General features: G+C 33.6%; 6 protein-coding genes, 1 long non-coding RNA gene and 1 other non-coding gene across 16 annotated transcripts in view; 6 read left to right on the top strand and 2 right to left on the bottom strand.

The window, feature by feature from the left end:
- Window positions 1–1041, top strand: part of LOC138937076 (odorant receptor 82a-like) — a 3359-nt gene extending 2318 nt beyond the window's left edge. For both annotated transcript variants that reach the window (XM_070302970.1, XM_070302969.1), the window contains exons 4-5: window positions 704–859; window positions 932–1041. In XM_070302970.1, coding sequence (XP_070159071.1) covers window positions 704–859; window positions 932–985 — 210 coding nt within the window. In that variant the 3' untranslated portion in view covers window positions 986–1041. The remainder of the gene's footprint in view (window positions 1–703; window positions 860–931) is intronic.
- Window positions 1042–1524: 483 nt separating this feature from the next.
- On the top strand, window positions 1525–11226 carry LOC138936907 (uncharacterized). Its single transcript, XM_070302696.1, has 15 exons — window positions 1525–2393; window positions 2462–2561; window positions 2683–2793; window positions 3027–3182; window positions 5101–6092; window positions 6172–6271; window positions 6412–6522; window positions 6890–7045; window positions 7187–7231; window positions 8533–8973; window positions 9361–9800; window positions 10353–10452; window positions 10549–10659; window positions 10740–10895; window positions 11173–11226. The coding sequence occupies exons 1-15, from the start codon at window positions 1585–1587 to the stop codon at window positions 11224–11226; spliced, it is 3882 nt and encodes a 1293-aa protein (XP_070158797.1). The 5' UTR covers window positions 1525–1584.
- A 4241-nt stretch (window positions 11227–15467) lies between these two features.
- On the top strand, window positions 15468–18649 carry LOC138937414 (odorant receptor 4-like). The gene is made up of 6 exons (XM_070303692.1): window positions 15468–16143; window positions 16734–17170; window positions 17738–17837; window positions 17930–18040; window positions 18173–18328; window positions 18527–18649. Exons 1-6 carry the CDS (start codon window positions 15781–15783, stop codon window positions 18578–18580), a joined length of 1221 nt encoding a protein of 406 aa, XP_070159793.1. The 5' UTR covers window positions 15468–15780; the 3' UTR covers window positions 18581–18649.
- A 279-nt stretch (window positions 18650–18928) lies between these two features.
- Window positions 18929–26907, top strand: Spg11 (spatacsin). Of its 4 annotated transcripts, none has more exons than XM_070303686.1 (23): window positions 18929–19043; window positions 19488–19837; window positions 19973–20139; window positions 20242–20598; window positions 20693–21499; window positions 21568–21740; window positions 21850–22127; window positions 22194–22358; window positions 22419–22625; window positions 22700–22891; window positions 22964–23083; window positions 23159–23333; window positions 23425–23648; window positions 23734–23894; window positions 23959–24277; window positions 24340–24508; window positions 24637–25002; window positions 25085–25249; window positions 25336–25484; window positions 25596–25703; window positions 25798–26091; window positions 26158–26477; window positions 26591–26907. In XM_070303686.1, the coding sequence occupies exons 2-23, from the start codon at window positions 19556–19558 to the stop codon at window positions 26790–26792; spliced, it is 5400 nt and encodes a 1799-aa protein (XP_070159787.1). In that variant the 5' UTR covers window positions 18929–19043; window positions 19488–19555; the 3' UTR covers window positions 26793–26907. The 4 variants fall into 4 exon arrangements, with proteins under 4 accessions (XP_070159787.1, XP_070159786.1, XP_070159785.1 ...); XM_070303685.1 differs by having other exon boundaries at window positions 18929–19078; XM_070303684.1 differs by having other exon boundaries at window positions 18929–19120.
- A 21687-nt stretch (window positions 26908–48594) lies between these two features.
- Window positions 48595–49997, top strand: LOC138936768 (GS homeobox 1). The gene is made up of 2 exons (XM_070302400.1): window positions 48595–48850; window positions 49279–49997. The coding sequence occupies exons 1-2, from the start codon at window positions 48595–48597 to the stop codon at window positions 49995–49997; spliced, it is 975 nt and encodes a 324-aa protein (XP_070158501.1).
- A 5440-nt stretch (window positions 49998–55437) lies between these two features.
- Trnap-ugg (transfer RNA proline (anticodon UGG)) lies at window positions 55438–55509 on the bottom strand. The gene has a single exon. It is a non-coding gene; the product is annotated as a tRNA-Pro (tRNA).
- Window positions 55510–59134: 3625 nt separating this feature from the next.
- LOC138936801 (uncharacterized) lies at window positions 59135–124135 on the top strand. The gene is made up of 3 exons (XR_011447429.1): window positions 59135–59214; window positions 123342–123425; window positions 123832–124135. It is a non-coding gene; the product is annotated as an uncharacterized lncRNA (long non-coding RNA).
- Window positions 87114–143846, bottom strand: LOC138936798 (uncharacterized). Of its 5 annotated transcripts, XR_011447428.1 has the most exons (9): window positions 143457–143841; window positions 130475–130726; window positions 128235–129186; window positions 122303–122460; window positions 120379–120628; window positions 116191–116412; window positions 115255–115450; window positions 113697–114243; window positions 87513–87568 (listed from the first exon to the last, which is right to left on the bottom strand). XR_011447428.1 is itself a non-coding variant. In XM_070302513.1 (8 exons), exons 2-8 carry the CDS (start codon window positions 130703–130705, stop codon window positions 87487–87489), a joined length of 2091 nt encoding a protein of 696 aa, XP_070158614.1. In that variant the 5' UTR covers window positions 130706–130726; window positions 143837–143846; the 3' UTR covers window positions 87114–87486. The 5 variants fall into 5 exon arrangements, 4 of the variants coding, with proteins under 4 accessions (XP_070158614.1, XP_070158613.1, XP_070158616.1 ...); XM_070302513.1 differs by lacking the exon at window positions 113697–114243 and having other exon boundaries at window positions 87114–87568; window positions 143837–143846; XM_070302512.1 differs by lacking the exon at window positions 113697–114243 and having other exon boundaries at window positions 87114–87568.
- Between the last annotated feature and the right edge of the window lie 333 nt (window positions 143847–144179).

Here is a 144179-nt window from a genome sequence, read left to right as displayed (position 1 = left end):
CCTTGCTGAATAGCTTCAACTAATGAATGGCAATCTATAAGGTCAGATTTATTGAGATTTTGTAATTTTCGTTGCAAGGTACTTAGAACTGGTAGTAAATGAGATTACAACATAATAAGAATGCTAATTGGTCGATTTGCTTACGGCTTTACGGTTAAGATAAAAATTTTATCACGCACAATAGCAAGAATAATATCTTAAATAAATCAAAAAATTAGAAAAAAGTAACGATAAAAGTAACTGTTAAATTCGTTACTCGTTACCGAAAAATGTAACAAAGTTACTTTTTCCGTTACAAATAAAATTTGTAACGCCATTACCGTTACAGTTACCGAGAAAAAGTAACTGTAACGGTAACGGCGTTACAAGTAACGCGTTACTTCCCAACCCTGATAATTACATCATACAATCTTTGTATCTAGTACAAAAAATTGTGACATTTGCAAATTCAAAGTGCAATCACACAATCGTCTAATCTAAGAACATGAACAAATTAATGTAAATTTAATTTTTTCAATTAATCTATTATCAATTTTTTCAGAATGCTTAGTTATATTAAATTTATTAAATCTGATTTTATAAGAAAGAATATATACAAATTTTTGGTTATATCGCGAAAATCTAATGTGATATAAATAATTGCATTTTAAATGCATTGCGATAATTATTTTCCATAGAAAACATCAATCTAATTTTTTAACAGTGTGCACAAATTTCTACGAAGTCTTACATGATAAACTGGTATTATTTACCGGGTAAAAGCGCGCTCGGTTTAATATTAGTAATGACCATGTCTAATACCACGATCAAACTCTCAGCAGGAAAATTTATGGAGTTATCTTTGGCAAGTTTTTGCAGCGTGAGTAGATAATAATAGAACTATTTATCGCGCGCATATAAACATATAAATGTAAGACAAGAAACATTTCAGATTGTGAAAGCAGCCATGGCTTACGTGAATTTACTTCGTACTTTTTACGTCTGATACAACGCGACATTATTGTTATCAAATGTAACATTAGCGCTAATACAAATTAGATATATGTTAGCAAATCAATATTCATCAATAAATCATTTTCAGTAAATTATCATTTACGTAAAAGTAAGGTAAAAATAAAAAGAAATAAATTTAAAAAATTGAAATAAAACATAATTGAAATTGTAAATTAAAAATTAATTACGTTCGCAATAAAATCTAAAATTATAGATTGTGTTATAATTAGATGTTGTGTAAAAAAAATACTTTATCTACGATATTTTCAACGCACTGCGTTACGCGCTACGGAAGTACGAGAAACGCGTATATCCGCGAAACTATGTTAGAACTCGTCGTGAACTTCACGTCCCTACGCACTTTCAGTCATCATCGAACCCTCGGACGTGCAATGATCGGGAAAGGGGATAACCCCTCGCATACGCATGTATCTTCTGACTTCGTTACACATGGTAGACATAAATCGTATATGCACGCGATCGCGGAATCATTATTCCCCACGCTTGCGTCGCCTCGCGGACGTCGTGACATCGCCGGCGCCGTCCGCGTGCTTCATCGTCAGTCGACGTTTATCCCCCTCGGACGACAGCATGCGCGATCGATCCCAACTTCCGGATAAGATGTACAATGTACATTACGAGAATGATATCCGTTACGCTATGCAGCTATGCCGTTGGATTCTGAAACCGATCGGCATCTGGCATCTCGTTTATGGCCATTCGTCGCAATACGAGAAACTGGTTTCGACGACGCTAATTTTCGCATGCTTTTCCGTCTTGTGTTTCGTGCTCGTACCGTCCGGTCCATACACTCTACTTCGCGAGAAAGACATCAACGTTAAGCTTAAGCTCTTCGGTCCGGTTGGCTTCTGCCTCACTTCCGCGATCAAGTATTGCTTCCTCGGAATGCGCGGTACGGCGATTGGAAGATGCATCAAGCATGTCGAACATGACTGGCAGATGATACAATATCAAGATCATCGTAAAATGATGCTGAGAAACGTACTGGTGGGCCGCAGACTCACCACATTGTGCGTGATTTTTCTTTACACCGGTGGAATGTCTTATCATACAATTATGCCGCTGTTATCTATGAAAACGAACGATAACTACACGAATAGACCGTTGGTTTATCCCGGCTACGATATTTACTTCGATCCTCAGGCAAGTCCCATTTACGAGATCGTCTTTTGTGTACATTGCCTATCTGCTATAATCCAGTACAGTATCACGACGGCGGTATGCAGTTTGGCAGCGACTTTTGCGACGCACGCGTGCGGACAAGTGCAGATATTGATGACACTCTTGGACGACCTGGTAAATGGTAAAAAAAAAAACAAGAACACGACCGTGGACAAACGTCTGACTTTAATAACGAGGCGTCACGTGCGCGTGCTTAGGTGAGATGAAAATGGGAAAAACTTCAGGATAAGATAGATTTTCGAGTAGATTCATGGCGCGTTTCTAGATTTACGGCCGATGTGGAGGAGGTGTTGAATGAAATATGCTTGATGGAATTGGTAGCCGCAACTTTGATTATATGCTTACTCGAGTACTATTGCATGACGGTGAGGGGAATGTATAATAATCAATGTCAAATGATAATGACATTTTGTTTTTTCCTCTTCATTCATATAGTTTCTTATATTGATAAATAATAAATATGTAATTGTACATTCGCTTTCTCAGGAATGGGAAAATAGCGACGCCGTAGCAATCTTTACATATTTTATTCTACTGATATCTTTAACGTTCAATATTCTAATATTTTGTTATATCGGCGAGCTCATTGTCGAAGAGGTATGTATCTTTTATATATAATAATATTTCTAACAATAAAAAAAGAATTACTCTTTTTTTTTTTTTTCTTTAATCATGTCGTCTTATTTATATAAATGAACAGCAATAATCATGGCAGAGCCTTAGCATTGTTATATTACAAATATTAAATAATAATTTTGCAGATTATAATGAATAATATAATAATATTTTATACAATATGTAAAGTATTAATATATATATACATTTATTAGTATAGCAAAATTGCTTCAGCCGCGTATGAAGTTAATTGGTACGACTTACCTGGCCATAAAGCTCTCGATCTCGTATTGATCATCGCAATGTCTCATTATCCACCTAAGTTTACGGCTGGCAAGTTCTGCGATTTATCCTTGAATACTTTTAGCACTGTAAGTCAAATATAGAGAATTATTTTGTTAATATTTCAATTATTATTATAATTTATTTCTATTCATATCTTTCGTAAAAAAAATTATATATTTGAAATATATATCTTAAGAAAGATATTTTATATTTTTAGTTGTTATTATCACATTAATAGTTTTTTCATGTGTCTCTAAAGCTTACATTACTTTCAGGTACTTAAAACGTCCGTGGTGTATTTAAATTTGCTTCGAACAGTTACACAATAAAACATTTTTATATTATTCAATAATCTAATAGCATTTATTAGACTATTATTAGTCTAAGAAATGTGTTAGTAAATAAAATTATAATATTACCATTATATATATAAAATTAAATATATATAACAAAATATATGTTAGATTCAAAAATTATAATATGCTATACTATATATACAAAAAGGATTAGAAAATACGCATGTTGCAATTGTATCTTAAAAGACAAAAACATCATATTATATTATATGTAATGATTCTAAATAACATTTCAAAAATCGCATTCAGACGTATGATTTACAACGATAAGTTGCGCATTTGAAAGATATTGAAATTGTGGATTATACGCGTGCTACTGTATTATAACCAGGGTTGGGAAGTAACGCGTTACTTGTAACGCCGTTACCGTTACAGTTACTTTTTTTCGGTAACTGTAACGGTAATGGCGTTACAAATTTTATTTGTAACGGAAAAAGTAACTTCGTTACATTTTTCGGTAACGAGTAACGAATTTAACACTTACTTTTATCGTTACTTTTTTCAAATTTTTTGATTTATTTAACATATTATTCTTGCTATTGTGCGTGATAAAATTTTTATCTTAACCGTAAAGCCGTAAGCAAATCGACCAATTAGCATTCTTATTATGCTGTAATCTCATTTACTACCAGTTCTAAGTACCTTGCAACGAAAATTAGAAAATCTCAATAAATCTGACCTTATAGATTGCCATTCATTAGTTGAAGCTATTCAGCAAGGTTTAAATAAAAGGTAACTTATTAATTTGATTAATACATATGTTATTTAATTTTAAATAAGGATTTAATTGAAAAATATTATTTTATTTTAAACTATTGATTCAAAAGTATTAATTTCAATAAAACAAACAATGTCGCTTAATTTACTATATTTGATTTTAGATTTCGTACAATATTTGAAACAGAAGAAATAATAATAGCAGCATGTTTACATCCAAAATTTAAGTTAAACTGGTTAACCGGAGAAAAAAGAAAACGTGCTGAAAATTACTTGGAGGGTTTATTGGGAATCCGATCGACTGAAAATTCTTCAAAAGCTGGAAAATCTGACGATCGCGATGATTTTTTCATTTTTGAGCAAAAAACGGTGCAAAATGAATCTGAACAAGAAGAATTGCGACGGTTTTTAAAATCAAATAATTGTAATATAGAAATGTTAAACGACTATCCAAAACTTAAAAAACTTTTTATTAAATATAATACAGCTCTACCAAGCAGTGCATCTGTAGAAAGAATGTTTAGCATCGGTGGCTCTGTATTAACACCACAAAGATGGCATTTAAATGATGATACTATGGAGCAACAAATTTTATTAAAAATTAATAAAGAATTTCGATAAAATTTAATCATTTATTTTGTAATAAACCTTGAATGAAATCTTGCTTACAATTTTTTAAAAGTTTTTCTTATGCAAAATAATTTATTAGTTTGTATTGTAAAAAAGTAACGGAAATTGTAACGACTCGTTACTTTTTAGTAACTGTAACGGTAACGAGTTACTTTTTAAAATTGGTAACGAGTAACGGTAACGAGTTATTTTTTGGAAAAAATAACGGTAACGGTAACGAGTTACTTTTATAAAGTAACTTTCCCAACCCTGGTTATAACTTGTCATGAACTTCAGATCTCTTTACACTTTCGCATTACAGCACCCTCAGACGAGCAATGACCATAGAAAAGTCAATTATCTACGTATGTATGGTTTTACCACACATGACAGACATGAAACGCACGCGGAATCATTATTCCCCGCGCTTGCGTCGCGTTGCGAATATCGGAACGCCGCCCTATGCGAGTTTCAGTCTTCGTTGCACCTTACGGGTGACAGCATGTACGATCGATCCCAACTTCCAGAAACCATGATCGAGCACAATGTACATTACGAGCACGACATACGTTACATCATGCAGCTGTGCCGATGGGTCTTGAAACCGATCGGTATCTGGCACTTCATCTACGGTCATGCGTCGCGAAATGAGAAGCTCATCTCCGTAGCGCTGATCGTCACGTGTTTCTCCGCTCTGTGCTTCGTCCTGATACCTTCCGGATTGCACACTCTGTTCTACGAGAAGGACATCAACGTCAAAGTCAAGCTCTTCGGTCCGGTCGGTTTCTGTCTGACTTCCACGATCAAGTATTGCTATCTCGGTATGCGCAGCGCCGCATTCGGAAGATGCATTCGGCATGTCGAGGACGATTGGCGGACCGTTCGATATCAAGATTATCGCGAAATTATGATGAAGAATGCACTGGTTGGCCGCAGACTCACCATGTTATGCGCGATCTTCCTTTATACCGGTGGATTGTCTTATCATACGATCCTGCCGTTATCTTCTAGGCAAGTCGACCAGAATATCACGCACAGACCGCTCACCTATCCTGGCTACAACCTCTTCTTCGATCCTGAAGCCAGTCCAGTTTACGAGATCGTGTTTTTCATCCACTGTCTGTTCGCGTTAATCACGTATAACATCACGACAGCAGCGTGCAGTTTAGCAGCGATCTTTGTGACGCACGCTTGCGGACAATTACAGATATTAATGACGTTGTTGGATGACTTGGTCGATGGAAAAAGGAACAAGGATACCACTGTGGAGAAACGTCTACGCGTTATAGCGAGACATCATGTGCGTGTATTGAGGTGGGTAAAAAAAATACTATCGACAAAAGATTATCTAAATAGATAATGAGGCACGGCGAAATACGTAATACACTTCCAGATTTTCCACTAATGTAGAAGAAGTGCTACGCGAAATATGCTTAATGGAACTGGTGGCTTCCACTTTGATTATATGTTTACTCGAATACTATTGCTTAATGGTAAAATTGATATCATGGTAATAGATATCGTTGTCACGATAATACAATAATCTTCTCTAAAGTTGCACAAATTCTTAGTATGAAACAGTTATTGAACAAGTGTATTTTGTCGAATTTTATGAAAGTCATATATTTTTTAGGAATGGAAAAATAGCGATGCTACAGCCATTTTAACCTATTTTATTCTATTGATTTCCTTTACATTTAATATTCTGATATTTTGTTATATTGGCGAACTCCTCCTGGAACAGGTAAATCGTTACGTCTTTAAGAATAAGACAATTTTTCACGGATTTACTATTAATCACATTACGCGCGTTACTCTATTCAATAGTTTAAGAAATTATTATATATTTTTAAAACAAGCTTTTTAAAAATGTATTTTATTTATTTATTTTATTTCAATTGTTGAATTTTTGTGCAAAAATAATATTATTGCGTGTGTGATTATCACATATAACTAAATGCAAAACACATAGTACAATTTTAAAATCAATAATGTGTCCTATCTATAATGATACTTTAATATAATTTTTCACATTTTTATCGTGATATTATTAGTTTTGCACATTAAGTGATATAAATATATCTAATCTTAATCTTTTGTATTTTCATTAGTATAGCAAAATTGGTTCAGCCGTCTATAACATTAATTGGTACGATTTACCCGGAAATAAAGCTCTCGGTCTCGTATTAATCATCACGATGTCTCAATATCCGCCTAAACTTACAGCTGGCAAATTTTTCGATTTATCTATTTACACATTTGGCGTCGTGAGTTTTTGTTAAAATTAATATTAAAATTATTATGTCAAACACAATTATTAATTTATCCTTATATATTCTTTTCTCTCTTAAAAACAAGATACGCAACATCAATCTCATGTTATATTAAAATTTTTGTTGCTCTTTCAGGTACTTAAAACGTCCGTGGTATATTTAAATTTACTTCGAACTATTACATAATAAAAAATTAATATATTTTTTTATTATAGTTCCTAATTAATAAGCTATAATTCCTACCTATAAAAATATATTTTTTGCTCCCAACAAATATTATATAGAAATTGATAATAAACTAATATATATACAACGAATCTTTATTTGACCAATCATAAAATATACCTAAAATATTAATATTAATAAATAAGCTTATAATACTGTCATTATAATTTCAAATGCGCGTAGCAAAAAATACATAATATATTTAAAAATTAGAATTTATTACATATATTATAGATAAAGATGAAACGCACGCGATTCTGAAATCATTTCCCCCCGCGCTTGTGTCACATCAGGAAATATATTTCAATCTTCGTCTTTCGCATTTTACGAACGTGTACTAAAATGAGTAAAAAATTGCGAAAGTTCTATCAATAAATCATATAACACGTTTTTAGATTTTTTAACAAATATGTGACACACACTTCCAGATTTTCGATCAATGTAGAGAAAGCGCTACGCGAAATATGCTTAATGGAATTGATCGCTTAACAATAAAAAAAAAGAAAAAAAATCTTTGTAACACACAAATCTCAATGTAACAATAACATAATAGTCTTTCTTACACTTTCGTACAAACTCTTAGTTTGTCTATCACTGAACAACTTTTGTAGAATTTTGTGATAGCTATTTATTTATTACTCTCTTAAGAATGGATAAATAATGACGCTGTAGCCAACTTGACCTATTTCATTCTATTGATTTCCTTTACATTAATATTGAGATATTTTGTTATATCGGTGAACACATCTCATAGAATAAATATTATTCACGATGCTTTTTTTCTTTTATAAATCACTCTTCTGCTTTTAATTATATTTTGTTATTATTTAATTTTAAATAAAAGTTAAGAAGAAATATACGAAAATGCTGTGGAAGAATTCTCCTTGCAAATAATAATACAATGGCAATGGCAACAATACTACTCTCGACAATATTTTTCAGCACATGCATGCTTCTTTCTATCTATGCTATTATTGAAAGTACTTGGATGAATATACGTTATATTTACGCAAATTTTTAATGCGTTTAATGTCATTTAAACAATGCCACTTTAAAGAGTAAATTATTTTTCTTATATACGTTTAAATATCGAGTTATATTCTTAACAAAAATACCAAATATATAAAAAAAAAAATGAGTTTTTTCAGCTTATTACCTCTGCGACACAATAAGTGCTCTATTTGAGATCGCACAATGTTAATCGCGCACGATCAATTCAGACAAACTGTTCGCAGGTAAAAGAATACTACTACTAGAGAATGAACGCAAGCGCATGTCCGGTGACCTTGCAATCAATGCTACGCGTTCGGCTCGTGCAGTTTTCAACAAACATTGTCATCGTGAACATGCCAAGTGCACAAGACGAACCCGACTCCAGCTATCGGCGAGACATTCGGAATATTTTTAAGCTGAACAATTGGATTTTAGGCTCGATCGGTATCTGGCCAGTCGCGATTTGCGGTATCGGACGACACGCGTCCAAAATTGCGATCGCGATCTGCAATCTCGCGTTTAGCTTCGCATTAGTGCCGTGCGCCTTGCATATCATCTATGATGAAAAGGATATCGTTGTGAGACTGAAGCTATGCGGCCTTCTGGCCTTTTGTCTCACCGCAATGACAAAATACTGCATCCTCGCGATACGTCGCCCTAAGATACTGCGTTGCATCGAATATGTGAAGAGCGACTGGTGGCAGGTTGGTGCTGTTGTTAACATAAAGTAATATATCAATGCGCAGAGCGCATTACAACGTATTTAAAAAAAGGTTTGAATTCATCCGTAAATTCATAATTAGCATGCATGTAATTAAATAATTATATCTTTCGAACGTGACGCTTTTATTTATTGTTAATTAAAAAGTGCATCCATTTCGTGCAATTTTATTATAGCGTGATAATTGTTATATCAATATAATATAAAATAATAGAAGTGAAATGTGCGATTAATTAAATTCTTTTCTCTATATACAATAATAATAAAGCTGGCGTTCGGTTTACAGAGAGAAAAGCAACTGCTGCATTGCTAAATACGTAAATAGTAATTCCTTATTTAACAAAAAAAATTATTGGCGATATTGTGACAGGTGACGTTCAGATCTGATCGCGAAGTGATGCTCAAGTACGCTACCATTGGTCGCAATCTAACGATTATTGGAGCATCGTTCATGTACACTGCCGGCATCATTTATTACATGATTCTGATTCCATTTTTCTCCGAGCACAAAGTCAACAATCAAACCGTCAGACCGCTAGTGTATCCAATTTACAGCAAATTTCGCCACTCCCAAATTAGCCCGATATACGAAATTGTGTATATAGCTCATTGCATGTGCGGATACACCATATACTCGGTGACAGCTGGTTCGTACGGACTTGCCGCCTTATTCGCCACTCATGCATGCGGCCAGATCGAAGTAATCGTATCACGATTAGAAGATCTCTTAAATGGTGAAAGGTTCAAGCAAAGCTCGAAAATTCATCAACGAATTGCTTCTATCGTGAAGGATCATGTTCGAGTAATGAGGTAAGATTTTTAAATAATAGCTTATTAATATTCGTAATAATTTGTGAATAAAAAAACTATAAATAAAAAAATTTGATAATTTAGCTTAAATTATAAATCATAAAAAAATTATACACGAGTATATATAACACTCCGTCAACAAGTCAGTAATAACATACTTAATTTGGCGAAAACAAATAATTCTTATAACGAAATGAAAAAGTTAACATTATTGCAAAATACTTTGTTATATAATTTGCTAAATTTTTATCACTTTATAGTATAATAAATATAACAATGCGATAAATGAGCAACAGGTGGTCTTAAGAAACCTCCAATACGTTAAGCAGTTCTGTTTCATGTCAGACAATAGGCTATAAGTATGCGATATTATATATATATCGTGTGCGAATGATTATATATACTACGTACTTGTACTATACAGAAGTTGAAAGAGAAAGAAAGAAAGAAAGAAAGAAAGAAAGAGAAAAAATACATAGAGTTATATCACAGTAAAAATGGATGAAGCAATGCATCTATTTTCATCGTATAAACTAGAGTAAATTATTCCAGGTTTGCAATTGTTGTGGAAGAAGTTTTACAGGAAGTATGTTTAGTAGAGTTGACTAGTTCTGTATGCACGATATGTCTGCTCGAATACTACTGCATAGTGGTGAGCTAATGTATACCATATATTATATATATAAAAAAAACTAGTAATATATAAAAAATCCACATAAAACTATATTTTCTATTTACAATTTAATAGGATTGGCAACAAGATAATAAACTTAGTTTAGCAACTTATTTATTACTCCTTGTTTCTTTCTGTTTCAATGTATACATATTATGCTACATCGGCGAGCTTCTCGTGGAAAAGGTATATTTTTATCCTGTGATTATGCAATTTAATTTTGACTGCATATTGAATAATTGTTCGCGATTAATATTAACTCGCAGAGTAGTCAAATTGGATATATATGTTATATGATTAATTGGTACCAATTATCGCCAAAATCAGCTCGCAGTCTTATATTGATAATCGCTATGGCGAGCCATCCCATAAAAATCAGTGCTGGTAGAATGGTAGATTTATCATTATCAACTTTTGGAAGTGTATGTGTATGAGGCATTTTATAGATAATATTTATACATTACATATAATCTTAATTTAAAATCTGAAATTACTTTCCAAATAATTAAATATTGTAAGATAATTATATGGAAAATAAATTAATTTTTCAAACATTACTTTATACTGCCTTTGCATAATAATCTAACACAATCATTTCGTCACATTTAGCAATTTTGATATTTAGATAAAATTGCAAAAAATCAAATTACGGTTGTGGAAGAAAGATCAGATTATTTTATAAAAATATAATTGTTCTAGGTATTAAAGACTAGTGTGGCATATCTGAGCTTCCTGCGGACGTTAGTGATGTAAATTTTGTATAATCGAATTATGTGACATATATCAGAAATTTATAGAAATTATGTGATAAATATAAAGTGATATATATCAATTTCAATGCATATAATACTATGTTAATAGACGAATTCAAAAATTACTTATTCTTTCTCACTTTTATTAACTTACTTTCTTTTTTTTCTTTTTTTTTTTTTATTAATCGTTGAAATAAATTTAAATTTATGTCGGAATGAAATATACTTTGCATGACCACTCTTCTCAGTTAATAGCATATATGCGATCTCTCTTAGACAATTGGAAAACGAAAGAACGCTTGCAAGCGCAAGCGCAACTTTGTAATCAATGTCGCCGCATCTGCCTTGTCTAGTTTTTAATGTAATTTGTCATTGTGAAATATTGTGTCAATTGTGCGGATACACCATATATTCGGTAACAGCTGGTGCGTGCGGATTGGCAGCCCAATTTGCTACTCGCGCATGTAGACAGATCCAAATGATTATATTGCGATTGGAAGATCTGTTAGATGGTCAAAAGTTCGAGCAAGGCCGAAAGAATGTTCATCGACGAATTGCTGCCATTGTAAAAAATCGTGTTCGAGTAATAAGGTAATATTTTAAAAACTAAAAATAATAAATTTAATAATTTATAGCCTAAATTATGAGTAATAAAAAATATATTTTACGACAAACTATTTATACTATTTTGTTTTTGTATAATGCTCTTTACAATTCAATAAATATAATTATAATTTAGCAAAAAGAAATGATATTATTATTCCTAATTTAATCTCACAACGAGAAAGATTATTATATAATAACATTGTTGCATATTCTTAATGATATAATTCAGTTAATTCTTATCATTGTATGACGGATATTATAGAGACAAATGCAACAGGTGGTCTTAACGGGCAGCCAATACGTTCTGTAGGCGGTTCTGTTTCGTATCAGACAATAAGCATGCCGTTTACATTACGCTATGTATACATAACATCAGGGTTGGGAAAGTTACTTTATAAAAGTAACTCGTTACCGTTACCGTTATTTTTTTTAAAAAGTAACTCGTTACCGTTACTCGTTACTAATTTTAAAAAGTAACTCGTTACCGTTACAGTTACTAAAAAGTAACGAGTCGTTACAATTTCCGTTACTTTTTTACAATACAAACTAATAAATTATTTGGCATAAGAAAAACTTTTAAAAAATTGTAAGCAAGATTTCATTCAAGGTTTATTACAAAATAAATGATTAAATTTTATCGAAATTCTTTATTAATTTTTAATAAAATTTGTTGCTCCATAGTATCATCATTTAAATGCCCTCTTTGTGGTGTTAATACAGAGCCATCGATGCTAAACATTCTTTCTACAGATGCACTGCTTGGTAGAGCTGTATTATATTTAATAAAAAGTTTTTTAAGTTTTGGATAGTCGTTTAACATTTCTATATTACAATTATTCGATTTTAAAAACCGTTGCAATTCTACTTGTTCAGATTCATTTTGCACCGTTTTTTGCTCAAAAATGAAAAAATCATCGCGATCGTCAGATTTTCCAGCTTTTGAAGAATTTTCAGTTGATCGGATTCCCAATAAATCCTCCAAGTAATTTTCAGCACGTTTTCTTTTTTCTCCGGTTAACCAGTTTAACTTAAATTTTGGATGTAAACATGCTGCTATTATTAATTCTTTTGTTTCAAATATTGTAAGAAATTTAATATCAAATATAGTAAATTAAGCGACATTGTTTGTTTTATTGAATTAATACTTTTGAATGAATAGTTTAAAATAAAATAATATTTTTCAATTAAATCCTTATTTAAAATTAAATAACATATGTATTAATCAAATTAATAAGTTACCTTTTATTTAAACCTTGCTGAATAGCTTCAACTAATGAATGGCAATCTATAAGGTCAGATTTATTGAGATTTTCTAATTTTCGTTGCAAGGTACTTAGAACTGGTAGTAAATGAGAGCTCTGCTTTTCCGAAAAGATAAAGCTCTCATTGGATATCGCACTGGTCTGCAAGAACCATAAGTTGATCACATTCAAGCATTTTTACAACATAATAAGAATGCTAATTGGTCGATTTGCTTACGGCTTTACGGTTAAGATAAAAATTTTATCACGTACAATAGCAAGAATAATATCTTAAATAAATCAAAAAATTTGAAAAAAGTAACGATAAAAGTAACTGTTAAATTCGTTACTCGTTACCGAAAAATGTAACGAAGTTACTTTTTCCGTTACAAATAAAATTTGTAACGCCATTACCGTTACAGTTACCGAAAAAAAGTAACTGTAACGGTAACGGCGTTACAAGTAACGCGTTACTTCCCAACCCTGCATAACATAATAGTTGAACATATTATATTAAAGTAAGACTCGAATAATACATTCAAATTTCTTTAAATTTCTCCGTGCAAAGCAGAGTGATTAATTTATTTTAGGTTTGCGGCTATTGCAGAGGAAGTTTTACAAGAAGTGTGTTTGGTGGAATTCACTAGTTCTGCATGCACGATAAGTCTTCTCGAATATTACTGTGTACTGGTGCGCTAATATATGCCACATTAAAAAAAAATATTGTTAAAAGATTCTGTCAAATTATATTTATTATCTACGATTTGGCAGGATTGGCAAGAAGATGATAGAGTTGGCTTAGCCACTTATTCTTTGCTCCTTGTTTCGTTCTGTTTCAATGTATACGTTATTATACAATGTATTGTGCTATATTGCTGAGCTTCTTATGGAAAAGCAGCAATTATAGACATTCACATATTCATTTTTCTTCTCCTAATAATTGTCATTGCATTGTACATATATCTTTCACAAAAACACGTTTGATATTCTTTTTATTTTTTATATAACACATGATAATTTAAATGTGTATACAGAGAGCTCGATATAAAAAAAAAAAAAATGTTTTACTTTAGCGTATAATATTCATAATGACGTATTAAGAAATGGTTTGAAAAAAGACACGCATTTCTGATTTTGATTTAAAAATAATTCAAATTGTGTTTAAAAAAATAAAAATTTTTTCTTTATTCACATTCAATTTCTGATTTAAAAAGAGCAATTGCCAAATTGCTAAAGTGATAAATTTATAATTGTCTTTGTATAGTGCTAACTCGATGAACATTTATTTAGCAAAGAAATTCTTTTAAATTATTTCTAATTTAATATTGTGTATTGAAAAAATTAACTGTTGCATAATTTCATTTATATAAATTGTTTAAATATTATTTTCTCATTACATACTTAAGGAATGTAACAGAACGACAAGTGCAACAGGTAGTTCCATATATTCCACTATTGTATATTAGTCTACAATCGAATATGTTATATATTTATACTATATAACAGCTATTGATAATTTTAACTAGCGCAGCTATTGTTCTCGGGTCACATAGTCAGGTAAGTCAGTTTGAAAAAGATAATATAATATATGAAGAAAGAATTCCCCCTGTGTGCCCCCCCTCATCTCTTTCTAACTAACTATATTCATTTATTTGGTAGGGAGACATCGGAGGATTAACAAATTACATAAGAATTTCATCGCAAGAAAAAACAAGAGTAACATCATTGTGCTTCGTGCGATTTTATAAAAAATAGTGATTTTATAAAGAATAAATTAATATTCGAAAAATTATATTTTATACTACGCTTATATCAGAATTTAAAGATAGATTTTGTTCAAAGGCTAGTAAAAAATTAAATTACAGCAGAAAAATTTAAAAAATTGTATTATTTCAGCATATTTTTTAAACATCGAAAACTAGCGTGGCCATCAATTTGCTATGAATGTTAGTAATGTAAATTAATGTAAATGTTAGTAACGTAAAAATAACTAAAATTACAGATATATAGATTATATACAGATTATTCTGCATTTAAGAGAGCATAAGACAATAACGTCAGACAAAGATCACACGAAGCACAATGATGTTACTCTTGTTCTTCCTTGCGTCAAAATTCTTATGTAATTGGTTAATGCTCCGATATCTTCCTACCAAGTATAGTGTGTAGAAAGAGATGAGGGAAGAGAGGGGGATTTTTCTTTCATATATTATATTATCCTTTCCAAACTGACTTACATGTGTGACCTGAGAATAATAGTTGCGCTCGCTGCGCTATATAATTTTTTCTCAGTAGCTTCTATATAGTATAAATATGTAGTATACCAGTATAATATTTAGTAAATATAATATCATATTATACAGAATCATATTACGCCAGTTACACGCACAATTTTCATAATTTTATCACAACTTTATGTCAAATTATTTGATTTGTCAAATAAATAAATAGAGATATCGGGAATAGAACGAACGATGGAGAGATAAATTTAGACAGAAAGACGGAAGTGATTTTTCGATTTGAAATCACTGGGATGTATAAGGTACATCCTGCATGACCACTTGGTGATTAATACACATACGATCTATCGGACTAACAGCTGATGAAAGGATGCCTGCGACGCGAGCGCAAGCGCATGTCCAGTGACCTTGCAATCAATGCTACGCGTTGGCTTCGTGCAGTCTTAAACGGAACCTGTCAACGTGAACATGAGGAATTCAGAAGACAATCAAGCGACATCGCCAAACGTTAATTATCAGCAGGACATGAGATATGTCTTCAAGCCATGCAGCTGGATCTTCGGCTCGATCGGCATCTGGCCAGTCGCGTTCCACGGAATCGGACAACACGTGTCTAAGATCGCGCTCGTGCTGTGTAATTTCGCGTTAGGCTTCGCGATAGTGCCATGTATTCTGCACATCGTTTATGACGAGAAGGATCTTAACATAAGATTGAAGCTTTCAGGATTACTGGGCTTCTGCCTTACCGCAATGATGAAGTACTGCGTTCTCGCGATACGTCGGTCTAAAATATTACGCTGCATCGAGCACGTGAAGAGTGACTGGTGGCAGGTCAGTGTTGTCGATGTATAAAATGCTGCAAGATGTTAATAGAGAAAGAATTTATCGCGAATCGTTGAAAAATGACGGCTAATTTCTTTCTCTCGAGACTGGAAGAATACGAGTTTCACCAGAAACCGTTTGAAATAATGCTATTTTTCGAGCAATATTTTTCAATCTCTTAAATATCATAAATATCAGTCTATTTATTTTATGTAATCGCAATATATTTATTTTATATCTAGCCATTTTATTTTTACATTTAATTTGGCTAATGATAATTATAATTTTCTTTTCTCTCTTGTCAAAGATATTAAGAATATTAAGAAACATATTAAGAATATAATTTCAATAATTATTTTTTAACACACGAAGCTACGCATTGTAGTAACTACATATATTATAAATCCGCGTTTTATCCAACGACAGGATTTAAATTAAAAATCATATAATTTTTCCGTATTCATCAATATGATACATTAAAGCGAATCTCGTAATTTCGTTTTCGAATGTTCTCTAGTCATATCATAATTTGCAATGAATAGTGATCACTGTCATTAATTCATCTGGCAATTAGGATTACTGGCAATACACTGTGACAGGTCAAGTTCAACTCCGATCGAGAACTGATGATGAAATATGCTATCACTGGTCGTAGGCTGTCTATAATCAGCACGACTTCCATGTACATAGCTGGCTTCATTTATCACACGATTTTGCCATTTTGCACTGTACATAAAGTCGGTAACGAAACCATCAGACCGCTCGTGTATCCAACTTACAGTGAGTTTTATCAGAGTCAAATGAGCCCGATATACGAAATAGTATATCTCGCTCATTGCGTTTGTGGATACACCATGTATTCGGTCACGGCCGGATCGTGTGGATTAGCTGCGATATTCGCTACTCATGCGTGTGGCCAAATTGATATCATTGCGTCCCGACTCGAGGATCTTCCGCGCGGTAAAAATTTTGACCGATCATCGAATATTAATCAACGAATCGCTGCCATCGTCAATGGTCACGTTCGAATATTAAGGTAACATATTCTGCGCTATGAAATTAAGAAAGCGTATTTTTTTTTTTTTTCCAGAATTTCAATACAATTGGTAAACTTCTATTTATCTCTCTTTCTCAAATTAATCTAAAATTTTGAATATGTTTCAAAAAAAAAGTCTTGGTAATTGTAGTAACATTCAAAATAATAAAATAAGGCCGTTTTTCAATTCTCGTGCGTAAAGAAGTTTTCTATATTTTCTATATGTATGTATGTACATATACATACATGCACAAATCTTTTTTATTACCTATTGCACAATAAGGGCAAATGACGAGCAAACAAGTGCAGTACAAGTGTATTTAACGAATCTCCGATGTATTTTACAGGGCGGTGAGTTGCATGTCTGACGAATTATGGGCAGACTGTAAACAAGAGAGATTGCATGCTCATGCATTTAAATGCATAATTTTTATATATATTCATTAAAATTTAATTTTTTAATGTTTTATTAAACAGAATTGTATATATTTACGTGATTAAAATGGTGGTAAAAATGATAATGGCATATAAAATTTTTAACTTGCAAACCACGACGATCTGTTTCAGATTCTGCGCTCTCATGAACGAAATCCTACAAGAAGTGTGTTTATTGGAATTCGCTAGTTCTATATTTACAATGTGCTTGCCCGAATATTATTGCATAGTGGTGCGCTAATATACATATTAAAAAGAAATAACTTTCTCTTAACACGCGCGAAAAATTTTATAGAATTACATTTGTTGTTTATAATTCGATAGGATTGGCAAGATAGTGATACAGTTGGACTAACAACTTACTTTCTGCTCTTTGTTTCATTCTGCTTTAATATGTATATATTATGTTACATTGGCGAGCTACTCATGGCAAAGGTATATTTATTTTTTTCGGTTTTATGTAACGATTTTAATTTAATTTCGATATTTTCATGAGCATGAAGCTGATATATATAGGAAAAATGCATAAAATACAAGATATATTGAATTTTTCTACGGATATTTCAGAGTAGTCAGATTGGTACGACGTGCTTTATGATCGATTGGTATCAACTGCCAATAAAGGCAATTCGCAGTTTAGTGCTAGTGATCGCTATGTCAAGTCGCCCCATAAAGATCAGCGCTGGCAGAATGATAGATTTATCGCTGGCGACCTTTGGAAGTGTAAGGAATTGTGTATGTGATATTTATGCAAAATTTTACTTCCTATCTCGATATAGTTGTAAATGAAATAAATCAATATCCCAAAATTATTTGAAATATATTTTTGCTTTCTTCGTATATATTCTTTTAATAAAAAAACTATAGTTAATAAACTAAACCAGAATAAAAAGCATGTTTATTAATGTAACTTTTTATTAGGTACTCAAAACAAGTCTGGCGTATTTAAGTTTTCTTCGAACTTTAGTAATGTGAATATTATATCGAAGTGCCGTGACAATATACAAAAAATATATATATCATCTCCTTTATAATGTAGAATCTTCATAGATCAAATCCATTTAAATGTGAGCATTTTAATAAGATAACAATTAATTTCTAACAAAATACATTTATTCTTGTTATTTTTAAAAATTAATTATTTAAAAAAAAATTTTTTGTTTTGCAATTATAAATAATTACATTATACAATTTTATAGTAATGTATAATTTAGAAAGAAAATATTTAAAAAAGAATTTACCATTAAAAAATAGTACAAGATTCACAATCTTAACAATCAATTCTACTGTTGCTAATGTTCTACATTTGCCCAATAGGAATTACATAGTAAAATAACTATATCAGCTGATTGCTGTTGATTCTTATCAACTGCTGGTTAAGTTGTTGTTGTCGGATAGACGGACAGAAGGACACTAGTGTTTTCCACAAACATAAAATGTGAATAATATCCCGAATAAACACATATAACTCGTGTAAATAAATAATTATTGTTCGTGAGAGCTTGCTATAAAAATGTAAATGCAATGTATCGAAGATTGTATTTCAATTTGTCTTGTCGTTTTTATTTTACCTAACCTTATTATTCATTTATATTTATTTTGTAATGTATATAATAAAAATCCATTAATTTATATAACGAAAGGTTTCTATATAAAAAATTTATGAAATTAAAATATATTATAAAAATGAAATGGACATGTATATATTGTAATAATGTAACAAAAAATAATTAAATGTTATGATTTGACAGTTCTGTATATATTGTATAATCTTATAAATGTAAACAAAATATTTTTTTAATAGTTATATATTTTTTTTAAATTGTATATATTATAAAAATTTGTAAAAATGCTATAATTTCTTATTTTTACTATTCACTAGATAAGCTTTTTAATTGTATCAAGATATCAGTGTTTTAATAAATCAATGTGCAAATACATTGATACAAAATGTCTGAGAAGAAGACCATTGGAGGTATCCCTGTGGAATGTTTAACTGGAGAAGCAGCTGCTATATGGTCTGGCTGGCGTACGTTGGGAGACAGAGAACTTGTGAGAGAGGCTTCCGCTAAGGGAACCCATATAAAATTAGCACATAAATGCCTTGCGTATAGAAGGCACTGTTCTGTAGAACAAGCATGTATATACTTCAATGAAGAAGTAGAAAATTGGATCAGTGAGTTATTAAACAAAAAACAAGTTTACAGAGCTTCACATATTCTAAGGAATATGGTACGTATCGTATATATTCCATTAGTCTATCGTATCTTTTTCTTTTGAATATAAATAGTATGATTAATAACATTTCTAAATGATAGAATAAAAACCGATAGTGATATAATATTTATAATAATAATTCTATTATAGGGAAAGGACTCAGTGGAATATATTTTTGCTGTTTCTACAAAAAGTAAAGATTCAGCCTTAAGAAATTATTTATGCGAGTACATGATAAATGTTAATGGATTTAAGAATGAACAAGTTGAAGCGTGGAACATAATTAAGTCTGTTATAGAGCATGAAGAAAAATACAAGTAAGTTTATAAAATTAATAAGAAAATAATAATACTAATAATAATACCTATTTGATATAATAAGACAGAAAAGGATTAATAAAAGTTATTTCCTTGTTTCAGAATTCAAAATGGATTAAGTTCTTGTATATGTATAGATGATATAATAAAACTGCCAGAGAATATTAAACAAGCTTTATGCACTGAATTATATTTTTCTTTGAATGACCCACAAATTTTGGGAAATGTATCAAATACTATTTTGTGGGATTATTTATTATCTAACAATAAAATTAATACAATAAGGCTATGGATTGACGCCAGATGCAATCCGGATATCTTGCAAAACTCGAATGAAATTGACCATTATTTAAAATCGTTATTTATAAACTTAAATATTACATCAGATATGATTGAATATATAGATTCTTCCAATGCTAGTAATCTTATAAAAGATTTAACTAAAGATTATTTATCCAGGTATGTAAATATATAATAATATCTGTTTGATGTATATGTATTTGACTGATAATAAAATGAATAAAAGAATACATAAATTTATTTATTGTTTTAGGTATGGCATATACATAAAAAAAGAAAAGAATGATTTAAAATTAATATTAAATCGTTCCTTTGGCTGTGGTACCACATTGGAAGAACTTGATACAATATTATCTCTACCTTCTTGCAACATTGATAAAACGGAATTTTTGCGAAACGTTGATCAACGATTGTGTCTCACACATTGCTCGCAAGAATGTTATATTGAAGAAGATAATTTAAAGCTAACACAATTATGTAATGTATTAACTAATATGTGTAACGCTAAAGATCATTACGAAGATGCATTGATACGTGGAATAGTTGAATCGATTAATTTTATCTCTGACGATTTTAATGCCTATCTAAAAACAAATTATTTGGCAAGCTTAGCATTAATATTTTTACGATTTTCCCAAATGAGAAGCGCCTTAGGTAATGAAGCGAACACTTCAGAGAAGAATAAATTAATGAGAGATATATTTACAAACAAAGTTGTTTTAAAAATCGGTGAGCATGTTATTTCCCAAGAAGTTCTTCAGTTTGCGCTCGCACACATACCCAACATGCAATGCATCATTGAAGACCAAACTAAAAAAAATGATATTACGGTGTACGAATTATTAGACGGCTATAAGAATTTGAATGCAAAACAATTTTTCAAGTGGCGCTTCAAAAATGACCCCATGCCTACTTTTACAAACGAAAATCTTATTAAAAAGTATGGACATCAGGAAATATTGACGTATCGTTATTATTTGAAAGAAGGCAGGCCAAATATGGCTGCGTATACTTTAGAATACGCTCAAGTTAAGTTACTCGGAAATGTATCTTCTCAAAGGTTCGTATTGTTAACGAGAATATTTATTTTCATCATTGCCCCAGTATGAACAATTGAAATTATTTTAGAAAATTCAAAGCGGCCGTATACGCGCACATTCTCGCTTTGAGAAATCTAGATAAATCTGATATCGTATGCAGCTGTATTGTTTTTATTGAATTGTTGAAGATTGATTCGAGCAATTTACGATTGCACGTTACTGTGGCAAATTATGTGCAGGAGCAATTAAATATCTCTATAGGTAAAATATTTTATAACTTTAACTATTAACGCGATTGCGATGCGCACATATATTAGCGAATAAAATATGATCTAAAATATAAATCTGAATATTGTTACTTATTCTACAGGAAATTTATTGGAAAATGTAGTGTATAAGAATCAAACTGATCTAAAGTCCGTGATATCTTATCTAGAAGAGAGTTTCCAAAAACACTTATTAGACAAAATCTTGACACGAAATAATGAGCAGTTTGTTGAAGTATTAAAAACATGGGACATTATCGTGCGCTTTGCACAAGTTCACAACTGTGTATTACCCGATATATTACTGAAATATTTGGCAGATCATAATTTATGGTTCGAATTCGTTGCAGTCAGTCATATATTCGCTTATCCCACGAATCAGGTACGTTGTAAAATAATGTTACACTGATTAAAATAAAATCTATCAATCTAATCGCGCGTGTACTAGGTACTGAAAAACGCCCAATTATTTAATAATGCGAGTATACGGGAACATTTATTGATGTGTTTCAACAATAGTAAACTTAACAAATCTGAATCGTGTAACGAACAGAAATCCCGCGATGCAAGACAATCATTGTCAAGACAGCGCAAAGTTGGAGTAAAAGAAAATGTAAGAATGTTGCTTGTAAATTTTAGTTTTTCAGTATATAATCAATATCATTTTCCACAGGAATCTCCAGCATCCACTTCATCTACATCTGGAACTGATATAGATGCAATCGATACGGAACATGCTTTCATTCCAACTTCCTTAGATAATGATTTATGGTTAATTGTATTAAATTGTCATCAAAGTCAAGATCCACCCGGGGCATTAATTAATGCATCTCGTTCAAACTTAATGCCTATATTAGCTATTTTGGCTACGTGTTACGAGGTATTATTTTACAATGATTAATAATAATAAATTTTACTAATTTTTCTTTACGACTAAAAATGTCACGTTTATAGCCATCCTCGGTAGCAGTATATTGTTATTGTTGGATAGTAATATCAACAAGAAGAGAAGATATACTTCTCGATTACGCGGAATGTCTGGAAGAACAAATATGGCCTTCTGATAAAGTATCGGAATTATTAAATAAAATGATTCAATGTGGTTATATTAATACAGTTAATCGAGCTTACAAAATTTTCATGCCTGTAAGTTCAATTAATATAACGCGCGATGGTGGCCAAGAATTTCTTATTGTAATTGATATTAATATCTTGCAGGATAGCATTTTGAATCTATTCTTCGAATTTATGATGCAAACAATAAGTTACAGCGAATTTAAGGATAGTCAACAGTATTTAACAGAATTTAAATCACAATGTTCCTCGCTCAAATCTAATGTATGTATAAAATTAAAATGGAGCAATTTCACTATACAAGCTCATTTACACAACATTATTTTTATTATTTTTAAGAGAATCATGGACTGGGACAGCGCCCATTTCACATACTTGAAGAATTTATATTGGATTGCACTTGTTGCAATTCGATGCATTGTCACAGCACTCGGTTATGGCTTTCAAAGTACATCGTTACGAATAAAGTTTCTCGAAGCGCTAATAAAGTGTGACTTTTCTGCAGAATTACCAGGTAAAACATGCACAATTTTGTTTTAATTAATCTGTGTTCAATAATTACTTGCAATAACTTGTAAAACTTATTATATATATATATATTACAGTCGCAGTACCGGATTTTCAATGCTTGTTGGATATAGTAAAACTTTTGCAGAAAACCGATACAACATTAAATTTTAGAGCCATTACTATAATCGACAATGTACATAATTTTGACACAGAGATTCAAAGATGCATTAAGGACTTAATAATAATTGAGAATTACAACGTTGCCCTAGAATTAGCATGCCGCGCTGGATTAAATTCATGTGAAATTATATTAGCCCAAGTAATAATTTCCGAAATATTTTTAAGAAATCAAATAATATATTACTGTACATTTTTTAAACATGAATCTGTAACATTATTTTCAGTATCGAAATACTTTTAAGAAATCTATAAATAAGGATGGCAAAATAAATTCTGCTTTCTGGACGCAATGTGCTCAAGATTTCAACAAATATAATGTTCCATCTCAAGTAGCAGTTGAATTCTTTGTCGAATATGCCAAGGAAGTTATATCCCATAAAGAAAGGTGAATATTTCGTATAACGAGATGCTAATTCTAGTACACGAATAATCAAATGTTTTTTCTCTAGATATGAAGTTTTAAAATTGGCTTATGAGACTTTAAAAAACACGGAAATTGAGCAACAAACTATCGATACTCTGGAGATGGCAATGTGGAAATCATGTATTTTAGCTGGACCTGAAAATGTACAGTTTGATTGTAATGATTACATTTTTAATAAATTAAAAACAGAGTTACTATCTGGCTTGGATAGATTACAAGTCGTTTGCTCCTTGATCGACGAAGGCGAAAAAAATTCTGTAGAGATTTTAATGAATAAACTACTTGATCTGGGCAAACTGGATATTGTCTTACGAATAAGCAAGATGTTTAATTATAATCACAAAGTAAGTAACATCCTTTTATTTTTGAGTATAGAATTAATATTTAAAAAATTATTATTTTATAGGATTTGCAGATATTGATGCTATGTTTAAGTTTAGCAGAAGGCGAAATTTCACCAGCAGATTTAACTGTGCAACAAAAGAGTCTATTGGAAGAGACGAATAAAAACAAACAACAAAAATATGGCATTTTGCGTAATCGCGCTTTACAAAGATTTTCTTCATCGTCTTCCCGTACGTCTTATCGTTATCTTTAACATTAATAACAGTTTCTATATACGCTTCATCTGTCTAAATATATATTTCAGTTCTTGTATATAATTAACATATCGGAGAATTGTCAGTATATTTTATTTTTACAGTAAATACAGTCTCGTCAACTATAGAAACCAGCAAGACAAACGATACAACAATCACTAATAATCAGCAACTCCAAATAGAGTGTATTTCAATCTTAGAAAAATTGTCAGAAACTCTTAAACATGGAAATGAGATTTGCCTGAGAATTATTTCGTGTTATAAACTTGCTACACGTTTAGAGAAAACATATCAATCATTATTGATGCTGAGCAATCCGATTAAATTTTTACGAGAGACCATGGAAAGTAATATCGAAAATAAATTTGAAACTGCCAATAATATAATAATATCTTATAAAATTAAGAAGGAAGATGTCGCAATGTTTCTAACCGAAAATATTACAATGCATATAAGTCGTGCCACAGAAGGTAATTGGAAAAAAAAATTATATTTTATTCAAAGAATATTATTTTGATATTAAAAATAACAAAATATTGTCAATTCCAAAAGATGGACAAGAAGACTACATTTTTATTTGGGGCTTTTCTATGCATTCACATTTTCACTTAATAATGGAGCTTTGTAGCGATACTTCGTTATTAGGCTTAAAATTGTTAAAGACAGCACAATCATTGCTGGGAAGATACATTAGTACTCACGATGAAAAAAAGAATGGTAATTTATTTTTTTTCCATTATTAAGTCATCCTTTTTAAATTATAATGTATATATAAATTTTTATGTATTATATATGTATTACAGTTGCAGGATTAAAAACAATAGTGGAATTATTAATAAAATCGCACGATTGTTTCACGGCTTCCTGTAATATGGAAGGAATAGCTTCAGTATTACGAAAGTGTCAGAGCCTTGCGAATATGTTACAAATTTTTAAACACTGGGCATTACTAGTATGTTAATTAATATTTTAGCATTTACATTTATATTGTTTTCAATATTACATTTGTTAATTATATTAATTAATTCCATAATTTATTTTAATCCTCGTTGTTTATTATTAGGTACGTCTTGTAACTGGCGTTGGGCGATTTACCGAAATGAATTACATATTTCAAATCTTGAAAGAAAATGATCAATTTGAATCTTTATTGGGACAGGGCTTGGATAAGGTATTTTTGTGCTCATACAATGAATTGCAAGTGAACGCATACTTCTCTTTTCTTTCGCGGAAAATATACATTTTTTTTTTTTTTAATCGGACAGGTCCCGGGTTTAAAAATAGCACTGTTAGAATTTCTGAAGCGTCAATGTCCAGACGATAAAGAATTATTTACTTTAGTGGCACTGCATTTCCGTTTGTATTATGAAATCGCACTCATGTGGGAAAATGAAGCAAAAGAAGTAATTTCAAATTTAATATCTGAAGCGTTAAAAGAATACGGAAGAGGCGTGACTGGTATTCCAGTAGAAATAAAGTTCACTCGGAATGAGAATATCCAAAAACAATTGCAACTGGCCGTAACAAATTTTACTCATGCCACTCAATACTATTTACAGGTAAAGAGATATAATTATCATATATGTATTTTTTTAGAATAAAAGAATTATATATTTTAATTCTAGGATAAAAAATTAAATCTTGCTAACCAATGTGCTCATCAAGCACAACTTGTCGCTCTTCAAATCGGACTACTGCACGCGTTACCGCAAAATCAGCAAACAGTATGCCTATTAAATCTGAAAAGTGACGAATTGGATAAAATATTGTCTCAGATCTTAAATTTTCCTCAAGCTCTCATTGTTACTCGTGCTTATAATTATCACACGGATTGGGCTAATCTTATTTATCATCATTGTGTTCTTAAAGGTGAGACGAAATATCTCAAAGAATTCATGATGATAAACAATCTAACGTCTACAATTGTACAAGATTGTGCGCGTAGGTGAGTTTACTGCAATTAAAAAAAAGAAAATATATATATATATATGTATAATATAAAAAAATATGATTTCTATAAATAAATAATTTTCTTAAAAATACTGTAATTATTTTTAGGTACTGTTTGGAAAAAAGTATTAACCATTCCAGGACAGATAATATGAAAATTTTAATTTCTGAATTATCAGATGTCGAATGTAAGTACAAGTTAGCTAGTCAGCTTGGTTTTAAGGATATTGTGGAGGAAATGCTCAATAATCCTCTAGTAGGTGCCTATCTAAAAGATACGATTTGGAAGAAAGGATATACTACTTCATGATGCAATATATGCTACTAAAAAGAATTCGACATAATCATAATCCGATAAAACTACTGTAATTGAAACTATGTAAATTGTTGTAAACTGATTTCCTGTTATTGCGAGTAATATAACTTTATACTTCTAAAAAAAAAAAAAAAAATAATAACATTGATATTCTTTTGCGTACGTTACATATCCTGCTATATGAATTTATAATAAATCAATTTCGTCATCGTGAAACTACTAGAAAAAAATTAAATTATTCAATTTTTTACTAGAAAATAATATTAATTAAATTATGGTATTATTTAGTATTGCATATACTAAATAATACCATCTATCGATAATTTGTTACCATGCTTAATAACGTGGTTTTATGATCACATCTGCTGCAGTACATGAGTTGATTATTTTATCGATTTAAGCTGAAGAGAGCAGGCATAGATACAATATTCGGAAGAAGTAATCGTCGGTAGATAATACGGTTCGTTACAACTATAATTCTTTAGATACCTTTTATCGCTAAAAGTTATTAATCCATACATTTTATAGATTTTTCGAAGGCTATTTATCTATCATCGCTAATTTTTCGGCTGCTTTATTGAAATTATAACAAAAGATAAAATCTGCTTAAACCATAGTGTTCTTTGTATAAAAGATGATTTAAAAAAAAAATGATGATTATTTATATTACATGCTGCTTTAATATGTAATGATCGCGCTTGTAGACACGATATACACAATTATATCTAAAAATAATAATGCTTTATTGCAGATGGTCAATGTGACAGAAAATATTTCTCTGTAAAATGTTTATTATTACATTAATGAAAATTGCTAAAGTTTATTAAAAGAATTATGTTTATATAAAAATATCTTTTTACAAAATTTAAATATAATTGAATAAAAAAATAATTAATTGGTTTTTTTATATAACGAAAATCTTATTATATATATTATTGATTAAATATTTATCATTTTAAAATATGGAAAAAAAGATTATTTTAATTAACGTAGAGAAAATGACTAGATTTATCATTTTTTTAAACATGCTACCTTTTTTTTTGCTTGCAAATCTAGATCCTGACATACTAGCGCGGTTCTAAGTTTTATTGCTAACGTTTAACATTTTAACGAGTTGGCTATTTTTGGAGATAAAAACTTCATGTTTGCATAAACAGAAAAAGATAGTGCAAAATGAATAATCTTAAGCATTTGTTATGTAAAACTTGTATTTTTTTATAGAGTACGTGTAAAATTTTCGGTCCATATTTTGGTACATACGAATTTTTTCCGCTCAGGAAATTGCTATTTTATTTCATTCTGCACCATCTTTTCAAGAAAGAGAGAGCGCAATGTCTAAGAATTCCAATATGGTTTTTTTTTTTGAAGACAAAAGATGCTCAAAAAGACAAAAGGCATTCAGAAAGACGTTTTCTTCGATGTACGAATTACTTTTATCTGCAGCTATTCACTACGAGTGCAGATACGAATAAAAATATAGCAGAAAAATATGTAACAATTTCGCTTACAAGTACGTTTACTATAATATGGTTCTCGACTTGCGAATTGCCCGAATTTTAGTTAACATATATTTTTAATATATATAGAGCCATCTTTTCTATAATACGAAACATATATCAGACAGATCCCTCTTATGACTATAACGAAACGATCATCCGGGATCTCTTCCTCTCCGGAAAAAAAAAGAGGAGCCACGAATCTCGTTAAATCAGAACTTCGTTCTTATATCGTAAAGATAAATCGTTACGAATACTGCGCTCGTATCTCATTAAAGATTTAATGCACGGACACAATCTATGGCATATATAAAGAGCGAATGTTCTCCGCGGGAAAATTTGCGTATAACGTCTAACGTGGGGCATATCTTGTCGTTCACGCACGGCAAAAGCCGCTCACCGCGGGTATAATTTCGGTATTTATAGGATTAATGCCTCTTACGCGCGCTCTTTCTATGTATACGATACCCGGGGAGATAGGTTTTCGATAGATCGATTAGACCAGCTGGCGCGCGGGCACGCGCTCCTAAGCCGCTTATGTTGATGCCGGTCCCGAAAACTTTTGCGCTTTTTTGGAAATTCGCGCGAGCACCGTAATCCGACAGGCGCTAGCATTAACGGTAATTTCGAGGGAATGGGGTGATAATTGATTTTGGGGGGACCGACCAAGATGGGCCGTCGCGTTGTGCGTACGTACACGTGTGTATTAAATGCATGCAACTGTGCCGCGTGTCTCTGTCACACGAAACGTCTAGGATGAAATTACGCTTCTCGACGCATCCCTTCATATTATCCTTGCACGCAGTATGAAGAAGTAAATAATCAGGGTTGGGAAAGTTACTTTATAAAAGTAACTCGTTACCGTTACCGTTATTTTTTCTAAAAAGTAACTCGTTACCGTTACTCGTTACCAATTTTAAAAAGTAACTCGTTACCGTTACAGTTACTAAAAAGTAACGAGTCGTTACAATTTCCGTTACTTTTTTACAATACAAACTAATAAATTATTTTGCATAAGAAAAACTTTTCAAAAATTGTAAGCAAGATTTCATTCAAGGTTTATTACAAAATAAATGATTAAATTTTATCGAAATTCTTTATTAATTTTTAATAAAATTTGTTGCTCCATAGTATCATCATTTAAATGCCCTCTTTGTGGTGTTAATACAGAGCCACCGATGCTAAACATTCTTTCTACAGATGCACTGCTTGGTAGAGCTGTATTATATTTAATAAAAAGTTTTTTAAGTTTTGGATAGTCGTTTAACATTTCTATATTACAATTATTCGATTTTAAAAACCGTTGCAATTCTTCCTGTTCAGATTCATTTTGCACCGTTTTTTGCTCAAAAATGAAAAAATCATCGCGATCGTCAGATTTTCCAGCTTTTGAAGAATTTTCAGTCGATCGGATTCCCAATAAATCCTCCAAGTAATTTTCAGCACGTTTTCTTTTTTCTCCGGTTAACCAGTTTAACTTAAATTTTGGATGTAAACATGATGCTATTATTAATTCTTTTGTTTCAAATATTGTAAGAAATCTAAAATCGAATATAGTAAATTAAGCGACATTGTTTGTTTGATTGAAATTAATACTTTTGAATCAATAATTTAAAATAAAATAATATTTTTCAATTAAATCCTTATTTAAAATTAAATAACATATGTATTAATCAAATTAATAAGTTACCTTTTATTTAAACCTTGCTGAATAGCTTCAACTAATGAATGGCAATCTATAAGGTCAGATTTATTGAGATTTTCTAATTTTCGTTGCAAGGTACTTAGAACTGGTAGTAAATGAGATTACAACATAATAAGAATGCTAATTGGTCGATTTGCTTACGGCTTTACGGTTAAGATAAAAATTTTATCACGCACAATAGCAAGAATAATATCTTAAATAAATCAAAAAATTAGAAAAAAGTAACGATAAAAGTAACTGTTAAATTCGTTACTCGTTACCGAAAAATGTAACGAAGTTACTTTTTCCGTTACAAATAAAATTTGTAACGCCATTACCGTTACAGTTACCGAAAAAAAGTAACTGTAACGGTAACGGCGTTACAAGTAACGCGTTACTTCCCAACCCTGTAAATAATAATATCGACTCAAATCGCGATATTTGGTTATTTTGTGTAAAGTATCATGTACTATGACAAATTAGTGTGTTAAAAAAATAGCACCTCATCTAAACGTAATCAAGTATTAGCTATCGACTTTTATCTTCGCTTTCATTGTGTTTCACGAATTTTTCATAAAAATAGATAGTTCAATTCGTATATCTGATTTTAATATCTTTTGCCCTACATGTTGTAATAAAATTTAAAAAAGCTTTTTATATCAGAAATTCTAAAAAAATGTATGTAAATCCGAGATAAATGCTATCTCTCTCTTTCATAATTGTTTAATAATAACTGTTGGAAAATCTGTGCAAAATCTTAACACTACGAGTATTTGGCATTAAATGTGATGCGAATATAATATACGTGTCTTAATATGACATAAGACCATCCATTTATCGATGCATTAATCGGATCAGTCTAATATAAAATTAATAACATCAATTATCACAAGAACCTTCAGCTAGGAGGTAATTAATGAAGTTCTATTGTTATAACCAATTACGCCAACGTGCTTTATCTCGGTAAAATAGTCGGGATAGTTTCAACAGACTGAGCTGCTATTCTTTTATAGTTATTATCGACGTAAAGAAAAGGCGGACACGTCTCATCTTAGGTGAAGTTTAATTTAGCGTCCTATATGAAGACAAATAACCGATATATCGATCTCGTTGTGCAACTATTGAATACCGACGCATAGGCGCTTATGACAAAGTGCGATAGGCACGCATGTGCCAAGTATATTTATTGTTAGAGGACGGTTTAATAATGCGCGTCGCTATAATTAATTCACGTGCTATTGCATTAAAAATGGTATTCGATCGAAATGAATACTCAATACTCATTACGAATCGCTAATAAATTTTCACGTGATTGTCAGTCTGAATAATTAACAGATACAATCGAATGCGCGGTAAGTTCGCCGCGCAAAACCTGTATCGTTGAAGAGAACAGAGATATTAAAACGAATCTCTATTTTCGACGTTTACAGACGGACATTCGGACGAAAGAGGCGTAATTCTGACTTATGTCAAGCATTTTGCCAAAGAGATCACAAGTTACAAATGAGGCCCATATATCGAGGGATTACAACCCGCTTGATGCGGTATTGAAAGAAGATCGGGCGGCCTGAGCAAACAATTCGTCGACCTTCAGGTCACAGAGTTTGGCAGAGGAAGATCCCTAATAAAGGATGTCGATAATGTGCGAACCCGTCGAGACGACATATGTTTGTGGTAATAATCGCATAATTCATTGGTGTGCCGGAAATTACGCACATGAACACTTCCCTCCTTTACAGTCTTTCCTCCCTTCAACTCTCTGTCCTTGGTTCCGTCAAAATCTTTTTCTCGTTCACATATCGAATAAGAAAAAATAGCTCTGAGAAATCGTCTGATATATCTTATGTATTTTATTGTCAATATTAGAGGCGATAATATCATAATACTAAAATGCATGTCGACATATTCTTTTTCTCCTCGTCATTTTCGACAAGCACATTTTTAATTCAATAGTCATGGAAACACGTAATCAATAAAATGAATAAAAATTTCGTAGTTAATCCAATCGAATATAGCTGGTTGAATAAACTTTATTCCTCCTTCACAATATTGTGCATAACTCGCAAAATTCAAAGATCAATAAATATTTTACAATACAAAAGAATTAGTTAATTATCCAGATATTATCTTCCTATCGACTATGAGAATTTTATTAATCCGATCTTATGTAATTTTTTTGATCTAAAGAAAATGAGAGGAAACTTTTTTTCAAAAAATAAGAGAATTCTTGCAAACCGATATGAATTCTTTTCCCTGGTTTCGCATTGCGGAATGACATACAGAATGCATATACAGGAACGCTCATTCATCGTGACATAATTTATCGCGAAGTAAGCATTGCGTAACTAACGCGCCATAACTAAAGACGAGCCCTACTCGACTACTCCACTCGAGTACAATATCGGGATGTCGTGTCCGGAATAGCATCTCCCGGTACCATCCAGGTTTACGTTCGTAAAAGGGGCTTGAATATTGTCGACGTTACGAGCAATTCGGCACGCATTAGCGGCGTCACCGGGGGAACACGTTAAGTACTTACGTACGAACATTTTTGCCAGACGTTGCCGTTCAAGTCGCGTAAATAAATCGCATTGTCAAAGGCCTTCTTGCTTGTAATCAAATTGTTTCGTTACGATTTTTCGTGAAATATTCCAAAAATTGCAAGATCGACAAATTTAAATTTGTTGTGATTTTAAACTTCGAATTAAATCTGATCTGAAAAACGATTTGTGCGTTATAGGAAGTCTCGTATTTAGGATTTAAATATAACTAAGCATATAATAATTTTTTCTATGCTATAAACAACCGATATCACTGACATTATATTTTATTGCGTCACATCGCTGACAATATATTGTTCGACTATATGGGCACTTATGTACCAATACAATGGAATGTATTAATGTCCGATTTCAATGGCGACGCGTGATGTCATGTCCGCGATGATATAATAAAGCGTTAGTAATGTCAGCCGCTGATAATGTAGCTTCGTGGGCGACATATTAGACGAACAGTGTATTCCGGACAAGCTCGTTCACCCCGGCTACAAGTGAGATATATCTGTCCATATAATTGCAAGATCGCTTGAAAAATTTCGGTGAGATCAATCATTGTTGAGACACTCATTTGCATTATATGGTGCAAATCTTTGGCGCGATCAACTTTGATAGCTATCCTAATTCCTAATTTTATAATTAGTTAATCGATGTCAAACGATGAATATATTAATTTATTAATCGAATACGTCAATCGAATTAATTCTATGCCTCAAAAATATTGATTAATATTTTGAAAGAGTCATACAAAAATTATAATATTGTGTAGAAGAAAATCGTTTAAGCCATCGACAGGGAATATTAAAGTAAAGTAATAGTATTAGAGTTCTTCTATTTTAATTGCACTGTTTCTTTATGTAATAATAAGGGGAACTACGCGCAAGCTCTTTAATTATGTTGTGTCTACACAGTATCTTGAAAACATCTGTGCTTTCTCTTTGAAAGTTTTTTTTATATAAAAAAATCATCTACTCTCTTCATTCCTCGTATAAAATAATTTTAGAAACGTTGAAATTTTGATTAAAAAATGTTATGATAAAACAAAAATGAACAATATTAATATTTTATCTATTAGCAATTTTAATTCACTTTACGAGCTGTATTACGCAGGAATTCGCGATATGTATTACGCGAAATAGACAGGATAAAATGTCGAATTAACAAATTCAGGCACCATTGCCATTTTATACCATAGTCCTGAAACGCAATGTACAATACTTCGTTCGGTGAGTTAAAGCCGAGCGTTGATATTGCGATGTCCCTGGAGACATGGAAAATGTACGATCGATTCGCGATAATTGACACGTTGTTGAATGTTACTGAGAGACTAACAAGGAGCGCGATAATACAATAATAATATTGTACTAATTACATCACATCGTAATATTATTTCGATATTAATATTAAACACTTAAAGAGACGAGTAAGTTAAACACGATCCACGCGCGCGCTTTACGTTAACAAGCTTGTTAAAATATCATCGGTTAATATAATTTTCTAACGTATCATGAAGATCGCAAAGACATTTCGATGACAAGAAGTTTAAAGAGTGTTGTAAGATAAATGCGATTACAATACGAATCATTGGCTATTCACGCGATTGGCACGCACGCGTTTTATACATGAATGTTTTTGTCGGAAACCACTAGAATATCAACTGAACGGCTCTCTCTCTTTCTCTTTCTCTCTTTTCTCTCTGGCTATTAATCGTCAGTCCTCGATGAATCGGACGTATTCGACCAATAGAGAATCCTACGAGAGCGAATGCTAGAATCGACAAACACCTGGTTCTTGATGCACACAGCGCAGTTTCCAGCGGCTCGGAAAATTGCCGTAAAATTGCCGCAAAAAGCGATATTTTATTCCTTTCAGTGGCGATCGCCCCTATAGCGCGTTCCTGAGGGATGTTTATGGGATTTTATAGACTCGTGTCATCGATCTCCCCTTCCACGGAAAAACGCTACAAGCCTCTGAATACGCGAATGAGCGCGCACCTGGATGAAATGATAATAATTTCATGCCTTTCGGACAGTCATTGGCATCTTGCTGAATTTTAAGAGTCTAAAGAAGATTCCGCCGACAAATGGGTTAAGAATTTTAATATCTATGAAAATTTTAGCATTTTTGTATCAAACATACGAATACATGTCAAACACTTGGCATTAATATTTAAAATAAAATTCTGAAAAAAATATATTCTAAATTCTCTCTTCCTCTACAGTTCTCTAATCTTTAAAACATACGATAAATTTGATAAAACTATATGTAAAATTCTCGATTCATCTATTTAAAAAAACTCGACGCAGAAGTTTAACAAAATATAATATTTAAAATTCTTTTTAAAATAAAGTAAACTTGCAATTAACAAAGATATCGATTATCGATATTGAATCGATTTCTCTGTTCAATCGTTATATAATACAAATCTATTAATATTTAAATTTTCTTTTCCAATATTTTTCCATGTTTTCATCAAGTTAAATAATTTTTGTATTGTCACGATCGGTAAATGAAAGCTGCTGCTATTATTATTAAAAATTATTACGCAAAGTGAGTGAAACATTCTTTGTTACTTTGCTAGTCTGATTTTACGAAAGAAGCGTGCATTCTTCAGAAAATTTAGTAAAGAAAGAAAGTAGTAGTTTTAATTATATTTGCTTTTATTATATTATGATTTTTTTTTTCATTGAATTTATCAAGCTTAAAGTTAACAATTTTTTTTCTATATAATCAAATTACAGCAGGATGTGTCGCCTTAAAATTTCTTTTCATAGTACTTTTAGTCCTTCAACCCCTATGATAACGCAATTATCGCGAGACGACAATGCGCCCGTTAGCGCGTCGCGTATCCTTAATCAGAAGGCGTCCTCGGTCAAGTATTATCCTGGCACGCGTGCATTATACGCTGACACGTGGTCGGAAGCGCAATATAACGTTGCACGCGCTACTTGCAACAAAGTTAAATCGCAATTCTCGCCCATTGTCCGGCGTGGGTGGCGAAACGAAACGAGATTTAACCGTCGGCGAGAAAACGGGTAGAATAGTTTAACAAAGTTTTCGAGCAATCGTCTCTGAAAGAAGCCGACTTTGATGAGACTTCTGAACGCGCCCTCTTAGCCTGGAGCGAGGCCGTCATCTTGAGAAAATTCTTCGTCTTGCGCTGTATATTCTCCCTTACTTTTGAAAATTTACCGAAAGAGTTATATTCAATATCAATCTAATCATAATTTACCGTGCAATTTAATTTTTTTTTCACATGTATCTTTTTTATTGGATATTATCTCAACAAAACATTTTTCGTATTGTTCTTTGATTAGTAATATTATATAATGATTCGTGAATCGTGATTTATTTTTCATAATAATCTCTCTTTTAAGTTGGTTCTTCCCTTCTCTCTAATTAATCATCATTACAATGAGTTGGTATTTAGAATACGAGGATAATTGGTGACTAGCGACAACGCGATCAACGATCGGGAATAATGAAGGCAACCTTTTTTTTTTACTAAACCCTTCCCATGATGAATCTATAAAAATCTATCCGTCGGAAAAGAGGGCACCGGTAAAATTCGACAAGCGAAAAGGATATCTCTAGCGTTGCCTCGTCATCCAAAGTTCATTTTTCGCGAAGCCACTTAAGAGGGAACCGAGGAATCAAGCGAGCTTTTAAGGGATTGGATAGCGTCATTAAAACCAATGCAACGGGATACGTTTTCTTTCTCAGTCAATTTATAAGACATAAAAGACACCTTAATTATTATTTCCAATGCTTCTTTTATATTTAAACGTTTGTTTCAGTTTCGCTAATAAATGCATGTTTTGGATAATAATTTTAATATCAACATAGATATAATTTTTATTACTTCCATATTTTTTTTCCATATTTTCTTTATATCATACAAGATATAAAACAAAATATAATATCATGCTATATGGACAAGGGTGCGAAGGGTCTTGCAATCCCTATATTTTGTACCTAAGATCGTTCTTCGTGCAGAAATCTTATGCGAAAGATAATGAGAAAATTATTCTGCAAATACTGGCGAAACTTTGCTGCTACAATTACCAGGGTTGGGAAAGTTACTTTATAAAAGTAACTCGTTACCGTTACCGTTATTTTTTCTAAAAAGTAACTCGTTACCGTTACTCGTTACTAATTTTAAAAAGTAACTCGTTACCGTTACAGTTACTAAAAAGTAACGAGTCGTTACAATTTCCGTTACTTTTTTACAATACAAACTAATAAATTATTTTGCATAAGAAAAACTTTTAAAAAATTGTAAGCAAGATTTCATTCAAGGTTTATTACAAAATAAATGATTAAATTTTATCGAAATTCTTTATTAATTTTTAATAAAATTTGTTGCTCCATAGTATCATCATTTAAATGCCCTCTTTGTGGTGTTAATATAGAGCCACCGATGCTAAACATTCTTTCTACAGATGCACTGCTTGGTAGAGCTGTATTATATTTAATAAAAAGTTTTTTAAGTTTTGGATAGTCGTTTAACATTTCTATATTACAATTATTTGATTTTAAAAACCGTCGCAATTCTTCCTGTTCAGATTCATTTTGCACCGTTTTTTGCTCAAAAATGAAAAAATCATTGTGATCGTCAGATTTTCCAGCTTTTGAAGAATTTTCAGTTGATCGGATTCCCAATAAATCCTCCAAGTAATTTTCAGCATGTTTTCTTTTTTCTCCGGTTAACCAGTTTAACTTAAATTTTGGATGTAAACATGCTGCTATTATTAATTCTTTTGTTTCAAATATTGTAAGAAATCTAAAATCAAATATAGTAAATTAAGCGACATTGTTTGTTTTATTGAAATTAATACTTTTGAATCAATAGTTTAAAATAAAATAATATTTTTCAATTAAATCCTTATTTAAAATGAAATAACATATGTATTAATCAAATTAATAAGTTACCTTTTATTTAAACCTTGCTGAATAGCTTCAACTAATGAATGGCAATCTATAAGGTCAGATTTATTGAGATTTTCTAATTTTCGTTGCAAGGTACTTAGAACTGGTAGTAAATGAGATTACAACATAATAAGAATGCTAATTGGTCGATTTGCTTACGGCTTTACGGTTAAGATAAAAATTTTATCACGCACAATAGCAAGAATAATATCTTAAATAAATCAAAAAATTTGAAAAAAGTAACGATAGAAGTAACTGTTAAATTCGTTACTCGTTACCGAAAAATGTAACGAAGTTACTTTTTCCGTTACAAATAAAATTTGTAACGCCATTACCGTTACAGTTACCGAAAAAAAGTAACTGTAATGGTAACGGCGTTACAAGTAACGCGTTACTTCCCAACCCTGATAATTACGAGCGTGTCGGAGGAACGTACATACAATATCGTGGTAAACCAGATCTCTGATGTGAAGCAACCCTAAAAACCAACAACAATAACCTCTAATGTCTTATCATTACTTTGAAACGACCCATTCGGACAGGCTAAATCCTCTCTTGCTTACAAAAAGCTTTTTCGCCATATATAATCTGCCTTTCGCCTTGGTGGCAGATAATTTAAAAAATGTATAAAAAGTCGCGTCATTTATTGTAATTTTCTCTCTTTTGATCTAAAAGAATGAGTAACCATATATCTTTCATTTGCTTTATCTTCAAAGTTTATTTTTGCATAAAAGTTGACGGAAGTTGCTGTATATCTTGCGTTATCTTTTACGATGTATCGTTCGTATGTAAAAAACGGGTTTAAAATATTCAAATTTAATTCAACTGTTACTAATTCAATTTAAGACAATGATATATATGTATAATCAAACTATAAATATATATATATATATATATATATATATAATGTATGTGCGATAAAATATTCATACAAATGAAACATTAATTACAAGTTATTCTTCTAAAAAATTCTATCTAGAAAAAAATTAATATAAAAAAGTATAAAGAATATGAAATATTTTGCATACACGCTAATTTTTGTTAAAATCATCATTCATATTGTATATTACAAACGTTCCCTGGAAAAATAAATGTCGATTCAATGCTCGCGGCTATCCAAAGCGAAGAGAAATCGGAGCGATGATTCGATTATATCGATGATCCGTATTATCCTAACCAGCGAGCGCTCTCGCGCGAAATGGTATTAGCATAAATTTGTTCGTTCCGTTATTCCCGAAAGAGAGGAAAATACGTTTAGCTGCTCTCTCATCCGTGACGACGTACCTACCGGGTCTCTCTTAGCGTTTGACGGACCAGTCATTACGTCTCATGATACTCTCACTGTGGATCCTGCTGTGGACCGATCGTCGTCCGATTCACGTTGCTCGGCAAACCGTGCGATAACTACGAAACTTCAAAGGAAGACGGAGAAGAGAACGAAACTGACTGTTGCTTTCGTATAGAATCCTCGGCGCGTGTCAAAACATAAATACTTAAACTTGTAGAGTGAAAGAGAGAAAAAGAGATCAAAAGTTTATGTTTAAAAAATGGAAAAAGAAACATCTTACTATGCTTATCAAAAAGTATTGAAAAAGAATAAAAGAATAAAAAAATATAAATAAGGAAAATAAATAATCACATATATTTAAAATAAAATGTAATAGATTAGAATATAAAGAAACAATAATAAAAAAAATTTATTACAATTTAAAAATATGCGGTTAAAATGAAGAAAGATTTTTAAGAATCTGAAAGAAAAATGAAAAACGGATAATCGGCGAACTAGAAGGAAAAAAGAGGGAAAAGGACATCTTTCCTGCACGCGGAATGAAACACGCGTAACACGGGTGAAATTACCGAATAATCCACGCTAGGATGAACCTACCATCGCCGGATCGGTTATTGTTGTCGACAATGCAGCGCGAAACAATACTTGCAACATCGCCGACAAAAGGCCATCGACTCTTTCGCCGTTGAACTTATACTAAATTTTTATAATATATATTTCGTAGTTGACGCGATTGATTAATTCAACGGATAAATAGAAATTTAAAAAATCAATAATTTCTTATTGAATTTATCGGACTTTTTCGGCATTTAAACCGATTAAATAGATCGCATAAAATTTAGAACTTTTTTGTTATCTTTTGTATATCATATTATTTATTATTTTATGATGTGCCTTTAGATTAATATATATTTCTAAAATTATTAAAGAATTTAAGATTAAATAATATTGCCGCATTATCTTTAAGAGTCTCAAATAGTTTCACTAACTAGAAAATGAAAGTAACGAAATTTCTATCTAGGACCGCTTTAATGTTTCGAAACAGATATCTCAAGAAGTTTCCTTATTAGAGAAACCTGCGGTAAGTTTATACATGAAAGCGTAAACATTTAACTAGTAGCCCCGAAAGATCTCTTTAATCTTCGATATGCTGCGTATTAACAATAATCAAATTCAAAGATAAAATAATATTTTATTATAGCAATTTTTGCCGTGGATTTCTAATTTGATATAAAAATATCTATACCGTGAGATAAGAAAAATATATTAGGAACAAGAGAGAAAATTTTCTCCCTCACTGTGTCGGCTAATAGCGCACGTGTTCTCGATCATAGAAAATTAAAGGCTCTCACGAGAAATAAAAGGCAAAAAAAGAGAAAATCATCGGAAGACAAAGTAAATAAGTAATAAAGGACGATTCCCGGATCTTCCAGAAGACCGACGACGACGTCGAATTTCTCTGGAGGAATTAATCCTTTTCGGGCGCAACCACGGAAGTTATCCTATCGAGCTGGGGAAACTTTTGGCCTTTGGTACAAATTACGAAATTACTATATATCTGTTTGAAATTCGCGGTGTATTCGTTCAGAGAATCTGAGACGCATTTCGAAAAAACTTCTTACGTGACTTTCATCGTTGAAAATGAATTTAATACTCTTTAAAAATATCTCGACTAATATTAAAACGACTGATAATGATGATAACGGAATTCTTTTGTTATTCCAACAGTGATTCCAATAAAATTTTTAAATCACTTATCGTAAAGCTATATCTGATGTACTTATCTCGAGCAATTACATGAAAAAATCAAACATTTTAGAACTAACTCAGCCGGAAATATCTCGCTAGTCCGATCTGATCTCATCGGGAAACAAATCTTTTTCATTTATTTTCCAGAAAGGATTGAATGGCCAGGATACATCGACGCAAGTAAAGCAAATTGTCGCAGGCAATCGGCGCGCATCGTCTTTGTACATTGACAATGCAACGGGGGAGAATTCGGTGGCCTAGGACTATAAAGGATTTTTGCGAGTCCTCGCCCTTTCGACTATGGCTGAATTATTTGCCCGACATAGCAGCAATGGAAAATATCCAAAATCGTATTTGCCATTCCCATGATTAGATCCATCGACGCCGCTTTTTTTTCTCTCTCTTTTCATCCATAGATGACCAACGGCGTGGGTTGTTCGACTCGAATGGAATGCTCCTTTGTAAGCTCGTATTCTACGCGAAGAATGCACGTTTTTTTTTCTCCGCCGGGTGAAATGAGGCGAACTCTAATTTCTGAAGCTCTACGTCGAAGATCGAGGGAGTGGCGGAAAAGGCAGGGGGATGATACTATCGATGGTGAAAGGAGTAAGGACTCCTGCCCCAACGAAGAGGGGCAACGAGTTTGCCGAGGACATCAATCCGTCGAGTGTCCTCGTGTGTACACATCGGAAAAGATTCCATCTTTCGTGATCTTCGATCGGGATGAACGTTTGAATAAAGGTATCGAAGAAACTGAATTAAGATTTCGATAAATCGCTTACTACCGTATAGTAGCGTAAGGATTGTTGTTTTCATTATGTTACGCTTTATCGCGTTTATCTCGTAGCATCTTCCATTTTGTGCGGTGCTCCAACCAAAGGATGTTAGTATAAAGAAAGCATTGTTGACCATCGATCCGTAAAATCGAACTATTTTAATGTTTGAACAGCCATTATAATTTCTAACGTCATAGTCAGTCAAGCGAATATATAGTTTCATACGAATCTAAAAAGCTAAGAGTGATTAATAATTTTAAATTATCTAAAGATCATAAAAATAATTACATATATAATTATTTCTAAAATTTTCAATATTTTGACATTATACTATATATTATACATGCGCACATGTCAGTCTTTTGTATAATTAATCAATAAATAATAAATAATTTATGATTAATATAAAATCACATTAATTAAGTTTATTGCAACACGTAGACTAAATAATAAACTTTTCAAGCTATAAAAGTGCAAATTCTCTTCAATATTATTATCTATTCGACGTGTGAATCTAATTCGTTCGGAGATGCATTTGCGAATGATTTTTATTCGATTAGACGCGAATAGGAAAAATTCGCGGCAGAATCTCTCATGATAGCTTGCCAGCAAAATTTTTAGCATAGCCCGTCGCAACCGATTGAAAAATAGCAACATGAATATCTCCGAGTTGTCGACCGAGATTAACATCAACTGCAAGTTCGTCGATCTCGTATTATTATACCGCAAAGAAGTTAAAATGAGATTTACCTCGGAAGTAATGCTACGTATTATTCCTACGCTATTCGCAATATTTTAAAAATATTCAAGAATAGACCGTTCGCGAAACTTTCTTTAAAAGTGTGCACGAATTTCGTTCTAAATGCTGAAAACACGGATTTGTTCAGTCAGATCGTTCAATATATTCTTTTCAACTATTGCACACGTGAGAAAAGATGAAAGAAATATTTTTCAAAGTAGTTATAGTTTCAAGCTCGAACGCTTTTAGTCGGTTTTATGATAAAATATTATCGAGATAGAATGTTTATTTTTCAAACGAAAATTTACAATTAGGTATCGTATTGTAAAAGTGACAAGTCAACCGTCAATATGAGGAAAGGTAAAGGAAGATATGAAACAAGGCGTGAAGTTGAGATGCGATTTACAGAAGTTGGAAATGTAAGTTCTTCTTTCCAGCTCGTTAAGCCGTCAGTTCCAGCGTCGGCAATTCGTCGGAGTTTACATCGGTTTTCGAGAAAAATATGACATCTGCGCGCGTAATATATTTGCCGACATTTACATAGGTCTCAAAATAGTGCGTCAAAAGGTTAATGCCCGAGTACTTAACGTCGACTCGATGACGAGAAAATCAGTTTGTCCTCCTTTCAGCTTCATTTTTACCTTATAACTTTCGAAACGAGGTACCGCATGTTCTCAAATATTTAGCATGACTGCAGTCACGAGCATTGCGCAAGATTTGCTACCAACGATATTGCTTCGCAGCAGGATACCTTGAAACTTCCACAACAGGGATGAGTTTGCCCCCCACTAACAGGCCGAATCGAATATGTATGTATATGATAGCGATTATCTCGATATTCCACTTTAAGAGAGAGATTTTCAATAAATGTTTAGATCCCACTTTGGATCGATTCCCCTCCCCTCCCCCTTCCCCATCTACCATGCATAAAATAAATTACATAACGCGTTACTAAGATACATATTTAAAAAATGTGAGCTATATATGAATAATATTTTATTTCGTTATGTCATTTGACAAAGATATAATCTTGTCTCAAATAGCTATACGCAAATTGTGTCGTATAACTACAACAAACAATTATTATCTAATTTCCCAATGCAGGTCGCTTTGATTCAATTAATTTTCCTGGATTTTCCTCTCAAAGTTAAGAGCATCTTATATTAATATCAAATCAAAAATTATTTCCTCACACTTATAATTTTTACTAAAAGCGTTCCATTCACAAAAGAAGAACTTGGTGAAGGTATTTTCCTCTTTAAGATCATGCACTATTCTTGACACGAGTGTGCATCTTCCATAAAGACGCACATGTCTATTATTCACATGATGTCCTTGTATTTTATACGCAAACAGCATATGAAATGTCAAAGATAAATTCTTTATTTAAAATTAAATATCCTTATTTCTCAATCTTTGGAAAAAATATTCTTTCGTAACAAATCCAGTTTCGAGTTTAAATAATGTATCTGTCAGTAAAATTTCATATAATAACTGTAACTCACCCTGGGAATAAGTAATAAAAATTTTATACGTATAAATTATAAAATAATGTAAATGTTATCATAAATTACTATTTTTTATCACTCTGGAACGCTACGCTTCGCTATGGCTGTTACTGAAATCACGATGCTCTCGATAAAATCGCCACATTTGAAGGCCTGTTCTCGAAACGGAAATTTTGAGTGCTTATGGCCACAAAGATTGGGCAGCTATCGAGACCGTACGAGAATAGTCACGCCCCGATATAAAGGGGAGCAACCAATGGGATGATTCCAGGTAGAGGGTCGTGCACGAAATTAAAATATCCTTCCTACGTAATGACGCGAGAGATATGCTGGTAACGACGCACGTGAGTCCACAGGACGTGAAGTATATGGTCCTAGTTCGGATCGTTCCCTTCGCGATGAGAAGGGTGGTCCCTACTTTCGATCCCCGGCCGAAGGGTTCCACGGGCACCCCCTTGAAATCGCGAATCCGACGGACATATGCTGAGGCAGGGGAGAGAAGCGTTATTGTATTATTCACGACTCTAGAACGCGTAAGATAACGTTACCGTGATTTTTAATACGTAGACGCGAGGAGTGCGGGGGATGTGACCCTTCATGTATACTTCGATAATGGGATTAGTCGTGTTGTTAGGGGTTTAAAATCGCGGCTATGTTTTCTCAACTCGGCGCGTGCTAAATAACGTATATATATATATATATATATATATATATATATATATATATATATATATATATATATACAGGGTTGGGAAGTAACGCGTTACTTGTAACGCCGTTACCGTTACAGTTATTTTTTTTCGGTAACTGTAACGGTAATGGCGTTACAAATTTTATTTGTAACGGAAAAAGTAACTTCTTTACATTTTTCGGTAACGAGTAACGAATTTAACAGTTACTTTTATCGTTACTTTTTCCAAATTTTTTGATTTATTTAAGATATTATTCTTGCTATTGTGCGTGATAAAATTTTTATCTTAACCGTAAAGCCGTAAGCAAATCGACCAATTAGCATTCTTATTATGTTGTAATCTCATTTACTACCAGTTCTAAGTACCTTGCAACGAAAATTAGAAAATCTCAATAAATCTGACCTTATAGATTGCCATTCATTAGTTGAAGCTATTCAGCAAGGTTTAAATAAAAGGTAACTTATTAATTTGATTAATACATATGTTATTTAATTTTAAATAAGGATTTAATTGAAAAATATTATTTTATTTTAAACTATTCATTCAAAAGTATTAATTTCAATAAAACAAACAATGTCGCTTAATTTACTATATTTGATTTTAGATTTCTTACAATATTTGAAACAAAAGAATTAATAATAGCAGCATGTTTACATCCAAAATTTAAGTTAAACTGGTTAACCGGAGAAAAAAGAAAACGTGCTGAAAATTACTTGGAGGATTTATTGGGAATCCGATCGACTGAAAATTCTTCAAAAGCTGGAAAATCTGACGATCGCGATGATTTTTTCATTTTTGAGCAAAAAACGGTGCAAAATGAATCTGAACAGGAAGAATTGCAACGGTTTTTAAAATCAAATAATTGTAATATAGAAATGTTAAACGACTATCCAAAACTTAAAAAACTTTTTATTAAATATAATACAGCTCTACCAAGCAGTGCATCCGTAGAAAGAATGTTTAGCATCGGTGGCTCTGTATTAACACCACAAAGAGGGCATTTAAATGATGATACTATGGAGCAACAAATTTTATTAAAAATTAATAAAGAATTTCGATAAAATTTAATCATTTATTTTGTAATAAACCTTGAATGAAATCTTGCTTACAATTTTTTAAAAGTTTTTCTTATGCAAAATAATTTATTAGTTTGTATTGTAAAAAAGTAACGGAAATTGTAACGACTCGTTACTTTTTAGTAACTGTAACGGTAACGAGTTACTTTTTAAAATTAGTAACGAGTAACGGTAACGAGTTACTTTTTACAAAAAATAACGGTAACGGTAACGAGTTACTTTTATAAAGTAACTTTCCCAACCCTGTATATATATATATATATATATATATATATATACGATATATTATACGCCAATATTAAGATGTCTGCCCTTAAAGATTATCGATTGCCACTGTAGATTTATCATTGACGATGGCAAATGGGATATAGAAAACGATAATAAAAAATGTTAAATGTTTTCCTAACAGTAAAGGCAAAACTGAGAACTTACATTGAAGAAAAAATATTTCTTTGCATTTAACTAAATCTGTTATTAATCGATTAATAAATAAGGTTATTTTTTAGTACTTTTTAAGACACAATTAAAAATCGATAATTCTGTAAGTCGATATTGGAATATTGTAACGATTACTATTCTCTTAGTATTTACAATGTATGTTATCATCGTATCATATTGCCCCAATTGCAAAACAATTATCGAATCGTGTCTCCCCCGTCGTAAGCAATAACGCATCGTCGCGCGCAATTAATTTTCGGATCGACAGGTGCAATCGGCGCAAAGTCACTCGCACAAGAATAAGTTCCGTGCGATGACTAGGTCGAAATTCTGATCGTAAAAGTGGATATTCGAAACAGCGTTTCATGTTAAACAGTAATTTTCCGCTTTGTGAGCAGATCGTGCGGTCTCGTCTATTGCGCGATTCGCTCGATAAATTACGGCAACGGCTAATCAAGAAATTAGTCGCGCGTGTGCAAGTCAAACGGCATATTACTGAACGTTATTGCTCTTCTCTCTCTCTCTCTCTCTCTCTCTCTCTCTCTCTCTCTCTCTCTCTCTCTCTCTCTCTTCTGTTTCTATCGATATGGTTCGTTATGGCGATTTTCGAAGGAAATCTTAATATATGTTACATGAAAGCAATGTCCTTCTACTAAAAGTTTCAGATAAATTGGTATTCCATGAATAATGATTAAGCTCTCATTTGCATAATCGATAACTGATGGATTCTATAAATATTATAAAATCATAATGATACACATTTTTCTGTACATTTTATATTTTATTTACATATGCACGATTAATATATCATAATTTAGATATTAATGCTTATATGTATTTATCTGATGTATATGCGCGCGAATAAATTTAATTCTTTGAAATTTATGATAAAAAAACTAAGTGTTTCCCCCCCCCCCCCGTTTCAATAGAATTAAGATTATAATTAAGGTTATAATTCTCCTTTAGAAATGTAATTAAAATAGATTAAAGTCAACGATGCAGAAACGCGATAGAAATAATTTTCGTATAATTTTACGTTCATTCAAATATCATCGTAATAAAATTCAATAAATCACGCCGCTGATTTCATTTCGAGTGAGCAAAACATTTTTCGGCAATCCCCGGTATTCGTGAATCAACATACCTATTTCATTTCGTATTCCGCAGTTTTCTCGTTATCCTCCACATGAGCGATTTTTTATTTCTCCTCGGTGCTATGAGATTTCGTCGAAGAGTAATACACTCGAGAATAAAAATTCTTGTAAATAAAGAGGAAAAGAAAAGAGACGGGTAAAAAATAAAGCCGGAAAAGTGTCAGTTTCTAAGGCAAATCCGAAATTTGATTTCAGAGAGCTGAGCTGCAGTGTATCGATCCGCAGAGAAAAACGAAATTACGAGTTTCATCTCTTGAAGAGACGTCGACGGAAAGCGGCTTCTTTCTATCTCTCTCTCTCTCTCTCCTTTTCTTTTTCTCTTTGTCTTTCTTATTCTTTTTCCAAAATATTTCTTATATATACGTTTCTATAAATACAGATTGGATATATACCAAATACAATATTACATGTTCTACGCCTGAGATTTTAATTTATTCTTCGAGATTTTTATTGTAATGTCGTTTGTCTAATTTCACACGTTTGAAAATTATTAATAACGCTTTCCACAAACCGAGGTAGGTATCAATGTTCTTAGATGATTTTTCCTACCAGCTTATCCTGATTGCCCTCACAGATTTTTCAGCACGTGCCAAGGAAGCCCAGTTGATAAATGTTGACAAAGAGAAAAGGTGGAACGAACTCGAAACTGTTTTACCCTTGTCCGTGAAGAAAAATCGCAGGAATAGATGAAAAGATCCTTTTTCCTAAACTGTTCTCGTGCTAAATGTATGAGAATCCAGGTCATCGTTCGAATAACATAGATTGTATCAGCATTGAGACACATATTGAGACGCTTTTATGAGATCCATTAAAGATAAGCATAATATCTTTGATTTGTAATCCATCCAATATATATATATATATATATAATAAATTTTTTAAAATAAAATATTTAATTTTTGTAAACTATAAAAAAAATTATCTCTCTGCAATTTTACTTCATTAAGATTTTTAAAACTGATCTCAGAATTAAGGATAATTTTAAGCTTCTTATTAACTTTTTTAGAAAACAAAGTTTTAATTTCCGGTATTGGCAGTATAAGTTTATTTCAATCGTTTTAAATCATACTTTGAGCTCATCAGTTGTTGTGCTCTGAAATAACGACGAGTAGAGTATACAGCGCGTCGGGATGTCGATAATAATAGAAGATGGCTAAAGAGGCCGTATAAAATTTCGGGCAATATTAGCCACCCGTCGAATTAGCGCTGCGAGAAAATGCCCTACTCATTGTCGTTCCCCGGGGAGGGCAGTTGGGGTGAACCCCGAAAGGGGCACCCTCACGGAGAAGAAGGGCGGGGCCCCGCATAAAAGGGCCCCAGATGAAAAACCAACCCCTGGGTGGAGTTTGCACCCTATATATATATAGCAAGCCCGGGGTCTTTGGGATTCAGAATTCGATGCACCGTCGTGCAGTCGAAACTACTAGGAGTTCATATTTAATTTTGTCTGACAATTGAAAATATTGAAAAAAACAGTGTAAATTAATATCGCGTAAATTCTGAAAAAAACCAGAGAAAATACAAAAAGATAATTTAAAACACGTGTTCTCGAGAAGAAAGAAAATTCATTCTCCATTAAAGGAAAAATTAAAGTTAAGTGCGACAAGGAATCTCGATGATCATTGGATTATTTAGTGTCACGTGTGATTTAAAATTGGACACAACTTGAGAAGTTGCGTCGATCATTCGAAAAGTGCTTCGTCGACGGGAGGATGTCTCGAAGCTTTCTAGTGGACTCTTTAATCGGCAACAATTCGCCGCCTTCGTACCCGTTACCGTATTATGGAAATCAACTTCCTAATTACATGTTCAACTTTTTCAATCTGGGCTTGAGCTACCAGCCGATTAGACCGGTGCCAAGACCACCCACTATGCCCGTGTCTATCAATCCACCGACGTTAGGTGTTTTGCCAATACCTGGACAAAGTCCACCATCGCCTTTGAATACCTCAACAAGCAGATTATCAGGTAAATATTGTCACTAATTAACTTATGATAAATATTCATTAACGGCTCGCGAATATATAATAATGTATGATTGCCTTCATTACAATGATATGCACATTAGAATTCTTAACAATTATAATAAAAATAAAATAAACTTCAAAATTATATTCACAGAGAAACCCATCTAATTTCAAATAAATAATAAACTTAAAATAAAATAAAATAATAATTTTGTTTTATATATTTATTTTTCAATGTGCAAATATTTTAGAATATTTTTATACCTTCTAAGATTTTTAAGATATTATTTTGACATATAAAACATACATCTTCGTGTATTCTCAATCCCTAGATATATCACGTAAAAGCAAGCAATGAATCTATCGAGTTTTGCCCGTCGCAACAATGATCTCGTAGCAAGCAGCCATTAACCCCTGACCTTTTCTCAGATATTTCAGCGCCTAGCGAATCTCCATCCCGTAACAGTACTCCGACGCCTCCTCCGAAATCTCCGAGTTCCATCAACAACAGCTCTAAACGTATCCGGACCGCGTTTACTAGCACTCAGCTGTTGGAGTTGGAACGCGAGTTCGCCTCAAACATGTACCTGTCGCGGTTGCGTCGCATCGAGATCGCGACTAATCTGCGACTGTCGGAGAAACAGGTGAAAATCTGGTTCCAAAATCGTCGGGTAAAGTACAAAAAGGAGGATTTACCATCCGGTCAGAGCCAAAAATGCTGCTGTCTGAGGACCTGCGGTAAACGGAAGGATAGCTGCGGGGAAGAATCTCCTGGCAGAAAATGCGATCAGGAAGAGGACGAAAAGAGATCCCCGAAGAGCGAGAGCGGCGACGGCAAATCCATTCGTGGATTCAGCGAAACCGAACCTCTCGAGCGATCGATCGCCGATGAAGACGCCCGCTTCGAGGCAAAGTTTGAATTCTCGAGAATAAACTCTGTGCAGGATCAAGCGATAGGATGCGAGGCACGGGATCTCTCTCGAGGTTGCAAGAGGAGTCTGCCAGACGTGGGCGAACGAGATGACAAGAGGAGAAAGATGGAAGCGGTGGCAGATTATCAGACTCCGAATCCAGAAGCAATTACAGCTCCGATGTTCAGGAATATAGGATGCACGAAGCACACCGTCGAGAGAATCGTTAACTCATAGATCCGAAAGTCTGTATATAAGTTTCAGAACTCATACTATGTAATGTTATAATTCAAGAAACTCAAACTCTCGATGATTTTACAAGTAGATAAATTCAATCAATAGTTAAAGGTGTAGATAAGCGTTCCGAGAAAAGGTATGAACAATAAAATTGAATGTATTGTACATATTATGTGAATATATATTTTATACAATTGTATAGTAATAAATATATTGTATTTTTGTATGATTTATAAAATTAAGATTGCATATTTTTAATATAAAGTTAGTCGGAATAAAATTCTTACTCTCTCTTGCTACATTATTAATATATTTTTATTTCTACCTTAATTCCTTGATAGCGAGCTAACGATATATTTATGCGCTCAATACAAACATCCATCACCTGAAATAGAAATTTAAAGACTAAATTCTGAAATTATCATATATTGTATAATAAAAATTTTCAGAGTTTAAAAATATGAGAATTTAATTTATAAAAAGTATCCTCTCTCAGGATTTAAAAGTGTCATAAATAGTAAATATATAAAACAATTTTTTTGATTAATAAAAAACTGATAATATTCCTCATTTCATCATACAAAATAAATAACTAGAATTCTGAATTTCGCAGAATTTCAGCTTTAATTAAATATATTTAGTTTTTCTTAGTAAATATTAATATAGCTCTCTGTCAATTACTTTATTATAATGAAATCATCAAGTGCCATTGTATCATAATAAAAATATCAAAATATATGATTTCGAAAATATTCGTAAAATAACTTCTATTATATATAATTTAGCAAATGTAACAACAATAAGAATAACGTAAAGTAGTTTTTTTTTTTTTTTTTTCATCGATGCAAATAATTTAATTAATTGAATATCTAAAAATTATTAACAGAATCGATAAAATTTTGTTATCCTCTTTATGCACATATCTCTCAATTTTTTTATTCAAAATACAATATCTACATAACACATATTATGTATTTAGGGCCACGATCCAAATGACAAATGGCAATTATAGAAAATTATAAATTCCATACATATAAGTGATTATCAAAAAAGACATATTTTATATATGATACGTATGAATAAATACATACGTATCAAATGTTCATCATAGATAGAGAATCTTTGACATATATCATCAGCTTTGACGGCGTAACGCGCGCCTATATACACGATTTTCCAGTCAAACGATCGTTCAGAAAGAGTACAACTCAACAAGAGTACAACGCGGTCACTCGAATGGCTCGTTTGCTATTGTCGACGGGAAACCGGTCGTATTGCCCTAAATCCCGAAAATTTGTCAAGAGGGCCCCCACTTTAGGTTAAATTTAAGGTAAAACGTAGTTAATGGTGTTAAGAAGCTATGCGACAATGCGTCAAGATCTCGCGCTCTTGAAACCTCGAGCTTCGAACCGACAATGGGACACTTGTGTTGCCATTCGCGGGGCCCGATGAAACGTGAAAACCAGCCGGCTGCCTTTTTTCGGGCCCGAGCGCGACAACGCCACGTCCCCCCCCCCCCCATTCACGGTAGCCGAGAAGTCCCCGAGGTCGCGTAGACTCGATTCATTCATTCATTCATACGTTTGGTGGATCAATGACACGGAGGAAGGAGGGGGGGGGGGGGGAAGAAGGACCGATCGCGCAGACTGAATGACGACGAGTCCGGACGAAAAGTCGGAATCGAAAAATCGCGCTTCCACGATCCGCCTTTCTGCCTTTCGTCCTGCACAACGGCGGCCGGTGCTTTTGACGATCGTTCGGAATAAATCTAAGGGACCTTTAAGGAATGCGGATTCGACGACAATTTCTCGCCTCTTGAGAGTGTTAGCGAGTGCATTCGGTTATGGTAGTTTAAAGTCTGAAGCGTGAACGCGCGTACAAGTGATGTATGGAGTGTCTTGTTAAACGCCGCGACTTTTCTAATCTTTCTTACCTGAGCGGTCACTCCTAAATTACGACGCTTTCAATCAACGTAAAAGACGGCAGGTAAAAAGAAAGATACAACAACAATTTTTTAACGATAGCTAAATAAAAATCCCCGATAGCAATAATATTCGCCGCGTTTCACTTTTCAATTAAATTCAACGTTTCGTGACTCGCGACGACGGTGGATTAAATGATTTTCCGGCGCGACATCCAATCGCAATTCAATTTTACGGACTCTCGCGTACTCACGTCTCGTCACACGTGGCAATTGGATCATCGGCCGAATGATAGATGCCATCGTTCCTTTAGATGCTCATCAATAGAGTCGCAGTTGTCCCAGTTGATTCCATTTGCCAAGTTGCGACGTTTCGCGTCGTGAAATTTCACGTCAACTACGTTAATGAGAAACCGCGTGTATAATTAAGTATGTTCTGTCGTGTGTGTGTGTCGTGGAAAAAAACTTGATACTCCGAATCACAAGAGACATCCGAAAAAAATTATAACGATGCAAAAATTAAATGTCGTTTACTTCATCGAATTCTATCCATTTAAATCTTACGATTTAATAAATAATAAATTGTAATACTAATATAACATGTAAGGTCGCATATATCGCTATTCTCGTGTAACATGATTCGAAACGATTGAAAAATTTGACGTATTCGTAATATCGAAGTAAATAGAAACCAACGCATCGTATACATGCTGTCAATTTTTGCTCTCTGTTTTTTTTTTTTTTAAATACCATTATTTTTGATATCGGATAAATATTTCTCTTTCAAACTATTATTTTCTCATACACATGATATTTTATATTTCTATAGATTTTTTTATTTATAATTTTTTCAATGATATATTATAACCATCTAGATAATTATAATAATCAAAATAATAAAAAAATATTTGTTTAAAATAATATTATTGTCATATATTATAGTAGTTATATTTACATCAAGTACAAACTTCAAAAACATTTCATCATCACAACTCGTATGTACATATGTATACATGATTAATTTATGAATTAATTTGAATAACGTCCAGGTTATCAAACCCGATGGACACGCGATGAGTCATCTTACTCCCAGCACCAATGCGCGATTGCAACCGTTTCTATTCAACAATCCTGACAGATCGTCGCATTTTGCCAGAGAGCGTCTGTGCTCGAGTGGTTCTAATGAGTCCGAACGAATTCGCGACCATCCTCTTTAAAGAAACTCTCTAGAGGAACACGACTTGCAACGGTCCGTACGACTCAAAAATCGAGGGAAAGAGACAATGATAAAGAACGCGACGAAGAAAGGAACAAAAACGGGAAGAAAAAAGAGACGAAGAGACGGGGAGAGGGTAACTGAGTTGTTGTCGGCGGCGGCCGATTTCTGGTTCCGGTACGTTAATTCATTTCATCTTATGCGCATTCGAGAGGCGCTCGATCAAAGCTAGAAAGAGGTACCGCGACAGCACTCTAGCACAGAAGAGCGGCGGAGGGCGAGATGACAGGGTGGTGCGGGTACTCGAAAGTTGAAACCGTTTTTGCTTTTTTTACACCGAACCGGAGGACAATGGTATCGGCGACATCGACCATTGTGGATCATTTTCATGGCGTGGCTTTAGGTAATTTGCGTTCGGATCGATTGATCGATATTGGCAGATGCGATTACAAAAATTTTAAATAGATAACAATATTTTTTTGAAAAAGTACACATATTGGAAAGAAACAGCTGTTATTAAGTTTAACAAAGAAAAAAAAATTAAATTAAATTAAAATATCGATTATTTCAAACTAAACATTTCGAAGAAAGAAAAACATAAAGACAACAGCTTCACTGGCGACGAAAAGAAGAATATTATTTTTTTTTGTGATAATTTACAAAAAGTAATTTATATTTTTCCCAAAAATACGAAATAATGATTTTGTAGAAATGTCAAAGAAAATTTGGAGATACATTTTATTTGTTGAACAAATAATTTTTCGACTTTAAAATAATCAATTACTGGCATTGGAATATAAGAAATTTAATGATAAATTTGTTTGGCATGATAAATTTGTTTCAACGGCGTTTCCAGACTTTTCTGACATTATTGACATAATAAAGCGTCAAACTTTCGGAAAGTTTCGGTTTGCGAAACGATAAATTGCCTGTCATTGTGATACGGATGCATTGTGCAACGATATCGGAGGAATGCATCGCGACATCACCGGCCACCGTTATGCATGCACGATCAATGACGCGAGGATAATAAGAACACCGCAAATGCAATGATCCATATTCGTTCAATTTTTCATTGTCGCGTTTTTCTATTCGGTGATGAAAGACACATTGGCAATGAAAATCGATTACCTGCGACCTGTCGGAGGTTTAATGATTGAGGAATTTCGGAATGGCATTCGCGCGGGAAAATAAATTTTTTACTAGTGTCGGAAATGGTCCAACACACGTGACGATACACAGAGGAATTAAATAAAATAGTAAAAGAGTAACGAGAAAAATAGTGGATGTGTCATATGCATTTTTGCGTATTACGATCGATACTATGCTTAAATATAAACTTTATACAAATATATAAATAAAAAAATGCAGCTTTACTAGATTAGTTCTTGATTGCAATTTTCAAAAAATATATTGATTTCTAATAACAACGTAAACGTACATTAGCTTTCAGAAGAGAAAGTCATTGTAACGAGTGGATATGATTGCGGTTATTATATACTTTATTTTACTCTATAAGGGTTTAGAAAAGCAGGAAAGATGACCGTCTCGTTCGAAAATTGGTAACCGTTGCTAAGGTATAAAGACAATAAAGATAGGGTTTCACCGCGTCATTACATCATCATTACGCGTGGCAGGCGGCGTATCACCCATACGGATGCCGTTCGTGCCGTGCACCTTTTCCTGTGTAATCTTCGCATTAAACCGTGAAATACATACGTTAAACGCACCTGTGTCCCAAGCGTGTCCGCCTCTAATGCAAGCCGGCAACTTTCAGGAAATTGCCTGTGGGACCAGTTTAACTTAACCGAAAACCTGACCGAGCGTACCGCAATGGTCGATCGATTATTGTAAACCTGTTTCTACGCGATGAAGCATATCGTGCTTTACATTCGTCTATGTTTATAGCAGATGTTAGTATAGCATTTCTTTTTTATAGCAGATCTTGTTGTATAAGAATATCATCTCCACGCGCCGTTGTTTCACTATGGTAAATACTTGTTTTAAAAAAAATATAATATATATAATTTCGATATAATTTCAAATATAATTTATTATAAAATTTATGATATAATAATATAGTAATTTGTATAAAAAAATTTGTATTAAATTAGATTAAACATTAAATATACATAATTATTATTTATTTGTCTTTTAATTTTTAAATAAAGAACAATAGCACACAATATCATATTGATATTGCCAAATTAAAAAATATATTATTAAAAAAAAAAATCATGGCAAATTCCATTTTTTTCTCTTTTAAACTAAAAAAAAAATAAATAAATAAAAGTGGCAAAATTGGGCTCAGCCGGGATTTGAACCCGGGACCTCTCGCACCCAAAGCGAGAATCATACCCCTAGACCACTGAGCCGTTGTTCGAGACAGCAGTTTATATTATGATAACATTAGTACGTAATTAATCTTATATACATGTATAAAATTTTTTTATTTATTTAGTCATTAATATCTAACCTAAAAAAAAAATAAATAAATAACATTTATAACTAATATGAATATAAGCATATTTATGAAAATATTAAAAATTTATTTTATTATCATTATAAAATAATAATATTTACATAAAAGAACATGTATCGAGATTTTATATCTTCATTATCATAAAAAAATTTGATAAGCGTAGCTAATAAAAGATTTATTAATAAAAAATTACTAATAAAAGTTTTAATATATTTGCTTATTATGGCAGAAATAAATTAATAAATTGCTGTTTCAGACGAAAAAAAAAGTCAGTATATTTTTGTACAACAAATTACATCGCAAATGCAAACTCAGAACGCCAGTTGGCTGCAGCATTTATCACAATTAGAGTTATAAAATAGCTACTTAATTTCGGGGCATAATTCTCTCTCTTTCTCCCTCTCATTCTCTCTGTGTAAAAAAAGACAGCACCTTTATTTAATATCCTGACAAAAAAGACCGTTGTATCTTTGTTTCGCGACAGTTAACTCGCTCGTAACAACGTGTCGTCACCCTTCGGGCAAAAGCGCGATGCAAACGTGCCGCGCGGCCCTTAAACACGTCGAAGGGTCGGGAAAGATTTGTGGTCGCGCTGGCTGATTGCATAGGAAGGAATCAAAGGGACGGAATCTCCCTATTGACGTGCGGTCAGACAGCCGATTTTGAATAGACCCGGCAAACGGAGATCTCGAGACAACGCGATTGTTTGAACGATGCCGAGTGATATCGAGCTACGGACAATCTTAAAGACAATCTGTCGACTGACAACTTTAAAAACACGTATATCGTGTAATTTAATAATTCGACAGGTGCTTTTTAACGTAATTTGAAATAATGTTTGAGAGAAATATTTCATGAAACGTCATGTCTCGCTCTAGCTCTTCATGCATTCTTCTTTATTATATTGTACATTGCAGCAAAATTTTTCTTTTACTCGAAAGCTCCATTGCTTTCATTTAACTTATATTTTCATAATAATATTAATTGTACGAATTGCAAAAATATTAATATATTTAAAAATTTCAATAATATCTAATATTTTTTTAAGGATTTACAAAGCGCCGATTCTATTTCGACAGCACGTCTCAAATGCAAAAATGATGCAAGATGCATATCCAAATCGTGATTACATTGATGGTTATATAATGCAATATGAGAGAAAGAGAGAGAGATATCGAGTCATCGCAAGATAAATAAATAGGATAGGTAATCATGCCAATACAATAAAACGTATCTACTCACAGGCCCGATGTTATCGCCAGTTGCATTCGATGCATCTCCGTTCCCTTCTCCTTCTTTCGAATCGTTTCATCGTCCCAGACACTCCATTGTTCTAGTGCTAATTGACAATAAGATTATCCTGGTTACCTCGTACAGAGCACACCCCCGACACTTATTTCATTCACGGATCGAGATTTCTGCAAGCAAAACGCAATGAAAACAATGTGAACGCATGTCCCGTATTTCTGTTCGACGCATCGATATTTATTGCAATGCAATCGGGACGAAGGATTAGGGGTGGGAAGAGTTCGTTTATTAGTTTATTCGAAATACACTTACCGCGCTCATAATTTATGTTACATCGCGCTCACTTCACGTTACATCCTGCAACTGCTTACTGTCTCACTTGCACTTGTTACCGATCTAACTCGTCACGTCGCACGACGTGTTTTCAACGCGTAAACGAGTTTACGTTACAAAATCAGCGAGAACGTATACGACGAGATCGATATCGCGTTTCATCGATCGACGCTCCCGAATTTTGTTAGGCTAGGTTCGTAAAGCTCGAACGGCTCGCGACACTTTGCGACCGAATTACGATCTACGAGCTCGTAATCGCTTCAATCGATTCGAAAATCCACTCGACACTCGCTCGTCCGTACTTCCAGAACACCTTATCGCTCGTTCGCGCGCGAGAGACAACGCGAGATTCGCGTATGCGAGTCCGGAAAAGGCGCGAAGGACAATATCGTTACCGGAACGCCGCGAAGATGACCCCAGACGCTCCGCGAGTGACGTCACGCGTAACTACGCGATTCGCAGTCTACCATAATTATCGACGCTAATATTCGACGTTAATAATTACATCGAAATATTCATCATTATCACGACGGACGTATCGGAAGCTCTAAGATATACGATAATATCATCTGATCATAATAATTCTTATCGTCAAAGTAAGATTTTGAGCTCGTATAATATAAGGATCGTAAGAGCTTTTCTTACTTGATTAGCGTTGTACAATTAACCGTCCTTCTCCTTTCCGTTGTCGTTTTCGCGATTATTGTATCGATCTATTTTGCGCCTGTTTAGGGATAAAAGCTACGAAAAAATGTTTTTCACCAATTACTTGTGTATTTCCCCGACATTCGTTCGCACGCAAGAATTCGCGAACACGAAGCAAGAAAATACCAAGACGGGGCGGGGAGGGGGGAGGTCGCGTTGTCGCTAGACACATCGCGGAGTAACACCAGTCGCTCCTTCGTCTGACGTCACGCAACGCCACTAATCAATTCCAATAATGATATATAATAAAAAATTATAATTACACTAATATATCAATAATCATTATGATCGACGTTATCGATCGTATGAAAACATATAATAATATTAATCGATAAGAATTTTTATCGAGTTACTAGGCTCGAAAATGTAACAACAATGACAGCTTTGTTTGTTTACTTGAATCACGTTGTCCTACGGTATCATCGTTGGTGTTCCTTCCCGATCTCTCGTCCTTTCCCTGCGGAGACTATCTCGCGGTAAGACGTGTTCGTATCGAGGTAAGCTCCCCGAAAGATTTTTGCGTATTCTCTCGCGCGTGATAAGAGGTCCTAGCGTGCGCACGTGTCATCGGCGACGCCGGATCACGCGACAGATGTCACGCGGTGGTGCGTCGCGCGTCGCGATCGAACGCGCCGTTCGATATCCGTAGTCGCGAAGGACATATTTTCGATTTTGCGCCATCTTGGCTAATACACGTCGAGTACAATTTCTCGATAGATCCGGATCGATTGCCCCGGGCGTTTCGCATGTCGACGGTGAAATTTACAGAGCTAAACGAATGTCAAATCGATCGTATTAAAGTATCAATTACCGCGGATTGTATGCGGTTTAATAATTATGCTTCGTTATATAAAATTTGAAACCGTCACGCCCCTTGCCCCGCGTCCCTCGTCTATTATTTCATGTTGTTTATTTGAAGATCTGCAACGATCGCTTTACATTTCCTGCCCGTTTTTGCTCGTCGATAACGAATATCACGCGATAAAGAGTATCGGGAGTGTGAAATTGAGCTACGGGCGATTCGTTAATTAGCATAAAATAACGTAATCGACGTGTTCGTTTCTTTATCGAAGTGCCGTTTTTCTCGCGCTATATTCACGCGTATCGGCGACAAATTTGAATAATTCCAAGTGCCGAATCGAATATAGGGAAAGAATGTGTGTGTGTGTGTGTTAAATACGCGCGATTGTTTATTCGTCGCGTTTTATTAGTCGATTTATATTTACGCGAGTTACTAATAGAGTGTCCTGTGTGCATTGGAGCGAAAAGATCAGGCCCGATACATTGATGGCGTCATCGGGAGAATAACTATGTGAGTAAATTTGATAATTACAATATTGTATGATCAATTTTTGATCTATTTTTCTCGACAGCTCGATGCTATTGCGTTGTATATGGCAATCACAATTTATATTGATATTTGAATTCGAATAACATTTTATATATTTTACACTGTTCAATAATACACAATATACTGATAATATATTAAATTTAACAATTTATATTTTCCACATATGTATATCAGGCATTTATAATATTTTATTAAATAATATTAAATAATAATTATATAATTATTTAATATTATTTAATAAAACAATTATAAATTGATATCTAAATTGATATCATATATCAGCGATATTTTTTTATCCCAATGCTATTGCGTTGTATATGGCAATCACAATTTATATTGATATTTGAATTCGAATAACATTTTATGTCTTTTACACTGTTCAATAATACACAATATATTGATAATATATTAAATTTAACCATTTATATTTTCCACATATGTATATCAGGCATTTATAATATTTTATTAAATAATATTAAATAATAATTATATAATTATTTAATATTATTTAATAAAACAATTATAAATGATTCTAAATTGATATCATATATCAGCGATATTTTTTTATCCCAATGCTATTGCGTTGTATATGGCAATCACAATTTATATTGATATTTAAATTCGAATAACATTTATATATTTTACACTCTTCAATAATACACAATATACTGATAATATATTAAATTTAACAATTTATATTTTCTACATATGTATATCAGGCATTTATAATATTTTATTAAATAATATTAAATAATAATTATATAATTATTTAATATTATTTAATAAAACAATTATAAATGATTCTAAATTGATATCATATATCAGCGAAATTTAACAATTTATATTTTCCACATATGTATATATCAGGCATTTATAATATTTTATTAAATAATATTAAATAATAATTTTATAATTATTTAATATTATTTAATAAAACAATTATAAACGATTCTAAATTGATATCATATATCAGCGATATTTTTTTATTCCAATGCTATTGCGTTGTATATGGCAATCACAATTTATATTGATATTTGAATTCGAATAACATTTTATATATTTTACACTTCAATAATACACAATATACTGATAATATATTAAATTTAACAATTTATATTTTCCACATATGTATATCAGGCATTTATAATATTTTATTAAATAATATTAAATAATAATTATATAATTATTTAATATTATTTAATAAAACAATTATAAATGATTCTAAATTGATATCATATATCAGCGAAATTTAACAATTTATATTTTCCACATATGTATATATCAGGCATTTATAATATTTTATTAAATAATATTAAATAATAATTATATAATTATTTAATATTATTTAATAAAACAATTATAAATGATTCTAAATTGATATCATATATCAGCGATATTTTTTTATCCCAATGCTATTGCGTTGTATATGGCAATCACAATTTATATTGATATTTGAATTCGAATAACATTTTATATATTTTACACTTCAATAATACACAATATACTGATAATATATTAAATTTAACAATTTATATTTTCCACATATGTATATCAGGCATTTATAATATTTTATTAAATAATATTAAATAATAATTATATAATTATTTAATATTATTTAATAAAACAATTATAAATGATTCTAAATTGATATCATATATCAGCGAAATTTAACAATTTATATTTTCCACATATGTATATATCAGGCATTTATAATATTTTATTAAATAATATTAAATAATAATTATATAATTATTTAATATTATTTAATAAAACAATTATAAATGATTCTAAATTGATATCATATATCAGCGATATTTTTTTATCCCAATGCTATTGCGTTGTATATGACAATCACAATTTATATTGATATTTAAATTCGAATAACATTTATATATTTTACACTCTTCAATAATACACAATATACTGATAATATATTAAATTTAACCATTTATATATTTTCCACATATGTATATCAGGCATTTATAATATTTTATTAAATAATATTAAATAATAATTATATAATTATTTAATATTATTTAATAAAACAATTATAAATGATTCTAAATTGATATCATATATCAGCGATATTTTTTTATCCCAATATCGGATAACAATTATTTGTTCAAAATCTATATTTTATGTGGCTTCAACTAATACAAACGAAATTATTATTTCTCCAAATAATTGTGAACAAAATACTCTTTTTTTTTTTTTTTTTTTTTTTTTTTTTTTTTTTTTTTTTGAAAACTCAGTTTATGAAAAATTGAATGCCAAGTTGACATAGATCGATCGATCGATGGACTTTTTAATTCAATTCCGATGCTATTTCCGCGGATTGGATCGCGTCCCGAGTGTCGATAACCGATCGAAGAGATGCCCTTTGACTCTCTCCTTAATGCTGTAAATCAACTCCGAATTCCTCACTCGATTTCCATTACAAAAAGAGGGCCTGGTCTGCCGAGCGAGCGGGGCGCGCGGGTCCATAGCAATAAGGTACAAAAGCACTGACAACTCTCATTCGCGAGATCTCGGCTCTATCGTTCTTGGCATCAAAATAGAAGACAGCGGAGCGACTGGGATCTCGAAGGCGTGTTCCGGCGTTAAGTGGTCGTCCCCTCGTGCGAACCATTGTGTTGGCGCGAGTTTAAGTTTAATCCCGTGCGCCTCTCTCGATCCGACCGATAAACTCCGGGTTAAATAAGGATTAGCGCGATGACTTGGCGAGGACGGGCAGGTCGGCTTTTCGAGAACTCTTTTCCGACAAAACCGCGAGCGAGTCGATCGCCGCCACTGCCATCATCGTCGTCAAGGAGTCTCGTATTACGGACGGCAAGCAGAGATCGGTATCGCGATGCGTTAAAGTGACGTTAAAAGGTGCGGAACGAGGGACGCGATCCACATCATCGATAGATCGTCATCGGTAGAAATGCTGATTATCCGATAATCGTATGCCAAATATACGAGAATTATATATGTTTTATATGCAGATTTTATTATTATATAATTATATAATATATATAATATTATATATAATTATATTTAATATTATTTAATATTTTATGAATAAAGTATCTCTCTCTTTATGCGATTATATATATCTATAGTACATTTAAACGTGTTGAAAGAATCTGTTGCGGGAAACTTTATAAAATATTGTATTTCCGCAGATATTAAGTCTTCTTCTAATTGTTGATAATTCCGGAGGAAGATAGATATTCTATTAACAGAGAAATGAATGAATCATTAGAATATCCTTTTTTTATACTTTTTTGAGTCTTTTAATATTATTTTGGTGTGAGATAGAGTAATAAAATTTTTTTTCGTTGCTAACGATAAATGAGCACAAATTGCTATGTATAATAGTTAAAATAATTAATAAGATAAATTAACAATTTGGCAAATTTCATTAGAAATATGCTTTTTTAACACACTTGTGCGTTTTTATGTCTTCCAATCAACAATAATGATGCTGATAATGTGAAAAACATTTTATGAAATTTTTCAATGACAATTTTTATTCAAAATCCAACAGATACGAATTCAAAATCATGCACATATCTGTAGCGAATCGTTCGTTTTCATTTCCCGATTTTTCGTAGACTGGAAAGATTAGCGCGAATACGATTAGTCCAATAATTAACAATCATTTCGAATCTCTGATTAAATGGCGCGCTTTCCTGGAAGGCAGCGACACGAATCGATCAGCCGTTGCCGTTACATGTGTGGAGCGAGTAACTTATGGTTTTAAACGTGAGAGTTTAATGAGAAATTTGCATGACATTACGATCGAACCCCTCCGCGATGGATTAATGCGCGCGTCTTTCGGCATAATAGCGCGGCAATGAGCGCCCGGAACTCGATTCTCCGTAACCGGTCGTAAAAAATCGCAATCACTTATGTCTATGCTAATTTTATTTCTCAGCGAGACCAATCGTGCCACTAAATCAAAATGCAGCCGCGCATAAGTACGAGTTGCAGAATAATTGCCGGTGCGAGAATCGGAAAAATCAATCGTGTCGACGTGGACAGATTTTTGTTCGTTATTAATACAAGGGGAGATTTTTTATTAATTTAAAAATGTAATCGTATTTTTTGCCCCGCGAATTTGAAACATATCGGGTATGAATCGAAAAATCTTTTCTTCTTATTATATCGATTCTAAGAGAATATGTTCGCTTCATTTTTAGATCAATCAGAATCATGTATGTGAGAGGTATACAATTTTCTTATAGTTTAAACAAGGATTATCAAGAAATATCGAAAAAAAAATCAATTTGGAATTCTTATTAATTTATAAAAGTTTCTATAAAATAATACTTCATAAATGTATACTTTACATTCAAAATAAAATCGCTATTTATAATTTCGTCAACGAGAGAAAAATTTAATTATGATGTATTTTTTTCGCCTATGAATATTATACATATAGAAGGACTTTGCGTATATTATAATGCAACCTTAGCCAGACGAATATGGCTTTAATTGGAGCGCGAGGTGCGATGAAATTAATTTAATAGAATCGCGAAATTCAAACAGCGCGCGTATTGACGATTAATTTTAATTATGGCTTTTATCCGCAGAATGAGACTGCCTAAATAATCGAATTTTTTAACATTTCTCCTTTCAATGGATTATCGATTTATTACGTGATTACGTATTTTATTTGAGGCGGTTACGCGCTTGACGTGTATATCGATGTTAATCGATATAGACGCGTCCATCAGCTATCAGTTACCATTGAATATTTTTATTCAAAATGATTTTTAATTTTCAATAATATTATATAAGACTTAAAATTTTTTACAAATATTTATAAATACATGTTCTCGACTACAGTGCTGTAGATACGTATTTTTTTCACATACGATGCTTTGATAATTATCAAGAAAATGCAAATGTCGAAAGTTTCTGGCTATGTAATCACGCTCTTGAGTGAGAAATCATATAAATAATGCTACAATTATTTTTTTAATTTAAAGAATAAGATCAAATAAAATATATACAATATAATACAATTAATCTTCAATTTTTATATTTCTCAATTTAATGACTGCAAGAAATCTTTGCGTCTAGAATTAATTCTGATTACACGCTTCGATAAGTCAAATGGCATAAAAACATCTTGCAGCTTTGTATATATTATTACATTAAAATATTCATACATCTGAAAGAGCTAAATAGGGGACCGATCCTCACTTCAAAGTCACTCTGCGTATTCTGTTTGCACTAATGCGAACAGTTCCCTTTGAAAAAGTGCGTTACGTATTGATCACTTGAATCGATGTCGTACTCGAGCAAGAGACGTGCTTAATTAATGAGCCCTCTGTAGGTTGCATTGTTTGTCACATTAAGCGACGACGATTATTCGGCAAGTGAAGCGTTAAAGCCGCGTTGAATGCTCCTTCACTCGCCTCTACTCATTGAATATATCAAGTGCACTTGGTTATATAGCGATTCGACTTCCTACAACTCTAATTAGATCGTTAAATGTATGTGTTTAGTCATTCAACAATTTTTTTTTTTAAATCTTAATAGTTTAATATTCACATATACGTTATCAGATTTTTTATGAGTAAGATATATATATATATATATATATAACATACGCAAAAGTATATAAAATTATTGAAAAAAACTTTAAATATTAATATCATATAGAAAATATATATTATTATTAAAATAATATTATGCAGAATTATTTTAATTACACAAAATATTAAAAATAAAACGGATATATTCTATAGTTTATAATAATTATATTTATTTAACAGCAAAAAAATTAATATTTTAATAAATCTTTGATTAATAAATCGGGGTGGGAAGGGAGAGGAATATTTGTATACTCTACTTTTTTAAGGGATATAATATTTATATTAGATATTAATTTAATATACTATATATATATATAATTTTACTTAATATTAATTTAGTATTAATATACTTTCTATATAATATTAATATCTGATGCTTTTTAAATAATTTGGATGCATATGATAACGATTTTATATGACTTTTGCGAATGTAAAATTGAAATATTAAATTAGATATGAAATATATCGCTATATCTATGAATATGTTGTTTGCTCTAAATATGGAAACGAATTTTTAGTCCTTCTCTATTCTTTTTTCGCTCTTTATTTTCTTCAATCTTATGAGAAACTTTAAAAGTTTATTAAAGCAGAACAGGATGATACATTAAACTTTTCAAATCGCCTTCCTGTAATGTAAGAGATAAATCATGGCATCATGAGACACGTTTCAACTTTCGGCAAAATTTTACTTGCAAGAAACAAAATTTCGCACAAAATAATTACAAAAATCTGTTTATCATGTTCTTTACTAATATTACAAGCATTACAAGAAAGTTTCGCGGTTTACCTCGAAGTATAAACCTCTTTTCGTAAAAAATTTCAATCGATCATCTCCTACGTCATTTCTACTTACATGAATACATAGAAAATAAACATAAAACTATATCAGGCAACTGTCTTAAATTAGATAATATTTGTTTTACGTTGATTTTATAATACTAAATATTAAAAATATTTTAGCATAAGATGACAATATTATTGCAGAGATTATTCGATAAATTTTTTTTGCTAAGTTGTAAAAGATACACCGTGAAAATTTCAAGGATATCTTTTATGAAATAGAAGTAATCTGGAAAAGATAGAGAGAAAGAGAAAGAGCGAATATTGTTATAATTGTCGATTCTCAGTGACAAAAGGATGCTGTTACCACACAATAGCGTTTTATTGATCAAGTAAATTCCTTGCGCAAAGAAAACGTATTTCTGCTCGACCTTCGTTCACATTCAGGTACACGATTTCAGGTTCACACCCCGTGGGTATTTGATGTTGGTTTGTGGTCCTTATAGTCAGGTATTTGCGTTGTCGAACAGGCGAGAACTGCTCTGCCAATGGTTTGGGAACGCGTTGTTAAACGGATTAACAACAGTGGCATAATATAAATAACCTCCCTTCTGCATTTTGACGCCATACTCGCGATAAATTGTCATTTTTGTTACACGAAAAGCAAAGATCAGCAGTTCTCTTTTATGCCTCAACGAATACAGATAAAACACATACATTTCACGAAAAACACAACATGCTTCTATCTGCTTAATTCTGATAATTAAATATTTATCAAAATATTTGATTATCAGAATTAAGCAGATAAAAGTATGTTGATTTTTAAAAAATATAATAGAATTTGTTAAATATTTTATTACCTTTCATATTTCACATTTTTCGCAATTAGGTTAACGCATATTTCAGAAAAAAATAATGGAAATGTTTGTCATGAAATCTTTCTCTCACACATTTTTAGACCGGTTTAAAAGAGATTTTAGTTAAAGATAGACAAGCGTCTTTGTTACGATACGGATGGAAAATTCAGTAATTGCAAAAAAAAAAAAAAAAAAAAAATTGATAAAAAAATGCAAAGTAAAGAAAAATCTGTTCTCTGCTATGGTTTTATCCTAAAATACGAACTCCGAAGAATACAATACGTGCACGAGTCACAGAATAAATATTTCATTTCATAAAATATATAAAAAGGTAAAAGTGGAACAATGCAAAACATATATGTACATATCGTATATGTCGATGATGTTGGAAATACTTTTACGCGCTGTTTCCATCTTCTATTTCACTTTTTTTCGTTCCTCTTATCATAATAATGAAATTACCAAATGTCGCGCAAAGATGCAGAAAATTCCTTTGAAAATAATACGCCGTCTCTAAGAAACTATCTCTCGTGAGAAATTATGTTGAAAGATCGTGCAATCGTTTGAAAGATGCGTATTGCGATCGAAGCGAAAAGTCTCGAGAACGCATATCGCGAAGAAATTGAAGGAAAAAAACTTTCTTCAACTTTTTCATTCTTATATATTTTCGCATTGACAAGTCAAAATATGAAAAAGATTTTATCAAACTTTGTGCGTGTCATTCGGTAACGAAGTAATAGAATTATTCGATGTATATTGCGTGTAAAAAAAGATAATCGAACAAATTTAGCCAACAGATATAGTTAACAGATGTATCTTTAAATATCTCGGTTAATATGAAAAATTTTAAATAATATTACAAGCACATTCCATATATAGTTGACATTGACAAATATGATTATATCGACACGAATCGCACGTATTGTAGACATATAAAAATAGTACGTTACATAAATTTATAGAGCATAAATTTTTTATATTGCCTCATATTTTACACGTTGACAATTCAAAATACTAAATAGGTAGAGCGACATTTGTCAATTATAAGTATGACATTTTTATTTTGCAACCATAAAATAAAAGGGATAGCGGAATGAAATGTTCCCTCATTTGTTTTCATATTAGTTAGATGAAAAGGAATGCGCACATACATTTTAACGCGATTAAAGCCATACGGTCGATTTCTTTACTCGATGTCGGTTTATGTGCAAATTATAATTCTCAGACTATTCTATTTTTAGGCAGAGTTTTGTGTGATGCACTTTCAACAGAATTCAAACTAATTCGAAAAAAAAATAAAAGAAACCTAAGATTTATTTAATAGATATTTGTATAGATTGTAAATACGATAACGGGGCGTAACAATTCTCATGAAACAAGCGAACTACCGTTTAATGGCTCGTTAAAACGATCGAGCCCGACTTGCCCGACTAGTTCTATAACATCAACAGTTTTGGTATTCATCGGGCCTGTGCTATACACGATTATAATATTTCTTTGATACGTATAAAGAAAAAAACAATTGCCTCAGGGGCAAACGATACGTTTCGTAAAAACGACTGCCATATTTTACATATTCATTGAGCGATGTATCGTGTGGAAGGTACAATGTAAGCTCACAGGTTTGAATTTCTCACGAGTTTAACACATGAAGAGTATCCGCTTGACGTTGGACGCTATATTCAATTTTTTTTAATATCGCAGATTTTTAAGAACTTTATTATATTGTAGATCAATTTAAATTAAAAATACGTTATATTAATGGGAAAAAAAAAAAAAATAAAATAAAGAAAAATATGTACGTAATTATATTATATTTTTGAATTATTTAGTAAATATTTAATATCTTACTTACCTCAATATAATACATATTGTATATGTTGCGTGTGTATTCGATATTTGGCTATAGTAATTTTTCTCTCGATAAATGACGGCTGATCCGCGGTGGGACCCGAGCAAACGATACGTATCCGATGCAAGAGTATCCGAAGTGTATCGTCGCGATCATAGCGTTTGTATCCGCCGACGAGGATTTTCTGCATGCGTTCAGAACGAGGAGTTTTGCGTGTATTTGATCGAACCCACCTATTGTGCGCGCAGCCTATAATACGCCGCGCGTTCGTAGGATTCACGGGCCCCCGTGGGCGCCCTCATTGTTGGTCCCGACGCGGTGCGTACCCTTCGTTGTGTACAGAAGTGCTTAATGCAATAATGCAATATAAAGATACCATCGGGAACTCGATGGCCCGTGTTCTTTGCTTAGCACACACGACCCCGGTCCTCGCCCAACCAGATCTTCTTCCGGCGGGAACGTAAATTAATAAGCGGACCGTGTACGATCTTTTCTCGAACTAGGTTAACTCGTAAATTTTATAAATCGGCTATCATTAATCGCAATATATGCCGGCGTCCGTTTCTCAATTTCACTCGACAGTGAGTTACGGGAAAGGAATTAAATCGACGGGGATTATCTTGGCTATTGCGGGATCGAACGGGCAAATATCTCGTAACTTTAACCTTAACGAGATTTCACGGGATTGGAACTATTTTAGTCACATTGCCGTTTAAAGATTCGTAATTTAATGTGTCACGCTCATTGTCAATGCTCAATTTAAGTTTTGAGATTTTCCGGAATTAACTCTCGCATTTAATATTCCGCGTAAATATTACATCGGAACAACGAGCGAAATACAGTCTTTTTTTTTTTGCATTTTTATAATGTTTTATTTTGGTGCACTTATTCACGCTTATTTTAATAATTTTATTATGCGTTTTTACTTTTTTCTTCCAGATATGTTGTCGTAGATTAAATTTGTTTGTTTTGAATTAGATGTGACTTATATAATTCGATTTATGATTTGCGAAACATACATATTGCCAGGGTTGGGAACGTTACTCTATAAAAGTAACGCGTTACCGTTACCGTTATTTTTTCTAAAAAGTAACTCGTTACCGTTACTCGTTACTAATTTTAAAAAGTAACTCGTTACCGTTACAGTTACTAAAAAGTAACGAGTCGTTACAATTTCCGTTACTTTTTTACAATACAAACTAATAAATTATTTGGCATAAGAAAAACTTTTAAAAAATTGTAAGCAAGATTTCATTCAAGGTTTATTACAAAATAAATGATTAAATTTTATTGAAATTCTTTATTAATTTTTAATAAAATTTGTTGCTCCATAGTATCATCATTTAAATGCCCTCTTTGTGGTGTTAATACAGAGCCACCGATGCTAAACATTCTTTCTACAGATGCACTACTTGGTAGAGCTGTATTATATTTAATAAAAAGTTTCTTAAGTTTTGGATAGTCGTTTAACATTTCTATATTACAATTATTTGATTTTAAAAACCGTTGCAATTCTTCTTGTTCAGATTCATTTTGCACCGTTTTTTGCTCAAAAATGAAAAAATCATCGCGATCGTCAGATTTTCCAGCTTTTGAAGAATTTTCAGTCGATCGGATTCCCAATAAATCCTCCAAGTAATTTTCAGCACGTTTTCTTTTTTCTCCGGTTAACCAGTTTAACTTAAATTTTGGATGTAAACATGCTGCTATTATTAATTCTTTTGTTTCAAATATTGTAAGAAATGTAAAATCAAATATAGTAAATTAAGCGACATTGTTTGTTTTATTGAAATTAATACTTTTGAATCAATAGTTTAAAATAAAATAATATTTTTCAATTAAATCCTTATTTAAAATTAAATAACATATGTATTAATCAAATTAATAAGTTACCTTTTATTTAAACCTTGCTGAATAGCTTCAACTAATGAATGGCAATCTATAAGGTCAGATTTATTGAGATTTTCTAATTTTCGTTGCAAGGTACTTAGAACTGGTAGTAAATGAGATTACAACATAATAAGAATGCTAATTGGTCGATTTGCTTACGGCTTTACGGTTAAGATAAAAATTTTATCACGCACAATAGCAAGAATAATATCTTAAATAAATCAAAAAATTAGAAAAAAGTAACGATAAAAGTAACTGTTAAATTCGTTACTCGTTACCGAAAAATGTAACGAAGTTACTTTTTCCGTTACAAATAAAATTTGTAACGCCATTACCGTTACAGTTACCGAAAAAAAGTAACTGTAACGGTAACGGCGTTACAAGTAACGCGTTACTTCCCAACCCTGCATATTGCATAATATTTAATAATATATTTCATATTTTATATAATTTTAATGAAATTGTGTATTGTAATTCTAGCGAATATCTCATTCAATTTCTATTTTCACGAAACAAAACGATATGAGCTTGTCGATTTTATATCGTGTCGTTGCGATATCGCTCACACGCGAATAGTTAATGGGATGAAAACCGACATGGAATTGCCAATACGTCTGACGGTAAAAGCCGACGAATCTGCTCGGGCATAATTCTCGGTTTATGGACTTTATACAGGTGCAACGGTGGTCAGCCGGATTAGATTCGTACCGGAAAAAATTTATCGACTACCGCGGTGCCGACGACGCCGGTGACAAATTCTTATCCGAGAATCGAGGCGTGAGAGTCATCGCAGTAGTTTTCTTGGAGAATTAAACCAAATGGATTCCGTCTCGGATGACAAAGTGTCGTCGCTTTGTCTTCTTGCACTTTTAAACAATTGCAGAAAATGTTCCTTAGAAACCGTTCTATTCAATTGAAATATAATAGAAATTTTTTATATATAAATTATCGCAAAAATTTTCATAGATTCGTTCGATAAATTTAAAGTTTAAAAAAATATATATGGTATTATATATATATATATAAATAAATATTTAATATACATAATATTTATGAGTTACAAGATAAGGTTTCAGAACTTAATTTTATAAATCGTAGATCTATTTTATTTCTCATATACATCAGCCAATCATATAGTAAATCCATAATAAATTTGCAAAGTCAATTAAAAATATTTTTACGTAGAAATGATAAATAGTAAATAATATATTTATACTTTAATCACAATTAAATTTATTTTATCAAGATGAATTATCTCTTTCGCCCTTGCATTAGAATTCAACAATTTGTCAGAAAGCATTTTATTGTGCTCGCGTTAATGAAGAGAAGGGGCGGGTCAAGAGGGATTTCTGCTCGTGACCAACCATCGGATAAATTACGTCACGCCTCGCAGTGTTCAGGTAGCTACCAGGTGTTTGCGTATCTACCTACCTACCTACCTACCTACCTATCTATCTACTCCACTAGGGAGACTATCGAACTATTTAAAAATTTTCACTGCTCCTTCACATTTCTTCAGTTCGATATTTTCTCTCTGTCGATGTGGCTTTCAAACTCATATAGTACGTTTCGTTACAATGCGAGATTCTGTCCTTAACATGTCGGCTTTGTCGACGCTACGCTGTCTCGGTTTCTCTGACAAATTGGCTGGATCAAGGGTACCAAAATGAAAACAAGTTTGTCCCCGCAAAAATATCGATACATTCGATTTTTGAGTTTCATCGGTCGCTTCTTCGTCATCGATTCAAAGGAAATACGGGAAGAAAGCAAGCGACTTTGCAATCGTTACCGGAAACTGTAATACACACTTACCAGTGAAGGAGTACTTTTTAGGAATTTCATTTCACCGACAGCAAATATATGCGCAATAAAAGTTTCGTCGGCTTCTCAAACAAGCATAATGGATCGTACAGTATACATACTATATACACTTCCTCGAATACCAATCTCGAGTTAAGTAAAAGCATTTTTCAACTATGCAACGCGAGTTCTTTTATTCGGTTTTTTTTTTTTTTTTTTTTTTGTAACTAAAAGCTAAAAGCAAGTAACATTAAAGCTCTTTAAGACATTTCTTAGTTTTAACAAAAAAGTACTTAACTCTACTTAACAATTATTAAATCGCGTATCTGAACATTCATTGTATTACTAACATGTATTTAATTTTTTACAATACTCTTAAATATACACTTTATATTTTTGAATACTAAAGTTTGACAAATGTCATAACTTTATGAGATAAACAACAATCATTCAAAATATTCGCTCGAGCTTCACGAACTTGCAGAAAGTCGGTGAAAGTCTTCAACAGCTGTTCTCGTTCCATGCCGATTTTTCGCCGATTTTTAGAATCGATTTATCGAACGTAAAATCCGGAACCCTTCGTCGAGATTCGACATGGTAGATTTCTCGAGGATTTTCGAGAAGCATTTCACAAAGAATTTCACGCCTCTCCATGAGAAGTGCACGCCTCGCAAACGTTTCGAATGTTTTCTCGAGTGCATCGCCGTCGACCGTATAGAAAGGAGACCGACGAAAGGCAAAAACTTATATATACGCGTGTTACACATGGTGGTTGTGTTCCTTTACGCAATCGTGTTACGAGGAACACGTGTACTGAGCGAGACGCGAGACACGAAACCGAATCAAATTCGCAAGCTAACCGCAAATGCACTCCCCATCGTGATTCGCTTTTTCATATTTTTTTTTCGTACTTTTTTCATCGAACTACAATTTTTTGGCGTAGAACTTTTGGTAGGATTTTAAGATACATATAAATCTAATCTTACATCATCCGTTCGTTGCCATTTCAGAATTACAAGCTTCTTATTATTCATCTCTTTAAACATGTAACTATCGCATAGAGTATTATATGAAATTAATGAGTCTTTTTCTAGAATATACAATGTTAAATGTCCTTAGCATAATTTTATTTTAATCACGTCTTTCAATTTATTTCGTTTCACCCGAGCATGAATTTTAATCAATGACATTGTGCATTGTACAATCAATAGCAGTAAACTCAATAACTTCGATACACGGTGGAATAATAGAAATGTGAATGGGAGATTTGTAATTAGGGCAGAATTTAAGTAATTGCAGAGCAGAATTACAATTGCGCGCGAAAACGCGAAAGGTCGGTTGTGTTCGTATCGGTAAACTATTACTGGTTGTGAAGCCGGTAATTAACATGCGTGGTGAGAAATGCTTGCCATTTATTATCGCGTCATATGTAAACCGTGCGACATAGCAACGCGCATAAGCTAATGCACTTCCGTCCATTGTGTTTCACTAATTTTATCCGTGTAAATATTAATGAACTCAATAATTATATAGACATTTATTTTACGGTAATCCCTTTATAAAAAAGACATGAAACCACAAACTCGAATATATCGAACTGTTGAGACCTCTTCTCCGTGATGTTGATCTCGCTTGTGCGTTGCGATTCGCTTCGTTCGTGTTATTTGCAACTGTCAAAACATGAGAATTTTGACAATTTGACAATTTGTGAAAGAAAAATTTAAAGTTAGGAAAGAAAAGTTAAAGAAATTGGAAGATGTCCATAAATAAAAGCGCGTGTGCAGCGCTCGTCTATGTTGTTCTAGTATAAGTAAAAAAAATAATACAATATAATATACGTACATAAGGAATTTGCTGCTAAATATATTGACAAGAGGCTAATAAGAGTACAAGAGGAGACAAAAATATTAAATAGTTAATTATGTATTTTTAATCAAAAATTGGAATCGCATGAAAAATATGATTTTTGAATGTAAGAGTAATTGTTTCTCTCTCTCTCTCTCTCTCTCTCTCTCTCTCTCTCTCTCTCTCTCTCTTTCTTTTTCTCCCAGTAACCGGAAAGATTTATGAAAAAAGTTATAGCAAAAAATAGGTAGATAGATTAGTTGAATAAGTTCTTAATTTTTAAATTTAATTTATTCTTTTTCCTTTCTTTCTCTTTCGATTCTATGAAAGCTTTGCCTTTACATCTAAATTTATAATCGCGTAAGATGATTTAGCCTACACACTATTTAACCACGAAATAACTTGTTTCTGGCACAGATTTTAAATCCTCGTATATTTCTTTTTAATATATACAAATGGGGGAAGCGGACTAATTGAGAACCAAGCGCGATAATTAAAGCGCAAGTTAATTCTTATTCTTCCAATGAGATTTATTAATTATTCAAAGTCGTACATTTCTCTCTCTCTTACATTGTTTGACAGTGCTAATGGACCAAATAAGAGAGATCGCAACGTACAACTTTGAATTCAAAATTGAATTAAAAATTCGCAGTGGAAGAAAAAGAATTAACTTGTGCTTTAATTACAGCGCTTAACTCTCAATTAGTCTCCCTTTTCCTCATTCTTAAATATCCAATATCAGAATCTTTGTTTTTTATTTCTTTTTAAATTTTCCATATTGTGTATTCATGATTTACTTCTTATCTCCGCATTTAGTGGAAGTATAGCTTCGAAGAGATACAGCGATATAAATCATCGAATTGTAACTTTAATTAACTGCACCTAATATTTATTTTAATAGGAATATAAAGTTTTTTTTTTTTTTTTTTTCCAAGAGAATTAATTCTGGTTTTTAAACGATATTTTTATCATATCTGCTATTTAAGAAGATAATATTTTACTAGAGTTTACGTCTCAAAAATTTATGGTGGTTTGAATCTATTGTCGGAAATAAAGAGAGAATTGCGATTGTAGCTACTGTTTCATAATACTGGTGAGTACCATTTGGCGCAATTCGTGCAAACATTATTTGTGTGCGAAACTCACAAAAAGAACACAAACTAATACGCAGTTTGTGAAGAAGGAGGTAAATCGGTGAAGAAAGCGGTTGAAGGTATTTTTAAAGCGGATCATGTTTCTTGTCGATGTATCCCAGTGTAGTGTTTTATCGTGAGAGATTATTATTTTGTTACAAGCTAAATGCCAAACATATCCGATGAAAATCCATCGTTAACAAGAAATAGAAAGAGCTTTTTTAGAATCATATTGTTATTAGTTATATTTATCTAATTTATCGGAAAGAGTGAAAAAATTTATCTTGTGCAGTTTTGTAACGAAATAGTCTTTTACACAGGAACATTTCAAACGTTATTTTTAAAAGAAAATATATAACTATTTGTATAATATTTTTTTTAGACGTTAAAAAAATATAAGAAATAATTTCATGCAACTCACTCTCTGTTTACGTTTATTCACGTGACTGGCGATTAATTGAAGCGAGATACATATCTCCAGGATTGGAAAAATTACTTTATAAAAGTAACTCGTTACCGTTACCGTTATTTTTTCTAAAAAGTAACTCGTTACCGTTACTCGTTACTAATTTTAAAAAGTAACTCGTTACCGTTACAGTTACTAAAAAGTAACGAGTCGTTACAATTTCCGTTACTTTTTTACAATACAAACTAATAAATTATTTGGCATAAGAAAAACTTTTAAAAAATTGTAAGCAAGATTTCATTCAAGGTTTATTACAAAATAAATGATTAAATTTTATCGAAATTCTTTATTAATTTTTAATAAAATTTGTTGCTCCATAGTATCATCATTTAAATGCCCTCTTTGTGGTGTTAATACAGAGCCACCGATGCTAAACATTCTTTCTACAGATGCACTACTTGGTAGAGCTGTCTTATATTTAATAAAAAGTTTCTTAAGTTTTGGATAGTCGTTTAACATTTCTATATTACAATTATTTGATTTTAAAAACCGTTGCAATTCTTCTTGTTCAGATTCATTTTGCACCGTTTTTTGCTCAAAAATGAAAAAATCATCGTGATCGTCAGATTTTCCAGCTTTTGAAGAATTTTCAGTCGATCGGATTCCCAATAAATCCTCCAAGTAATTTTCAGCACGTTTTCTTTTTTCTCCGGTTAACCAGTTTAACTTAAATTTTGGATGTAAACATGCTGCTATTATTAATTCTTTTGTTTCAAATATTGTAAAAAATCTAAAATCAAATATAGTAAATTAAGTTTGTTTGTTTTATTGAAATTAATACTTTTGAATCAATAGTTTAAAATAAAATAATATTTTTCAATTAAATCCTTATTTAAAATTAAATAACATATGTATTAATCAAATTAATAAGTTACCTTTTATTTAAACCTTGCTGAATAGCTTCAACTAACGAATGGCAATCTATAAGGTCAGATTTATTGAGATTTTCTAATTTTCGTTGCAAGGTACTTAGAACTGGTAGTAAATGAGATTACAACATAATAAGAATGCTAATTGGTCGATTTGCTTACGGCTTTACGGTTAAGATAAAAATTTTATCACGCACAATAGCAAGAATAATATCTTAAATAAATCAAAAAATTTGAAAAAAGTAACGATAAAAGTAACTGTTAAATTCGTTACTCTTTACCGAAAAATGTAACGAAGTTACTTTTTCCGTTACAAATAAAATTTGTAACGCCATTACCGTTACAGTTACCGAAAAAAAGTAACTGTAACGGTAACGGCGTTACAAGTAACGCGTTACTTCCCAACCCTGCATATCTCACATATAAAACCGACAATTAAACGAAGAACGAACTATGATAAAAGAGCATCGCGACGTCGCCTATCTTTCTAGATTGGCTTTACGCATATGATATAATTCCCACCGGTAAAGAAAGACAGACGGGGGTCACTTTTAACGGCGATTGTGGTTTTACGCAGCGAGTCATACAAAGGGCGGAAATGGATAATGCTTTCCTTCGATGGCGAGATTTCATCGATACAATTTCGATTTTCGTCGTTTCGCCGATACTCGTTAGAAAGAAATTCTTACCGCGCGACAAAAGGATCCCGCGCCCTTTCTATCGCCGAATAAATCGATTCGTGAAACCTCCACTGGGTTTACTTGCCATAAAATTCCTGGAAGAGAAACGAAACGATGTACTGTCGCGATAAAATCGCTGCACCTTGGTGATAGCGTTTCCTATCTCGCTGATGTGCGCAAATCTTGAATAATGTACAATATAATGTATTGAGAGAACGAGAAACGCAAATGACGCAAATAATAATTTTTAAGCAGTAATCATTGTTATGGATTTTTACCTTACACGGTAAAAAATCAAGAATGGTTATAAAAAGTACATCTTTTTTTTTCTTTTTTTAGGATAAAGGGTCGGAAATTGAAAAATCAAATGTCGCGAAATGCTTGCATCGATTAAATTTGCGATAATGTGTGTAACATTTTGCAAGAAAAATCTCAACAAATCACTTTTTCACAAATTCATCAAGATCTATTTTTACATAGATAACAAATACAAATATTGCATATATCGTAAGAAAATATCTTATGGAAGATATCGATGTACAATATTTTGATGCTTGTCTTCCTTACAGTTTTGAAGAACCCGTTTGCGATATCGTTATAAATCATACCGTCTGCCACTAATGACGAATTAAACGAGAAAATCGATCTTTTATGCAATGACACGTGACGCCCACGTATACCTCCGCGAGCACCGACCTCGAAAGAGTCGAAGTTGCAAAAGAAATATCGAGAACAGGGACTCTAATATGAAATCGATAATCATAAATATGAAATTGTAATGAATTGAGTGAACAATAAATTTTTGAATCGCACAATTGCTACATGTAGAGACATTATAGATAGATAAATATATATAAAATATGAAAAATATACAACGCGTGGCTCCTTTTTCCGAAAAAAAAAAATTCAATAACTATATAAAAAATATTGTACGTATCTTTGAAATACGCTCACGATCCTTTCGATATATTCGTTGCACGTAAAGAATTTTTTATTGTATAACAATTTTCTTATCTTCTTTTCCTTTTCTGCCCATCTTGCGTTAGTTTGTAGTTACTTAAAATGGCGTATATAAAACATCGGTTTTTAGCTAATCGCGATCTCTATACAACCATCACTCTATTACATTATTAATAAAGCATAAAAGAAAGCTTTTAACGTGTAAACCGTAAAGGTGCGGACGATAGTACGAGGCGATATACGTAACATCGCGATAGACCGTAAACGCGAGAGAGAAAAAAAAGAACACGGAGAAAAAAACACATCGTTCCAGCTCGACGTGAATTTACGAGAAATTCCCTCGAGCGCTAATACGAAATCAATAACCGACCGCGCCTCCGTCGCAAAGTCCTAGGGAGAGAACGAACGGTCGAACTTCCGGCGAATGAATACGACTTTTCATTGATTCCATGAAACACGTGTCCAGGTCATCCTTGTGCGTGATTTTTTCTGTTTCTCTCGCTCTCTTTTCTTCTCTCTCTCTCTCATAGTAAGCATTAAACATAAAGATCCCGGAGAACCTTCTCAAGAATTGCCATCAGATTCAATGATTGCCGAGAGGCCGTTATTATTAGCCTTGTAATACGTCGAGTTGACCAGATGGTCAAAATCTTCTTCTCTTTTCGGCTCGTAGGCTGGACCCGTAGTAAGGAGTTTCATTCACAAGTGCTCGAGACTTGGCTATTGTGTGATTTGGAGTATCCGTAACCTAAAGAAGTCCCGGCGCGTAAGGCTTGAACCTACGTAAAATTCAAATTTCTCGCCTGGACTCCTCGTTGAGTTTACAATGATAAAATGCAGCTCGACGAGAGAAAAAGGACGAGTGAAGAGAATGCGACGAAGGAAGAGGGAGGATGACTTGGGCATTCTCGGGAGAGAGCAAGGCAGGTTTAATTCTGCAGCGGTGAACGAGATGCAAAGGCCAAGTGCCTCTTTCGATTTCATTCATCGGCGATACGAATGAATGGAGATCGAACGAATGGCATCCCGTCTTCGTGAATATCGTACGGAGTAATGGTTATTATGAAATGCGAGAAACTGCGGGATACGACGTGGGTATCACTTAAAAAGTCGATTCCGCAGTCAAACTAAAAGGCAGGAAGTCTGCGAAAATGGTTTAAGAGCGATTCTATTGATTCCCCTGGAGAACGATCCTGTGGTCCTTGAAAAATTAGATGCTACTGGTCAAGAGTAAACAACCTTTCTTGCGAACGAACTAAAACACGAGGTTAACGAGAGACAAATTGTATAATAATTGAGAACGTTGTCACAAAAGGCGAAGTAACCGTCGTTGCCTAATGTCGATAAAACATCTCCTTTGTGAGTGAATAAATATATTTTAAAATACATAGAAATTGCCAGAGACACCATATTATCTAAAAGTTGCGTGGCATGTTTGCAATTAATTTTTTGTTATCGAAAATTTTATCAATTTTTTGTTAATTATTAAATATATATCCTGATAAATCTAAAATTAAATTTTTGTCGAGGTAAAGTTCATACAGAGATAATTTACGGGATAGATTTTTATTAATTATCTTCTGCTTGTAGATACGAAAAATGTCAAAAGTGAAAATATCGGAGATATTCTATAATTTCCGAGATATATCAAAGGGAACTTGCCTACTCTTCTTATGAGCTCTAATGCATCGATCTTACAAGAAGAAAAAAAAAATGCGACTTTTAATGATAATATACACACATTCTTTTCACCTACTTTATACTCCCACATATACTAGATTATTTCTGATATAAAAATAAGAACATGGATAAACAGTAATTCACGTGCGTCGTATTACACGCGTGCGTCCTTTTCACGCCCACGTTAATAGACGAACGATATTTTTTTTTTTAGCTATGTTACCATTGTTACGCAAATGGTACGCAGGATAAACAGAAAAGGTAGCAGGGGGAATGTAAGAAACTTGTTACGAAGCTCATTAAAGCACATCCTATAGTGATGTGCCACCAATAAATTATGATATTTAATTATCCATTTTCTGAAAATTATAAAATTTCTTAGAAATATTTTAAATGCTTTCAAGAAATATTTCATTTCAAATATAACGTCACTCTATCTAGACTACAGCGTATGCAGTATATCTAAAATTTAATTACGTTATTATAATGAACTTTATTATATTGAAATAATATTATAAAGCTTCTCTAAAGACGTTGCGTCACTTGAATTAATTACACAATTAATTGTTATTATACCGCTATTTTTATATTCATACGCAAAATAGGAAAAGTTTAAAATTACAAAGAAAAGTAATTACAACATTTTAATACTTTTTAACATCAGAATTTATTTTTTCTGCTTTTTACCTTTTCCCCATTCTTCGCTTTAACATCAACCACCTTTTCTAATCATAAATCTTTATTTGTCAGAGTTTCTTAAGTTCCACAGACGACCGAGAGTGCGGCTTCTCCGCGAGTTGGTTTTTTTTTTTTTTTTTTTTTCGCTGACAGTTATGAAAGTGCTCTATTGGTTGACGTCTTTGATAAACTACTAATATAGCTGCGATTTTTAACTTGTATCATTTGAGGATTACTATATCTTTAATAATGTAAACAATTCGTAAAACGTAAGAAGCTACATTTAAATTATTTACAATGTAAATAACACTTAAAATTTTAAAAGTCTAAAAATCTAATATAAAATTATTGCTAAAAGTGAATCAAGAATTAAAAATAAAAAAGCGAGAAAAATGGCCAGATATCTAAAGAAAGAAAAATAAATTGCTTTAAATTTTGCCTGCAAATTATGTATTACGAGGATTGTAAAAAGCTCAATTACTCGGTATCAATCTTATAGAAGAGTGTTTAATAAAAGTAATTAAAAATCAAGAAATCGTGCAATGTGTCGTTATCGTCGATAAAATTTTAGAAAAGTGACGGTCGAGTTGAACGAGCATTCTGATAGCGCGTGTCGTCATTTGCCATTAAAAAGCTTCATCGTGATCCGTTCTTTCTTTTTTCGTTCCGTCGAGAAATTGAAGTACGAAATCCTTTATTAAATGCGAAATTCTTAACGTTGAAATATTAGACAGTAGTCGGGAGATGAAACGTAGATTTTAATTTGCTATTGCAATTTTCATTTGCATGTATTATCGATGATTAATATGCGTAAAATGATTAGCCAAGCGTGATATAATCTGTATACAGAATGGCAACTATATAAAAGAATGATCGTGTGAATTTTTTTTATTGTTTTATGGAAGTAGATCAGAATTATAAAATAATTTTTATCACTATACAATTACAAAATAGTGTAGTATTATATATATATTTTACTTATATTGAAAATGTAATATTTTTATCTATTCTTTATTACCAATGAACATTATCAATATGGAGATCGAACTTCCTTTATATTTTAAGCTCTTTGATATTTGATAATTATCCGTCATATTATATATATATATATAAATGCATATAATTAACAGCGGTAATTTGTGACGTGTGATTAAATCGGAAAATGGGGCGCTGTGTGCGAGAATCGGCGAATTCAACGTATCATTAAATTCCGCGTCGTTGCGTCATTCGATACCGTTCAGGCGCACAGTCATTATCGCGGGGGACGTTGGGGCCGACATTAAGTTCAAAGTATGTACAAATTGAACATTCCGGAGAGACGACGAGCGCGACGATTGAAAAAAAAAGAGATGGGTTACGCGTCAGAGAGAAGCGAATCGCCATTCTTCCAGCAACGAACCGCAACCCCCTCCGTTTCTCTCTGCACAGGGACATTTATTAAATTAGATAGCAAGGGGAGACAGCAGAGGGTTGCGGATGCATCTTGCGCAAACAACACGGTGTATGTGGGGGGGGGGAGAGGGAAGGGGAAGGAAAGAGGAAACGAAGCAAAGCATCTGGAATGCGCGACGAGGGTGATTCGGCCGAGAACAATTGTCGGTCGTGGAGAGGAGAGAAGTTACGATACACAAATGCATTTCGCGTGGGGTGTTAATAATTATCATGACGATACTATCGCGATTAAACATTGCATTATACGGAAAGATACATCCATTCATCGAGTAAAATTACGTTTAATGAAAAGCGATGTTTAATTCATGAGATCTCCGTATACGTATAGATTTTGTAATTTGATGCAATTTTTCGTCATTAAATTAATATAATCTGTAATCTAACGCATAATATCGTCGATTTAACTATTAAATGCAATATTACTCTGTCAAATAAGTGGATTATATGTACTTTGACGTGCTACCTGAAATTAATATGAAATCATCGTCGAGTCGTTAGGGAGAATATGCCAATTCATCGCGGGCCACTGCATATTCATTGCGTCTCATGAAAGCTAATAAACTTCACCATCATTATACGAGAACGTAACAAGCGCTTGGAAGTCGCAGTCGGCGGTCGCATTCATTTTCCCCGGCCGAAATTTTATAGCGTCAATAAACGCATGATATGCTACTTTAAATATTACACGGCGAATCCATCGTAACGGTTTCCTTCGGGTCGCGCGTTGTTTGAATTTACGGAGCGATTTCTATATGCATTTCCAATGGCAATTATCGTGATACCATAAGACCAGCAATAATAGCAGTGACAAGCGAAAACAATCGCACGTGCAATTATAATATATACGCTGAAACTTTGAAAAGCAATTGAACAAGCTAACAATAAGATAAATGTTTGTATTTTATTTTATAAGAAGAGATTCACAGTGTAATATACAGCGTGTTAAAGAAAAGCCATTCAATATTTATATGGTAAATAGGACATATCGTACTGTAAAGAAACCTTGGTAAACATAAATCAACCGTTTCTGAAATATCAACATTTTTGTATGTTAGCATCATGATTGACTTACTGGCGATGTTTACCTCAGTGTTTATAAACGCGTTCTCAATGTTGTCATTCAATTTCTATACATACTTCATAATAGAAGATTTCACTGGCAATCAGTCAGTTGTCATCGATCGGCGATTGCGGATCATTGCCAGGAAGATGCGAAGCATGTATGGAAATGGAAAGAGGACATGTGGAACATCTGTAAATATCGAGATAGAGATTTAGACGGAGTATCTTCTCATGTCGACTTATGTTTACTAAGGTTTATTTACTCAGTATGATATGTTCTATCTACTATATAAATATTGAATGGTTTTTTTTTTTTTTTAATACCCTATATATATATATATCTCTGTGAATCTCTTCTCTTATATGTATATATCTTGCATGAAGAATCATCTTCTCTTGAACTACGATCACTGAGAACATTTTATATAATATGTAATTAGATCTAAAAAATAATCTAAGAAATAACGAGAGAGAGAGAGAAAGAGATTCGCATATATTTTAAATACATTTTATCTAAATATTTGTCTATGTGTGTACAATCGTAACTGAAACTGATATTCCCAAATGTACAACATCAATTAAATCTCATGATCAAAAAGCTATAAGCCTTCATAAAAGTTTACGTCCCACATAAAGCTTTTAGTCGAATAAAAAGGTAAAAGATGAAATTTGCATAAAACCGAACAGGCTGGCTCTCTCTCTTTTTCGTATGAATTGTGTCGCATTCGAGCGTGTTTTTCTCATCGTTCAATGTCGCCAAATTTATCAAAATCAGGATTTGACAGTCAAATATAAAAAAAAATACGCTGCACACACAGTTTTTTTCTCTCTCTCTCTCTCTCTTTAGTTTAATGTTTGCGAAGTTTTTGGGTCCGGTCGCGAGTCTATTTCACGCTTTCCTATGCGCGCGTCAGCGTGACGCGTGATATATCATAATTTTGTAACTGCTCTCCTCTCGAGTGTGCATATTGGGGTGGGGATATCGAACATGTTTCCCGTATTCATAACTCGACAATGGGCACTTGAACCTGCCTTGTTAGGCGGGAGCAGCGAAGCGTGGAAACTGGGTGGAGCCGACACGTAGCACCTATAAGCTCTTAGGACCCGTTGCGCGTTATTGATGGTTCTGCGGATGAAAGATCCTCGCGTTTATAGCTCCTCCTCGACGAGTGCGAGATCGTTGATCGACTGCATCACGATAGTGAGAGAGAGCGGCCTCTTCAAGGAGGCAGAAAAGCACCGCTGTTGGTCGACGACCAACAGCCAGGAAGATGGATTCGCGGGATCGAGCTTGCAATTTTATATGCATAACTATCATGTATCGATGTATTCAATCATCGTGATATTACCTTTGATCCCATCAAGATCTTTGTTCAATTATTTATGACGCATCTGCACGCGGTTACCTCATCTTCAATTCTTACGTTTGAATAATTAATTTAATATTAAATATACAGATAATTATTTTAATTTCTTAGTAAATATACTTGGATTGTTCTACAAAATTACAGTATATATAGTTAAGATAAATTGGAATTTTTTAAAATTTTGTTAAATATATATAAAAAATTTAATCAATAATGGCATAGTTAATTATTCGTATAAAATGATAGCAGATATTGTATGTGGACTACTACACTATTATATTGTAATATTAAACGATATTCATTGTTTATTCCGCTTTAATGTGTTATATCTAGCGTGAATATGTTGCAATAATACTCTCAGAAGAGAATATTCAATTTCTTGGCAAAATTAGCGAAAGAATCGAACTTTTATTTTAGTTTGAGAATATAATTATGAAAGATAGTTTTAGTTATCTAACTTATATGTTCTTATTGCAAAATAATATAATATTTTTTTATTTCGATCAAATTATTTATTCTAGAACTCAAATTAAATAATTTTTATCGATTTTATGCAAGTTACAAATAAAAATGATTTGAAATATTATTGCAAAGTTTTGATATAAAAACGATTATACAAATCTTTGATCTGTCTTTGTCTCTTTGTTCACGAAAGAGATTTGAAGGTTTCACGTAATTCCTTAACATCCATTCAAAGCACACGAACTGCTATTACGAGGTAAACTTGGGAAATTCAACTTCCGGTTGAGATTAAATCGGCTCTAGTTACTCCAGGAATCGGAACATCCAAGTAATCAACATCCGTTTGGCCAATTAGAAGATGTATCGCGAACCAAACACACAAACTTCTAAGGAATAATTTCCGAGCCTTCTCGTATCGAACAATCCTAATTAATGTAAACTTTATAATAATAATTAAGTAAATGGATGTAGACACGCATATAAATACATAATTCTATTAACATATGATATAGTAATAATTTATATTATATTACAATTATAATTATGCGAATAACATTTTAATATAAATTATTCTTTTCACAAAGAATTTTTTTTTGTCGCTTGTTTTAAAATAACGCAATTCAATTATACATGTTAAAATATCGTATTCATATTCATATCATTGTTTGCAACTTTTTTTATTTATTGTCGATGAATTCTTCGCAATGCGAGATGCATCCTGACATGTGCAAATAGCGCAAAGTCCACCCACGCAATCGACGAGAGATTGAGCGAGGTTAATTCTTAATTAAATTGCGCACGCGAATTCGATTCGTTACGAGACACCCTTGTCCCGTATTTTCCTCGCGCACCTGCATGTCCCCGACGCACGCCACGTGTGGAATCCGTAGAATATCGAAACGTCCACAATGTGAGACAGAATAAATGCGAACGTCACCCGAGCACGTTCTCAAAGCTCGCAAGCAATATACGCTCGCGACCCCAAAAACATCACTTGTGAAAAAGACACAACGAACGTAAATACAACGGCATACTGTATTCGCAGCACGTCGAAGGCTATGTCACTTGTGTAGAATTGCGTATTTTTATTTTACCGACTTCGACGATCGAGATCGCTCATGAATGGATCGCGCGTGTCCCGGGAGATAAAGAAAAAAAGGGATTTCGTATTTTTCGCCCACGATGGTAGACGCTCCCGCTGATGCGAACATTAATTTGCTCGTGTAGTAACAGAAAAGTTTTACCTTAATCTTACAAAAAGTCCCAAAAATCAACAAACATAAGTCGAAAGATATTCGAATACAAAAAAAAAAAAAAATTTTTAAATAAAGAAAACATCATAAATTCACTTAAAAGATTTTATATCTATACGAAAGATCAAGTAGAAAAAGATGAACGTATCAGAAAATTTAACACTCTCAAATCGCGATGTAACACGTTATTACGTAACTAGTTAAATCGATTCGCCTAATTTATATTCAAGATTGGATACGAGATAGATATATAAGTATATTATGGAAAAAGCTCGACTTATTCGTTTCCTGATATCGGAATCGCGCGAAATAGTTTACGACAATTTCAAGATAATTTCGAAGCACGTGCTGCACGTACACGTAGTTATGTGATTGATACAAGATAATTGTAGAGAAAGTGAGAGAAGAAGAGAGAAACTCGAATCGACAATAATTCCAGATCGACTTAACACGTCGACACAACTATTGGAATCGATGCAACATGCAGAATAGAGCACGTACACACTTGCTTTCTTCTTCGCGTTCCCCTTTTCACTCGCTCGCCTTTATGCAAACTGCACGTGTGCATTTGTCATGGTCCCTGTCGGCTTTAACGCAACGATGTACGTTAATACGTGTTATATCGATGTGTGTGTGTGTGTGTGTCGTGACAGATACCGCGTAATAAGTATGACGCTAGTCCGGGGAGGTCAATCTTCGTTCTGCGCTTTAATGTAGGTGACATTAGCACGCGATGCACTATCCATGCCTGTTTGCACTATTACAAGTACTATTGCGCGATACAAGTACTTATCACTTATTTTTGTTACGAGATTATATTTATTTCGAGTTATGTGTGTTTCGTGTTTGTTTTAATTACTTCAATATATCAGATCTCGAACGTTGTCTACTCTCTCATATAAATAAAAGATGTTAAAATGAAACAAATTATTAATAATATTATACAAGATTTTAAGGGGGGAGAGGGGAAGGGAGATAAGTTAAATATATTTTTACAGAACCAGAATTTTTTTTTATTACATATAAAATTTATATATAAATCATTGTATATGCAAACTGTATGAAGAAAGACCAGATTTCGGGATCAAATATGTTACACATATATTACGGGGTTCAATGATTCTTCACAATTATATTTTATCTACAGCGACTGGTGTTACGGTAAAAAAAAAAAAACAAAAAAAAAGCGATATTTTCACAAGAGAAGCATGATTATACTCTCTCTGAAGGAAAAAAATTAATGATTTTTTGTCATTCATCGGCTGCTGCTGCTGCTGCTGTTGTTACGTATCCTCGATCGATGAATACAGAGCTGATGCTCGAACGGAAATGAAATCGTCATCGATCTCATTTGAGAGTTGGCCGTACGACAAATTCGTATTAATGACCAGGCACATTTCGTTTCCTACATTTCCGCATACTCATCATCCGGTACAATGTTGACGTAACAGTTGCGAACGATCCCGACAGTTCTCGTTGGCAGAGTCTCTCTTATTGTCGGCTTGGAAATTGATCGAATATCATATGTCGCCGGCGACATTATTTTCGGACTTGTGTCATGCAGATTTCGTTGACAATCGATAGCGTACAGTTGTACGTCCAATATGACATATGCAATCATACGCGACATCCATCCATCTATAATCAAAATTCGGATGAAAAGCTTTTTTATCGTGCGAAAATTTTTAAACAATTTTATTACGCGAACACATATACTTCATTCTATTAATTATCTCATTGTCAGAGCTATCGCATTTTTTTCATTAACGTTAAAGTTAGATTTTTATTTGCTTAATGAAGCTAGAATATAACAATACAATAATGAGGTATTCATGATTTTAATGCTGTTAAGTAATTAACATTACCTTTTGGGAAGCATTGTCTGGAAAGGCAACATTACCGGCACGGATTAAATCAAATTAAAACGCAGGAATGAACAAACAAAAGCCGAATGATTTTCGCCGTTAATGCCGCTCGTGAAACTCTCGTGTCGCACCTATCCCCATTTCCCGGGGATTTCGCTGTAGGGTTACGAGTTTTTTTTTTTTTTCACGGTATCGTAAAAAAAGCGGAGAGAAAAGCCGTAAAAAATATAAATAAAACGAGCAATAAAATTCTATAGAAATGCCATGGAATCGATTGCAAAAAGATTATTCTTAAATACACAGATATCCGACTATTATTTACGTGGGATGATGTACGATTTACTAACCACTTACATATCACACACATAGATATATACATGTATCTACTTTCACAGATATACACATATTATTCGGCATTGCGTATGATCGGTCGCGTTGAAGCACATCCACAAAGTATATCGGCGAAGACACGCGTTCCGTGGCATTGTATGTGATTAACCACACACATACACACACACACACACACACACACGTACACATGCATATATTCTTTCGATGGTGAAACAGCACGCGGTGCACGCGTCTTCGGCTTTGCTGCACAATCAAGTGTCCCTCATTATTGTCGGCGGTTATTTGCCCGGTGGAGTAGTCAATGAGAAGTGATTTAGTAAACAAGTAGCATATTGTCGATGGCAGCCCGCTGAGCCATGTGATTTAATGTTTCGTGGAATACACGTAGGATGTAGGTAGAGCTCGGGAGAATCGATTCTCTCGTCCCGGGAATTTCTCCCCTTTCGTTGGTGGGAAAGCCAGCTTGCCGACAGCACTCGGTTGATTTAAGTCGACGAAACGGCCGACAGTTCATTAAATGTTGCGCGTAATTCGAACTTCGATTCGCTAATCGGCTTATTTCGATGCTTTCATGCGCCAAAGATAATTTTCATACAATTAAATAATATACAATAATATTTAAAAAATTAATAAAATACTATAAATATGTCTTATAAATTTATTAGTAAAATAAGGATGATTAAATTAAATATATGGTGATTACAAAATAAAAGATTATTTTGAATACAGGATAAATTAATAAGAGAGAAGAGAAATATATATATATTTTTATTTTATTTCAACAGAACTACGCAAAAACAGGATCTAATTGAGATATATAAAAAGTAGAATAAATCGTTGTCGTAAAGATTTCGCAAAAGCGAAAGGTAACGATAAAAAGTAATGACGTCTAATTATTCATTCGACAACTGGCTCTTATTATGAGACTTTAATTAAATATATTATATATACTTGTGATCTCTCTCTCTCTCTCTCTCTCTCTTCTCGATTCCTAGCTAGTGCATTAATCTCATTTAATTAAATCGATTTAAGCCGTCGTGTTTTCATAAATTCTTCTTAAAAAGCCGGCAACTCGTATAACTCCTTTACGAACGTCTAGAGTTATGTCACGAAAAGAGTGATTCGAAAGTATCTCGAACTTAGAACTCCGCGATGAATTATTCGACCGTAACTCTTACAAAGTAAAACTCATTGCGGAAGAACATGAATCGAACGATCGATAGCTCGTGCAAGTCGAAGTTTGCCTTCTCGCGAAAGATGGCGGATTATTAAATATTTTATTAATTCGCCTTATCTTTTCCTTCTTTTCGCGCTCTCCTATAAAAACGTCTCTTGTTGAAATGAAAAGGACTTTTAACTTTTAATTACGATACATACGTTTAATTGTTTTATAACTCAGTTCTTATCGCGAAACCGAACACGCATTGGGTTCTCAGTCAACTTTTATGAAAAATAAAAGTAAAAATATACATAAAGAGTAAAAACGATGAGTAGGATAATCTATGTTCCTTTACTTAACCATCGTGATTCTAAACTATTCCAACTATGCCGCTTTCCTAAACCACTCGACGCTATCGCTTATACAACATATTAGACGAGGCAGAGCATCGATGCAAAAAAGCAACCGCGATCGCGTGCCTTCGAAACTTAATAGGTCATTGAAAATCCGACATTTCGGAATATTAGAAGAGAAAGGGGACAGATTCACTGACAGTTACAAAACGAAAGTAACGCCTGTGCATTTTGGCGAGTTTCCAATATGCTTAATCTGGCAATTTTCCAGGACGTTAACTTCATATACGACCTATACGTATGTATGCTATTATAGAAGTCGCGAGAAGTCGATTCAGTTTAACGCTTGTATCACCGTCGATGGGACGGGCTTGGGATGCCCTTGCATTCGGACATCGAAAGTATTTTCGAGAAAGAAAATAGCACCCCATTATACACCTTCTTTCGAGCACGCTTCCAAGACATATGTTCGTTCTTTTGTGTCTGCTCGCCCTCACGAGCTCTCTCTTCATCTCTCTTGGCGATCCCTCCGACGTACATTTTTTTTTCTTCTATTATCCGAGCCGACTCTTTATCTCTCGCTTGGACGCTACCAGCGCCCTTTGCGAAGGGGACTACTGGCGCGTGGTCAATTTTATTAATGGCCCATACCCGTGTCGCGGTCGACTTAGGTTTAAAGAATCGCGTTGTGTACTTTCATTGCCGTATAAAAGAATGACGTAAACGTGACATATTTAGATGACATATTTAAACATTAAAAAGAATCTAAATGTAACTTAACGATCTTTGCTTTATCGGGAAACGCACGAAAATATCAAATTAAAAACATTAGATGCAGTTATTTGATTAGTACTTTTTTCAGTCCATAGAGTTGTGAATATTGCAAAAAATTAACTGCTGATAAAATTGTGTATTTTTACGATATTTAAAGAAAAAAGAATACGCGCGAGACAGATGCGAAAAGTAAACAGCAAACGCGCCAATATTATTAAGACAAATATAGTGGTGAAAAAAGATGAGAGATAGTGAAAATGGAACGATACAACGAATAATTCTTTTTTCTTTTTTCACAATACGCGTACGGAAACGTACGCGTGTCCGATATGTATTATTGTCAGCAGTATTTGTGGCAATTTTTGGACCACGCATACACATAACAAGAAAAACGCCGTCGAAAAAAACCGTTTGTATAAATCTGCGTGGTTGACAAGCGAGTTCACCAATAAAATATGCTTAATCTGAACATGTGCTGAGAGGAAAAAAATATTTATTAATTAAACTTGTACGATTGCACTTTATTCTAATTAAGAGAGACACAGAAGCCGATTCATATTGAAGAGGATTTTCTTTTTTTTTTCCGCGCCATCAACTTCTGTTTTTTTTTTTGCTTCCATTTCTGTTCAACCGCATTTATTTTTTTGCCGCCGATCAAACCGCCGTTACCCGCAATTTCTCGTCCCGGCGATCCACGCGAGCGAATAAACTGCTATTCGTCCTGACACTGTCGCGCTCGTCTTTCTCCGACACGTGTACACGTTGACACGCGTGGGCACGGAAATCCATGTATGCATATGCATGCAAACCTTCGAGCAGTAGGGATATATGTATAAGCTCAGGCAAACGGATGATGACTTTTCGCCCTGAGGACATTCAGAATTACAATATAATCCCGCGTGGGTGCGAATCGAATATCCTTCGTTTTTTTATTTTTTTTTTATTTTTATTTTTATTTTTATTTTTTTTTTTTTTTTTTTTTTTTTTTCATTTATTTTGCCTTGCGGCTTTCGCTCGTATGGTCGTTGTGTTGTCGATGATGCGAACGGTATCATCGACACAACGCGTTTTAATATATTGAGCATTGTCGAACTTTACATACCTATAGTATTAACAGTTATATTGACTTTTTATACTTTATGTGTCTGTGTAAAATTAAAATTAAGAACTGATCTAAGATCTTTTGCCTCTGTCACAAATAAAAATTCAAAATCTATGACCTTTAGCCATCTCGTTTGACAGACACGTGCTGCATCTCTAAATCCCCTTTTGAGCTATGCTACTAATAGCAGCACAGATAGAAGATAATTGATCAGTTTGCTTTACCTAAACCTCTACGGGAGATGTTGATGAGGAAGTGGTCGAAGGGACAGCTGACATCAGCTTGATCGTGTCTCCGCATATATTGATCCGACCACTTCACGTTCGATATGTAGGTCGAGATTACTACTAGACAGTATATTCAAATCTGCAAAGAATTCTGATTTATATAGGTAAAAGAGATCTCTTGTACCTTTTATAATTTCGAAAGAATTTCTGCTTTTGCTTTCGTTTTGATTAAGAGTAATTCTTATTTTCCCCAACAAGAGTTTCTTCGCAAATAAAAATAGTTTCTTAGAAAAGGAAATAAATTTTCTATTTTGTAAAGCAATAATATACATTTTCAAAAATACATATCTTTATCATTAGATTTTTTCAAGAAAACGACCAAATTTTTATTTTATTTTTAATCTTTACTTTATTTACAAATCTGTCTAATATAAGGATAGAAATAAAAATAATTTCTTGGTCGAATTTAGCTGAAATTGCGTTGTAAATTATTTGACAAATTAATTAACTAGGTAATAGAAACTAGGTAAAATGATATAAACGCAACTAATAATTTCGCCAAATGTTTTGATTTATCTAAAACAGCGTATTGTTCTCATTTAATTACATCGAGTTGCTTTATTAATGTAGTAACGAAAGAGCGATATAATTTTTTGAAGAAATTAATATTGCGAAGCGGCGTTGTATTGCACGATTGAAAATTTTAATTATTTATGCAATGATAAATTCTACGAGATTAAAATAAATATGAATTTATCGTCAACAATTTCGCTGGACGTTGGGAATTTTGCGATTCGACACGTTCGTATTTTATTTACTAAGTTTCCACGCGATCTCCTATTAAAGATGTATTTCGAGAAAGAAAGAGAGAGAGAGGGAGAAAAAGAGTGAAATAGCAATAACATCGCGAAATTCTGCACATTTTCAGTATAACGTTTGTATATGCGCCGATTTTATATGTGTATGTATAGGCCCATATTATATATATATATTCCGCTGCGTGACACATATTGAATTCGTACGAGTTACAAAGTAATGTGTATGGTTTCCGCAAGGTTTCGAGGACATTCTTGCTGATTGTGGAAGACCCATACTGTCGAATATTAAACTCATATGTTCCGAGGCTTCCATTCGGTAGAACGTTAATTTGATGAATAATCCCATCGACTGCGATGCGGAGTCATCCCTGAAAATATTCTTGAAAAATTCAATAAGGATGCGTTCATCGGAATATTTCAAGTTTCTCGCGTGTGCACACGGTATGTAAAAATCAATAAGAAACGAATATACGATATTGTTCATTGCCAAATTGAAAATAAATTATTTTTTAGTAATAAAATTACCGAAGATCACTGTTTTTTTTGCAACTAAAAAACCCGATGTTTGTCTGCTGATCTGTAAAAAGCGCTAAATCCATAAATAAAAGCTCACTGTAGAATTAAGCCTAGTGATATGAATCTTTTTCGAGTTACGCGAATCGCCGTGGCAAATTGATTCGATGGTACCTTCATTCACCCATACGAATTTCCGGCTCGTGGGCGTTTTCTCTCGCCTGGTCGACAATTTAAAGCGACATTTACGGACACAAACGAGCGTTGAATTTTGCGCTAATCGCGTTATTAGACCGCGTCGGTTTGATTTGACCGCGACCAATGTCACTCGCAGCATCGACGGAAACTGTTTTGCCGCGTGACAGCGAATATTCGATGTAGAAAAGTAATCGCTCTATGTCGTGTGCTGTAATTAGATTAAATTGCAGCGAACATTTTCGTGCACATACCTATGTACTCGACAGAATGAAGACAGAAACCGAGAAAAATCAATCGAGAATCAATTACGATAAATATTGTTATACTACGTTATCGTGCGATATATTTGTTGGCATGTATGCGAATGCCAATTCGTGTGTAACGTATATCATTGCGATATCACAAAGTAATCGATTATTATTGGCAAAAAATATGTAACAATATTGCGACGTTAGTGCGTTTATTAGTAGTAAACAACAAGATCGTTGCGAAAGCATTAATTATATAATTACGAGCTTGCAGACACACGTGTATAATTCAGACCCAAGAGATGCGATGATATCCCTTTATGAACAAACATGTATTCGCAAATTCTATTAAGGTGCATCGTAAATGCATATCCCCAAATTGATATTCCATGATTTACTAATTTGCTATTTTCGTATAAATTTGTGCAAAGTTTTTTCGATGAAAAATTAGCTAATGAAAAATTATTTCCATGTTTCTTTTGTTTTATATTTCTGCCACTCGCCGACGAAAAACTTTCGTATTATCGATCTTCTGTTCTACAAGTTATTTATCCTCGCGGTCGATTTAAATTTCAACTTTGCCTTGTCAAAATTTATGCACAATTAATACTTACCGCCTCGAATATCAAATACACCCGAAATACAATCACAAGAATCGTCGCGAAAGTTTCCGCTCACATTGTAAGAAATTATCGTTGCGCATGAATCGTACGAAATTGAACTCTTTCGTCGACCCCCGGTCAAAGCGCCTGTACATTTTTGCCTTTCATTTGCTGCTCTCCATTTCACGTGTTCATTTTTTTTTTTTTTTTTTTTTTTTTGCGCGCGTGCTTTTAACCGAAACAAAGGGACGCAGAATACTCTAGGCCAGAATTGAAAAACTGTCGGACAGAAAAATGAACGAAAATAACGCATAATACATTCCGTAACTTGGCAATACTTTGCCCATGAGAAATTGACACAAAGTTTTACGCGGCTAAGAAACTGCTTTCACGTGGAAACGAGCCTCGAGCATTTTTGATTCAACGTTAAAATTCAAGCAACAGAGTTTTCCTGTTCTTCGCTCTTCTAAAACTTTTAACATTGTTCTCCGAATAGTCGCAGATTTTATATCATTTCAACATATTATTCGAAGAAACAATATAATATAATCGATAAATATTATTACACTTTACTCGAGAGAGATGGATTTTATTTTACGATATTTTTAGATAGACGATGTATATGAGATTCTTCAAGTTTTAGTACACAGGTCGTACACATATGGAATACATTTTTTTATGACTATTTCATCATCTCTCTTTTCATATCCCAGTTATGTACCAGTATTTAATTTTATGGGATCTACATGTAAAGTATTGTTTAAATTGAATACACGCACATTTATCTTTAATATCTAAAATTTATTTAAAAATTTTTTAGTTGCAACAGCTGAATAACTTTGTAGTCAGATCACTATAGAATCATTATAGAAATTTCATATAGGAAAATTGATTCGAAACTTTTCGAATACTATATTCGGAAAGTGCGTGACGTTTGCCATGTATATGGGATCTCGTAAAAATTCTCGCATTTTTTTACGTTTATGCTCAAAACAGACGCGATCATAATGAAAGATTTTCACTAACGGCCAAAATTTTATCGAAGGGTGGATCTATATTGCAGATATATATAAATTAATTTTTCTGACGAACTTATAATTAGAATCGATTGTATATGTCTATACCTAATCTTTGTTACTGGAAGCATTAATTGAAACCGATCACTTTAAATACGTAACGTAGAAATAAAACACGGATATATATAGCTAATACGGGGTCGTCGTCACCGCAAGTGGGATGCTGCGGGCTGACGACCGGAAGCTAAAAACGGCATCGCGGATCAATGTTACCGTCTGGCTCGCGTAAATGCGGATAATTCACTTAACTCTCATTCGCACACATTCTATCGTTCGTCTACGCTAGTTATCTATATCTCTGAAGAGTCCGCGAGCTCTGAATTAATTATCGTCTAAAATTATTACCGCGGAAACAAATCTCTCTCGAATTATTCCGTCTGTGAATCAGTGTTATTTCCGTTTATATCTAAGATATTTTCTTCCTAATAATTTCAATTAATTTCATAAAATTAGTGAAATATCATATGATTGATAAAAAATTGTGAAAAGTATCAAATTACATTTTTACATTTATTATCATCTCTAAAGAAGTTTGTGCCTCTCTGAAGTTGATGAAAATTTTCTATCCTCTTTATCTCTACTCACCAAACTTCCGCTCTGTGTTTATGTACTCGGATTTACTTTTCCACGCGAAAAACGAGTCAACATGGCGACTTTAATACACTAATGTGATTCGACGGAAAGTTGGCTACTGTGCCCCGTCATGGCCGGACGATGGCGAGCGAGATTCACAATTTCTCCTCACGCTTTAAATGCGATAATGGAGGGGAAATGTTGCGGTCTTAAGCCAAACCCTATACGGGGACTGCGGATCCGGTTTTCCGGGCCGCTCCGGCTACCGGATGCACATAGCGCTTTATGGTAGGCGTGGTGCGCAGCGCAAATCGTCTTTCGATGTATGCTTGAGTGATTTCGAATGGGAAGGACTAGACACTGAGGAGACTCGTCGTGAAAACAGGGGGTTGCGGCCGAGTTATGATTACGGCTTGAAATACTTGTTCTATTTTCAATATGGATTCCCGGGTCCCGGGAACGGCGGTGCGTTAATTTATCATCTCGGTCATATGTGATCAAAATTCAAAGAGAGATTAAAACAAGTTATATTTTTTAATATTGAATAAATAAAATTTTTCCAATCCGCATCATTTATTAATTAAATAATTGAGTAAACTTGTATTAATACATCATTTTTGTTTCATTATTTTTATATTTTATTTTAATCTGTTATAATATACAATATATATACATTCAAGAGAAAAAGGCTAGTCAATGATCGTTTTCCATTTTCATTATATATGAGATAAATATCAATATCATAAGTTGAACAACATTGAATATATTAAACAGTGCACATTTTACCGAGTAAACAATATAACTGTTCGAAATAATAAAAAGAGATTCCATTTTACATTAAATGTAAAACTTTCCTTGTGCTATCCAGAAGATGCACGTGTACGTAAATACAAACAACCGAATAACTCTCTCTACTTCGCCATCTTTCCCTGTTTCAATGCAGATCGCTTTTCCCAAGTCATTTTAAGCGACGCCTCCGAAGCGGCATAATTAATGCAGCTGCTTCTCCACTCTCAAGCGGAAACTCGTCCATCGCTGCGTAATTTCGCGTCTCATGAAGCACGAGTAGCAAACTATTCGTTTCTCCGCATTTAGCTTAACACACTGAACAATTCAACTTTTAAAAATACAGCTTGCACGTGATGACTTTGATAATTAAGACGCGGCTACTTTTTTTTTTTTTTTTCTTCCGGAGGAGGATTTTTAAAAGGACTAAACTGACGTTTCTTATCTCTGTCTGCTTTGCTCTAATCTAACCCGATCGTTTCATTTTTAATCCATCTTTCTCTTTTTCTCTTCTCCCTTCCCTTTCCGGAGGCAAGAGTTATTCAAGGAAGGAGGCAACGTTGTCGTCGTCTGACAAGCGCGAACAATGAAGGGGTCGTGAACAGTTTCTCAACACAATCGACATCGGGAATCATGGTATTGTCGGCGCTTCAAGATTTACCCATCGGCTATAGAGTGTATCCTTTCACAGGCGATCGATCGAATTCTTCGAAGATATGTATATACACGAATGCGAGAGTGATCACTAGGGGTTCATCTGCGCGATCTTGGAGCCGACCCAAATGGAAGTGTCGGTCGACATGAGAGACGGATCTCTTCTCTCGATGACTTAATTCGTTTTGACATCGCAGTTTAACCCTCCCGATCCGTTCCCCCGCTGAACGACGAACGGTTTTTTCTCTCTCTCTCTCTCTCTCTCTCTCTCTCTCTCTCTCTCTCTCTCTCTCTCTTCTTTCTTTCTCTCTCACGTACTGTTATTTAGTAGCTGAATTAGAGCACTTCGGACAGATGCCAGATCTCGCGATAACGTTAGAGAGACGCAACTGGCTCCGATATATAAATATGAATATTGACCGAGGGTGTTTATTCAACGCTGAAATAGTATGAAATTAAGAGTTAGCAAAATATATATACATATATATATATATATTTGCAAATTAACAGAAAAATATTTATAGGAATATTTTATAGGTTTATCAAAAAATTTACCAAGTATTTAACGATTTAATAGATCTAATATTATACTGGATAACCTTATTCTGTGCTCAATATGCAGGTAATACGATCCGGCCACGCGCTATCGCTCTCTAATCAGGAAATCTAATGTGTGTAATCTGTAGCTGCATAATCTGCAGAGTGGATTAGCTTTTAACGATAAAATCTAAAATGTCGTTTGCTCGAGCCAATAACAAGATAGAAATCATATAATGGAGCTGTTTTTTGTGTAACTATATATTTATCTCTCCAACATGTGTACAATACTTAATTTTATTTGTTTGCAATAGTATTTTAAAATGCGTACTATATATTAATTATTATTATTATTATTTTCACAACAGGATCCATTTTAAATATAATCTAAAAGTTAAAAAATTCTGCAGATTTCTCTTTATTGAATGTTTAATTTAATGTGCTGCATTTATTATATTTAATCAATATATAAATTTTATTTAAGTAACTTTTATAATTAATATTTAAATGCTTCTAAAGATATTGATGAAAGTTAAGAACTCTTCCTTTATTACGTTTTTCATCATAATACTCGCAAACTTTTCTCCATAAAAATACTCACCTTGAACTTTGATTCAATTAAAATCACTATTTATTGCTTCGAGATAAATTTATTAAACGAAAGTACAGCAATCATAAAATTACGAATTGAATATTTAAGATATTCATTAATTCTAAGTATGATTCATCCTGTTTATCTTAAATTTGATCGTAAATTATACATCGCGATTAAAGTAAATCGAAGTTATTAATAATTATCGCCGCGATACGAAATATATTATTTAATATTCACATTTATACACGCATTGGTATATTTTATCAAATTATTATTTTTTATTATATGTTGAATACAAACACACACACACACACATATGAAGCCAAAATTCTCACAGCTTCGATTACCGCATCACAATAAGGCTGCACGAACGATTAACGTTCTGTCACAACAAGAATACGCGCGTTTCTGTTCTCGAACAATTAATGCCATCTCTTTTGAGGTTTCTCCATCGGCTTTGTCGAGTCCTTTTTTCTTTAGGTCATGCTCTCGTCACGTGACGAGAGTAGAATTGCCCTGGGGACGAAAGGGAATCGTCTCGTCGTCAAATGTCAACCCATAAGCGCAACCACTCGAGTTACTCAAAAGAGAAATATGAATCTCTAGAAGTAGCCGAAAGATTCACATAAATTTCATCACCGGTTCCCAGCAATGAAATTTATGCGAACTCTTCAATGATGCGAGATCTTATGACGAATAAATTTATATGCGGTTAATTAACTATTAAAACAAGATAAAGTTCTTGTTGCGTATAACTGTAAAAATTATTATCGGAAAATTACGAGTTTTTTATTATAAATTTTTTCTTTTTTAAATAAAGTTTCGTTATAATATGATAAAAATAAACGTCTATGAAATAATATCATTTTGTTTTTGCGTTAGAAATAATGCGACTTAAAATGACTATCGTCACTATAAATCGGGACAAATAGTCCGATAAAATCTTCGCAATTTAAGGACACGTAGTGTCGATTCTGGAAAATTCTACCAAAAGCTTTCGCATGACCGCCATTGGCAATATCGAGACAATGCGCCATGCGTTTTGAAATTGCCAAGCTTTACCGAGATAGAAAATGTTGGTCTTGACTGCAGAGATGCTTTTTTCGTCCTGTCCTTGAGAATAAAAATACAAATGAAATATGGAAATAAAATATGATAGGATGCATCAAAGCACGGAAAGAAACTTCAAAATCAATAGAAGCTGATATTAGATCTGTCGAATCTACTTTGGAAAAGCGTACAAAGTATAGTACAAACTATATCTATGCAGAGTTCACAATTCATTATATTGATCGGCTTTAATACAGTTTATTTCAAAAGTTTTATATATTATCTGAATTGGAAGATTTATATTGCTATTGTATGATAAAAAAGAAATTTTAAAAAATAACGATTCTTCCTTCATGGATACGTATTAATAAATTTTTTTCTCTATTTTTTAAGATTTACTTATCAAGATATTTTGAAACGTTAATAAGATAAAATGTTGAAAAAATTACATCTCAAAGAAAAAATCAAATTTAATAAAAATTAAAATTTTGTAAATATACAACAACGGTCAACAGTAGATATACACATTTATGATATTTTGTAAATTCTACTTTGCGCCCTTAATATTTATCCTTTTTTTTTTTTTTTAAGTAAATAATTAAATAATTCTAAGATATCGTATATTACAAGAGCGAGGCACATCTGTGTATTCGAAGCCTCGCCTGTTATATTCTCCAGGGTTGGGAAAGTTACTTTATAAAAGTAACTCGTTACCGTTACCGTTATTTTTTCTAAAAAGTAACTCGTTACCGTTACTCGTTACCAATTTTAAAAAGTAACTCGTTACCGTTACAGTTACTTTTTAGTAACGAGTCGTTACAATTTCCGTTACTTTTTTACAATACAAACTAATAAATTATTTTGTATAAGAAAAACTTTTAAAAAATTGTAAGCAAAATTTCATTCAAGGTTTATTACAAAATAAATGATTAAATTTTATCGAAATTCTTTATTAATTTTTAATAAAATTTGTTGATCCATAGTATCATCATTTAAATGCCCTCTTTGTGGTGTTAATACAGAGCCACCGATGCTAAACATTCTTTCTACAGATGCACTGCTTGGTAGAGCTGTATTATATTTAATAAAAAGTTTTTTAAGTTTTGGATAGTCGTTTAACATTTCTATATTACAATTATTCGATTTTAAAAACCGTTGCAATTCTTCCTGCTCAGATTCATTTTGCACCGTTTTTTGCTCAAAAATGAAAAAATCATCGCGATCGTCAGATTTTCCAGCTTTTGAAGAATTTTCAGTTGATCGGATTCCCAATAAATCCTCCAAGTAATTTTCAGCACGTTTTCTTTTTTCTCCGGTTAACCAGTTTAACTTAAATTTTGGATGTAAACATGCTGCTATTATTAATTCTTTTGTTTCAAATATTGTAAGAAATCTAAAATCAAATATAGTAAATTAAGCGACATTGTTTGTTTTATTGAAATTAATACTTTTGAATGAATAGTTTAAAATAAAATAATATTTTTCAATTAAATCCTTATTTAAAATTAAATAACATATGTATTAATCAAATTAATAAGTTACCTTTTATTTAAACCTTGCTGAATAGCTTCAACTAATGAATGGCAATCTATAAGGTCAGATTTATTGAGATTTTCTAATTTTCGTTGCAAGGTACTTAGAACTGGTAGTAAATGAGATTACAACATAATAAGAATGCTAATTGGTCGATTTGCTTATGGCTTTACGGTTAAGATAAAAATTTTATCACGCACAATAGCAAGAATAATATCTTAAATAAATGAAAAAATTAGAAAAAAGTAACGATAAAAATAACTGTTAAATTCGTTACTCGTTACCGAAAAATGTAACGAAGTTACTTTTTCCGTTACAAATAAAATTTGTAACGCCATTACCGTTACAGTTACCGAAAAAAAGTAACTGTAACAGTAACGGCGTTACAAGTAACGCGTTACTTCCCAACCTTGATATTCTCGCCAACAACTGCGTTTGCAATTGCGTGCATTTGTCGATATCGGATTGGAAAGAATAAAGTTTTTCTTCGCGTCAAGTTTCTTGTTGCGAGATGTATTATCGATAATCGCAGCTGCTTGACGGACTTTGGCAAGAAAACTTTCTACGCAGTACGGATTTGACAAAACGACTTCTTTTTAAAACTTCTCTCGTCGTGGATCACATTTAGATAGAGTCCCATATTTTCGCAACCGTTATTTAATTTTTATTAACAATCCAGCGCGATTTTTCGTTTAAAAGCTGTAAAAGATTTATCCCCGTATATAATACGTACTTCATTAATCCATTCAGAAATCTGTATCTGAGAGGCATAAAAAAAGATGAAGAAGTTTAATCTCTTCTCTTCTATAACAATAAATTAATATTTTATGTATTATCACTATTTTATTTTTTTTTATCATTTTTTATTTTCATCCGGTATTAGTTATTTCATTTAGAAGAGCCGTTCGTTTATCATCGCGCGTCACTTTGTGTACAGGTTGCTAGTAATCCGGAAGCTGCATTGTTCGTTAATATATTGGTTATCGCTGTTCATTCACTTTGTCCCTTGACTATATAGTACCGGCATTGTTGGTTATTATATAGGAATCTAATAGCAAATTTGGATGCAGAGAATTGTGATAGAATCGTGCGTTCAAGTTGTACGCATCTAAATTAACATGTAATATTACATGATGATCGACAAAATATTAATTTATAAGACAATAAATAATTTTCAAATAATAATGATAAATTTGCCTTTTCATTGAAATATTAAATTCATTTGAATTGATATCAATATCGAATTTGTAGATCATTCGAACTTCGCGTAATCACATCATAGACGAATGATACGGAGCATATGAAAATTATGATTATCAAAATTCTTTTTAAAGAAATGCTTCCTAATTTTTATTAATTTTTATTCATAATTCTATATCATTATTTTAGATAATACCCAAAATATTTTTATGATGCCTCTCTTTGATTAATTTTAAAAGAGTCTGTTTGCGGGAAAAAAATTGAGACGCGGGTATTACTGTATACCACGTAGACATTTTATATTTTCAGCACTCACGTTATAAATAGTTGACAATACGAGTCCACCATATCGCTTACAGTCACTTTGCTTACAGTATACATTCTATATAAATGTACTTGTATAATTACTATTCTTTTTACTTCGATAATTCTACGGGGATACATAATACATATGTGTTTGCGTTATCATATACATTATGTTACGCTATATTGTATGCATATTCAGGGTTGGGAAGTAACGCGTTACTTGTAACGCCGTTACCGTTACAGTTACTTTTTTTCGGTAACTGTAACGGTAATGGCGTTACAAATTTTATTTGTAACGGAAAAAGTAACTTTGTTACATTTTTCGGTAACGAGTAACGAATTTAACAGTTACTTTTATCGTTACTTTTTTCAAATTTTTTGATTTATTTAAGATATTATTCTTGCAATTGTGCGTGATAAAATTTTTATCTTAACCGTAAAGCCGTAAGCAAATCGACCAATTAGCATTCTTATTATGTTGTAATCTCATTTACTACCAGTTCTAAGTACCTTGCAACGAAAATTAGAAAATCTCAATAAATCTGACCTTATAGATTGCCATTCATTAGTTGAAGCTATTCAGCAAGGTTTAAATAAAAGGTAACTTATTAATTTGATTAATACATATGTTATTTAATTTTAAATAAGGATTTAATTGAAAAATATTATTTTATTTTAAACTATTGATTCAAAAGTATTAATTTCAATAAAACAAACAATGTCGCTTAATTTACTATGTTTGATTTTAGATTTCTTACAATATTTGAAACAAAAGAATTAATAATAGCAGCATGTTTACATCCAAAATTTAAGTTAAACTGGTTAACCGGAGAAAAAAGAAAACGTGCTGAAAATTACTTGGAGGATTTATTGGAAATCCGATCAACTGAAAATTCTTCAATAACTGGAAAATCTGACGATCCCGATGATTTTTTCATTTTTGAGCAAAAAACGGTGCAAAATGAATCTGAACAAGAAGAATTGCAACGGTTTTTAAAATCAAATAATTGTAATATAGAAATGTTAAACGACTATCCAAAACTTAAAAAACTTTTTATTAAATATAATACAGCTCTACCAAGCAGTGCATCTGTAGAAAGAATGTTTAGCATCGGTGGCTCTGTATTAACACCACAAAGAGGGCATTTAAATGATGATACTATGGAGCAACAAATTTTATTAAAAATTAATAAAGAATTTCGATAAAATTTAATCATTTATTTTGTAATAAACCTTGAATGAAATCTTGCTTACAATTTTTGAAAAGTTTTTCTTATGCAAAATAATTTATTAGTTTGTATTGTAAAAAAGTAACGGAAATTGTAACGACTCGTTACTTTTTAGTAACTGTAACGGTAACGAGTTACTTTTTAAAATTAGTAACGAGTAACGGTAACGAGTTACTTTTTAGAAAAAATAACGGTAACGGTAACGAGTTACTTTTATAAAGTAACTTTCCCAACCCTGTGCATATTATACAAATGTGTGGTATATTCACTGGCACGGCTCAATTGTTTAATTGCATCCTTCATCAATTACGCGCAAGTACATTTTGAAACACGTTCCGGCTTGTACAAATCCAAATAAGACACGATCCACATAGACACGCTACAACATTTAATATTATGTACATATATTTATTTCCAATTCTCAATGTTTCGTTAAAAGATACGAATATTTGCCAAGTTGAAATAAAAGTTATAATTGAATTAAAACGGCGATGATGAAAACATAATATTATATGTCCGACTATAATATTTCTCTCTCAAAAAGCTAAACCTAATCATTTTTTTTATATCAATGAAATGTTATTAGTCCAAACGATACTAATTACTCAGAATATCTAATACAAGAAATTATTGCGCGAAATACAAGAAAATCCTACACGTTGATAAATTTGCGAAATATAGATATTATCGTGAAGAGGAGTTTCAGCGAAGTCACCGAAATATCCGGATTACATAACCGAGATACGTACAGAATAATTAGAGTGACGACGAAAATTACGTTTACATCTCTACCTCCATCTGTACAAAAGCGGAAATATTCAATATGCAGAATGCGTAGCGGATCTTCATATTGCGCATACGTAACGGAAAGATATAGATCGTGTGCAAGCCAATGAAATAGCTTCTATTCGCTGATACGTTGCAACCGCGCAATTCATGATGCGAAAAGATTTTCGACGGATCGCATAAAAATGCTCTCGTTAGAGATGGTTTAGCCCCGACGAAAAGCCGAAACGTGCCTTGGAAAAAACGACGATGAGTTCGAGGCTCATTACAGGCAATTGACGATCTGCGCGATCACTATGTTCCCGTAAATGGCTATTCCGTGAGCGCAAACAGCGTGCAAAAGAAGGAATTATTCCTGATGGAGAGAATCGTTCTTCCCGAAAATATAATTTATACAATTTCCGGAAGCCCATTAAATAATCGCGCAAATCGCGAGAACTACCTGTATTTCACTTTAAGATACTTTGGTCCGTATCTTCGACGCTCATTTAGTGCTAAATGTGATTTGTCGCGTTTCTTCGACGAATATAGAACAAATTCGTAAATATAGGCAGTCGCAATTAGCGCTAAATGTGCGGTAAGAATGCAAGCGTTCATAACGCATTTCGCAACGCGCGTTATCTGTATCGACAGCGTGGCTACTCTTAAAGCGATACGGTCGTGATTCGGTGAAGTTTAAATTGTACATTATCTTATCTCATGATTTATATAACGTTGCAACGATCGAAGGACGTCAATATGTCTCTTAATATTGGCAGATTGTTGCATCATTATAAAATCACAATCGTTACAGTATTATAATATAGTACGAACAAACAAAAACTTAGCGACTTTAGTTTAGATTCTACTGATTTGTTTAATTATCGATTATATTCATCAAATTTTATATTTTTTTTTTTTAATGATTTAGACAAAATTTCTTTTCATTCAATATATGTAAAAGATATGATTAGATGTTAGTTCTTTAAAGTTTCGTACAGAATTTACTCAAATATAAGAGGATATCGCACATGTCTTATAACGTGACTGACTTATGCTGAGTCAAAGTTGCGATTGGACCCTTCAAGTCTTCATATAACGGTTAACGCATACAAGCACACGCATACATACACATGAATGATGAAGTCGCGAACCGGCATTTATTGGATATACGATGAGGGTGGTTCGTTGGATCGCGGCGAAAGGATTGGAAATCGCAACGAAGGACTCTCCGCATTAAGAAGATTGCATCGAAATCGGGTCAATAAGTTCTAACGGTTTGGTATATAACATTATTTGATTCCTGCTTTCATCGAGCAGTCCGCGCTTTTCGTTTCGGACTACCATCGCGAAATAATAAAACATTCCGACAAGAAAATCGATAATAAGGACGGTTTATTCGAGGTCGATGCGTCGATGCGATCCGCTGTTTTTCCAGGAGGATAACGATTATTACGGTACGATGGTCCCGCCGCGTCGTATAAATCATCGAAACTTATTTTATTTACAACTCTCGTTAATAACTCAGTTATCCAAGTAAATTTGATATTATGATGTTGTTAATAATATGACGACAATTATCACGGTACAATAGTTATATGATATTTACAGAAATTGTAGAGACACAAATTAAGTTTAATGATAATTTTATTTAATAATTTTTATTTAAATTTTTTATAAGTGATTCAGTTATTTTTACAATGCGAAAAATTTGTATAATTTATGCAAGATGATTATTTTTTTTATTCGCATTTAAACCGTTTGAGGATGATAACTTGTTGAAGCGAGAGAATTTTTCTTTGCTTATAGACTTTATTTACGCGATAATAATTCGCTGCAAAATAATATCTAATCTCGTCTTCGAATGCTTTTCGTAGACGTGACGTAGAATCGTAAGTTTCGGTGTTGCTTTTGTTTCATGGCGTTCGATTGACGCGATTTTTTCAATGGAAATTGATTCGTAGTGTACGTGAAATGAATATGAACGAACGCATTGATCTCCTCTGAAACAAATACCGATTTTTCACGTAGCTTAATAAAATCAACGTCAGTCTATTGAAGAGAAACGGAGTTTAATTTTTTAATTATTTGTCTTAACATTTGTACGCATTCATCGTGCTACAATATTATGTATTTTTCATTGGATCGATGTCATGGTTTTTTTAGGGTTGTCTTTCGCGACTAATTAATATCCTTGAGGAATTAAAATTTAACATGATTTTAACATTTGGACCGTTTATTTTGAAAGTGGTGCGAGTCCATTTTCTTTTGTTTCGAGAGAATTAAATGTTAGCAGATCTGACAATTAAAAAATATAGGTTAATTATGTGAAGTCTGGGAATGTTTGTACTAATTTATCAATATGTAATTTGATTATATAAATTTCTTTTAGGCGAATTTAACTAAAATAATATATATTTCCAGGCTGCAAATGGACTTACGCCACTTTCATAATTAGTCAATTGTAAATATCATTTAATTTCAATTTTGAAATAACAAATATCACTTAAAATATATTTCATATTAATCCAATTTTCTTTATAAATAATAACGAGAAATAAAATAGAATTAGTATTTTTTATTTTGAACGTTAATTATATTTATATATTGTTAAACTTAACACAAGATATTGGTATTATTAATTATTTATGCTCTTCATGTGACAGTGTTTTGAAATATTCATGATGCACAGGAGGTATATAAGGTAATAGCTGCTGCATATCCTTATATTTTTCGTATGTAATAGGCCTGGCATCGTGACGGAAATTGGACTTACACCACTTTCATAATCAATGGTTACGCGATTTCTTTTACCGGCCAATTTTAAATTCAACAAAGCATTGGCATTTTTTAAGATATTAAATACTAACTAGTTATAAACAAAAAGTTTACACTAAATTAAGCATAAATTACGTCATATCTCATTTTTTTAAAAAAAGGACTTACACCACTTTCAAAATAAACGGTCCATTTATAAATTTAACGTATAAATGTAACAACTGTTCGATAACGTATACACTATATTTCAAATATAGAGTTCTCTCATAATTATATTTGCAACAATATATATCTTCATTCTAGTGTAAATCATAGTAAATTTTGAAAGACTATTGTTGCCGTTACTTTATTAATGTCGGTCTTTTGATGTACAATTCGACACGGTATAACATAATTTAATTTTACATAAATATGTTTGTATGTATGTGCGTGGCTCTCTAAACTTTGCCAATTCATTGCGCGCTTTATGCTCCTTACGCCACTATCACATTTGTGGCTCGTAAAAGAGAGAGGATGCTAGTTGTAACTACGAAATTGGACCGAAGCGATCAACCACAAGTCATCCGAAAGGAGACAAGGCGAAAAGGCGATGTAGAAAAGTACGATCGATGTATATGTTTGCACGAGACGTCTCGTCTCTCGCTGTCGCGGCGAACGAGAGCGATCTGTGCGTGGCGCTGCCATGTAAATTCTACGTTAAAGCCTGGACCACAATTCGCGACTCTTGGCGCGTACGATTATATTATATAGCTAAAACACACGTACATATCACTAAACACATAGCGCAGTATCCCGCAAAAAAAATCTACCTCTGACACGCATTCGTATCCGAGAATTCGTATTCGGGAATGGAAACATGTCTTAACGAATACCCCGATACTGCCACCGGAATCGTTCGGCCGTTTGTCAGATTACTCGGTAATATAGATAAAGTACCATTAAAATCGTATCGCGTTTTCACTCTTCGCGTTACCGTTAATATCAATATCGTTCATCGTTCCCATTTTCATGCCTTTATCGTTTATTCGTTTCGCGCTGCGAGTATTTATACGTTAAACAGTCAGATGACACGCGCGCGCATTTAACGATAAAACCGGCGTTGAAACGGATTTGCTACGGAGAATCAAAGCAACTGACACGTAAATTCCGAATGAACCGAGAAAAATATTGCGCTCGTTGTTAATGGACGTCTTATGCGCCCAATTAAATATAGCGGACGCTCAATGTCTCGAGGTGTCCAGTATAAAAATAAATAAATTCTCTACTCTCTATTCTATTAAAATCCTATCGAAATTCAACGACATTTTTCTCAACGGTACATTTATTAATATAATTACTAATCGACGACATTATTATAGCTAGGCGAAGCTATGTAGAGGAGAGGACCGTAATCTTGGATCGAAATTTCTATTTCATCTCGGTGGTGTTCCAAATTACTCGCTCGATATACATATGTATGTATATACGATTATCACAAAGTCCCGCTGGCCAACTCGAGTACAGAGTTCGCCACATTCGCGCAATTATCACGACAAATATCATCTATTGTCCGATATATCTCGTTATATCCTACATCTTGCCATTTTATCGATTTAGGCATTGTAATAAGTTTCTATCTCCTCTCCGAGGACAGAAAATGCATATAATATTGTGAACGTAGTACCAATGGATGATCTGGCTTTCGCTAGTACGGGGAAGATTAACGTACGTTATATTACGAGAAATATATAAAGCGTTTTCAGTTATATATCTCGTTAATCAATCGATGTATGGCTCGCACGATTTAAATTTTTACGAGGAAAAAAAAAATAAAAATAAAAAAAAACACTTATAAATATCTCTTGTTTAAATAAAACTTTGATTTTATATTCACTTGTATAAATTTGCATGTCCCATTAATGTATTCAACTCTTCAATTTTTAAATTAGTTCTGTTAAACGCGATTCAATGGGCACGTGTTTTTTTTTTTTTTTTTTTTTTTCCCTCCTCGATTTCGACATACTACGTAGATACTACAAAAGTGTGAAACGGCCATTAAATTTTTGCTTATAAAAATCAATATACATTTTCCGAATATGCACAAAACTGATAAATATTCCCGTAATTTCAACGATTTTTAAAACTGAGCTCCGTGTTTTTACTGGACTTCAACACTCAATGCGACTTTCATTCACTTTAAATGTAATATTGTGATTGAACTTTGCTATGATGAATTATACAAAAATAACGTACATAGTTTATATAATAATTATTGAAATTTTTGCACTAATATCCTCCCCCACCCCCACCCCCACCCCCTCCCCAACATATAGCACACACAAAAAAAGGGTTTTATCATTCGAGAATTTTTCATTTGACAAGTAACAAAACATTCTTCTCGTAAAGAAAAACGTTAGCGATAATATTTTGTTACATAAAATATTTCAAGATGAGTGAACCATACTTTCGATTTATTAATCGATACAATATTAACTATTTTTTGTTAAAAGATGATAATATTAGAGAATAATTATTTTATATTTTCTTCCTATTTTTTATTATTAATACTCGAGTTATTTTTACACAACAATTGTGAATGTGAAAAAGTAAAGAACAATAGAAAAATGTATTTTTGTTTCCTGGTGTTCGTTTGATTGGAAATCGAATAGAATTTTCGCTCGTTGAAATAATGGTAAACGAATATGGACGAGTATGGAAATATCGTGCAAGGCGCGTTCCCAGTGGAGATTTATTTTACGGTCACACGTTACGTTGACGAGTTGAGCTACAGCCTTAATCACGACACAATTACTGTATTTATTTATTCTGTATATATATATATATAGACGATTAATTATGGACCCGTTTTCGAACCAGTCGCGAGTGCAAACATAAGAACAATAAAGTAAAATTAAATGCCATTGAAACACTTTAATTCACATAGATCATCTATCGCTGCGTTTGGTCAAATTTTTGTTGCACAAATTACTCTTATTCTCGCGTACGTAAGAATATACAATATTTATATTTACACGCACAATATGTGTGTATGTGTGTTATACAAATAAATACAATTGTTTTCGTCTACTTAAGCTATCCGTTTGCTTCGCGATTTTTCTCGTATGATCCGATATGATGACTGTAGATACATAAAGAAACAATTAAATCATAAATCATAATTAACATGCAGTCTTGCTTTATTTCTGTGTAAAAAGCAACGTGAATTATTTGCTCAAACATTTACATAGTATAAAAAGTTATATTTATCAAAACGTATAAATACTTGTGCACATGAATATGCATGTTTTCTATCGCAATGCTAAATATGAGCAAATTCACGCGTTTGCGATGAATCCTTCAATAATTTCGTTAAAACGGGACAAGTTTATTTAACGATTTATTTATTCGATCTTTATATGTCTACAGTCATATTGGTCGGGATTTGTATTTATGCAAAAAAACAGTCCTCGTTAGAGTCGCATTTTAGCTTAAAGCGAAGCTTGCTGATGCGTTGATTTAATTGACGCATTGTGCCCTTCTTCCTTCCCCCCCCCCCCCGCCTCCCTTATTATCTAATTTTTTTTCTCTTTGAGACATTTCACATAATAGAGCATCGAGATGCGATCGGTCGTGTCGTAATCGCAAAATAATAACACAAGTTGGATCGCGAAGTTCTTGACGCAGGATGCTCGAGACACGTGTATAACATACATCATACGGTAGGTCGACAAAATGAAATATATCGTCGGCCTAATTATAAAGCTTTCAAATTTAGAGATATTTATTTTATTATTAAAACATTAACTTTCTTTTTACCGAAGCACCGAATATACTATGATAAATTTCGTAAATTTATGATTAATCGTTATCGTGTCTAAAAGTTTTATATACTGCGGCAGATATATTAAAAGCCAAGGACATTAATTTAAACTTTGAAAAATTTATATTTTGTGATTTAAATTTCTTTATAATTAGAGCAATGATATATATCTATGCGCGCGTATACGTTCGATAAGATTCGCATGTATATCCTTAATTCGTTAAACAACTTTTATAACGTCAGACTCTCATACGTAGTAGCTGCGGATGAAAGGGGGATTGTAGGGTAAATTGCATTTTTACCGAGAAACCCGCTCATTGACCCACTTTCGCCCAATTTAACCCACTTTGCTAAACTCATCTGACCATCTCATCAGTTATTACATCTTATTTGAACCAGAACATTTTAGCTTCGACATTTAATTTATTCTACTATTTCATCATCTATCCTTTTTGCCTGAGCTGAATTCTCATTCTTATATTTCTGTCGTGCAATACGTCATCGTATCTTTGATTTTTGTTTCGATATTTAATAAATAAGAAAAAAAAAGAATTCTTTTTTAAACATTTAATTATCGGATTCGAAAAGAAGTATTTTTGAGCATTGTAGAAGAGTTTCAGCGAGGACATTAGATATTATTTATTTAAATTGGTTCGTTAACTTTTATATTTTTAATTACGCTATTTACTGAATGACATAACACGAGAATCATATTATTTATATCATTATTTCGTGAAATTTGAGAGATGAGAAAAAAAAAACTAAAAACAATATCACACTCGACGATACAAATATTCATAAAAAAAAAATTGTGTGTATATGTGTATGGATATGTAGTAGGTGCGTAAAAACCTGTCGACAAGTTTCATTCGGAACAAATACTGACTTTCAATCGAACGTATTATATAATTGGCGTACGAATTGATAATACACAGCTAATAGTTATTACATGCTTCGAAGCGTGCTTGATTTATTTTGAGACTCGATGCGTAATATGTTGGAATGAGAAGAGATAATGAAAGTTAAGGAATAATGTCTCTTGTATACTTTATACGTTTCATCCTACGTCAAAGTATCCTTAATCAGATCTACTTACCTTCTCTGTCAGCACTCGATACTATCGAGAGATAACGAGAAACGATCGAAAGCTTTGATATGTCGACGAATCGCAGCGAGCGAGCATGAAATTCCATATTTCTCGTATGCAAAATTTTGCACGAATATTATCTGCGCATGCAAGGAAGAGAGAGAGAGAGAGAGAGAGCATCGAGTAAACAGGATAGCAAAATTTCGATATCATTTCCGTCACTGAGCGGAATGCAGTTGCCGCAGTTACTGTAACTACTTTTGCCAGACTTGATTCAACGGAATGGATTTCGCGTCGATTCGGTCAGTATAGGAGAGCATGTCGTCCTCGTCGATATCGTCATCATCGACGTCGTCGTTCGATAAGTCGCTCGTACCGGGCTTTATTCTTTTGCCCATGGCGGTTTTCTTCTCCGTACAATTTTCTGCTCCGAAAGTAGAGTAACTTGGAAAGTTGCGTATTCTTCGCGTTTGGGCGATCCGCAACTTTGCGAATGACATAAAACCGATAAAACTGTAATCGTGGAGAATTTTCTTCAACTTTGCGTGATCTTCAAACGTGGTTCGACCAGTTTTCGAAAAGGCGGGCGCGTTTTCTATGGGGGCGGATTTTTACGCGGGAACTAATGAAACTCGTGCTCGAGACCTTCAAGCTGTTAGACAAGAAGAATCTTGCGGAATAATTTTATTCGGAAATATTCATCAACTTTAAAGCTGTATATGGTATAATATAAAGTAAGAAAAAAAAAACAACATGTTTAATAGCTGCTTGCTTGTTTATATGTTTGCTGGGAGCTAAGCAATAAAAGCAAAAGAAAATCAATAAGCTTCTTCGTTGAGATGAATTAAAAGAATCGCAAGATCGATGATTGGCGAGAATCTCTCGGATAAATCGCTCGCATCCAATCGCTATTGTTACGATGTAGAATTCCTCGACAAACATTCACGGGAGAAAAGGAATGTACGGCTTAATCATGCTAATTCAATCAGATTGTTTACGTGCTTTAGATTCCTACATTTAATTCCGTGTAAAAAAAAAGCGTTGCTTTTGTAAGAGCGGAATTGGATTCTTGTTTTGATACGAGTGAAAGTCTTCGTATCGATTTCCTCGCTGAACCGCAGCTAAGATACGCTTAAATCGAAACTACTGCATTTCGGGGGTGGGAGGGAGAACGAGATTCTTCAAAAAATATTCCCTGTTTCTGTCCTCTGCTATCGGGACAAAGACACGTGTCCCATATTATTCTTACAGGAAGATTTTAGGATAATCTTCTTACGTCGATGAAAATTTCATTCCGTTTTTTCTTTTCCTGCTATGAATACGATTGAATCGAAAAATCATCAACTTTGCATCGTCGATTTACTCAAAATTGAGATTAAAGATGATTGAATATGATATTAAAACTTTAATACATTTTGAGAAACAATCGTTGCTAAAAATTATATCATCGTGCATTTAATATTGTTCCAATGTTGTTAGAAAAAAATATCAATCATACTATCTTTTCTTCCACATCACATTCCACAAATTAATTGGGATAAATGAATCGAGTCACAATCGAATTACATGTTTTCGTAAATTCCATTACCTTAGTCAAACGACTAATTCCTTTGCTATCGCCTCCTCGCCGATACGTTTCCACGTAAATCGTCACTGCGGAAAATGCGAATTCTCTATCCGTGCCAGTGTCGAGACTTTGATTATTCCTTGCCTTTCGTTATACGTTTCTCTTCTCCTCCCGAAGAGCTTCCTGTCGCAAATGCTGCCTCCGCGGCCGGCGTCTCCTCCTCGTTATCGTGGCAAAGATTACGAGACTTTTTCTCCTGAATTTTTTCGCCACCGGCAACGAGACGCGTCTCCGCTCTTTCTTCCGTTGCATCATCGCTTTTCATCATAGCTCGATGATATCTGGCGCGCGAAACTGCACTTTGCTGCAGTACTTCACTTCCTGCACGATCTTGTTACCGCAATCCTCCCCATGGTCGCTCCGCTCGTCATCGTCGTCGTCCTCCTCCTGCAAGTCCTCCAAGACCTTTTGTCTGTCTAGACGCCAGCCACCGCCCCTGCCGCCGGCCGTCTTTCTCTTCTTCTCACGGATTTTATTCTGGCGAACGGATCGCCGTGGTTATTTGTATCTGAAAGTCGACCAGAACGGGAGCACTTTGGAGCGTGAGTGTGCTCTTATCGATCTCGCGGGGGAACTCGTCGCCTTATGTATAAAAAAAAGTTTATTTTATCTCATTTTACTTTTTAATATAGCTTTCTATATCGCTTTGACACAGATCGAGTGGGAAAGATTGTCGAAACTTTATATATATATATATATATATATATATCGTTTCAACGATTATAATTTTAATAGCGATTAGATAGCGCGCGCTATCGCACGCACAATGATTTCGATGAGTCAAACATTTGGCATTTCGAGTGTATCATTCATGTGCGGAATAGAAAACGGCTAAATCGCGATACAGGTATTATATGCGAAGTCTTTTAACTTGTATTTTTTATAATCGCCGCGAATATTTTAATCACGTTGCTATGTTAAACATGCAATGCAAGCTATGGGCGAGATATTCGTTGACGATAGGAACATAATCTTTGTGCATACACGATACATGATCCGTGCTATTCGGCTTTATAAATATAACGAGTATTAATAAGCAAATTGAAACGCGGTGTCGATGAAACATTTTTCATCGTCGTACTCGTCGTCGTAAAATAGTTTCCATCGTCAATTCTACGAAAATTAATTAACATCGCATGTTATTTTCATCATAAGTCATAGTCGTATTTTGCAAGAAAAATTCGAACCACGTGTCTAATTGCGAGTTATTCTCCCATTTTGAGAATTTTTAGGAAAATTAATCTTGATTGGAATTGTCGCTTTCTATATCTGCAATTCATAAAAAGAGAAATTTACGAATTATTTACAAAAACTTATAGGCGAAAATATAATTCAAGATATAAGTCTTTGTAAATAATTTGTGACTAGAAATTTTTTATACAATACATTTTAAAGATATCGTGTTAAAATAATTCTAATATTATCAGCTTCTAATTAACGTGATTGATCTTTATTCTTTTCTTTCAACAAATCCTGTAAAGCAGCAGATATTTTCTGAATGCGCCAAAGAGCGACTTACCTTTCTGGTAAAGGACATTCCATAATTCTGCAGAAAGCCAGACCGATCGCTACTATTAGTATTAAAAATAAAACCGTATACACCACGCACAGATGAACCAAAGAAAAAATATAGAGCGTTTTGTGACACCACTGATTGGGCGCGTACAACGAAACTTTGTATTCCGGCCACATTATATGCAGTATCCAATAATGTCCTGCAACAGAAAAGAAGAAAGCATACGACACGTGGAACATACGAATCAACATCTTCCGAAGTCCGAGCGATAAAACATCAAGTAGTCGAAGTAGAATATTATCAATTTTATTCAAGAATATTGGAACTCCATATTGAAGAGAATATTTCGCTCGCTCGTTTCCCAACTCAACCAAAACTTTCTTCTTGCATTCGACCCGAAAACTTTGAAAGTAGTAACGACCTCGCGGAATATACGCGACATACATATCAAATGCTCGTGATTAAGTGTAGCCTGCGATTACGTCCGACCAACAAACTATCGCGTTTTGCCATGCGACAAATTGGCGCGATGCACGAGATATAAATATTCCACTACGATACCTGGTCACGAACGGTTAAATTGTTATAACAGTGGACTTTTTGTAATCGATAAAATGTGAGTAATTAATATAAAATAATTAGAAAAAATTTAATAACAGCGAAAATTAAACGAAAATTTATTAAAACATGCAGTTACTTTTATTATTTATAATTTGCTCTTGCATATAGTAGATAATCTTCTATGATTTATTCAGGTTTGCATAAAGCAATTATGGAATCATGCGATTGAATATTATAAAATACGTTCTCGTGATACGGCTTTGCGCTTGTTGAGTAAATCCTTTGTGGCTTTAAGCTCGGAAAGTTTGGATGCTGCCGGCGCGGGATGTATTAAATGTCGCGCGTGTATAATTCCGAAGGAAATTTCAAATTGCTTACCTAACACGAACCATGCGACCAGGAAGCACGATAGAGCTATGGAGAGTAATTTTGTAGGTGAGACGTATGGTGTGGTTGCGGGAACGGACAGCACTTCCGGCCTGCGGGAACGTATCTGCGAATAAAGCGCCCATAACATACGCACGGCGCCCAAAACTCCTCCGATCACCATGTAGACAGGGATGTATGGCTCTTTCGGACAATCCCTAATGAACTGCACACCTACAACGATAAATTTAAACATGACTCGATGGCATTCGCCATTCGCTACGATATGAAAAAAAAAATCTGCCATACATAAATGGGGAAAATTTTTTATGATATATATATATATATATATAATATATTTAATAAATTTTTATATTTTTATTTTAGCTTATATAAATATAGATACATATTTGTAAAATTGATCTCTAATTAAACAGAAATTTCGATTTTTTTTTTTTTACGTCGCATCGCATGCATATGTATGGCGGTAAAGGTGATGATTGGTAACACGATTTTTGTTTCTCTCGATTTCCCCCTGAAACCTTTCTCGTTAGTGAATCTTTTATGACGTTTTCCTTTTATATCAGTTCTTGTATATCCGTGACCCGAATACTCTATTTTATAATTTGAGCAGCGATAACATATTATGAATAATTTGTTTAACGCCATACATTTTTTTTTTTTAATATTATTTTCGAAAAGAAAAGAGAATAACATGTCTTAATCGATATTCATGCCCATTAATTAAGATCTAATTGTATATATGACGTACATCATTATTATACGTTTTTCGCAACGCTGGCGAGGAATAATTTAGCATTAATTGCGTGTTGCCTGACGTCTATCCTGTATATCACGTCCTGACGTCCAACTTAGGATAACGTAACATGCAAACGTGGAAAGGTTCTCCACTACGATATAAAATAAAGCCTTAAATGCATCGTTATTATGCATATCTTGTATATGTGAACTATTAAATTTCTACTGTAACATAACATGTATCATTATTTTGAAAAATTTATCTTGTGTGTTCTTGCTGTGATAAAAAAAAAATCAATACAATTATTATAAATACTTCAATAATTGTTGCGGAGATAAAATGAAATTAAAAAATTATATGCGCATACACTTATGTATATATTTTATTCGGGAAAAAGAGAGGAACTTCAAGGCGATTATGTATTGTATATCATTTCAACTCCGATTTAAATGTCTTTATTTCGATTGTAATGCTTTAAAGAAGTTTACGGTTTACGAACTATTTGATTTGTATGATTAGATCAAATTTCGCATAAAAGAAACGATCGACAATTGTGATACGTCGATCGCTTCCTTTCCTCCTTCCGCAAATCAAGTTAAATAATGAAGTAATTTTCTTAATGGCATTCTAAAACACATTGAATCTTCCATGTGCTTCACGTTGTTCCTCGAATCGGTCTCTTTGTTACCGTTATTTTAAGATTGGAAGTGCCTTATCAAAGTTTTACAGTACAGGCTTTTGTAACTCCTTCGTGCTTTTGTGTCGTGATTCATAAAAGATTAAAGTCTTATTCGGCAATTTACGAGCATTTTTGCGGTTAGTCTATGCCATTATATTATCGATTGCAGGTTCTTACCGGGTTGACTTTGCCGGAAGGTGAATGCACCGAGTCTGAATAAATCAGGTTGAATAGTCGAGAAATTAAATATACTTGCATGCCGTGAGCTCAACACGCTACCGATTCGCGTGTCGTAATCGTGACAGCATTAATTAACTCGAAAACGATATCGAATATTTCGTGAAATTTTCAGGTCCGTTACACTCAATCCGACCGGAAAGCAAATGTACCTTTGCTGCATGGTATCGTAATTTATTTGGTTTAGGAAAAAAAATTGATTGAAATGAATTTATGAAAATTGAGTATATTTAAATTACGCGTAAATATATATGTTATGGAAAAAAAATTTCTCCATTTATTTGCCCCAATAAAATTCCAGACTTGTTTCGCGTTCACGGTGATACGAAATATTTGTCTTAGTAGGATATTGGAAAAAGAATTTTATCTCTTAATACGTTTTCCGCATAAACTATACCCCTAGAAATCATCTTCAGCTATCAGATACCCCGTACTTTTGATCCAATCTCAATTCAGAAAGTAATTGAAGAATAGAGACTAATATCATAGTACTGATGGATATTAAATTTTTTTTTTTTTTTGATATTTGAAATTAATCCTATCGGATATATAAAGATATTTTCTTGCGAAAAGTTAAAGACTAATAAAAGAGATACAATTCTCGAGAGATATGTAACGGAGGGAAATTTACATGAAAAAAGACTGAAAGTTTTTGCAAAGTTTATTAAAACATGAAGAGAGTTGAAGAGAATATCTTGTTCCATCATTTATTCTTCATCATTTTTTAAATCAACTGAATCTGCCATCTCTCTTTTTATTCGCGTATAAAAAATATTCATATAATAATCTGTAAAAGTAATATTGAGAAGGTATAGCATTGGAAACTAATAAGACGAAAGAATCTTAAATGATAATTAAGAGTTATAATAAAGAGTAATACATTGGCAATATTTGAATTTTAAAAGATCAAAGAGTAGAGATAAGCTATATCACCTTCCTCAGTCTCACGAGAGAACTTGTCGTTAATTTTCAAGTATATATATATATATATATATATATATATATATATATATATATATATATATATCAGGGTTGGGAAGTAACGCGTTACTTGTAACGCCGTTACCGTTACAGTTACTTTTTTTCGGTAACTGTAACGGTAATGGCGTTACAAATTTTATTTGTAACGGAAAAAGTAACTTCGTTACATTTTTCGGTAACGAGTAACGAATTTAACAGTTACTTTTATCGTTACTTTTTTTAAATTTTTTGATTTATTTAAGATATTATTCTTGCTATTGTGCGTGATAAAATTTTTATCTTAACCGTAAAGCCGTAAGCAAATCGACCAATTAGCATTCTTATTATGTTGTAATCTCATTTACTACCAGTTCTAAGTACCTTGCAACGAAAATTAGAAAATCTCAATAAATCTGACCTTATAGATTGCCATTCGTTAGTTGAAGCTATTCAGCAAGGTTTAAATAAAAGGTAACTTATTAATTTGATTAATACATATGTTATTTAATTTTACATAAGGATTTAATTGAAAAATATTATTTTATTTTAAACTATTGATTCAAAAGTATTAATTTCAATAAAACAAACAATGTCGCTTAATTTACTATATTTGATTTTAGATTTCTTACAATATTTGAAACAAAAGAATTAATAATAGCAGCATGTTTACATCCAAAATTTAAGTTAAACTGGTTAACCGGAGAAAAAAGAAAACATGCTGAAAATTACTTGGAGGATTTATTGGGAATCCGATCGACTGAAAATTCTTCAAAAGCTGGAAAATCTGACAATCACGATGATTTTTTCATTTTTGAGCAAAAAACGGTGCAAAATGAATCTGAACAAGAAGAATTGCAACGGTTTTTAAAATCAAATAATTGTAATATAGAAATGTTAAACGACTATCCAAAACTTAAAAAACTTTTTATTAAATATAATACAGCTCTACCAAGCGGTGCATCTGTAGAAAGAATGTTTAGCATCGGTGGCTCTGTATTAACACCACAAAGAGGGCATTTAAATGATGATACTATGGAGCAACAAATTTTATTAAAAATTAATAAAGAATTTCGATAAAATTTAATCATTTATTTTGTAATAAACCTTGAATGAAATCTTGCTTACAATTTTTTAAAAGTTTTTCTTATGCAAAATAATTTATTAGTTTGTATTGTAAAAAAGTAACGGAAATTGTAACGACTCGTTACTTTTTAGTAACTGTAACGGTAACGAGTTACTTTTTAAAATTAGTAACGAGTAACGGTAACGAGTTACTTTTATAAAGTAACTTTCCCAACCCTGATATATATATATATATACTACGTCTCGATCTTACTCGATCTACTACGTTTAAGCGGAAATATAAAATGGATCGAACTGTCGAAAACAGCCTCGGTTATCCCTACTATTTATTATATGATATTCATTATGCTACTCAAGAAGACTCTTATATAATTAAATTATTCATGCGTGATCGATTATCGGTGAAAGATCTTTCGATTTTCGCCTGACCAAGATTATAATGGAAGCCATCGATATTAAAGATCTCTATCATTTTACTCACCAAAAATGAACATCAAGATAGGCACAGTGGACAGACAGGTGAGACATATGGTGAACGTCATTGTCTTGCTGATAACTCTCAAGGCGCGAAAGACGAAATCGCAGATACCGTTTGCCTCGAGATGGGCGTCCTTTAATTGGAATACGACCGAGCCGTATGTCGCCACGCCAAGATTTGCGGTTTCCGTGTTGCCCTTTTCAGGTACCTTCGCGCCGCTTGCGCAAAGTCGACGCGACTCGTCGCCTGAAAGCTGAAAGCACACGCGACGACTCAAATCAGATTTCCTCTCGTAACATAATACAATTCTGTTCTGGCGAGTTTATTCGGATTAATGTCACACATACACGCGCGTTAGACTTTACCATAGAAATAACTTGACAATATTATAAACGAACGTATTCCAGCATTCGCATTCCTTTACCTTATTGTAATATTATTTTTTCATTTTTTTAAATTTTCTCCTCATTACTTTGCATTAGTATACTGTGTGCTGTGGTACTACCACTTTGTCTGCATTTTGCTGATTACAAAGTAATCCAATTAGCGATGGAGCAAGAGCGGTTTTTTCCGTCTTTCGCTAGGAACCCATGTTAATCAACACGCTCGTAATACAGAAAAAAGAATTAACAGCAGAATCCAGATTTTAAAAGCGATGCAAGAGATGATTCAAAGATTTCTCAAAAATTCTTCCGAAGGGATGCACATTTTTCTAAATGATCGAAAACTCGGTGTCGTTGTAAAAAGAGTTGTAAAGTAATACGAACAATGAGAAATGGGAGATGAAACTCTTTTCATGTTTTAAAATTCGACTTTGCAGTACAGTTTTTAGTTATTGATGTCGGAAATCTTCGAAACGCCGCGCAGATTTTGTCCTAAAAATCAATTTATATTCCATTTACCACTCGCGTACAACGCGGATCCAACGAGCTATCGTAAAAAGCGCGAGCGTAGCTTTGCCGAACACGTTCCTTATTTTTCACCGATTCTCGTTCTACGTCGTCCGGAATTGATCCTTTGAGAGGTCCTCGGGTAGCATGCGCCGTGTCCCGAGCACGTTTTTCACGCGGGAAATAAGCGACGGATGTGATCTGTGCAGGGGAAATTTAAGCTGTCACGAACACAGAGAACATCCATACCTTTGATGTCTCGCACACAATTTCTAATTCTTCCATCACGAAATAATATAGCGGGTGTTTGTAACAAATTTCAATAATTTGCAAGAAGCGTCAGATAATGAACTTAATCATTGTCGAATCAAAACACATCATCGCTTGTTTCTTGAATAAATTTTATTGAAATACTTTTTTTTTTTTTTTTTTAATCAACTTAATTATATAGATAATAAATCAAAATTGATCTCTATACTTTAATTAGTATCGCAATTTTGTGTGTTATATTATATATATATATTACATGCGTGATTAAATAATTTAATATTTTAAAATATACTCGTGTCAAGGTAAATGTGTTTTTCATAACACTTATTTTCCACACGAGGTTTCCAACTTATTTTCTCTTTTTATAATCAAACTTAAACAAATTTTGTAAAAAATAAAAATGGAAAAGTGTTGCGAAGCCGACTCGATGGAAATTCATTTGATAAAAAACATAATATATTGTAATATATACAATTAATATAAGGAGGAGAGAAAAATAAAAAAGGGTTAAGATAAAAAAAGAAAAAAATAATACAACCCATTTCACATGGCCGTAATCACTACACGACGAATGATCAATGACAAGTTATATCCTCTGAAATTATTCGCCTGTATAATCCATTCAACCAAAAAGATAGTTGAGTCGCTCGCATTCCACGACATTGGCAACTGGGGGGCGTGTGTGACGTAACGTGTGGCGGAAAGAAAATCCCTCGACCATTGCGGATGGAAAAATAGCAATGTGATATGAAAGTGAGCACGGTTACCTGTGAAACGGAGCTGCTGGCTCGCCTAGAATCGGCCCAGGTATTTGTCCCATATCCCAGATTGACCTGTGCGCCACCGCTTCCGCCCGATCTGACACTTCCCGAGCTCACTTCTCTTTGGCGATAAGGCGAGGAACTCCGGTTTCTCCCGGTGCTCCCTGGACAGACGCGAATATTTGAATCTCCCCGACTACTCTTCAAAGCTCGCGCAATCTTGCACGATATCTCTCATGTGGATATACAGCTGTATATATGGCAGAAAGGCTTGCATGGATAAAGAAATTGCGAAATCAAATCCCGTATTTCAAAATTATTGGCTATACGTATATCCAATTGTATTTTGAAATTTTTTATGCAACTTTTACATAAATTTTATATTTCTTAAATATAATATCGATAAGATTGTATACAATTTTTTATTTATATTGTTTAAGTTTTTATCATTGTTGTTCCGTTAGTTTACGATTCCGCTTGTTTTTAGATGCGTTTGTAATTTACGAAATACTAAATATCTGTACATTTATGAACTATGCTCGAATAATGTTAATATATGATCTAATTTATATTCTTCCCTCACAGTTGTAAAGAGACTACGTGCACTGCAAACTCAGACGATGAGATATCTTTGTCAACAAGCTTTCGCGTAATGCGCACTGCTTCGTGCGATAAATCCGCGCTTTCAATTTACGGAATACGAATCCCATCTGCTGGAGAGATTTCGATTATTGCGACGTTCCTTACCGTGATTCGCCGCGAAATTTATCGACTTCGCTTGCCTACGTAGCTTGGTAAAGAGGCCAATCTCATATCGTATTGATCTCACATGAATAATTCGCGTGAATAACGAGCAAATTTGCGCGATAGAAACATAAGAAAGCACTTTAATATGTTATATATACCATATATATATATTTAATATGTTATATATAGATTTACATACGACAAAAGTTACTATAATAAATATAACATTTTTAAAAAAAATTGTAAAATAATGAAATAATGAATTATTCATTTTATATCTGCATTGTTATTGTTTCAGAAAATCCAAGGAGAAACTTACGCTACGCCCTGACAATTTTGCCGATTATGGACGCACGCAATCTCTTCTCGCAGTGCGAAATAAGTAAGTGGGAATATGTATTAGACGCGTATTTCGATTTCGTGACCGACGGTAATTCGGCATAACTGATGAACATTAATAAGTATTGTGCATGCGCGACAAAATCAGGTCAATTTACGACCGAAGCACGATGTTAATTATTGCTGAAATAAATGCTTCTCATTTGCCGTGTGATTCATTTCGCACTTTTTCCACGGCATTAAAATAATTCGTAGCGTTAAAAGATTTTGTAATGTACGAAATTTATCAATCTTCTGTTTCTTGACATTTTTTTTATTTTATTCTATTCAGAAAAATATATTAATAACAAAATATTATTGTGAAATACATATTATCTGCATGCACATATGAAACGTGCATTGTGTGTTTCGCATAATCTATCATGTCTCGAATGTCATATCTTTTTCAGTATCGGACGTGACGAGTAGCGAGTGCCGAATCTAACGACGAACGGTTGCCTCGATCTACCCACTCGATTACGCGGTCGCGTCTACCGCGGTTATTTGCAATCGGAGTCCATCGCTTCGCGCGTGTCAGTGTTTGTCGCGAGATGTCAATCTCCAAACACGTGCTTCGCGGAATCTGTGACAAGTGTCGCGAATCGCGAGTGCCGAATCTAGCGATGGACAATCGTTTCGATCTACCCAGTGGATTACGCGATCGCGTCTACCGCGGTTATTTGCAATCGCAGTCCATTGCTTCGCGCGTTTCAGTGTTTGTCGCGAGACGTCAATCTCCAAACACGTGCTTCGCGGAATCTGTGACAAGTGTCGCGAATCGCGAGTGCCGAATCTAGCGATGGACAATCGTTTCGATCTACCCAGTGGATTACGCGACCGCGTCTACCGCGGTTATTTGCAATCGGAGTCCATCGCTTCGCGCGTGTCAGTGTTTGTCGCGAGACGTCAATCTCCAAACACGTGTTTCGCGCAGTGTGTGATAAATATCGCGAATCGCGACTGCCGAATTTAGCGATGGACGATCGTTTCGATCTACCCAGTGGATTACGCAATCGCGTCTACCGCGGTTATTTGCAATCGGAGTCCATCGCTTCGCGCGTGTCAGTGTTTGTCGCGAGATGTCAATCTCCAAACACGTGCTTCGCGGAATCTGTGACAAGTGTCGCGAATCGCGAGTGCCGAATCTAGCGATGGACAATCGTTTCGATCTACCCAGTGGATTACGCGACCGCGTCTACCGCGGTTATTTGCAATCGGAGTCCATCGCTTCGCGCGTGTCAGTGTTTGTCGCGAGACGTCAATCTCCAAACACGTGTTTCGCGCAGTGTGTGATAAATATCGCGAATCGCGACTGCCGAATTTAGCGATGGACGATCGTTTCGATCTACCCAGTGGATTACGCAATCGCGTCTACCGCGGTTATTTGCAATCGGAGTCCATCGCTTCGCGCGTGTCAGTGTTTGTCGCGAGATGTCAATCTCCAAACACGTGCTTCGCGGAATCTGTGACAAGTGTCGCGAATCGCGAGTGCCGAATCTAGCGATGGACGATCGTTTCGATCTACCCAGTGGATTACGCGACCGCGTCTACCGCGGTTATTTGCAATCGCAGTCCATCGCTTCGCGCGGGTCAGTGTTTGTCGCGAGATGTCAATCTCCAAACACGTGCTTCGCGGAATCTGTGACAAGTGTCGCGAATCGCGGGTGCCGAATTTAGCGATGGACGATCGTTTCGATCTACCCAGTGGATTACGCGATCGCGTCTACCGCGGTTATTTGCAATCGGAGTCCATCGCTTCGCGCGTGTCAGTGTTTGTCGCGAGATGTCAATCTCCAAACACGTGCTTCGCGGAATCTGTGACAAGTGTCGCGAATCGCGGGTGCCGAATTTAGCGATGGACGATCGTTTCGATCTACCCAGTGGATTACGCGATCGCGTCTACCGCGGTTATTTGCAATCGGAGTCCATCGCTTCGCGCGTGTCAGTGTTTGTCGCGAGACGTCAATCTCCAAACACGTGCTTTGCGGAATCTGTGACAAGTGTCGCGAATCGCGAGTGCCGAATCTAGCGATGGACGATCGTTTCGATCTACCCAGTGGATTACGCGATCGCGTCTACCGCGGTTATTTGCAATCGCAGTCCATCGCTTCGCGCGTTCCAGTGTTTGTCGCGAGACGTCAATCTCCAAACACGTGCTTTGCGGAATCTGTGACAAGTGTCGCGAATCGCGAGTGCCGAATCTAGCGATGGACAATCGTTTCGATCTACCCAGTGGATTACGCGATCGCGTCTACCGCGGTTATTTGCAATCGCAGTCCATTGCTTCGCGCGTTTTAGTATTTGTCGCGAGACGTCAATCTCCAAACACGTGTTTCGCGCAGTGTGTGATAAATATCGCGAATCGCGAGTGCCGAATTTAGCGATGGACGATCGTTTCGATCTACCCATTGGATTACGCGACCGCGTCTACCGCGGTTATTTGCAATCGCAGTCCATCGCTTCGCGCGTGTCAGTGTTTGTCGCGAGATGTCAATCTCCAAACACGTGCTTTGCGGAATCTGTGACAAGTGTCGCGAATCGCGAGTGCCGAATCTAGCGATGGACGATCGTTTCGATCTACCCATTGGATTACGCGATCGCGTCTACCGCGGTTATTTGCAATCGAAGTCCATCGCTTCGCGCGTTTCAGTGTTTGTCGCGAGATATCGTTCTCCAAACACATGTTTCGCGCAATGATAATTATCTGGAACACTTTTTAGTATCGCGAAAGTAAAATAAGTTCAATGTGCCGAATCTAGCAACAGACTGAAAATAGTATATTTAAAACAATCGGATTACATGAATTACGCGTGAATTACGAGACGACAACAGCAATGCATCGACCCGTGAGTTAACTAATTCTTTCAGTTTTTATTTATTTAATATTTATATATGTAACGATTGCTAAGAACTAAATGTGCATATCGGCTAAATATTTTTGTAATTAAATATCACCATCTTTATGTAATGTGAGATGAAAATAATACTTGTTGACAGGAAATAAAACGCAATATATAAAAGTAAAATATCCGCGCATATGTTATGACATGTTTTGCATGTATGCATTTGTTAGCCGTGAGAATTGTTCTCCCAACACACAAAAGTGCATACATTAAATAATAAGCCGGTTTGCATAGGTTTGCGTAAGTTAGCTTACGTGGTTTAATGCTACCATTAAATCCATGTAAGCTTTCGAGCTACCGATAGAGCATTAGATCTCTTTAATGACGATATATTTACGTATCGTTACATATATAATTTTTATAATCTACGTAAAAAAAATATGATTCGTTATTTAAGCTCGATTAATATGATATAATAAATATTACAATTAAAAATAAAATTTTTATTGGAGATGTTGATAATTTATAAATTAATCTAAAAATGTTAAAACAAAATTGATCCGTTGAAAAATTATATTTACATCATCTTATATTTCTAGTTTTCAATATCATGCTGTATAATAATTATGTACAGCGATGTTATCTAAAAGTCGATGCAGAATCGAAGATATTTCATTTATCCAATCTGATTAAATTGCAATAAATTTAACTATAGCGAGAATATAGAGAAAATTAGCGGTAAGAATATCGACGTTGCTTTTTAATCTGCGCTGTAATATTGTCGAATTGTTCTCAACTTGTCGATATTATTTTACGTCGCTTGGCAAATAATGCTTCCGTTCGTACGTTATGTGCTACTTCAAGCCGTGAATGTCTATCGTATTTGCAAAAACAGTACAGATATACAAGGTCGTATAATAATTGAAAGTCTATACGCGCGCGAATGTATCGCTCGGTGACCAATTTCCGCCATTCGAAATATATTATCCGCATCTATCACATTCGATGTGCCTCGGGCGACATCGAGTGAAACGAACGAAACCTAATCGGTCTCTCTGGAGACTTGACGTCGAGTTGTACAGTAATGAGCGTCAAATTGCTATTGCAGTCCCAAAGGAAGATATGTATGATGCCTTGAGGCAAATTTTCAATCCGCAAACGCGAGAATATAAGGAATAAAATGCGCGCGTGGAATTCTGAATATTTTTAGAATAGTTTCTCTCTCTCTCTTTCTCTCTCTCTCTATATATATATATACAGATATTTTTGTTTAAAATTATTTGACAAGTATCGATTATTTTTAATATTTCGACGCGTCAAGCATATCAATATAATATAATACGCGATGAAATATATATATTATTTTTCTCCAAACTATTCTGCGGATTGTTAAAATTTTTTAAATTCTAACTATAATTTGCCTCAAGTCGATTCTATAAACGGACAATTGTTTAATATCGCTATGATTGATGTATTCGTGGGTGTATTATTGGAACAATTCGACCGCATTTGCGGCAAATACAAACGTTTCGTTGAATATCGCGCTACGTTTCACCGCGACGCTATAATTTCGTGAGGATGATATACATTTTGATTTCGGTACTCGAATACACAAAGCGTTGCGGTTTGGATATGTCCAAGAACCGCGGATTTTCGCGGTAGTTTTCGTATCAAAGTTACGCATCATTACTCGTAATGTATAGGGAAACAAATCCATGACAATCCCATCATAAGCTTGATTTACTCGTATCGTGATAGAAAAAAAATCAGCCCATAATTCGAGGTTCAATCTCTTTCTTAGCAATAGCAATTCCAACAGCGATTATTTATAAATGTTAAAAGAAGAAAAAAAATAAAGGGGCAAAGAAAGGGGGAGGGGAATATGAAAGGCTAATTTAAATTTCAACAATTGATAAATTATTTAATAATTAAAAATATTAAAAGTATTATATATATATTTTTTCTTTTACCCTGATCTGCGGAAGCTCTTCTAGGATCTTGCAAAGCTAGACTGCCCCGTGGCGCTCTTCTATCTTGATGTCCACCGAGGCTTCCCCTAGGACTTTTATCGATCCCTTCAGGCCCGATGCTTCCTCTGGGACTTCTATTCTCGTCGTCGATACCTCCGACAGAACCCCCCCTCAAGTGCCTATCGACGTCGTTGACGCCTATGCTGCCGCGCGGCGATCGATTCGTCTGATCGTGCGGCCCGACCGATCCTCTCGGGCTTCTGTTACTCTCCGGACATATCGATCCGCGCGGGGACCGATTCGCGGGATCCGGCGCTATCGATCCTCTGGGCGATCTGTTGGGATCGGGCGCGATCGAGCCGCGGGGGCTCTGGTTCAGGCACTCGGAGGCTATCGAACCGCGGGGACTCCTGTCCGCGACCTCGATGGGGGTGATACTACCCCTGGGTGTTCTATGCACGTCCGGACAGATGGAGCCGCGCGGACTCCGATCAAAGTCCAGGTTCGCCATACTGCCGCGGGGACTCCTCGTCGAGTCTGGTACCAACGAGTGCCTGGGGCTACGGGTTGCGGTCGTGATCGCGCTACCGTTCTCCGGCAGCAAAGAGATCCTAGACGCACCGATCGCTATGCTGTTTCGCGGACTCCGGTTGTAAGCCACGTCCGGCACAAGCGAGTTTCTGGGACTGAGCGCCGAGTCCGGCACCAGCGAGTGACGCGGACTTAACGTTACCTCGGGTGTGAGGCTACATCGCGGTGAACGCGCCACGTCGGGCACTAGACTGTTTCGCGGACTTCTGTTGGAATCCGGTATCAGGGAGCCCCGAGGGCTTCTGCAGTAATCGTCGGGTATCAGAGAATTTCGCGGGCTGCGGCTCACCTCGGGCGCCAGGGAGTGGTTGCGACCGGTGCCGTATTGTTCGGGATCTGGCAAAAGCCTGCGACTGACTCCCTGGAATAAATTGTAGAGATTCTAGAACGCTGTTTTCTATCTATTTAAATTATTGACAGAGCACACCGATAAAAAAATATAGTTGAAATTACTATAAATTCACTATAATTTATAGTATATGGTGGTTGCATATAATATATAGTACATGCGTATATGGTTGATATTACTAGTATTATAATATTGTAGAATTTACTGTAAAAATGGTGATAAATAAGTATCCTAATTATAACTTTTTTACCATGCAATTATAGCCAATTTTATCATCGATTTTATTATCAGGGAGGACACGAAAAATGATTCTGTCGGAACGGAGAAATCAATTTTCAATTTTTATTAAGAAACGTCACGACATAACTCGCTTTCTTATTTTCAAGTAAATTTGACAGATGCCAGGAATATTACGAAAGGTAAATTGGCTCATTGCTTTTTCCTTCACAAAATATTTCTCATTATTCAGGTTAATTGATTTTTTTTTTTTATTTTATTCGATTTTATTGGAGATGTCTGCAAATATTATCATTCGTATCTCTACGATGTACATATTTTAATTAACAGAGGGACAAAATTTATCTTTATACGTAAAAGCAAAGCCGCATATATGTCGCGAAATATGTCGAAACGCTCGAAATTGGAATGAATGGATTTTAATCATTCTAGCATCATAGTGTAAAGCTAACTGATAGCTTTCAAACGCAAGTCTACATTGCGCACCAATCATCTGCTAATGAATAAAATGTGATAACAATCTACCTGCGTGAAAATTTCACGACAAAGTTTCATATCAAAGTTCCCTGGATAAAATGATATATAAAATGCGTGAGAAAAGTTGACCGAATATGGCATCAAACACCCATACAATCGAGTATTCTTCGAATAATTCAATATTTCATGCAATACAGCCTATCCCGAAACAAGCGAAAAAAAAAAATGGAAAAAAGATATTTTTGCTGCATTTTTCAGACGAAAAATTCGACTGACTGAAAATCTCAATCGGGTGAACTGATTATTTACGCTTTACATAACTAATCGCAAAAATATTTGCCAAATCAATTTGCTCGAATTATTTGTAACAGTTTTAGAAATTCAGGTAGCCCCTTATTGTATACACAATTTTTCGAGGGAGGAAAATAAGCTTTCAAATTTACGTTCCTCCGTCTTATAGCTACACACATATATCAAAACGAATTTGAGGGTATACTGTATGCTAAAGTAACAACGGCAGGAAAGTATATATATATATAAAGAAATTATACAGGAATTCCAAAGCGGTAAGAGGGTGAATACTAACCTCGTCAGAGTGGCCCTCGGTATCCAGAGCGATATTTGGGACCATGCTACCCCTCGGCGATCTCTGTCTTTCCATCGTTTCGCCGGGGCTGCTCGGCGGTAAGATGAGGGGTTTTTCGGTGGCGAGGCTCGCTCGTCGACCTCGCATCGAAGACACCCCTGCAGGCTGGTTCGAGTTTGTCATGCCTGGCGACGCTCGTCGGCGCCGCGACGAAGCGCTTCGGTGTAACATCACGGTGACATTTTCTTATTCCTGTGACACGATATAATTTCCACTTCCATCATTCACCGAGTATATTAATCTTGTCGACGATAAATATTCTATATATTTACAAAAATCGTTAGCGTTAATTATTAATATTAATCGTTATTAAATAAGATCGAATAAGATACGTTTCTATATGAGGGAAAAAAAAAAAAAAAAAATGTATAGTAAGATATTTAAACTAACTAAGAAATATATTACACGTTCTTTTTTTTAACTGTAGGTCGCTTTGAAAAGTGAACCGCATCATTAACATAATGCACACAACCGCAAAAACATTCTCCAAAGATTAAGAATAATAGAAGTTTAAAAAAAAAAACAATAAGATTTTAAAAAAAAAGAATCTTTTTTGGATTTATCGCGTGGCATAAAAGAAAATTAACTCAGCAATATATTTATACAGAATTACAAACTTAATCGCTCCTTTGTTTTTCCTTTGAGAATATATACGAAAATTGAATCATTTAAATCGATGGCATTACCGTATTAAAGATTATCTCGATATATGTTATGATATCACATACACATTTATATATGACTTAAATTATTAAACAGTATTTTTAAAACAAAAATTCAATAGTTTAAAATAAATGTTCTATGAATTAGATGGTTCAATACATCTATTTAGCTACATTCTAAGTAATGAATTGAATGCCCAATAGGGTTTTCCCAGAACATACCCAGCTACCATATATACGCTGCCAGGATGGTTTCTACTAAGAAGATGACCCAGATAAAGTGCACAGTTCGGTTCGGTACATTATATTACATCCTCTTAATTCCCCGATCTGTAACTACGACGTGCATTTTGATGCGCTGTTAAGATCGTGTCTCTCACACATCGCTCTTCTATATAGGCGGTGCATACGTTGTCGATCCGCGATTAATTTATGGCCGGATATTGTACGTCATGAAAATGAGGAAAACGCGATGCGGAAAATCTTTCATTCGAAAAATGCAATATACAGAAATATATCCAGCAATCCAATCTAAATAGGAAGAAAATTTCAAATAATACATATTTAGATTAAAACGTATGAGTGCCTGTGTTTATACGATTATTTATTAAAAGGTATAATAAAACAGAATAATAACTAGGAAATTAAATACCCGTTTATTCTCATATTCCATAATTGAATAAGAAATATGAATACGAAGACGAACTATTGTTAACTGTTTTATCGGATACGATCGACATGATGAATAAAACTTGTTTTATACGATGCCAGGCGGGAAGGGGAGGGAGGGAGGGAGGGAAGGATATTCAATTTGGCAGAGTTGCGATAAAGGCTTTATTAGTATAGAAAGAGAAAATAATATCTTGCCATACATATGAATCCAATAAATGGCAAATAATGTGATTTTCGAAACTAAAAAATCTCAAATAAAATCTCAAACCACTAATAATAAATATTATATACATCCATATATTTCATATACATCTATATAAATGTTGAACAAATATATATTACGTTTCTATGAATCCTCATGGAAATTTTCGCGTCACATAACGTCAACATAATTTACAGGACATATCTTTGAAATGAGTCTGCGACGCGTAAATCATCGAATATTATTATTGCAGCCTCCGGGAGGGAGGGGCATTATTACAGTAGCTTCTACGTTGCTTATACAAATAATCTGTATTATTAAAAAGATCCTAATATTCTCGCTGACTGTCTTTCAGCAATTTCAAATAAAATCTACCAGTGAAACGAGTGTAAAATTCAGCGAGGAATTCCGATTCAGTGGATTTTCGCGATCCGTTAATTAAAGCAAAGAGCGCGCAGCGGGGAATCTATAGTTATTACGAAAAACTTTGCGACGTAGGCGTAAGGCGATATTAATATTGATTCCTGTATTGCTCTTCAAATAGAGATGAGATTTTTGGAGGAAAGTTTTGGACGTAAACTTCACGGTAGAGGCCCTCGCACGAAAACATAAGGACTACACGTACAGCGAGTTAGGAGATTACGTCTGCCTACACGTTTTCCTTATCTACTGCGCAAACAACCTATGTCGGAGACCGTTCATATACATATTATCCATATGTATAGATATGTTCGAGATGTGAAAAGTTTTTATGAATAAGCGTTTGTATGCGAGCTAAACATTTCTTGCGAAGATACGCGGTCTTTGTCTTTCTTTGTTCGAAGTTTTAACAAAGCGTACCGAGTATCGAGTAATCTCGCGAATCTGCCGAGAAATATAACCAAAGTACACGTGACGATACACGATAGAATTTCAAAGAAAAGGCTTTCATAATTCAGCGACTTGAGAGGAAACTGCCGACATCATTACTATCCCGTGTAAGAACGACACGTTTGTTTAACGGCATCGTTCGATGAAACATTGAAAAGATTTCGCTGACATTTAATAGTCGTGACGTGCGCTTCTTATTTTATCGCCCACGTGAGAGTCTTCCTGCGTTAAGTCAGCTTCGCAATTCTTGCATCGCAAGATTATCCGCGTTATCAACGTCGGTATTTCTCTCAACGGACTACGATTACGTCAAGCAATTAAGTCATGGCGCAAGTTTCAAGGATAATCAACCAATCAACCTTCTATTGATATTGATTGGATATCACGAGCAATTAATAACATACGACAATACATTGCAACACGCTGTTACAAATATACACAATGACATTTTGCGATTACATATATCACGTCCAAGTTAATTAATTTAAATACAGCATTGCTTTAATGGACTGCACAAAATACAGATTAATTAGTGCCAGATTGTATAATAATAGAATTAGAAGCTTAATTATTTTAATAATATCGAAACTTGTAAAGAATAAAGAAAGAAAAAGTAGCTAACGCTTTTTCTTCGCGCGAAATAAATTGTTGATTTAAATAAATATTATTATATCTAACAACATTCAGAATAATTAACTATTTAAATGCAGTAATGCGTTAATGGATCATAAAATATACCGACAAAATAGCATTAACGAATATTTCTATTTGTTAAATATCAAGAATAATTAATGGAATCGCGTTGCAAGTACGGTTCTAAAAATTGCCCAAGTTTTATTTTTCTGATCAGAAAAGAGCGTAGGAAAATGCGTAGGACGCAACTAGCCAGCCATGTTATATTCATTTAAATCTTGTAAAGAATACAAAAAGCAAAGAGACGTAAAGAAAGATCGATGAAGAAGCGAAAATTTTATAAATTCTCGATGAAAAGTCCATCGAGATACATCGATTTTCCCAATAAAAAATAAAAGAGAAGAAAGATTAAAATATCGAGGAACGTTTGTGGATGCCGGGGATATTCATTAAATGTCTCATACGTTAGGGAAACGGCCAGAACGTATACTGAAAGTTAATTAATCCGAGCAAACAGAGCGCGGTCAATTATTCGTCGTGATATTTCGATTAATCGACTCTCCATTGTAGGCCGTGCCGTATTTTACTCGTCCTACAAGCCGGTTACGATCATCTGACACGAACATTCTTATACTTATGAACTGGGCAACGTATCTACAATGCTCGCTGCATCTAAATTACACAGGCGAAGATTAATTTTGCGTATCTACGATGGATCGCGAGAGACGATTCATAAGCTTCCGCCCGTCCATTACGGCCTAATTTCTTAGAACGCGATTACCACGTTGTACCACATATCCGAAGAGACGTATGAATTATTAAATGAACAAGGAACGGCGTTAACGAAGATGGAAGGCGACACGCGAGCTCGTAATAACAAATCTTCTCTGCGATCTCTCTCTTTCCGTATTTCCCTTGCGAAACTGAAACTTCTGTGCAGTTCGAGCTCTTAAGTTGTTGAATGCTTAATGCCAAGTGCGACATTTTGAATTCGAGATGAAAAGTATTCAATGTATATAGGAAAACATATATCAAAGTGTGACAATAGTTACATATGTATATTAGTTTATTTTATAATATTTATATAATTATTATTAGAAGCGAAATAAAAAAGATCAGAGATTCAGATTCACATCAGTTACATCTATATTGCAATTCTTTTTTTTTTTCTTTTTATTAAAATCTCGAATCACAGTTTTATAGATGCTACGATCAATAAAGTCAAGATTTATTGGCGATTTTGGCGGTGATCCCGAAATTATTCAATGTTCCAATCTCGAATTTGCTTTTGCTTATTTAATAATTAATTATCGTCGAGCAAATTTTAAATGCATCGATCAAACAAGGGCATAAGATCAATAAGAGATAAAATAAAGTTAATACATTTTTCGATAATAAAGTAGATTATTATATTGTATATAATATTGTGTTATAAAAAAAAAAAGAGACAACTTATTACAAACTATTATCCGCGGTAAATAATTTTGACTTAATTACCAACCATTTATCAATGACTTTTGACTTCCGGAATAAACCGGTATCAGGGCGCAACTGAAGGCAATGTAATTAATCATACATATCGTTTATTAAACTTTGATCGGTGCTATGTATAGTCGCATAAAAAAAAAATAAATAAATAAATTAACAAGAAGCTCGTCGAGAGACCATGCATGGTGAAAACTAACGATTCTATTGGTATAATAATCATCGAAGGAATAAAATTCTCGGAAAAAGGAAGAATAAAAGAACTTCTGTATACGGATCCGCAATTATTCCTTCCGACCACGCGCTCGCACCTTTTCTCTTATCATTTTTCTCGGGTATCCAAAGAAACCATTTATCTTCCATAGGGAAGACGGGCAAATGAAGCGGCAAGTTTAACGGCGTGAAATTTATGCCAATTCCACGAAGCGCGATGTATATGCGTATACGATCGCGATCCGTTTCAATTGTTATCGTCTGCAGAATTATTCCGAGGATAGAGAGAGAAATAAGTGGGCTTTCTGACGGGATGAGAATAAACGAGAAACAGGTAGCGCGGAATAATACTGGAAAATCGCGGTTGTCGAGAGAAAAGAAGTCATCACGTAACACCGTAACTACATGAAAACTCGGAAGTAGTTATCCTCGAAACGATGCATTCTCCGCAGTTTTCAAAACAAGCTCATTACCGACGCTGATTTATTACGACAAGACTTGAATCTATTTATTATACAAGGACTTACTGTGTAAATTTAAAGATTTTGAATTTAAATTTCTTTTACATTGAAATTTGTATGAGACATAAAGATATATGATTAATCAAATATATAGATTGCACGGAATATCCATTCTTTAAAAACTGATATCAATATTTTATAAAATTTATTCTTTCCTTTATAATATAGCTGTTCTGCATCGCGTCAATACTATTTTTTTCTTTCTTTGAGATCCGTACTAGGAAATGATTTTAGAGATGGAAACTCATACGTATACTTTCTCATGCCAGCTGTCGTGAATTCACACGATATAGGATCGGTAGACACGATATAAAAAAAATCACTATCGTTTCGTGGAAATAACTTTCTTTGTCAAATACTCGATATTTCCTGCAATACTCTGCAATATTGTCCGAGGGAAGTCATTTATCGCTATAAATGCATTTTAATAAGAAAAGAATTCAGTAATAATCAAGTTCAATCAGATTATTTCTATTGTTATAATGCATATAAAGAGAAAAAAATACGAAATATACACAGCATCTTTTCTACGCGAGTCTTGCAATAATTATATCTTATTGTTAGAGTAATGGCTGCTACATTTTTTCTTTGACGTATGGATTTATCGTGTTTCTTGAGAGCATTATAATAAATTATACAAAAAAGAATGTAATTTCCATTCTAGAAAATGTTCATATCTAACAAACAATACTGAATAAGCAAAGTACTTTTTCTTAAAATTCTTTGTTATTTTGTAGTGAAGGTAAAATGTCGAGAAATCGACAAACTTTTAATTTAATAAAAATCAAAAATTCAATGTTAAAGGCACGTAATTTTTACAAATTTTTTTTTTTAAATATCTATTCATATTATGATGAAAGTTCACTTTATTACATACAGTTTATTAGCGAGCGTACATTATTTTCCATAACTATTCGATCGCTTTAAGTATGTTTAATTAACAGTCTGTCGATATCAAAACGTCAATTCCAAAATCATACCAGTTCAATTTTTCGCTCCTACAAATGGCTGCAGCGACGGCAAAAACAAAAACAAGACTTTCCATGTCGAGGAAAACAAGGCGGCAGAACGTGCGAAAATATATTTCACGAGAAATGCGTCAACTCCGAGAAATTCTACAATTTTCATACAGGGAAAAATTTATTAAAATTGATAATTATACTAATGACTTTTGTGCGCAAATAGCAAGATTCTCGGTAATGGTAGCGATATATACACGCCATTAATAAGATGCAGTTTATATTAATTTACTTTCATCATATACGTAATATAAATCGATATTTATGCCGGAAACGCTCAAGTGAAAACGGAAATTGAATAAGAAAAAAATAAAATTTCTTAATTCATAATATTTAATAAGATTCTCGGACATCTTTTCAAGAATAAAAGTATATTCTTAAAACATCCAAGATAAGTCAAGTTTCGAAAAAAATATACAATTAGAAAGTTGACAACCATGTCGACCTTGAACTTTTAAAGAAGGGATTTTATTAGTCTGGCAGAAAAAAGAGATTTTCCATTTTCGCAGGTTAGATTAAAGTTCGAACAGTCGGATAAATAAATGGCCATCGGGTTCTTTCAGGAACGGAATATCAAGCACTCGAATAAAGTAACCACTTATACGTATAGCTAAGGAAACACGCCACTTCTTTCACGATTGATTCTTCGAAGAAGAAAAGAAATGCATTAGTTTCGATCGGCGCATGCGGGAAAAAGAAGAATACGAGCAGATGACTAATGCATTTCTTTTCTTTTATCTGTCCGAGTGACGTCCTTCTCGACTCTCTATTTTACTCTCAATAAGCACCTGCAGAATCATGTCCGTTACTTTTTGCGACGACCAAGAAGAGAGAGTAATCCATCAGAGTTGCAAGATCGCGACGTCTTTTAAGAACCGACGCTGCACAAGCTTTGCTAAATGTCACTACATTTTCCTTTGCGGCCGTGACGTTCTGCTGGAGAAATGGAGGCATAATTAAATAGACGGGATACAGAGGGCTGGCAAGATGTTGGCAAACATAATTATGTTGATGGTATTCAGATTAAACGGGTAATGTAATGGCATTAACGCCGACCTGTCCCGACAAATTGTTACGTATCGCGGCAAGTTTGTATAATGTGCGCGGATCCCGGATGGGTTGAACCGGGAATTAAACGCGGGTGCTCGCGAATTATTCAGAATTGCACTCGGAATTTAACTATAATCGCAAAGCATACAATAGCGACGAACGCGATATATGAAGGATAAGAGAGTGCGAGAATCTGTTTGACCAAACAATCAATAACAATCGACTTTAATGAATCGAGACTTATAATAGATGCATTCAATGTTACGACAGACAGAGAACAATGCATCATGCATTAAACGCGTAATATAAATATAGATATATTTCAATAAACAAACAAAACTGATTCAATGTAGCCGGATATATATATATATATATGCGAAATATTACGATGCAATTGTTTAATTACCGGATTGGATTCGAAGTGGAAATCGCGAAAGAAGTTTTACGAGGCGATCAAAATCGCCTGTCCAACCGTCGTTTGTTCGGCTTTTGCGGTAGTATAATTTAATGATATAAATCAGCAACGATAAATTTTAGTATGTAAATTTGCAAAGATGGTCGCTCACGTGGCAATGGCGATATCAAGGAGAGAAACGATGAAAGATAAATAGTGCGGCGCAAACACACACGCACAATCCTCCGATATCGCGAGCTCGTTATATGGAGCGTTTATTTTGAAAGTGGTGCAAGTCCATTTTCTTTTGTTTCGAGAAAATTAAATGTTAGCAGATCTGACAATTAAAAAGTACAGGTTAATTATGTGAAGTCTGGGAATGTTTGTACTAATTTATCAATATGTAATTTGATTATATAAATTTCTTTTAGGCGAATTTAACTAAAATAATATATATTTCCAGGCTGCAAATGGACTTACGCCACTTTCATAATTAGTCAATTGTAAATATCATTTAATTTCAATTTTGAAATAACAAATATCACTTAAAATATATTTCATATTAATCCAATTTTCTTTATAAATAATAACGAGAAATAAAATAGAATTAGTATTTTTTATTTTGAACGTTAATTATATTTATATATTGTTAAACTTAACACAAGATATTGGTATTATTAATTATTTATGCTCTTCATGTGACAGTGTTTTGAAATATTCATGATGCACAGGAGGTATATAAGGTAATAGCTGCTGCATATCCTTACATTTTTCGTATGTAATAGGCCTGGCATCGTGATGGAAATTGGACTTACACCACTTTCATAATCAATGGTTACGCGATTTCTTTTACCGGCCAATTTTAAATTCAACAAAGCATTGGCATTTTTTAAGATATTAAATACTAACTAGTTATAAAGAAAAAGTTTACACTAAATTAAGCATAAATTACGTCATATCTCATTTTTTTAAAAAAAGGACTTACACCACTTTCAAAATAAACGGTCCATATATTGATGTGTTTAGGCTGCCGTTACCTTCCACGTGAAACGCTATTACTCGACTTATTCCAGCGGCAATTTGAAGATACATTTGAAATTAAGCTGAAAATCCTCCTGCTCGCTCTCGTAACTTCCGTACCGCGACGGAAATTCTCAACCGGAAATTTTCGGACGGAAGATCTTGGCTTGAATTTACCATGTTGACGATATTGCTGAGAAAATAACAAAATTCTTTAATTCAGATAAGAGATCTTGCATCTCCGCGAGAGAATAATGAACGCGGCAAAAACAAGGCATGCGCTATCTCGTTTCTTCGAGTCTTCGCAGGTGCTTACAGTACGGCTTATATTTTGATAAGATTAAACGGTATTCTGCTTTTTTTCTCATTATAATCATTAGGATTAAAATCTGACATATTGAAAATATCCTTCACATTATTAAAAATAGCCAAAAAAACTAATAACAAATAGAAATAATTTCTATTTGTTCGCACTGTGTGTTCAAATAAAAAATTTAATAAAGAATTTAACTATATACCGGGATGAAGGAATGCGAATAAATAACCTAGCAAGGTGCGAGAAATTTTAATAGAAAACACGATAACGCACTCCGATGCTTCATATAATCCGATTTGCATCGTGCGAGATACGAGGTAACTTTCGATTGGATCCTCAATTAATAACGAGCACCGTCGTCACCGGCAAGCGTCGTGCTCGCAAGCGTTGTTATCAATTAGCAATTAATTACTAATTACTTCGTTCCGACAAATGGAAATGATCGTTCTGTCTTAGCGGGCGCACTGTTAACGACGATAATTAATCTGACTATCGATCTGCGTGATTGTTAATTGACGAACTCAACATTTAGCCGACACTTTCGTATGCCATCGCGAAGCGTTACCCGCCCATTGGTTTAATTCATATTTAATGTACGACTGAATTCTGTAGGAATGCTGCACGAAACACTCGGTCCCTCTAGATAGAATCGCGTAAACACCTTAAGACTGTTTGACAACTGTTGGATCTATATTGGATTTCTTCGGCATTTGTATTAGAGTTCTTCCAACGATGAAACACGTCATTATTTTGTATATGTTTCTGTTTAGTAGTCTTCTCTCTCCCTCTCTGTCTCTCTCACTCTATGCATTTTAAAAAATTTTCTTGAAAAGAAATTACAGTCTTTTTCTTAACAAGAATTTAAATAACGCAACTATTTGGATAACATAATTATGGAGATGAATGTAAATCGCATTTCAAGACTTAAGAATTTAAACTTCAAGATTGAAAATGCATGAAGTTTATTTATCAATAGTTAATTAAAAAGTATCAATCTCGTGGACAGAATTTATTAAGAAATTCCATTAATCGTTGAAAAAATTCTGGAAATAGAGTAATAATTTCATGGAAATTGTTAATTAAAAATTTGCATGTAAATGATCATTCGACAAAAGTCACGCGTAACGCACGTATGCTTATTCTGCATTAATGCGTTTAATTATATCAAGCTTGACCATTCCGAGAGACTTTATTCGACAAATCCAAATATATCATAACGAGAATTTTAAAATTTCATTACCGCTTCAACTTTTGATATTTTTGCACATTTTGACAATTTAAATTTCGCGCAAAGTCGTCAAGTCGTTATAAAAATATTGTATTTTGCATTCTCGTATCATTGTAAAAAGAAAAATAGCTCAAAAAGAATTAAACATACATCGATAAATGATGAATCTCTCGACATCAACGATATACGATTTATTCGTGTATATCTCGCGTGCCGAAACGAGCATTCATTTAAATTTAAAATACAGCCTGTACTGCTATCCTTCCGGGTATTAACACCGTGTTCTTCTTACACCGTTTTTTTTTTTCTCACCAACACGCGACAAATACCCAGCTTAATTTCGCCGTTTTGCGAAAGAGATGTGGCACGACGCGGTATTACGATTTCAAACAGCGTGAGCGGCAATCGATATGGCAAAACAAAAATAGAACTTTGCGCAAGAAGAGATATATACCGGCGATACGGGATACGATGGTGGATATAATAAAGTATCCCCTGTGACAAGTATCATCCCTCTTCCGCGCGCGACCATCACCCCTCCGAGAATTTAAAAACGTTTTAAAGATTGCCGAGAGATTTAAACTCCTACATTATAAAAAAAAATCGTATATATTATGCTGGCGAGCTTTAATGGAAACTTGGATCTTTAGGGAAACTTGTGCGTGGTATTTTCACAATGAAGTCTTTTCGAACGGCAAGCGTAAACCAGACGAATAAAAAAAAAAAAAAAGGGAAGACAGAGAAAAATAATGCAAAGTCATTTGAATGGCGCGTTCGACGGCACCTGCGATCGATTGCGACAAAAATAGAGCGCGAAAAATTGATCGGTTCGTTTTTAACATCGCTTTCGTATTCGCGGATCATCCGATGCAATCGTCATCTCGTCTGTTTACGATTCTAAAGCTGAAAAAGAAATATAATTTTTTGGCACTTGGTTATAAAAATGTTGAAGAAATTATATGAAACATATATTTCCTTAAAACAATGAAAGGAAAAATCTGCGATACTCTCTTTCTCTTTCTCTCTGATATTTTACATCGTCCAAACTCCGGGCAATATATGCGAAAGGCGGCTCGGATTGCTCCATCATTCACTCGTAGAGTTTCATAGTAAATCTTAATCCAATAATACATGAAGATCACGGTGTTATACAGCATGCGAATGAGCGTCATTCTCGCGAATGAGCGTCATTCGTAAATATTAAAACACGCATATATATATTGTGTCCATCGCCGAGAATTGTCTAGAACTTTGACACAGAAAGAATATTTGCAAGGGAAGATATCAAGATAACCTCGGGGTGAAAGTAGATGGATTAATATGTCAGGAAGTTTTGAAGATTCTCTTGTGAAAGAAATAGCAACATTAGTGATGATAGTACAATAGAAATCTGTAGTATCGCCGGCAATTTTTGAGATAATTCATCGTTATTGGTACTTTTTGAGATATATTATAAATGTGTCGGAGAATTGAACCCAATTTATATTCTTACTTCATTGTCGATAAGCCAAAAAAAATATGATTAAATGACAACTAAATGTAAGACTGAATATAAACTTAAGAATTGCCTCGATCTTTCTTCAGAATATAATGAATAAATTAGACATATTAATCTCTAGAATATAACGTATTTTAAATATTTGCAAATATAATTGATTATCTTATTCTTACTCCTCCATTACTTATGTTCAATGATTTAAAAGGATGAATAACTTTGATTTATTTTTTCATTCATTCCAACTAGTTTCTGCAAAACTAATAATTGCTACTCACGTTTTCGACTTTTATCTCTACCCTTCTTTCTCTCTCCTATCATATCGCAGCTGCCGAATACAAAATCGAGTATCTATAGAGTACTCAACTCGTCGACCCACTTGAGAGATTTGCTCCTATTGTCATAGAACTGCGCTGCAATTCGCGTTTGGTATTCGCTTCTGATCCCTAATCGATCATACTTCCCATTCTAACATTCTAACAGAATTGTCATAATAGATTATAGGTTGCCAGCAGATTATGCATTAGACAATCCTTATTAAAAGTCCAGAGAAACACCGACCCACTGGACATAAACTTTTTTTTTTATAAAAAGACTGCAGAGTGCTCTTGGAATAATAAACTACTTCTCGAAATGCTTGTTACGTTTCCCGCTTAAAACCTAGCAATCGTCGAGCTCGAAGCTCTCGGATACCGATATTTATTTGAAAAAAATAAAAGTATGACAATACTTGTTACGTTTGGCAGCATGGTTTAATATAATTTATTGTAGGCGGGTGGAAACTTTCGAAAATACCGTAAGCAAAAATTTTGTTCGACTAAAGTTTAGAGAGCAAATTGAACAAAGAAGATATTATTCATTCGCGCTCGTGAAGCTTAAATACTTTTTTATGATAAAAATTGATTTTAAATTGCTCAAAGAATTCGTAGAGATAAAAAGAAAAGGGGACATAGAGACAATACGCGATATTACAAATGTCAACGAGAACCGATTCGCAGACGTGATTGCAAAACCCGATAAGATAGCGAGGTATATATTCTTGCCCCAAGGGGCCTTCCAACGGTTACACGTTACATAAGAAATTGCGCAGTCACAATCGCGTCGCGCAAACTAGATCGAATAGGAGAGAAGCGAGAACTCACCTCGACATGACAAGGTTCACTTTCCGCCCGCGTTCACGCGCGATCCGCGTTTCTACCACCGGCGCCGCTTTCTTTCTTCCTCGGTCGCCATAAATCGGAGCAAGATCCCGTCTCTCTCTACTCGTCGGGAAAGAAATAAAAGCGGAAACCAAGCGGAGAAAAAAGAATCGCGATTGAAAACGCAATCACCGCGCATTCACCCGCGTCCCTGTCCTCGCGAGCGCTTTTTACGCGTCGAGCGCGTCGCGTCGTCGATCGTGTCGTTGTACGAATTGCGTTTCTCGTTATCGGCGACGATGAGAATGAAACGGATGCACGCGGAGCGACGTTGTACGTATGCTTCGTTCAGTGAGAAGGATCGGACGCGCGGCGCAACTTACCCCACTCACGGCACGGAGCTGACTGAACGCGACCCCCCCGAGCGAGAGGGTGCGAGCGGAGAGTATGTTCGACGTGGGGCGCAGATCGGCGCCAACACGCGAAATAGCGACCTGGCGAACCTGTCGCGGTGCTCTACGAGGTGCTCTCTCTTATCGATGCTGGTATAGCGAAGGACGCACTTATCTTCAATCTGATTCTGCTATGAAACGAACTGTAGAGAAAGCAAAGCTCGTTTTTTTTTTTTTTTTTTTTTTTTTTTTTTTTTTTTTTTTTTTAATGGATGATTTAATTGAAATATCTTGTGCATTTAAATGGATCGTCACTCGAACTTATTATTTTGAC

This window comes from Polyergus mexicanus, unplaced genomic scaffold, assembly GCF_030449975.1.
Source record: "Polyergus mexicanus isolate NDT 795.1 unplaced genomic scaffold, iyPolMexi1.0 SCAF_10, whole genome shotgun sequence".
NCBI classification, from domain to species: Eukaryota; Metazoa; Arthropoda; class Insecta; order Hymenoptera; family Formicidae; genus Polyergus; species Polyergus mexicanus.
This window is presented reverse-complemented; position numbering and strand designations above follow the sequence as displayed.

Bases quoted from the DNA above. Each gene is read 5' to 3' on its own strand.
- LOC138936798 (XM_070302513.1), bottom strand. From the start codon at position 130,705: ATGTTACACCGAAGCGCTTCGTCGCGGCGCCGACGAGCGTCGCCAGGC. The intron at 129,187-130,474 runs GTTAGTATTCAC...AATTTATTCCAG, and splicing joins CCGAGGGCCACTCTGACGAG to GGAGTCAGTCGCAGGCTTTT. The intron at 87,569-115,254 runs GTAAGTCGCTCT...TTTTGATTATAG, and splicing joins GAATGTCCTTTACCAGAAAG to ATGGATGGATGTCGCGTATG.
- LOC138936907 (XM_070302696.1), top strand. From the start codon at position 1,585: ATGCGCGATCGATCCCAACTTCCGGATAAGATGTACAATGTACATTAC. The intron at 6,093-6,171 runs GTGGGTAAAAAA...ATACACTTCCAG, and splicing joins CATCATGTGCGTGTATTGAG to ATTTTCCACTAATGTAGAAG. The intron at 7,232-8,532 runs ACATAATAAAAA...TACTACTACTAG, and splicing joins TAAATTTACTTCGAACTATT to AGAATGAACGCAAGCGCATG.
- Spg11 (XM_070303686.1), top strand. From the start codon at position 19,556: ATGTCTGAGAAGAAGACCATTGGAGGTATCCCTGTGGAATGTTTAACT. The intron at 19,838-19,972 runs GTACGTATCGTA...ATTCTATTATAG, and splicing joins CACATATTCTAAGGAATATG to GGAAAGGACTCAGTGGAATA. The intron at 25,250-25,335 runs GTAATTTATTTT...TATGTATTACAG, and splicing joins TCACGATGAAAAAAAGAATG to TTGCAGGATTAAAAACAATA.
- LOC138936768 (XM_070302400.1), top strand. From the start codon at position 48,595: ATGTCTCGAAGCTTTCTAGTGGACTCTTTAATCGGCAACAATTCGCCG. The intron at 48,851-49,278 runs GTAAATATTGTC...ACCTTTTCTCAG, and splicing joins CTCAACAAGCAGATTATCAG to ATATTTCAGCGCCTAGCGAA.
- LOC138937414 (XM_070303692.1), top strand. From the start codon at position 15,781: ATGAGGAATTCAGAAGACAATCAAGCGACATCGCCAAACGTTAATTAT. The intron at 16,144-16,733 runs GTCAGTGTTGTC...ACACTGTGACAG, and splicing joins TGAAGAGTGACTGGTGGCAG to GTCAAGTTCAACTCCGATCG. The intron at 17,838-17,929 runs GTGCGCTAATAT...ATAATTCGATAG, and splicing joins CCGAATATTATTGCATAGTG to GATTGGCAAGATAGTGATAC.